The following is a 144,179-nucleotide window of genomic DNA, read 5'->3' on the forward strand; positions in this document are numbered from 1 at the left end:
TCATTTTATCTTTAGAATGTTTAATAGAAAGTTATATTATTTTTTAATAATCTTGAAAACATATGCAAAATTAGGTTATTGTTGTTCAGTCGCTCAGTCGTGTCCAGCTCTTTGCAACCCCATGGACTGCAGCATGCCAGGCTTCCCTGTCCTTCATCAACTCCCAGAGTTTGCTCAAATTCATGTCCATTGAGTCAGTGATGCCATCCAACCATCTTGTCCTTTGTTGTCCCCTTCTCCTCCCGCCTTCAATCTTTCCCAGAATCAGGGTCTTTTCTAAGGTTCTGGGTCTTCGCATCAGGTGGCCAAAGTACTGGAGCTTCAGCTTCAGCATCAGTCCTTCCAATGAAAAACTTAAATAGTATACTGAATCCACATGAATCTATGACTTAGCTTTAAATGTCTCAGACCATTTGATTGCCTGTTTTTTCTTTCTTCTTCATCCATATTTTATTTTTATTGGAGTATATTAAAGCATATCATATATATTATGGGATATCATCTATAAATACTTCAGCATACATACATTTTATCTGATAAGGGATTCTAAAAAATAGAACATCATGCCAGTATTAAGCCTCAAAGTTAACAATAATTTCTAGTATCATCTGATATCCTTTCATATTCAAATTTGCCAGATTGCGATTCAATTGGTTTCTTTGAATCACATATTGCAGTATATCTGGTTATAAGTGTCTTTTCTTCTTTAACATCTCCTTTTCTGTTTTTCTCTTCTCTTTCTTTTCTCTTGTCCCTTTTTCCCCCTCTGATGATTGTTAGATACACTTGGGCGTTTGAGCCGGAGAAGGTCCTACTTCCTGGGTTTGACTGTCTGCTTCCTTGGGGTGATGTGTAACTTCTTTCTTTATTCCTGAAATTTCCTATAACCTGGGAGGTAGAGCTGGAAGCTTGATTAGATTAATGGTTGGGGTTGGGTGGGGATGAGGAGTGGACAGTGAAGGTCTGGATCTCACAAGGCTGTGTCCCATATTGGGCCTTTCTGCAGAAGTTGAGGTTTATAGTGCTTGTCAGGTATTGTTAGCCAGATACTTCAGCATAAAGTTCTTTGTCAATTTTTACCAAACAATGTCCACTGATGACCCTTACTTAGATCCTGTAGTCTGCGGGAGCCAGGTCAAACCTATTTATACTTGCTTGTACTAGTTCACCAAAGCTGATTGGGCAAGTCTCTTTCAAACTGTGGTTGAGTGACAATGTGTTGGCAGTTTGAAATCAGTCACAGTGGAGTAAGGAAATGGCAACCCACTCCAGTATTCTTGCTTGGAGAATACCCATGGACAGAGGAGCCTGGTGGGCTATTGTCCGTGGGGTCGCAAAGAGTCAGACACGACTGAGTGACTTTAACACACGTGTAGCTGACGTGTACATACCCATGAGCCAGTGGCTGCCATACTAGACAACATGGTTCTAGAGCTTTTGACAGTTCTACCTCCTTCAGTTAAGTTCTGTACTTGTCAGGAGTCGCTGGGTCTCTTTCTTAATCTCTTTAGGCTTTTTGTACTTATTGTACTTGTATACTTTGATTAATCAGTGTGAAAACCAGTGAAACTTGTGTGAAAATGACAGAAAAGCACATTTCACACTTTAAAAGAGAATTTATGAAGTCAAGTCACTTAGAAATTGTTGATTTAGAGGTGTGCAAGATAACATCCCAAGTTTGGGAAAATTACAAAAGTTTGTCAACTTTTTGCACTCTGATAATTTAACAAGTGTCTCCAATTTCTCATTGCACTTAAGAAAACAAAAAGTTAACTAGACAATGCATTGTGGGTGTAGTTTATGGAAAAAAGAAAATTTAGAACTCTAATCAGCTGATGCATTCTCAGGAACAAGCTTTGGCCCTTTTTTTTTAGCACACGCACGTGCGTGCGCACACACACACACACACACTTATGCTTAGTTGCTCAGTTTGGACCCTTTGGACTATAGCCTGCCAGGCTCCTCTGTCCTTGGGATTCTCCAGGAAAGAATACAGGAGTGGGTTACCATGCCCTCCTCCAGGGGATCTTCCTGACCCAGGGATCGAATCTAAGTTTCCAGTGTCTCCTGAGTTGCAGGCGGATTTATTTTTTATCTTCTGAACCATCAGGGAAGTATATATGTATATATAATTTTAGAAAGTTTATTTTATACTCTAGCCTACTTTTTCAAGGAACATTAGCACAGAGGGCTTCACTGTATTTTCATATATCTGCTCCATTCAGAAAGAATATTTTCTTTTCATTATGTTTCCAAACCATTACTGTGTGTGTTTGCTCATGACTTTGGCAGGAAATTGTGAAACAAATGTTGTCAGAGATGAGTGGAGTCCAAATTGTCAGCCCCCTGATGTGGTTCATTCCCTGAAATCAAGCAAACTGCATCCTGGGACCAAGGACTCATGAAAACAAACCCACAGGTTTGGACCACTTTTGAGGGATCATGGCTAACAACAGAGGTGATGGAAGAATGAAAAAGGTCGGTAGACTATTTTTGGTCATTGGGCTCTTAGGAGGTTTGCAAATTCAAGCAGTCAACAAGAGGTGTTAATAAACAAGTCCATCTAAATTGGCCTCACTCCCTTTTGTAAAAGATCAGGAGGATCTCACTGAATCACTGCTACACGTCAGGCTCTGTTCTAAGCATGTCGTATGGATTTTATCCTTTATCATTTATCTCATGACATTTTTGGGACCTCCCTGGTGGCACAGTGGTTATGACTGCGGTTCCATGCAGGGGGTGTGGGTTCAATCCCTGATTGGGGAACTAAGATCCCGCATGCCTTGTGGTGCAGCTCACTAGAATTAAACGAATAGCATAATTTCATGATAGTCTTACGAAGTGGGAAGTATTTTTATCCATACTTTAGTATGCTTAGACTGAGGTCTGAAGAGGTTCACTATCTTGCCTAAATCACCTCTTTAGAAGGAGTAAAGCCAGGATAAGAACCTACATTTTATTAGTAGATCAAGAAATAATTTGAAGACAACTCAAGATACTTTCATAAAATACATGGAACATGGCTGGATGACCCTGTAATGATGAATGATGTGGATGAAAGGCTGTGCAAAGTGTCATGAGTAGATTCCAGCACGCAGCAGGATGAGTTGAAGAGGTTTTCAACTGAATAGCCATGCATAGAATAACACAGGGTTTCTAGGCCCAGTGAGACAAGTCAGGTTCCTAAATTCTCTTGCCCAAGGGTGGGATGCCCAAGTCAAGGGAAGTTCTGGGTCATTTTTTGAGTTTTGAGGAGAGGTCAGCTCTCTTGTTGGAGATGCTGAGCAAGCCTGGACATACTTTTAGACACATCGCAGAGGAATAGTAGGTCTGTTACTAATAAATGTCTAGAGTGGGTTCTATAAAAGTTCTAGAATGAGGGGAGTGACTGGATGAAAAATCCAAAAAATTCTCTGATTTTCAATATTCTCCAAGGTTAAGGAGGAGCCAAAACGCAGATGGGGACTTTCTGAAATGAGCAAAAAAAAAAAAAAATTTTTTTTTTTTTTATTGAAGAACAGTAATTTAAAAAATGTAATCAGAGCACATAGGATTCTTAGGGCAGTGAAACTACTCTGTATGATACTATAGTGATGGATACATGTTATTGTAAATACATTTGTTTGAACCCATAGAATGTTCAGCCCTAACATAAACTATGGACTCTGGGCAATAATGATGTGTCAGTGTAGGTTCCTTAATTGTAGCAAATGTACTCTCTGGTGGGACATGTTGTTGATGGAGGTGGAAGTGGAGGAGGTTGTGTAGGGATGTATGGAAAATCTCCTTACCTTACTGTCAATTTTCTTATGAACCTAAAACTGCTCTAAAAAAATAAAACCTTAAAAATTTGAAGTATAAGTTGCATACAGTAACAGTCACCCTTTTAGTGTGTAGTTTTGTGAGTTTTGACAAATGCATAAGCACGTAACCATCACGATCCATATATAGAATAATCCTGCTATGCTCTGACATTCCCTCACCTCCCCTTGGTAGACAGTGCTTCCCTCCACTCCAACCCTTGGCCACTGTTGATGATACTTTAACTTCTTCTAAAATGCCAAGTAGAAAGCTAAATGGAATCATAAAATACATAGTCTTTTTAGCCTGACTTCTTTCACTCACCAGAAGTTGCTGTCGCTGGTCATGCTGTTCAGAGCATCATTGGGTTGTTTTCTTCTACTACTGAATAGCATCCTGTGGTATCCATGGACCACACAGCTTATCCGTGTATCCCTTGAAAGGCATTAGGATTATTTCTAGTTTGGGGCAATTACGAATAAAACTGCTACAACCTTTGGCTTGTAGATTTTTGTGAGAACATAATGTCGTGGTCTATGCACAGGTTGGAAAAGAATTTCCAGAAGTGGGGCAGATTGAGAGGAAAATAAGAGTTTTTTAGAGTGGGAGACACTGTTAGAATAGCAGGCTGACTCAAGAGAGAGCAGACCTCTTTTGCAGACTAGTAGCCAATTTTTATAGCCTCAAGACAGAGAAAATAAATTCCTATTGGAAGGATGGCATTAGGTGACTGGTTAGGATGCTATAGGGTGGTAAAAGGATGGTTATTTTACCTAACAACCAGGGGTCAGGGAATTGGCCAGTTTAGATCCGGAGACTTGTGGCAACAGTTGCTACGGGGCTCAGTCAGTTCCAGAGATTTTGTCCTGTGACCTTGGTATAGGGCTTCACATATAAGTTGTCATTTCACTTGGGCAAACACTCAGGAGGGGGCTTTCTGGATTCCATAGTAAGTGTATGTTCAGTTTTTAAAAGATAGTCACGTTTTGAATGCATCGATTTGTATTCCTGATTTGCTCTGTGATTTCAGATCTGAAGTAGGTTCTAGGTCTAATTTTCTACACATCACTATTCACTTTTGTTTCTCAGAGTAGGGAACGGGAAGCTTCTGGCCATCACAGAGTTTTTCAAGGTTTTTAAAGACTAAATTGCTCTATACAGACACATAGCAATTGTCTATAGCAATTTCCTTAGTGATATTTATACAGAAGGATTACTTGAATGTATAAGAAACCACCATGAATGGATGCCTGTCAGACTGCAAAGCTTCCGTCTAAGAAGGATTTTTCTTGTTCTTTCATGCTTAGCTTTCATTGTCCTGTAGGAAGTCCCAGAGTAACTTGACACATAGCAAATACCACATTCAAAACAGCATCAGTCCATTCTCATGAAGGATCCTGCCAGTGGCAGAAAGCTAGCACTGAAGGACACTAAATGAACACTGGTATGGGGTGACACTATGCAGGCAACATCATTGGTGTAAATAATATTTTTTGTTTATCACATCATTAGTTCTAGCAATTTGCATCAGGTGAGTAGGTAGGATGACCATGAATTTCTTCTGTTTTCATAGATATACAGATTTATTTTTTTTCAAACAAAATCTATGTATCTCTAAATAACCAAGGACATTGGGGCAATCAACTTTTCTCAGAAAAGGAGTGCTTTTAATTTTTAGAGGTATCTTAGGAAAATCAGATACAATAATGTATAGGACTGTGAAGTATATGTCAAAAAAAAGAAATTTCTTACCTATACGGGTAGTTTCATAAAGTTACAATGCTGGTTTAATATAGGTCCAAAACTTTGATTTGGAAAAAAAACAAAACTTACATTTGGCTTTAAAGAACAGTGAGTTAAATCAAATTAATAAAACTAGTAAACTACAGCAATTTTTCCACCTTTTAAAGTGAGAATTCAGGAATTAAAAAACAGTACAGCTTTCCCTTAAGAATGATGCATTTTTCTTCAAATCTGCAATAATTAATCTTTAAGAGGATAATGTCCAGAATAGTTCTAATAACAATGTGAAGTGACGTCATAAAGATTACCATAATTGCTAAACAAAACCCACCTATTCAGAGGAAAAAAAATCATTTAGTGCTCTTAACTGTTGATAGTCTTAAGTGGCCTTCAAATAAACCTGGGAGAGAGTTTGATGATTGAGGGGAAAAATTTCTCTACTTTCTTGAGTATATTTATAGCTGGTATTAGATGTTCAATAATAATTTTATTAAATCAACAGTAATTTGTGGACTTTACTTTTTAATAATAATGCAGAAAAATAATACCAAGGCAATAGAGCTCTTCTAATTGGTTTCATTTCTAGAGCAATTGTTTTGAAAAGTTCATATGATGAAATAAAATGTTTTATATAGTGACCTTATATTTAGGAATAACAGTTTCTTAACCCTGGCTGTTATTGGCTGAGATCCAAAGTCAAACAGTAGACAAGGTTGAGAGATGATGTGTCATGAACCAAATCCCATCCCTGAGCCAGGAAAGTCAACTCACCACACCATTTCTCAGTGACTTATTAAGTTACTAAAACTTGATGGGCCTTTTTGGATTAGTAAAGTGATACCTTGTTGATTTTGGAAATTGGTAATTTAAGATGATTTCTCTGCCTAATATTCAGCAAACCATAAGTTTTTTTAAATTTCCAGTCTCATCAAAATATAGATTATTGTTTTACGTGGGTCCTCTGTAATCTTAGCACAGAGTCTGCATATGCTGTGGGCTGAGCAGCTGGTTTCTCAGACCCATGGGGCTTTCAGGATCACCGAAACCTGGAATGAGCTCTTGATGACTCTTTGCAAGTGAACAAGCAGATTGCAATTTCTCCTTAAGAAGGAAAACAAACAACAATCAGTTTCGAAATGCAAACATACTGTTTTACTTAGACCTTGAATGATTTCAGGTTCCGCAAGAGATATCTATGAGAACCGAAGGACTTATTGTATTCCTTGGGGCCACAGGGAAAGATGGGTCCCCCCACCACTGTGTGCCTGACTGAGATCAGCTGGTGGAGGGTGGAGACATGCTCATTTCTGTGATGTAGTTGGAAATTCCAGCATCAAAGTGTGCCTATGAATGACTGATCGTTTCTTTTGAAAATATTCCTGTCACACACACACAAAGACACACAGGATGTAGCAACGTCCTCAGGAGCCCATGGCAGTCCCTCCGGGTGGGACCAACCAGTGTCTTCCAGCCAGCAGCATCCTCCCCAGAAATTTGTTAGAAATGCAAATTATCAGGTCCTACATGGATCTGTTCAGTCCCAAATTCTAGCACTGCGGCCGGATGTCTCTGTTTTAAGGAGCCTTGAGGATTCCAGGGTGAAACTACTGCCCTGGATAAGGTTCCTATAAACAAAGATGTAAATTTAGCTTAGAGCGTTTAAAGAATGTCAAAAGCCCGCTCTGCTTTTGGGCTGCTGTCAGGCAGTTGGACATGGTTAAGGAATTAATAACCTCAGGAGCAGCCCTCATTCAATACCTCCCAGGAGTTAGATTTAACTGTGTCAACTTGTTACTGACTTTCACTTTCTTTCACTTTCCCCATCCGTGTATTTACTCCCTCTTTCCCTAAAGATGCTCCCTGAACCTCCCCCATCTACTCTTAAATCCTGGTCTCCAAGATGCTTCTAGGAAGCTCCAAAACTAAGACACTCACATATGGTAAGTGCTCAATACAAACTGATAAACTGAAATTTCCCTTCATTCTAACCTGGTTTAGAGGCCACCATTCTATTTATTCCACACCTGAGCAGAAACAGAAATATACCCAGGAATGTAGGGGCCAAGGTTAAGAACGTGGGCTTTATTTTATTTTTTACCTTTTGGCCATGCCATGGGGCATGTGGGACCTTAGTTCCCTGACCAGGGATTGAACCCATGCCCTGCATTGAAAAGGCAGAGTCTTAGCCACTGGACCACCAGGGAAGTCTCAAGAACGTGGTCTTTAGAGCCAAATTTCTGTGATGGAATCTGGCTTTACCTCTGACTGTGTGATCTTGGGCTCATTGCTTAACTTCTCTGTACCCGTCTCCTAATCTGTAAAACAAATGTAATTATAGCACATCACTCAGAGGGTCCTTAAAAGTGTGTTCAGTCATGTCCAACTCTTTGAGGCTTCATGGACTATAACCGGTCAGGCTGCCCTGTCCAGGGAATTTTCCAGGCAAGAATACTGGAGTGACTGGCTACTTCCTACTCCAGGGGATCTTCCCAGCCCAGTGATCGAACCCATATCTTTTATGTCTCCTGCATTGGCAGGCAGGTTCTTTACCACAGTGCCATCTGGGACCTTAGGAAGATTTAATGCGTTCAAGGTGCAAAGTAGTCAGAGCAGCATCTGGCACATGGTAAGTATTTGGCAAATGCTATCATTAGTAATACTGTTGTTTTCCTAATTTGTTGTTTTTTTCTTGGCAAGTGGCTTCAGCACGATTTCAGTTCTGTTCATTCCTTTTCTTCAAAGAAATTCCTGACATTCCCCTCTAGTTTTTCAACCTGGTTATCGTGCTTGTTTGCGATTGGGCCATGAGGCCTCACAGAGCATGAAGCACTAACATTTATTGACCTTGCATTTAGCAGTTAACACTTACCAATTCAGAGCTTTACACAAGTTATACTATTTTATTTTCTCCATAACCTTAGGACAGAGGTGTTGTTCATTCTTCTCCATCTTATGGTTGGGAAAATGGAGGCTTGAGAAGGTGAAGCTTCTTTCCTGGGCTTCAGAGCTATTAAGTGGTAGAGAAGAGATTCAAACTCAGAGCTTGACTGCAGACCCCAGCTCTTAGTCATTACACTGTACAAACAGCCAACTTCATGTTACCTCTAGATGAATGAGTCTGCTTTGTTCCTGCAACACAGAATTCCCTGGATTGATGGCTAAAAGAGAGCTCCCCAGGCCCAGCCCCAAGCAGGTCTAAGTCCTAAGAACTGGGGGTGTTGATAACAAGTCCCAAGTGATGCTGTGATGTTGGTCATGGGACCACACTTTGAGAAACACTGCTCTCTATCATAACCCAGTTAGAACATTCTAGTAAAACAAATAAGATAAAAATGATTTGGGACTACAACCTCAGTTTCCTGATATGTTTGACACATGTGATGCAAATACCTCCTTTGGCAATCTTTTTCTTAAAAAAATAATACTTAATATAAATTTATTTTTCTATTACATGAAAGAGGACCAGAAGCAGGCTATGTAGAGTTGGCATGGTGCCCTTGACATCAGAGACCAGGTTCCTCTACATGGAATCTTGATGATCCACCATATTCAGCATGTGGCTTCCACTGCATGGTCTAAGATGGCCCCTGGAGCACCAGCCGTCACCACTGCATTCCTTCTGACAGGAAGGACGAAGGACTGAAGAAGAGTACACTTCTCGTTTGAAATTTTCTTCATGAACTTAATTGCCAAAAATTTAATTGCCACATCTGTACAGTTCAGCAGTGTTAAGTACAGTCACATTGCTGTACAATGGATCTCAAGAACTTTTCCATATTCTTCTTTGTCCAACTTTAAGAAATTATTTAAAAAAAATTGCATACTTTTAACAGTTGCATGTGCCAATGACACTGTAGGGATAAGATTGGTACATTCATATGAAAACCTTGTTTTTCTGGCATCTCTCTCCTTGTTGGCTGGATCTAAATATATCATGTGGATGCCCAAGAAATGACTTTTTGGATGTGCTGGGTCATTATGGTGATGAAAAAATGGTGTAGGGAGAAACTATTCTCTCAAAGCTCAATCTACTTAAGTCATCTGCTATATTTCTTGGATCACTCCAAATAAATTTTTAAAAATTATGTAGCACTAGGCTTTTGTGCCAAAAACAGTGACATTAGCATTTTTGTTTTAGCAGTGGAACCTTATATCAATATATTTTATGTACAGCCATTTAGCATATAAAATGTTGCAGAAGCAACATTGCAGAGGTCAAAGTGGGGGACAGGGAAGGATGGAGGCCTGGAACCCTATCATTTAGCATCCTCCTCAGGGGAGGACCCCTAGGATACAAAGGAGATTAAATCACTCCCCTCCAAGAAGAACAAAAAATCCTAATCTCTGAGGCCCTTAAATATTTATATGACATCACTAATAGGAGCTAATTTAAAAACTCTCAGTTATTCCCTATTCACATATGTCTTGTTTTTTTGAGTACTAATGAGTATTCCAGGACTCTATTCAAATAAACCGGTGTAATGTGATGTAATGGGGCTTCCCAGGGGGCTGTAGTGGTAAAGAATCTGCCCGCCAATGCAGGAGATACAAGAGATGCAGGTTCAATCCTTGGCTTGGGGAGATCCCCTGGAGAAGGAAATGGCACTCCACTCCAGTATTCTTGCCTGGAGAACTCCATGGACAGAGGATCCTGGTGGGCTATAGCCCATGGGGTAACAAAGAGTCGGATACAACTAAGTGACTGAGCACACACACAGTGTGATGGAATAAACACTGGTTTGGGTGCTGAGACTTTTCAGCTGACCTTGGATTGTTTGCTAACTGACTTCATCACTTCAAGGGTAAGTTCATCTCTCTTTTGTAGAATGAGAGGCTGACATTACCAACGTCTTTGGATTTATCCCTTTTATCCTTAACTTTTTAGGGTTCTTTCTCATGGCTGGATAGAATAACTTGCTGCTGATGGAAAGACTATCTTGGGAAATGTTGGCTAAAACTGAACCATTTTCCCGAAACATCTGGTTTAATTTCCTTTTGCTGGGCAAACAGACCCCCAGGGCGAGTTCCAGCTCAGGTAGCTGCATTCTGCCTACTATGATTTTCTTTGCATCGTTGTTGTTCAGCCCCTAAGTTGTGTCCGACTCTTTGCAACCCCATGGACTGCAGCACGCCAGGCTGCTCTGTCCTTCTCTATCTCCTGGATTTTGCTCAAACTCATGTCCATTGAATCGGTGATGCCAACCAACTATTTCATCCTCTGTCACCCCCTTCTCTTCCTGCCGTCAAAAAAGATAAGAAAAGGATAAGATGGAAAACAGTGTGGATGATATATTCTTTTTTTTTATAAGTCATATAAAGGGCTACATACATTTTGCTGCTATATGCAGTTCTTTTTCTGGTTTGGAAGGAAACCCCAGGCAATGTCAGCAGTGGTTACCTTTGGGGTGAATGTTGATTTTCTTTAAAGTTATTTTTACCTTCCTTATTATTTGAATTGTTTCACTATGTGTATGTCATATTATCTAATTTTCTTTTTTATTTTAAATGAGTTTTAATTATAAACAAGTGTTATTGGATGGTGAGATTATGAATAACCCTTGCACTATTCTATGTCCCTATTTCAGAAGAAAAATAAATGAGATTCTATAAATAAAGAGGAATCTGGGCTAAAATCAACCTGAGAATGTCCAGGTTAAGAGCAGGAGAGCTTTATTTTTTTGGGCTTAGGGGCTGGCTGCTGGCGGTGGGGCGGATGAATCTAGCTGGCTGGTGATGGAGGGTGTGGGGATGGTGGGGGGTGGATGCCTGAGACCTTCAAAGTCCTAAGCAGAACATGGGTCAGACATTGGTCATTTCATGGCCTTTCCCATTCCAAAACAGAAGTCACAAAATATATCACAGCCTCAAAATGCCTTTTCTATCTTTTTGAGGGTTTCCAGTATATTTTTCTTTCAAGAAAATATGTTGAGAATTTAAAGTAAAATTCACAACTGAATAAAGGCAAACCTGGGAGACGTGAGTGTGGCCTCTGTGTGACTTCTTCATGGGGGCATCCTTGCTGGAGCTAGGACAAGGACACTTGTGTGGGGCTAGGTTGGGAGAGGGGGCTGGACTCGTTCTTCTCCAGCCTCACCTCTGTGGTCCAGGACTACCTCCCATTCTGCTGCCAGAGTGTCAGTAAAACAAAAGTCGTGGAAAACCACCTTGGCGCTTCATGGGAATTGCTAGCTGTGAATGCAAGCATACACACAACAGTTGGTTATCTCTCTGGGGGTTAAGTTACCCCCATTCAGCATGGGCTTGTGCAGACAATAGTGGGGCCAGCCACACCACAGTGATCCTTTTACCTGTGCCGGCTGCAGTGACCTCAGAATGAAGGGGCACTTTGGAGGGTATCAGTTTCCTAAGTCAGTTCTGCAAACAACCCCCTGATCCCAGCTCCCACCTCCCCCCACTCCCCCCTGCTGAAGGAAGCCAGGCCTCCTTGTCACTCCCGGGGACAGATGAAAGGCTGGCTGCCCGACATCAGGGGATTGCATTGTCGTGGTATTTGCTCGTGGTCGCCAGGGTCTCCACCTAAACCAGGGCTGGAAGTAGACCGATTTTCTTGCAGAGCACCATACTCTGAAAGCATCAACAACAATTGCAACTTATTAGAAAAAGCACTGACCAGGCAGACAGGCTTTCCCTTCTGTGTCCCTGAGTGAATCAGGCTCTCACCTGCCAACACCTGGGGGCGGGGCACCATTCACTGTCTCGTCATTTTTCTTTCAAAGAAGCCACACCTTTCATTTCTCATCGCAAGGGACTGTGGTGACAGACGCTTACGCATTTTGTTTTCTCTTGGAAGGGACTTAGACGACAGCGAGGCTGCAGTGAGAGAGGTGAGGTGGGAGAGCTGACAGGGAGGGAGAGGGTGGGGCGGGTTCCCACCTAACTGTGTCCTCAGCTCAGGGAAGGCGTCTGGGGCTGAGATCAGTCCCTCTGCTCCGGGGGCATCGGTCCTGCTGTTCAGACTGGTGTTTCACCTTCACCATTGTTTTCAAACCACTGTCCGCTTCCACGAGTTGAGGTTCACTGGGAGGGGGACAGTGAACAGCAGACAGGCAGGACAGGAAGGACCAGTTCAGCGATGAACGGGTGATTACTGGGGGCACCTGGGGCTCAGTGCCATGGGGCACCCTTTGGGAGGCTGTGTAGGACATACCTCAGATTCTTCCCAACTGAGGGGCCAAGGTGATGGGCTGTTTATCCTCCAATTTCCATCTGTCATCAGGTGGGGCTGCTCCTGGGGCATTAAGTCCCCAAATGCCCAGTCTATCCTGAAACTCTGATTGCCAGAGAAAGCCCTTGGAGGAGGGTCCCGTGAGCTTTCAGTCAGAATCAGGCTGCACACTCAGGACATGGTGACAGCATCTACCACAGCCTTCCCCCTCTGTTTCCCTTGATGGTAAGAACCAGAGAATCCTTGATAAAGAACAGATCATAGATGCCAGGCACTGAACTCAAGCCTCAGACTAAAAGAGTGAGTTCATATCTAGAAAGATATCTTCCAGAGAGAAAGCGCCCAGATAAAGTAGTAGTAATAGTAATAATAATAACAACAATAACAGTATAGTGATCACACCTGCAGAAATCAGGGAGTTTCTTTCATCATCTGTGAAGCTTCCATATACACTATGTCTATAAAGCTCCAATACTTTGGTCACCTGATACGAAGAGCAGCCTCATTGGAAAAGACCCTGATGCTGGGAAAGACTGAAGGCAAAAGAAGAAGGAGGTAGCAGAGGATGATATGGCTAGATAGCATCACTGGCTCAATGGACATGAATTTGATGAGCAAACTCTGGGAGAGAGTGAAGGACAGGGAAGCCTGGCATGCTGCAGTCCACGGGGTCACAAAGAGTTGGATATGACTTAGCGACTGAACAACAACAGCTTGTCATTTAAAAAAGTTATTTGAGTTTCACAAGAAACTCACAAGATATTTAGAGCTTACATTATTCCCTTTTTCCAGATGAGAACAAGATACAGATGGTTAGCTCATGAGCAGAAGAGTCAGAACCAGCCACCAGCCTCTCTCTCTCGCATCCAAGACTGGTGTTTTAGAGTTAACTGATGATTAGAATTTTTCTACCCACTTTGGGTTCAGGGTCTGGGGAAATCAGTTTGCAGCACAAATGTTCTTTACTACATTCCTGGTGATGGAGCCAAACCGAGAACAGGGCTGCCAACTCTAAGATACATTCAGACTTTTTATTTCTAGATGGTTTTGAGAAGTATCAGAGTGAGAAAGTGGAATATAGCCGACTCCAGAACACCCAGAGAAATTTCCTCTTATTAATTCCATTTCATCTGTTTCCAAAATCAGCCCCAATGTTAAAACAAGCAATAAGATTGTGTACTTTAATCTATAAATTGGCAGAATTATAAATATAACTGTGTGAGTATTAAGATTGTTCACATAAAAAACAGGAATCATGGATGTTCTGTCTTACATATAGAGCATTAACATTTTTGAATGAAACATGGAGTATTAACAAAAGATACTCTCTGTGCTCTTTTGAATTATGACTTTCTCAGAGTGTATGCCCAGTAGTGGGGTTGCTGGGTAATATGGTAGTCCTATTTTTAGCTTTTTAAAGAAACTCCATGCAAAGGAATGATTTTTGGGTCATTCTAGAGACATGGATGGACCTAGAGTCTGTCATACAGAGTGAAAGAAGTTAGAAAGAGAAAAACAAATATCATATATTCATGCATATATGTGGAATCTAGAAAAATGGTACAGATGAACCTATTTGCAAGGCAGAAATAGGCTCACAAACATAGAGAACAGATGTGTAGACACGGGGTAAGGGAAGGGGGCGGGATTAATCGGGATATTGGGATTGATGTGTGTGCACTGCATGTGTAAACCAGAGAGCTAGAGGGGACCTGCTGCATAGCACAAGGAGCTCAGTTTGGGGCCCTGTGGCGACCTAGATGGAGGAGATGGCAGGGGGAGCAAGGTCCAAGAGGAAGGGGATATACGTATATGTGGAGCTGATTGACTACGTTGTCTAGCAGAAACTAGTACAACATTGTAAAGCGATTGCAGCCCAATTTAAAAAAAAAGGACATTGCATTTTATCACAATACGGTAGCTGATAGTTTGTGTTCATCAAAAGATTTTTATCAGAAAGGGGGAAGAAATCCTGAGAGCACAGATGGAAAAGTGCTAACAAACTCTTAAGGGAAAGGTGGGGGTGGGTGGGGTGAGAGCAACGGGTGGTCCTTTTGAGTATTAATTAAGGTTAGTTGGTGTGCCATCGAAAATCTCAGTTCTCTGCAATGTTTCCCCGGAATTTAATATTCTATTCCTGGTAAGTTCTTGTTAGTTTTTCAAAAGTCTTTCCCCCCTATAATTTCTATTAAGAATCCCAAGTATTCCAGTGATTATTTTAAGCTGTATGCTTTTCATTATTCCTGATACCATTTCTGCATTTTTATTCCATCCATATTAATCCAGCCTGGGAATCCCAACATGGCTGTATCTTAGCTCCTTATTGCTTGAGAAGCTTGTGTCAAACTGCAAGGAGCCCTCCACATGGAGGGGACATGTCTTTCCACATGTGGAAAAAATATCTCCTTAGTATAAAGTATTATTTCAAAATTTAGCAAACATCAAGGTCACCTGGGGAGCTGGCTAGAATACAGATGCCTGGACAGAATCCCCAGGAATTCTGATTTCCCTAGCACTGGAAAGGGACCCAGGAATCTGCTTCCCTAACAACTTGCCAGGTGATAAGGGCTGCTGAGGAGCCTTGGTGTTGGGGAGAAGATTACAACGGGACTTCCCATCAGATGGAAAAGGGCAACCCATTAGCATTAAAGAAGTCTTCCGGAGTAACTGACCATAAGGCAGAGTAAGTGCAGGAGGTGATGGAAGCAGAGCTTTGTCCGTATATCCAGTATCAGAGGTCACTGCAAACTCAATTACTGCCGAGGAAACTGCATGTTATTAGCTTACGTCTTGGAAACCTGTCTATATATACCGTATTTAGATATTTAGACAGTAATAATACTTCCCTGGACTCACATTCTCAAAGCAAGGAGACTGGTAGTAATGAATGGATTACCAAGCTCTGAACTGGAAGCTCTGGATTCAAGACCTGGTGAGGCATCTTCTTCCTGCTTTTCTTCTTCTTTTTTCTTTTTCCCCCCATTGTATGACTTCAAGCAAGTCTCCTAACCTCTCTCAGCTTTAGTATCATGCCTGGTCAAGTCGTGATAACACGAGCAGTCCCAGTCCATGCCAGGGGGCAGTGACTGTGTCAATGGAAGCGAGTTGATGCCTGTTCATGGAAGGGGTTAACCAGGAGCAGCTCATTTCTGCAGTAGAGGCTGGGATGCCACATCTGAGCACAGGCTCAGCCCCACCGCCCCCTGCCTGAAGGATTGCCATCTGGAGCCTCACCTTGTTCCCTTTCAAGATGAACTCTCATTCTCCGGAAAAAATTTCTCAGCCTTAAAGTCACAACTTCAAAAAATGCAGTGGGGACCACATTTAAAAGGTCTGGCAAATTTTGGGTTGATTTAATTTTTTTTAAGCTGTACTTTTAAAACAAACCCAAATAGAGAGATGAAAGCTAAGAATTAAAATATACATACAAAATAGAAAACATTAATATTCTCAAGTACGACGAATTGAATAATCATCATAAGGAAGCAATAAAACGTGAAGTGACTCAGACCAGATGATCACCGTCCGTCTCCATGATGCTGGAACATGTGGTCTGTGCAAAGATCGGGATCAGGCTGGGCTGGCGCTGGCCTCCACAAAGCCATCACTCCCCTGATCCCTCTGCTGACAAGTGCCCCGTCAGCTAATTAAATGAGCTTAAACCCTAGCTGGCAGAGGTGGGTGGGGAGGAGGCCAGAGGAAGTCTACACAAGAGACTTGTAGGGTTAAAACCTATACTCAGGACACCTTTCTTTTTATTGTTTCCTTGCCCATGAGACTTTGCTCTTTACTCTGGTTATCAACCCATTCCAGCACTACTTGCCTATGACAGGGGTCTGAAATTTCTGCAGTGCGTTGAGACAGGTGCTAGGGGTTCAGAGTGGTCCACGATGCTCCTTCCTCCCCCATCCTCACCAGCTCAGGGTTCTCTCTTCCAGCCTCTTGCTTCCCTGTGTCCATCAACATTCAATAGTTTCTCTAAAGGAGACAGATTTTCCACACATCAGTGTTTCTATGGCAGTGTCCCCTGTCATACCCCATGCTACTGATCTTGGACATCAAAACAGAGTGCCCTGTGGTGGGGCATATGGTTCCAGGGGCCAGGAGGCTAACTTCAGAAGCCGACTGGAAGCCTGTGACTTGGAGGCAAGAGAAGCCAAAGAGGTCACAAGGTGGATGCCCCTCCCACTTGGTGGCTGGTGGAACGCTCCTTTGCCCAGGAAGACAGTTCCCTGGTAGCCAGTTGTGGGGCAGTAGGAGTGAGGATTCCTTGTGGCAGGACTTTTAGGAGCTGGGACAGGCATGAACAGCATGGGAGACAGGGTTAGATGTGACTCAGGGACTGGCTCATTTATTCAATTTTCATCCCTTTACAGAAAGTTTGACAACAGGCAAAAGTCATCTCTGATGGTAGATGTTGGAATAGTGGTTATCCCTGGGTGGATGTCGGCATTGATTAGAAAGAAGGGAGTGAGAGCCTATCTGGGTGATGGGAATGTTCAATGTGTTGACCCAGTTGGGTGTTCACTGGAGTTTATACAGATTAATATCTTTGAACTGGGTATCTAATTCAGGGCCCTTTATGCTTTATGACATCTCAGTTAAGAAAATGAAAAAATATCAAATCAACCTACATAACATAACAGACCATAACATTACAAAGAGAATTGGAATATAAAAAGGATTTTCCACATTCTTGTATGTATTCTTTCAACAGATGTTCATCGAGCCTGTTGCAGCCCGGTCCATATTCCCTCAGCCAGCGAGCATCTTTCCTGTACTAGAGTATGTACTCCCGGGCTCTCTCCTGGTGGCAGGGTGGGCTGGACTTGCTGGGAGGGGTGGCGGGTCTGGGACTAACGATGGAGGGAGGTGGGGATGAGCACCCCGCTTCCTCACCCCTCAGGTGGCAGGAGGGGTGTTCTGCCTGGGCTCCCAAGGGATTGAGCCCCAGTGTCTGACAGTCATGGCTTGGTCTCTCCCTTACCCTGTTTTGACTGCCTTCCCTTCCCTGAATCCCTTTCTTCTCCCTACTTCCAGCTCCTGGGGTCACTTCCTAAACAAACTCCTTGCACTCATACCTTTGCCCCAGGGTCTGAATTTTGGGAGGACCCAAGCCAGGTGAAGCTCCTGCTTTCCTCCTAGACCCACAAAGATGCAAAGCCAACCTCTCACTCTCACACACCTTACAGCATATTGGGGTTTGAAGGGACAATCTGGCAAACGTGAAAAATAAAATGGGACAAGGACAGAGGTGGGGAGCACAGCACGGCAGGGAGACTGAGCTTACAGGGAACGCCACTTGGTCCAGGAGATGTCCCCAGAAACAGAGCTCTCCCCCTTTCTCTTCCTGTTTCTAAATTTCCATCTCTTTTTCCCTCTCCTTCCTTTTCTCATGCAACCCGAAGTGAAATGAGACATTCACTTATTTTAAGACACCCTTATGTTCCCAGAAATATCAATAGGTATACTGAATTTACCACCCATGTTGGTTTATTGCGCTGCCTCATCTCATATCACAGAACCAAACCTTAGCCTTTAGATTTGGCTCTGGATGCATGGAAGCCATTCTTTATAGATACATTTTCAATATTGCTTCCCATCTGTGTGACATACAGATCCTAGGGAAACCAGCGCATATTTCTCGACCTTGGTGGGGGGTGCGGAGATGCCTTTCAGGGTAGCTCAAAACTACCTACCAATCGGCAGCTGGTGGAAACATGGACCAGAAGTGATCATCTGGAAACAGGCAGCTGACTCACATTGCTGGAGCTGTCATCTCTACCCCAGCAGCCTTTCTGGGTGAGCAGTTCTTCAAAGCACACACATTCAAGGCCAGGGTATTTCTCTTCTGTTTTCTCTGCTCTTCGCCAAAGTGGACGGGTCACAGAGCTTTCTCATTCAGCCTCCAGTAGAACATCAGATGGAACGCAGGTTGTGGTTTGAGTATCCCCTTCCAGGTAGACCGGAATGTCATTTCAACAGGTATTTATACATTTAAAGCCATACAGTTCTGAACTGGGATGCCTGGTGAGGAAGGGTCCTACAGAAACAGCAGAATGATTCCTATGGGTTGACTTTTTAAACTATTTTCTTACTCTGGGTGATATCAGGAAGTTTTATACAAATGCGACCCTTCACTTTACAAGCTTAGAAAAGCATGCAAATATGGCAGAATGTTGACTTTTATTTCTGTATTACTTTGGTCAAAATACACGTTCTTCCAAAGACCAAAGGATTCTATTAAATGAAAAGTGAATATTAGTGGTGAAGTCTCTAAAGAAAGCTAAACTCAATTAAAATTAGATTTTTTTTTACAGCAGTGCTTTTTTTATTTGTTTAGAATATGATGATGTAGAGAAAGGATAACCTTTTTATTTTTTATAAAAAATCTTTTTTTATTTTACCATTTGTCCTTTGATGAGAATTAAGACCTTGGTGAGTCTTTTATTGTTGCATGACGTATTGTCATGAACTTAGAGGCTCAAAATGACACCTGTTACCAGTTCATGGTTCTTTAGAGTGGCATCCAGGCTTGGGGTGGCTGTCTTTCTTGATTGAAATGAAATAAAGGAAAGCTATTTCTAGCCTTTCTGAGTTTATGCATGGAGATTTGTATCTGCCACATAATGAAAACCTTCTTCCCTCTAAAATCCCTATTGATGTAATTTGAGGTGATTTTCCTAGTAGCCACAGACTCTCATGCCCTAAGGGAGGGATCTCATGCCTGAAAGTGTGGTCTTGGAGAATGGCACATTGTAAAATACCAACTCAGATATTATGAGGCCATGCAGAGGGTGTGCATGTCAGATGTGAGTATGAGTGGTTGGTGGTCTGAATGCCTCAGGGATGGACAGGTAAGGGCTGTCAAGTGGGAAGGGGTGCTGGGACTGAGTCTGGGCCAGGACCAGCTGACCAGTGTTCATAGTGGACCAGATGACTTGAGCCCTCAGGACTGTGCAGCTATAGGAGACATAGACCAGAGGTCAGGGAATCATGCAGAATAAGAAGATGTCTGCAGTGGAGTCTTACACATTTTGACAAGTAGCTGTAAACAATTTAGAAGAGAAGATACAGAAAAAAGCCCTAGAGACCAGAAAACCAAGATGGCTGCTCTAGGTGTTTCTGTTCTGATTGGGACCTGAAGCTGGTGACTGGGGCCGGGGGTGGAGGGGAGGGGAGCTCTGGGAGACAGGTGCATTCTGGGAAGAGACTGCACCTGCTGGAAAGTGAGAGGCTAGTGCCTGGGCTTGCTTCTGGGCTGGAACCCAAGCAGGAGGGCTGGGATTATGGGATGGCTGTAACCAGGAATGTTGGGACCTACATTCTGGCCTCAGGCCAAGAAGGAGCAAGTTAGGAACTCAAAGTAGAGTCTTTGAGGTATTGCCCTCAGTATAGCAAAAGTTATGGCTTCCCTGGTGGCTCAGTGGTAAAGAATCCTCTTGCCAAGCAGGAGACCTGGGTTCAATCCTTGGATCAGGAGGATCCCCTGGAGAAAGAAATGGGAATCCACTTCAGTATTCTTGCCTGGGAAATCCCATAGACAGAGGAGCCTAGCGGGCTACAGTCCATAGGGTCGCAAAGAGTCGGACACAACTTAGCTTTTGGAGGTATGGCAAAAGTATAACAAGTACAAGGAAGCTTTTGAAATTGGAGGTGTCAGGGTAAGAGTCAAGTTGATCAAACTATCAACTTGGAACCCGTGTGCATGTGTGCTCAGGCACACGCATGCCTTTGTGTTTGTGAGTGTGGGTGGGTGGGAGGGGTGATGGTCACAACCAGGAAGACATCTTGAAAGATTTAATTTTATTCAGGTCCACAGAGTTTGAGAATGAGACTTCTGTCTTGGGCAGGAGGTAGAAGAAAAATGCAACCAGGAAAGGTTACTTCCAAGGACTAGTTTTAAAGAGTTGCTGTTTAGGAGAAAATTGAGAGAATTCTAAGAGCTTGGTCAAGTCAAGCTGGTCCAAAGGACGATCTTTAACTAAGTCTTTTGTATGCTTCATTTCATGACAGTTAAATTGCTTTTTGCCCTAAAAAGCTCACCAGGAGTTGTTAGACCATTAGCCTGGAAAGAAATACCAGCAAAGAAAAATAAAAGAAAACCCTGAACTTGTGGTATTTACAAGTAAAATTCTTCCTAAATCTTGCCAGTTCCAAAATTCTGTGACTCATACATTTTACAGTCTACAAAATAACGACAATGTCAATAAGCTATATTCTAAGATCCTGGTGGAAAAGATAGGCAAGGTATGACAGAGGTTGGCCAAATGGATTAAAGAGTGAGCAGAATCAAGTAAAAAGATGGTTTGAATAATAACATATTGATAACAGATAATACAAACTTTTTTGATTAGCCTTCAGAGGAATCTGAATAGAAATGCATTGTTTGGAATGTGTATGCTTTGGTCTCAATAAAAATATCCGGTTGCAGAAATATTTCATGTGGTTTGAACTAACAGGCAAAAAATTAAAAATTCATTGCTATACGCTAATATATGTAATTGTATATTTTGGAGGTAAGCGTAATGGTATAAGTTTGCTGTAATGGAACTGATTGGAAAATGATCTCTTGGAGAAAATTTATTGCCAGTCATAAGATTTCTTTGGTTTAGAAAAATGCTGGGTTTAGTCAAATCCATCGCACCAAATGAAAGTCTGCTTTAATAAAAACGTGGATCTGAGAATTGTGGTTTTTGGTAAGTGGGCATCTGATCCATTAAAATTGTATTGGTTTATTCTTCATGTTGCCTTTTTCCTGAAATCCATCAGTTTGAAGCATGAAGTAAGCCTTTGCCAGCTATCGCTCTAATAACGAAAGACCCACAGTAATTGTTAAAGTGCACGCCTTATTAATCAGCTGTGACTGGCTCCTTTGGAAGTTTCTCATGACGGAAAAAGCAGCAGCTTATTTTGCTTTTGTTGAAGATGGCAAAAGAGTCATTTTGAGAATCCACTGAGCATCATAGAATGGAGTGATGGAAAAATATCTGCAGAATTAGATCATGCAGCTGGCCGGTTCGGGCAGCCCCCACTGCCTGTTCTGTGGCAAGTCCCCCAGCGCTTTATCTGGGCAAAGCTGGACTGGACCCCTGACGGGGACTCTGCCACTCTCCTTGGACAGGATCCCACGGTCTAATTGACCTCATTGTTAGGAAATTGTTCATGAAATTAGGAAACTCAGAGTAAACAGAGAAACTCAGACAGAGCTCCTTCTCACAGAGGGCAACGGACATATGGAACGAGTTACCGAGAAAAGGGACTGGGGTGAAACACACACATGCATTCAAGAGGCTCCCAGGTTTCCTTCTGAATGTGGGGGAGGAGAGGTGAGGTGGCGGCCCATAGGAAGGTAGGAGTGAGATGCATTTTGGAAGGACAGGCATGTGAATAATTTGACCTATTCTTCAAATTTCTCTTGAAGTTGTTGGAATATTCCCAACGAAAAGCTGCTTTGCTATACATCCTCATCTGTTTGGGACCCATGGGTGTGGCCGAGTCAGAATCTCAGTGACCACCTGGATCTGCCACTGTCTCTGGGGTAAATGGCTTTCCATGTAGAGGCTGGGCTTCCTCTCCTGATCTGAGCAGAACAAATCAGCAGGAAGATCGAGGGGCTGGTGCTTGCAGAATGTCCCAGAAGCCCGTTTTTAACTTGGTATTTCCATCTTGTTTTAAGCCATGAAAGGGCTCTGAGGATTGTTTATCAGCCTTGTAATAGGCTGGTTTCCTGGGAGACCCCATCTTCTCCTCCTCAGGGGTCCAAGGTCAGAGTTATGAGAGTATGAGTTTGTTCTGGCTGCAGTAACAAAATATCACTGACCAGGCAGCTTAAACAACGGAAACTGATTCCCTCCCAGTTCTGGAGGCTGGAGGTCCAAGATTAAGATCTCTGCAGGGCTAGTTTCTCCTGAAGCCTCTCTCCTTCGCTTGCAGACAGCTTCTCTTCTCTGCGTCTCCACATGGTCGTCCCTCCATGTCTGTGTCCTAATCTCCTCTTCTTATGACACCAGTCACCTGGGATTAGGGCCTCCCATCTGACCTCATTCAACCCTCATTACTTTTATTTAACGGCCCCGTCTCCAAAAACAGTCACATTCTGCAGTTCTTGGGGTTAGGGGTTCCACATATGGATTTGGGAACACACCTTAGGAAACCCCCTAACAATGACATTGAGGAAGAGACCAGGATGATGCGGGGAAGTGGGGTGGGCTCTGAGGGAGTCTCAAAGTCTTCAGGAGAGAGAAGCCTGGCCTCAGCACCCTTCTCTGCCTCTTCTTCCACTCGAATCCAGGAAGGGTTTTAAAAGGGGCAAAGGGAGGACTGAGCACCATAGGGTGGGGGTTCCTGGAAGCCGAGGTCCCCCTGCTCTCTCCACAAGTACACCCACCCATGACTGCATTTGATGTTTCACAGGCAGCAAACTGAGGGAGGACGAGAGAACAGAGCAAGGGGGAAACATTAAGTGGTGAGAGAAACTGCCTTGGCTGCAGTTTTCAAAACCAGGTTTTGAAGGTGGAGAACATTATAGGTGGAAGCGAGGCTGCAGAGAATATTCCATTAAGGAGCAGGGAAAAGGCCACTGCTGCTGACTCTCCAGGACGTCGAATTGATTGGTCTAGAAAACGTCTCCAGACCTGGGGCTGTTTGAGCTGTAAAGGCTGTAGAACCTTGTGTTGAATGCAGTGCCCCCAGTGAGAGCCCAGAGGTGATACCTGCATGCTGGCGAGGTCATCTGCGTTCTTGCCACATGTGAGGTCTCGAGTCATGGGCATGCCTCTGCTCCACCGTGTCCACTGCTTCCCACCAACCCCGAGCATGTTTCTCGTTCAGTTTACAGGTTTGTCTAAGACCTAACGTGAGTTAGGCTCAAACATAAGGTCAAGGGCAGGCCAAGCTGGAGGATGGCAAAGGGCCCAGAGAAGCTAGTGAAGACAGGTCCTTTGTGTAGCAGATGGAGTCCCCAGCGGTCATTGGTCTCTAGGGTAAGAAGTGGGTTCTGCCCAGGAATGGATTCCAGGGCTGGGTCCTTACTGTGAGTGGACTCCAGTTGGTTCCAGAAGGATGCAGCTGGGACCACTTTGTCCAAGGATTTGCCCTGGTGCAGATCACCGTGGCCCTTGGAACTGTTTAACCAAGATGGCCTGAACTCCAGAAGAATCTTCTCTCTTACCAGAAGGTTCCAGATCAGGCCCACGTGAGAGGACTTTGGGAGCACGTGTTGGCAGAACAGAGTCTGGCTTCTTGCAATGGCCCTTCTGAGTTATCGGCACCAGAGCCAAGACTTGGATGTGGCAGATTCTCAGCTGAAGTTGTCCCATCGAATGTCTGTGGGATGAGGGACAAGGCGCAGTGAGGGAGCTGGTTATCAAGAAGCTAAGGGGTCAGTGGAAGCTTCCCCTTAAAATTGAGCTGAAGGACTTGAACCTGCTCAGCCCCCTCCTTCCATTTCCTAGACTAAGAGATTCTCTTTGTGTTGCTCCGTGAAAGGGGATGTTTCCTACAGCTTTTAGTATAGATTTTGTGACGATGACATGAGAGCCATCAGTGCCTGGCTGGGATAAAGTCTAAGTGCCTGCCAGCGAGCTTTTCTGATCTTAACTTCAGTGCCTGTCATTAGGCTGTTGTTTGCTGAGCAATCTCCTTCAAAGACATCCGTCTCCATAACCACATCACCAGCTACACGGCTGGATGAGGAGATGGGCTGCCCCACCCAGGAAGCTCCCCTTTCCGTAAGCCTGGGTGACTCAGATAAGGGACCACTTGAAGGACACTGGTTTCTCTTCCTGTGCTTCAATTCCTACTCTTATGTTTTAAATTCACAAGTGGAGTATACCTGTGAAACCCTCTGCACCCCACCCTTCTCCATAAAGGCAGGACCCCAGGTCTGTTCCTTCTTTCCCCACCCCTCCCTGTCCCTGTGACCTCACTGTGTGGTCCCAGGCCCACCATGCACCCCCAGGATCTGTGAGTAAGAAACCTTGTCTTTTCAGCCTTCTCTGGTGGTCATTGCTGAGGTGTGTCCTGCTATTGTGATAGATCCAGGAGGGTGTACCCTGTTGGGGTGATGCCCATGGGGGGACCAGTCAGGAGAGTGGCCCAGTTTTTCCCAGCCACAGCATCACTGTTGATAGGCTGAGAGCAACATAAGACAAGGAAGAAGGCATTATATGCGTCATTTTGTCGTTACTGTTACTGTTATTGTTGTTGTTGTTGTCATCACCTGAACTTAGATTAAAAAAAAAAAAAAGCTTTCAATGTTGGGATTTCTCTTGGAATGAGGGGTGAGCTGAGTATCCCATCCATGGGAGCTGACACCTCCTCCTTCTGAGAGCCCCTTAGCATGAGAGAGGCGGTATTGTCCAGAGAGGACCAAGATCCAGGGCTCAGTTGTAAGAAGAGAGGTTTTTCATTTGTTGAACTCAGAAAGCAGCTAAATCCACAAATTCCTGCTCATTTGAGGTTTTGTGCCTGTTTTATATGAATCACAGTGGAACATAAATTAATCTGGGGAACATATTGGAGTTTACTTCATGTTACAGCCCAGATCTTTTCCCAAAAGATGTCTCTGCCTTTGATTTCCACTTTTCCTTGGGCACTTCATGGGCTTCCCAGGTGGTGCTAGTGGTAAAGAACCTGTCTGCCAATGCAGAAGAGACCCGAGTTCTATCCCTGGGTCAGTAAGATCCCCTGGAGTAGGAAATGGCAACCTGCTCCAGTAATCTTGCCTGGAGAATCCCATGGACAGAGGAGCCTGAAGGGCTTTAATCCATGGGGGCCACAAAGAGTCGGACACTTGAATGACTGAGCACTGCACGGCACTCGGCACTTTACAGGTATTTCTTCAGCTTCTGCAAGGGTCAGAAGAATTCACCTGTCTGAAAGAAGCCATCACACCTGAGCAAATTTTCTTGAACAGGATCCGTAGTTCCTTAGCTTTGAAGGTGTCGCCAATGTGTTTTTTATACACAATACTAGAAAGTCAAATATTTGGCAAGTTAGTTCAAAAGAAAATTTCACTGATATGAGGGAGCACTAAAAATAGCTAGGGAGCTGGATTGGTCTGTCTTCTACCAGATGCATCTCTATAAATTAGGATCAAATGCTTCCTCCTTTCACATTGTAACATTTGACTTTGTCATCGGAGTACACAAATGTGACAGTGTTACTAACAAAGTAAGAAGCCAAAACCACCAAGGACAAAGCCCTTGTTTCTAGAAGCCTGAAGAAGCCAGCAGACTGGTCGATCGAATGGCCATCGATGTTGTGTACTTGATTTAACTAGTCCAGATCCTACCGTTCCTGGCCCCCGGATAAGCGCTGACTCTACAGCGGTGTTCCTGCCCCAGACCTTTGGTTGTTAAGGAGCAGACCATGAAGCATGTGTGCTCGAATACCAAGGGGAGTTTATTGAAGGGACACAGTGACAGCTCAGAGAAGAGGGGAACCGCAGAGTCAGGCAGGAACGGGCGTTAGGAACTAGAAAAATTTCAGTAGCCCCTACAGCTGCTCCTGATCTAGTCCTGTGTCTCTGATCTCAGCTCCTTGCTTCTTTCTCTGCAGCCACGAGGCACCTCTTTCCCCTCTGTGTCTGCTCTGGCTCCCTGAGTCTCTCTGCAGACCCACCTTCATTGCCTGTCATGAGAGGACACGGCTGGTCACCTCAGTCTGGGGCAACCTCTCCACATAAGCGCCCGCCCCATCTGTTACCATCCCCTTCTCTCTTGCTTTCTGTTCTGAGGAGGGAAGGCCTAATCCCTAACTGGTTGGTGATTTAGTCCTTGAATGGCAAAATTCTTCCTTTAACCCATCATGTTCCAAGGCAGATGATGTTGGATCTGTTGAAGCACTTTGGAGGCTGGACCTGATACCATCTGAAAGCCCACTCACGCAGGTGTTTGCTGGGGATGCCAGCTGGTGCCTGGAGTTGGCAGGGCTGCGGCCAGAAATCTCCCAGTGCCTGGGCTTCCTCACAGCATGGGGACTGGGGCCCAGCACGGGTACATCAACACAGACGCTGGTCCTCCCTCCTCTGCAGCAGGCTCCAGGATGTGCAGAGTGCCACGTGGACACAGAGATAGGAGCCCTATTTACGGGCAGCTGGAAAGCAAGTCTTCCTACTTCCCTTGTGAATTTGCAGCATATTAAAGATTTCTATAGATTCAGAGAAGGCCAGCTCTACTCATTAAAAGCATGTTTTGAAAAGATAAAAAGGTAATTAGTATGATATGGATCTGAAAAAGGATCCTCTTGTGTGTTTCTCTTGAACACTCAGTTAAGCAAGTAACTAGAAGAGATGCCAATACTTCTCCACATGCTGCTCATTCTGGACACCAATGCTACTCATAGGAGAGGCTCCTGTCTCTGAAAGTAGTTTCTGTATCCTCTGGATGCTGTGTTGGGCTAAGTCTCATCCTACACTGCAACCCCATGGACTGTAGCTCGCCAAGCTCCTCTGTCCATGGGATTCTCCAGGCAAGAATATTGGAGCGGGATGCCATGCCATCCTCCAGGGGATCTTCCCAATCTAGGGATCGAACCTAGGTCCCTTCTCTGGATACACAAACGTAATTTACATCAAAGTGAAAAGAAATGCTAAAACCCAGGAGTTATTATAGTTTGTTTAGCACCTAGGGTATGATGCCAAAGTGTTTGTGTGTTGTGTACAATGTGTGGTGTGTATATATGTGTGTTGTGCTTGTTGTGGTTTTTTCCTGTGTTCTGTGTATTGTATAGTGTGTGTATGTGTGGTGTGTGTGTTGTCTATGTGTGTTGTGTGTGTTTCATGCTGTGACTGTGTGTAGGGGAGAAGCTAGGATTTTTGGGAACTGAGACCCATCCACTTAGCGGGAAGGGACCCAGCCTGCTACTGTACTAAATATTCACATCCTGCAAGGTTTGCCTTTAATAATCTGCAAACTAATTTTCATGCGTACTCCAAAAGTTTCCCAGTCTTTTCTTAAAAGAGAAAAAATGATGGCTGGCATCTTGGCAGGCTTTTTGAATTATTTGCTTTAAATCCTTTAAGTAAACAGATTAAACCCCTATTTGAAATGAAAGCGGCTGTTTATTCATGTAAATGCATTGTTTTCCTCTGCTGTTTAAGGGCAAATAGATGAAAGAAGCTGAAGAGGGTTTCCTGAGCAGAGTGTGCTGAAATTCCTTTTTTCCCCTCGCTCACCTCATTTAAGCTTCCTTTGGCTTTTGAAAGACAGGAGAGGGAAAAGTTTTCTTTTCTAATCAGTGAGGGTTCTCAAGCAGTCAGTGGCATTACTGTTTCCCTTTGAAAGGAAAAATTTCTTTTGTTAGCACATAGTAGTTTTCTGATTACAGGTCTTTTGCTTTCTTAGGTTTATTCCTGCTATTTTATCCTTTTTGATGCCATGGTAGAAAGGATTGTTTCGTCATTTCTCATTCTGATTTTTCATTGCTAGTGTATAGGAACGCAAGAGATTTCTGTGTATCTATTTGTATACTGCTACTTTACCGAATTCACTGATGAACTCTAGTAGTTTTCTGGTGGAATCCTTAGGATTTTCTGTGTATAGTACCGTGTCATCTGCAAAGAGTGATTGTTTATTAATATTTTTTTTCCATTTGGATTCCTATCATTTCTTTTCTTTTCTGATTGCTGTGGGTAGAACTTCCAAAACTATGTTGAATAAAAGTGGTGAGAGTGAACATCCTTGTCTTGTTCCTTACCTTACAGGAAACACTTTCAAGCATTTCACCATTGAGTGTGATTTTAGCTGTGGATTTGTCATATATGGCCTTTATTATGTTGAGGTAGGTTTCCTCTATGCCCACTTTCTGGAGAGTTTTTTTTTTTTTTTATCATAAACGGGTGTTGAATTTTGTCAAAAGCTTTTTCTGTATCTGTTGAGAGGATCATATGGCTTTTATTCTTCAGTTTGTTAATGTGATGTATCACACCAATTGATTTGCGTTTATTGAAAAATCCTTCATCCCTGGGTATTTCTTACTGTATCATGGTGTATCATCATGATGTATGACCCTTTTAATGTGTCATTGGATTTGCTTTGCTAGTATTTTGTTGAATGTGATATTGCTTATAAGTGGAATCTTAAAATAAAAGCACAAGTGAACTTATTTACAAAACAGTAATAGAGTCACAGCTATAGAAAACAAACTTAGGGTTACCAAGAGGGAAGGGGGGAGAGAAAAATTGGGAGACTGGGATTGATATATACACACTACTATACACAAAGTAGATAGCTAATAAGAACCTACTATATAGCACAGTGAACTCTACTCAATACTCTGCAATAACCTGTATGGGAAAAGAATCCAAAGATAGAGTGACTACAGGTATATGTATAGTGACTATATGTGGAAGTGAATCACTTCACTGCACACCTGAAACTAACACAACATTGGAAATCAACTATACTCTAATACAAATTTTTAAAAAAAGGAAAAGAAAGTGGTGACTTGTCCCTTGGCCAGCAGATCCTGGCCTGACTGAGGGAACAGTGGATGACAGGAGGGAGGATGGTGCCCACGTCATGACCTCTCAGGATGTGAGATGTATTTAAACATAATACTTTGTAAGTAGAAGGACAATGCATCACTGGGTTTTCTATCAATAACTCTGTTGGTCCGTTGGTGTAAAATAGATATGAATGGACTGGCTCTGAGGTCCATGTGGATTTGTGAGTGTCTACTCTCAGACTTAATAAAGGCCATTTTCAAAATTCTCAACGGAATAGTAACAACCTTTCTCCCTTCCCCCACTGCACAGACTTCACTAACGCAAATGTGACTTTTAAAGAGGTCTGTCTGGCTATCTGAGTTCTGGAGCAACATGATTCATTCTGACCAGAAAACAGAATTCCCACAGAATTTCCACTCTCTTCCACCCAAGTCCTCCCCAGCCTCCCCTCCCCCAAACCAGCAGCTGTGTTGCATCCCCAGGGAGCTGGGTGCGAGGGTAAGAGCTTGTCCAGAGGCTGGGCTTCTTAGGGCATCCGAAATCATCAGCCCCTCATGTTCATAACCTCCCACCCACCAAACAGTCACACCCTCCTAGATAATCTTGGCTCTGTCTACAGATCAGGTCGCCCACCATGTTACAGAGTTGCTGTTCATCTTTCCAGCCTCCTAGGGGCACAATTGAGGCAGCTTAGAACTTGGAATTTAAAAACCTGAACTTTACTGCTTGTTCATTTATTCATTCAACAAAACTGAGAGCTTACTGGGTTCAGGCATTGAGTGGGGAGTCGGTTCCTGATCTTGGGGCCTCCCTCCAAAGCTGCATTTTCTGTAGAGGGGACACAGGAAGCCATGGGGGAGGACCAGCTGATACATTAAAACCATCCATCATGGAATAATACTTTGGAAAGGACAACAGAGTAAGTTACTAGGAAAATGAAATAAAAAAGACATGCAAAATACAAGCCCCAATTTGGTCATTGTTAGATTTCACAGGCATGAAATTACTCTGTAAAGTGGTTAAACTCTTCCTTCTCATTTCTGGACTCTCTCCAGCAGACACAGGGCAGCCTGCGTGCAGCACTGTCTGGAGGACTGCACTCTGAGTGTCCCTGGTCCAGGAGATGATGTGTGTGAGCCTGAGGAAGTGACATTAGCCCAACCCCAGGAAGTGGGCATGATGGAGATGCACAGGGCAATGGATTCGCTGGCCCTTGTCAACAGGAGCCCCCTCCTCATTCTGGTTGGCAGAATTCCCACCATTCGCCCATGCACTTACCACCCCCTGCCCTGGAGCTGGCATCCTCTCCAGGTCTAGGCGAGCCTGGCTGTCCTGCAGGTTATCTCATAGCCCTTCCCCAACATGGTCCAGGAGGAGACAGCTGATGGGGTCCTGCCTGTGAGTTGCAAGGCAAGCTTTGCTGTGAGCTTCTGGGAAGTTCCATTTGCTTTTCTGAGTGAGCTTACAGAAGCAATCCCATGTGTCTCCCCTGCTAGATAGAGCCAGGAAGCATGAGTCCAGATGTCTGGGCCCTGAGGAAAACCTGGCTTAAGGTGGATGTTGGATGCCCAAGAGAGAGGAGCAAAGCGGGGCTTTCAGAAACCACTATTAATTGTCCCTGGAGCCCTCCAGTCACAGGAGCTGACTATCTCCTTTTCCGTTTGCTTGAACTGCAGCTGTCTTTCCTCTTCTCAGCAGCCTGGAGCCTTCCAATGGCTATACTGGTGTATAGAGTGGTTGTTAAAGCCAAACAGAATGATATTTTTAATATATCTGAGCCAGAAGTGATGCTCAAGATCCTTAGCAAAAAGTATAACCTGGTCAGGGACTTGAGCTGCACATGGCCATATGGCTAGATGGGCGACACAGCAGATCATCAGCCCTACGCACACAGGCCATCTGAAGTCGCCGCGGACAAGTTTTATTTTTCTTTCTTCTCTCCTTCCTGGAATAGCAACAGCTCATGTGCATCTTCTTGGCCCCGTAACAAGAGGCTAGGATTCACTGTTCTGTTTTCATGCCTTCTCTTCTTTTTCAGGACCTTGTATTTTGCTTGAGGCCTTAAGGATCCTGGCAAGAGTCAGTGTGATGGAATTCTCAGTTGTAGGAGCAAATCACATAGAAGGATTGCCACCAGCAAACTCCAGGCCAAAATTGGAGGTAGGTTGGATTTACTTCAGCCTTATTGCCTTTTCTGGCCCTTTACTTGTCTTAGCAATCTATCTCCCCAGGAAAATATTCCATATAAAAGTTTAGGGGAACTTCCCTGGTGATCCAGTGGCTAAGACTCTGTGAACCCATGCCTGGAATCAATCCCTGGTCAGGGAACTAGATCCCACATGCTTCAGCTAAGAGTTTGAAGGCTGCAACTGAAAGATTCCTCATGCCATGATAGAGATCTAAGAGCCTATGTGCTTCTAAGACCTGGAACAGTGAAATAAATAAAATAAATATTAAAAAAAGTTTAAGGAGCTTTAATTAATTTTAACTTATCCTTCTTTAGAGGACAGTATTTGTGCATTTTAAGAGAGTCCAAGACAACGGTCTGGCTGTGACTGGAGAATGGCAATTGGAGGGCAGGTAAAGGAGTTGCCAAGGGAACCTAGGTAGATGCTTCAGAGGATATTGTCTGCCCACCTAGCATCTGACGCAGAGGTTCCTCCTGGGAACTGGAGCCATGGGAAAGCAGGAGCTAGGAAGAAAGAGAAGAGGTGGGGAAGGCAAGGGACAGTCAGAAACACAGAGGAGAGGGACAAGAAGCAGACAGAGAAGGAAACACTGCAGTTGGCTATGGTTTCCAACAGGACCGAACTACTTTACTTGGCTCCTGTTGCCCGCTGGACCATGCTTCGTCAGAGCCATGGGTTTTATTCAAAAGATACATGGTAAGTTTCACTTGCGTGAAGAGAAACTTGAGCTGCAATCAGTGTCACATACTCTTTGTTTCCAGCCTGAGGAGTCCCGCATCCCGGCTCTGGTCCCCAGTGCTGTCTCGTACATTTGGATTTCCGATTAACCAACAGATGTGGGGGAAAACTGCTGGCGTGGCCAGAGAGGTCCCTCATGGCCACATGTGTGCAAATACAAAGACTCACAAATCATTGAGACCAGCTCAGCTGTAGCTCATGTGACCCGCCTGCATCACATGGCAGGCGAGAATTTGTGATGCGGATGCAGCCGGCTCAGGCAGGAGAGCACAGAAGACCTGACTGTAGGGTAAGCTTGATTATCTTACCGCCTCCAATTTCTCTTTCCCACAAACTCTGAGGAGTGGGAGCGGCTGTCAGGGAGAATGTCACACAAAATATTTTCCTGCAGGGATTAATAGCAGGTTAATAAATAATCCATCAGACCCAGTTGAAATGCCTTTGGGTAAAAGTGGTTGATCTGCATACAAACATGGTTCTCTTCTTATTGCTTTAGCTTTTTTTTTTTTAATGTTTCAAAAGAGCAAGGAAAATGTTCGTGAATTTCTCAGACATCAAATAGCTCTCAAAAATGTCAACAACATCAGTGTAAAAACTAATAAAAATATGGCACAGATTTAGCACTTGTACTGAAAGGAAATATAAAAACAGGGAAAGAGAAGCATATGGAAAAGCATGTTTGGGGCTTGAGCAGATCAACCCCACATATTAACACAAACAGAAACCAGAGCATTTCTGGTGGGAATGTTGAAAAAGGATGACTTACTGGAGAAACAAATGATGATGTCCCCACACCGCCTTGCTTTTCCTCCAACAACAGTGAAGTTGAAAATGGACTTCAACTTCAAGCCAGTACTTTTGGCAGTCTGAGCAGGGGAGGGTTTCAGACCTTAATTTCTTTCCCAGCCTTCAGTGTGGGGGAAAGTCGGCTTTGGCGCCGAGACATGCTGTCAGTGCAGGCCTATCCGAGAGGGATGGACATGCGCTCAGGAGAGATGTCTGGAAGATCTTGAGGTGATATTGGCTGCCTCTGAAGCTCAATTTCTGCATCTAGAATGTAGAGCCAATAAACCCTTGTTCCCAGGTTTCTTGTGAGAATTAAGTGTTGTAACACATGGAAAGTGCCTGCACACAGGCGACACGTAGACCAGCATGTCCAATAGAAATTTCTGCAATGCTAGAAATATGCCATGTTCTCGATTGTTCAGCAGAGCAGCCTCCAGCTCTGCATACCCCTGGGGCACTTGAAATGTGACTAGTGCTACCAAGGATACACATTTTAAATTTTATTTAATTTTAAATAATTTTAAGAGCCATACAAAGCTAGTGGTTATCCAACTGAATGGCTCAGGTCTGGACCATGTGGCTAATGTTGATAATAATGATGATCGCATGGGTTTTGTATCCTCAAATCGGAGCCTCAGGTTTCATGCTCAGGGGGGCTGTTGGCATATCTAAAGCTCATAGGTGGAGTTGGAGGCTAAACTTTTCCATGACAAATTAAGTCCTGGTGAGGTCTCTATGCATGTGGCCACCTGTGATCAGGTTAGCTCTGAGTCTAGCTGTTCTCGAGTTCTGTTTTCTCCCAACCAGGCAAGAAGAATGGCCAAGAGAAGCAGGTATTCTATGTACAAGAACTGAACACTATTCCTTTTTGGACTGGCCAGTTTATGTGTTCTTTGACTATTATTTCCATTTTGAATGTTTTTATGTCCTGGAATTGATTGCCTTTTCCTAAAGGAAATCAGCCTTGAATACTCATTGGAAGGACTGATGCTGAAGCTGAAACTCCAATTCTTTGTCCACCTGATGTCAAGAGCCGACTCACTGGAAATTACCCTGATGATGGGAAAGATTGAGGAGAAGCCGGTGACACAGCATGAGATGGTTGGATGGCATCATCAACTCAGTGGACATGAGTTTGAGTAAACTGTGGCAGATAGTGAAGGACAGGGAAGCCTGGGATGCTGCAGTCCATGAGATGGCAAAGAGCCAGACAAGACTGAGCAACTGAGCACCACCACCTACTTATAATGGCCACAAAGTCTCAGAATATCGCAAGTAATAAGTTACTTAAGTGAAAGCTTTTATTGGGTTTCAAGATAATCAGAATATTCCATGGATTTGAGAAAGTTTCCCAGGAAGATAGTCACTAAAAAGTGTCCCATTTTGTAGAAGGGACTTTACTTAATGGCTGTTAGCCAAGGTCATGCTGGTGGGTGGATCCCACTGGGCTGAACACATACAATAAAAGTTCTCACCAAAGAAAAGTGACAGGTTTGTATCACTGAAGACTGGCCTGTGCTTTGAACTTTCTTCCTGTTTGTATTCATACATATCTGAAAATTTCCTCAAATTTTGACCAAGGGAACAAATGAGAGGAATGATTAATTCTCTTCTACTAAGATTTTCTAATCTAAATGGATTAAGTGGCACAAATATATTAGCATCTAACTGATTCAATGACTTCTCCTAAAGGAACCTCTAGGGAAGTGCATTTGTTTGACTGTGGTAGATTTGTCATGAGTGGGACCATGCAGCATTTATCCTTCTGTGATGTGGTAGGTAAATTATTTCTATGAAAAAGAAGTTCTATGCTAGGAAAAGTAAGATATGCAGCAATCTGTACCAACATCAGCTAAGACCATGTAAGAAATGAAAACCATCAGGCATATTCCAATCCAAACATTATTCTTGCCACATCTTTACTTTCCATTTATAAAGATTATCTTACTTATTTATTTTATCTTTTTGATTTGTCTCTTCTCTATTTCCCTCTCCTAACCCACCTCCACCCAGCAGTGCTTTATAGGATCATGTCTCAAATAAGCTACTTGAACCCAAATCCTTGAATTAGAGTAAGGTGTTTTTTTTTTTTTTTTTAAAAACTCTAAGATACAGCATCATATATTTACTTATATTTGAAAGAACTAAGATTTAGAGCAAGCATAACCTTGTCATTTAGAGTTTTATTCTTTGTTAATTTCCTCTTTTGCCACTTTTAGTATATGGGATCTTTTAAAAATGAAAAATAACTATTTCTCATCACAGAATCAGTAAGTATTTATTATAAAAAATTCCTTGGTGGTCCAGTAGTTAGGCTGTGGCACTTTCACACAGTGGCACAGGTTCAATTCCTGATCGGGGAACTGAAATCCCCCAAGTGGCATGGAGTGGACAAAAAAAAAATTGGCAAAATAAACAAATAAGAAATATGCTGCTAATGCTAGAAACAACCACCTTGAAATATGTAATATTTATCTTTACATTTTTTTTTTGCATGTTGTGATTTTTTAAAAATAATCTCTCCTATCCCACAGGCTCTTATACCTTGCTCATGATACTCATCTCATTAAGAGGTGGGGTCTGTGTCCTTCCCCCTTGAAAATGGGCAGAACTCTGTGTCTCCCTTGACCAACAGAGGAGAGAAGTAATGTTATGTGACTTTGAGAGGAGATGATAAAATGTCATGCATTTGTGTCTTATTTTCTTAGAACAGTCATTCAAGAAACCCAGCTGCCATGTTGTGAGGAAGCTCAAGTTAACCACACAAACAGACCACCTGTGTAGGTGCCTTGGTTGGCAGCTCCAACTGAAGCCCTAAAAGGAAGTCAGATGTTAACATACTTCCATGCTGAAGCTGAAGTTCCAATACTTTGGCCACTTGATGTGAAGAAGCTAACTCATTGGAAAAGACCCTGATGCTGGGAAAGATTGAAGGCAAAAGGAGAAGGAGGTGGCAGAGGAAGAGATGGTGAGATAGCATCACTGACTCAATGGACATGAATTCACTGGGAGATACTGTGGAGGACAGAGGAGCCAGGAGTGCTGTAGTCCTTGGGATCACAAAGAGTTGGACGACTTAGTGGCTGAACAACAATGATAAATATTATTCTAGCTCCCAGATGTCAAGGCACTCAGCCTTTGTGTCTTCTTAGCTAAGGAGCCAGGCACCATGGAAGAGAAAAAAAGCCATTTATTGCTGTGTCTTTTCCAAACTTGAGGTGCATAGACTCCACAAACTTAATAAAATGGTGACTTTATGTCAGTATATTCTGGGTGCTTTGCCAGGCAGCCAAAATCCTTTCTGTTCTTTAGTCTTTGTTTTCTGATTGGCTGAGGTCATTATTATCACTCTATCAGTCTGATCTTTTTGAGCTGGATTATCTCATCAGTCTTTGGTCATCTTATGCACAAATGCCTTTGGGTCAGGTGACCCTCTGATCCAATCATTTTAAAAGCTTTAGATAAATTAACAGCTGAATAAAATGTTAAGAACATTTCATCTGGACAAGAACATACACTCTCGTGCACTTAAAAATAAAAATAGAAAAATACAAGCACAATTAAAAATGTCAATGCATGAAATGAGTTATATTCCATATATAGAGCAGTAGGTGGGTATCATACAAAGACTATTCTGTTATCATTTAAAAATATGATAAATATATGAAAATGCTCATCTACATAAAAAGAAATCCAAAACATGATGTCATCCATTTATCACAGCACAGATCACAGTGTTGGAAATGTAATAAGTCCTTCCTGCTTGGTTGGTATTTTTCATTTTCAGAAAGCCTAAGAATGGTTTTAGTACCTAACCTAAGGATTTTTGTCTTTTGTTAATAGGTTGAGGATTTATATACAAGGTCACAACTTGGGCTAACTTAAATTATTTTTATTATGGCAGCAAGTCTATTGCTGTTGTTTAGCCACTAAGTCATGCCTGGCACTTTTGTGACTCCATGGACTAAAGTCCTCCAGGTTCCTCTGTCCATGGGATTTTCCAGGCGAGAATATTGGAGTGGGTTGCCATTTCCTTCTCCAAAAGTGATATTATATCATTAAAGAAAATGGGAAAACCTAACCAAATCATTGAGGCATTTCCTCCTTTATCTTGGTCATTTTCATAATTTCTCAGCTCAAGAAGATTACATTCGTAACATTGTAAAGCAACTATGCTCCAACAAAAATTAATTTAAAAAGAAGATTATATTATTTAAATTCCTCTAGAGAGTTATATCCTGGAAGAGAACATCTACTTTTCTTTCTGTAACTGATGTTTGTCCCTAGATCCAGTAACTCCAGGCTTCAGCATTTCAACCTTTCCACCACCATCGTGGCTTTATTCCCGGAGCCCCGTCCAGCTGTCCACCCCTGTCCTCTTGCTCCAGCTGAACCCCAGTAACTCTGGGTGCTGCTGCCCATCAGTCATAACAAGTGCCTGTGTCCAGACTTGGGAGGGTGCTGGGTTTTCCAACCGCAACCTGTAAAGATGCCCTGGAGACAAGGTGGTGGGAAAAGTGAGTTCATACACCTCTGCCTCTGAAGAGGTAGGTTGCAAACTGAACAGGGATTCCAAGCAAAATGAATCAGGTGTCTTTGTCCAAGTAAACACTGGACATGTATCCACAACATGAAACCGCCGTCCGATGCAAAAACATTAGTGAGGGAGAGACCCAGGAGCGCCTCCAAGCCAAGGAGGAGGTGGTGGAGCTGAGCTGTGTAGACACTTCTCCCACACGCCTGGCACACAGCATCCCTCCCCGTCTTGTTTGCACGAGTCCTGCATTTGCAAAAACAAAACTGAATCAGAGGCGACACTGTATCTGGTCCTGCCAGCTCAGATCTGCTCATTAATCACTGACTAGTCCCGTTCCTCAGCTACATCATCATCGCTGGCTCCACACAGCTGACCCTCTCCTCTACCTCTAAAGAGTGACACATTAATTTTTATTACTAACTCTGTGTTTCAAAACTCTTTGGGGACTGGGAAACCCAGCAGGCAAATCTCTGGCCCTAGAAAGCAGTTAAACTGAATTGCAAATAAAAGGCTTAGAAAGTCCTTAAAATCACAACCTTGGCAAGAATCTCCGAGAGGGAAAATTAACTTTCTTCTCTCATCTGAGTTAACAGAGTTGGGAAAGATCAGTCTTTTCGTTGGACAACCCAGTGCTACCAGTTCCATAGGCAAGCTGCATTTTGAAGTTGGAAAGTGTTTCTTTTTGGCTCCCTCCAACATCTTTAACTTGAATTGGACAACCAAACGTCTTGGACTTTCCCCCTCTGTATCTGAAACTAGCAGCATTCTCAAGAGAACTCTTGTCAATCATTTACATATTAGTGAGAATTTCAGTTAGCCTCTATTTAGATACATTGATCCAGATAGATGTTTATTCAGCACCTGCCTTGTGCAAAACACAAAGACCAGCAGGGCAGAGTCCTTCTGACCTCTACGTACAGACAGTTAAGAAAGGAAAACAAACAGAGAGGTGATGGTGAACAAGAGGTGGTGGGAGAACTGAAATGTGATGGAATCAGAAGGAAGAAACATCTCATAGGGAGGTTTAAAGGATGGAGAAGAGGTGGTGTTTGAGTTGAGCTTCTGAAGAGGAGAAAGCTTTGCACAGACATGAGTGTGATGGGTGAGGAATTCGGCAGTGCCCGTAAGAGGATGTTAAAGTTGGTGAACGGACAGGATGGGCGTGAGCACCTGCAAGGGCTTGAGTGTTGGTGGCGGTGTGGCAGACCAAGCATTGTGATGGTCTGTGGGTGGGAAGCCATCTGGACCCCGTCCTGTGGACCTCAAAGGCCATAGTAAGACAAGAGAGTACAAGTGACTGGAGCCATCACAGACTTGGAGCAGTGAGGTCTCCGCTTAAAGAAACTATAGCATTGGTGGCCTAGGGGCAGATGATGAGCTGATTCTAGCAGCTGAAGTGTCAACTGGGCTAAAGTGACAGAAATTAAAACCAGAGAATATGGGGGGGGGGTGGATTTTGCACTTAGGCTTGATAGAAACTTAAACAGTGTGGATGCTTAGAACAAGATGAGCAGAAGGGCTGAAGATGATCTCCAGGTTCTCACATTTTGACTTCACTTCACTTCATGACAAAGAAATTGCAGCCATCATCTGTAGATGGGAGTAAAAATAAGGATTTACATGGGGACTTCCCTGGTCGTCCAGTGGTTAAGCCTCTGTGCTTCCAAAGTGGGGGGTGGGGTGGGGTGGGCGCAGCGTGGGGTTGATCCCTGGTCAGTGACTAAGATATTGCAGCACAGTAAAAAAAAAAGTGTTTAACATGGAGCACTTACTAATAGCTACAAATTTTTAGTTGTCTGAAAATACTTAATTAAAAATGATGTCCCTAAGTGATTTTGCTTTATTACCCCCAGCCCTAAGAACAAGCCGTGCGTTCCTGCTCTCAGTCCCACATGCATTTTTGCCGGCAGAAGTTTCTGCAGTTTTTCGAGGAGGAAAGGCCAGTCATCCCTCTGTATGTGTGAGCACCCCCGTGTTGACTCTGGAACTCCAGGTGTTGGTGGCTGGGTGCCCGCCCTCCTGCGGAGGCTGCCAGGAAAGGGAGGGGTGTGGACGCTGGGAAATGAAGCCAGAAACCAACAACACTCAGCCTAATTTTCGTTACCTTCAGGACCCAAAAAACTAAGTTAAAAGGTTTTAGTGATGAGAGGAACTTGGAACTCAGTCCCTTTTTATTTTAAAACAAAACAAATGCAGCTCTTTGTAAGTGAAGTCTAATTGTGGATTGTGATTCCATGTAATGTGTTATGTGGGCTATAGTGTAGGGAACATGAATTTCTACCTGAGTATCACCACTTATTCCATCAGCTGAGTGTCTGTGAACCTGTCTCTTCATCAGTGCTGTGACTGGAATGCATGTGTCCCTCCAAAATTCTTATATTGAAACCCAATGTCCAAAATGATGGTAGGAGGAGGTGGGGACTTTGGGATGTGATTAGGACAAGAGGGTGGAGCCCTCATGAATGGAATGAGTGCCCTCGTAGATGAGGCCCCAGAGAACTAGCCCTTCCCTTCCTTCCAGTCTGCAATTTGGAATGCCCCACCCGACCATGCTGACACTCTGATCTTGAACTTCCAGCCCCCGGGACTGTGAAATACATGTTTCTGTTGTTTCTAAGCCACCCAGTCCTTGGTGCTGTGTTGTAGCTGCCCAAGTGGACTGAGACTATCAGGAGACCATGGCTGATAAATTTCACCTTCAACTTGGCAGGTGGACTCACTGAACCAACACATCCGTGATCAGTACCTGGCACTTAGTAAACCCCAGTTGTTTAATAAGAATGAAGCAGGCCTGTGGCTGGGTCCTTGGATTGTAATTGTGAGTTCAATTTTGCCCTCACAGTCTTGGGGTTAACAGGGAGACAGAGAAGCAGTTCAAAGGTTCTTACAGCAGGGACACGACTCTACTTAGATGGGGCCTTAGGGCCCTGCCTTGGTTCCGGGTTTTAGAAGCCCTGCTGTGGCCTCCTCCAGCTGCACTCCTCCCCTCAGGTGGGGGTCTGAGGGCCCAAAGCCCCTGCCCGTCTTGCTCAGAGCCCATGACCGACTTTAGACCTACTCTGGGTCCAGTGTCTGGTAATTCCCTGCCCAGTGGCCTCTCTTTGTATTCAGGTCTCCTATGGCTCTTTCCTCTTGGGGTGAGGATATATATATATATATATATCTCCACTCTTTTTTTTTTTAAATTTATTTTTTTTTTAAATTTTTCAGTGGGTTTTGTCATACATTGACATGAATCAGCCATAGAGTTACACGTATTCCCCATCCCAGTCCCCCATCCCACCTCCCTCTCCACCCGATTCCTCTGGGTCTTCCCAGCCCACCAGGCCTGAGCACTTGACTCATGCCTCCCACCTGGGCTGGTGGTCTGTTTCACCACAGATAATATACATGCTGTTCTTTCGAAACATCCCACCCTCACCTTCTCCCACAGAGTTCAAAAGTCTGTTCTGTACTTCTGTGTCTCTTTTCCTGTTTTGCATATAGGGCCATCGTTACCATCTTTCTAAATTCCGTATATATGCGTTAGTATGCTGTAATGTTTTTTATCTTTCTGACTCACTTCACTCTGTATAATGGGCTCCAGTTTCATCCATCTCATTAGAACTGATTCAAATGAATTCTTTTTAACGGCTGAGTAATATTCCATGGTGTATATGTACCACAGCTTCCTTATCCATTCGTCTGCTGATGGGCATCTAGGTTGCTTCCATGTCCTGGCTATTATAAACAGTGTTGCGATGAACATTGGGGTGCATGTGTCTCTTTTAGATCTGGATTCCTCAGTGTGTATGCCCAGAAGTGGTATTGCTGGGTCATATGGTAATTCTATTTCCAGTTTTTTAAGGAATCTCCACACTGTTCTCCATAGTGGCTGTACTAGTTTGCATTCCCACCAACAGTGTAAGAGGGTTCCCTTTTCTCCACACCCTCTCCAGCATTCATTGCTTGTAGACTTTTGGATAGCAGCCATCCTGACTGGCGTGTAATGGTACCTCATTGTGGTTTTGATTTGCATTTCTCTGATAATGAGTGATGTTGAGCATCTTTTCATGTGTTTGTTAGCCATCTGTATATCTTCTTTGGAGAAATGTCTGTTTAGTTCTTTGGCCCATTTTTTGATTGGGTCATTTATTTTTCTGGAATTGAGCTTCAGGAGTTGCTTGTAAATTTTTAAGATTAATCCTTTGTCTGTTGCCTCATTTGCTATTATTTTCTCCCAATCTGAGGGCTGTCTTTTCACCTTACTTATAGTTTCCTTTGTTGTGCAAAAGCTTTTAATTTTCATTAGGTCCCATTTGTTTATTTTTGCTTTTATTTCCAATATTGTGGGAGGTGGGTCACAGAAGATCTTGCCGTGATTTATGTTGGAGAGTGTTTTGCCTATGTTCTCCTCTAGGAGTTTTATAGTTTCTGATCTTACATTTAGATCTTTAATCCATTTTGAGTTTATTTTTGTGTATGGTGTTAGAAAGTGTTTGAGTTTCATTCTTTTACAAGTGGTTGACCAGTTTTCCCAGCACCACTTGTTAAAGAGGCTGTCTTTTTTCCATTGTATATCCTTGTCTCCTTTGTCAAAGATAAGGTATCCATAGGTTCGTGGATTTATCTCTGGGCTTTCTGTTCTGTTCCCTTGGTCTATATTTCTGTCTTTGTGCCAGTACCATACTGTCTTGATGACTGTGGCTTTGTAGTAGAGTCTGAAGTCAGGCAGGTTGATTCCTCCAGTTCCATTCTTCTTTCTCAAGATTACTTTGGCTATTTGAGGTTTTTTTGTATTTCCATACAAATTGTGAAATTATTTGTTCTAGTTCTGTGAAAAATACCGTTGGTAGCTTGATAGGGATTGCATTGAATCTATAGATTGCTTTGGGTAGAATAGCCATTTTGACAATATTGATTCTTCCAATCCATGAACACGGTATGTTTCTCCATCTGTTTGTGTCCTCTTTGATTTCTTTCATCAATGTTTTATAGTTTTCTGTGTATAGGTCTTTTGTTTCTTTAGGTAGATATACTCCTAAGTATTTTATTCTTTTCGTTGCAATGGTGAATGGTATTGTTTCCTTAATTTCTCTTTCTGTTTTTTCATTGTTAGTATATAGGAATGCAAGGGATTTCTGTGTGTTAATTTTATATCCTGCAACTTTACTATATTCATTGATTAGCTCTAGTAATTTTCTGGAAGAGTCTTTAGGGTTTTCTATGTAGAGGATCATGTCATCCGCAAACAGTGAGAGTTTCACTTCTTCTTTTCCTATCTGGATTCCTTTTACGTCTTTTTCTGCTCTGATTTCTCCACTCTTTTTAAAGATTCTTTGCTCCACCGTCTTTACAAAGAGTGCACACACCTACCCCTCAGGTCAGAAATCACTTCTCTGCAAATCCTTCTATGTTCACAGGCAAATGGGTTCCCCATGGTTCACTGAGCACGCATCCTGCATGCAGAGGGAATTGGTCTTGGGTCAGCAGGGTCTTTCTGGGTGGGGGACCTGGTGATGAACCCCAGCACACACTGCTCCTGTGAGGGCTTGAGATCCTGCAGCAGGAGCTCTGGAGACAGGCTCTCCAGGCTGGAACAGTGACTCTGCTCACCAGGCTTCTCGGCCAGGAAGAGGGAGTATTAAAAGGATGTCCTCAGCCAATGTTCTAGAAACTCCTGAATGCGCCATCTTCTGGGCTGGAGCTCACTTGTCTGTCCACACCCAGATGTGCAGTAGGCATCTAATTCCAGGTGTCTCTGGGCCCATCCTGACACAGGGGGCCCCAAGGAGGAAGCGGGGATAAACTGGGGATGCAATTAAAACTCTCTAAGGGATCTGAAAGTCAGTATTCAGCTGTAAAGTAGGGACTTATCTCTTAGTACATTTAAAATACGACATAATCTATCAAATGAGATAAAGAAATGTGAATAGTATATAAGTTAAGACATAATAAATGAAAAATTTTAAAACATTCAGAAGATAGTGATGTATCTATTGCAACTTCTATTATTCCATGGTGAGTTCTCAGGCAGGCAGTGGGTCTGTTTCCCGAAAACTGCCCCACACTTCCAGCTCTCTGGGCCTCTGCTCACATTTACAAATGCCTGCAGTGGTCCTCCCCACCCCCTGCTTCTGGTACAATCCTCCCAAACACAGCTCATAAATATCCATGAGCCCCTACCTGCCCGGAAGGCTCTGTTTGCTTTCTCCCTCCCACTCTGAGCTCCCACTTAATTTTTTCTCCTTCATGGAGATTTCCTCTGTACTGTAACAGTTCATGGCCTCACTTGTTCCCTCCTCAAACTGTGCATCCTTTGAAAACAGGGCTGCCATGCTGTTTTCCTCCCTGGGTGGACCGCTTGTGGTCTCCAGAATGAGGACTGGTGCCTTTGGCGCTTGAAGGGCTGACTAGTCACTGACTCTCCCAGGTCTGATGCTTCCAAACTCACATTCAGAAGGTTAGGGCTCTCCTGGGGTCTGGGGCTGGCCCCCTTCAGGTAGTCACTTCCGTTTTATGTGAAGTCTCCAACCTGGCTGACTCCCCGTGGCTCTGGGACCAAGGTCTCCTGAGGGTTTCCTGATTGTGGTCACATGTGTGTCTGATGGGAAGCCATGTGGGCAGCAGAAGGTGGACTTTTTGCATTCCAGACCAGTAGGGAGGTGGTGGTTCTCCTGCTGTGTGTCCCATTATGGAGGGTGGCCTGGCGCTCCCTGCTGTTGTCGTTCAATTGCTCTGTCACGTCCAGCTCTTAGGGACCCCGTGGACTGCAGCATACGAGGCTTCCCTGTCCTTCACAAGCTAGGGGCCCCCTAGTTTGGTCCCATTCAATGATCTTCCTGGAATGAAGTGAAATGATTTTTGTAACTGGGGAGGTTTCCTGTTTTATTCTTTCTTACATTGTTTTTGGTGCCAGTTTCTGTTAGCAAGTCTCATTCTGGGTGCCAGGAGGTGGAATTCCAGGGCTCTGTAGAGTCCTAAGACTGAAGGAAAAATTCACATCTGTGTGACCATGTCTGTTATTCCTGGGAGAGGGTTGGCATCAAATTCCAATGAGGCACAGTGACACCATGCGACAAAGAGAAAAATAAAACCAGAAAGTTTAATAGAAATAGACAAGTGAAAGATATAGATCAACTCAATCAAGCCAATGAACCTAAATAGACACATCATTTTTAGGATGAAGCTGATGCTGTTGGCTCCTTCCCCCCACCCCCCCCCAACTCTCAACCCTAAAGGGCATCTACAGAATGGATTCCTTTGTCTCATCTCCTGAAGTGTTTTTGGGCCACATGAGGAGCAAGCTTGGCCCTCAAGCTGGGCAGGTCAGAAGCAGTCAGCAGGTCAGAAGTGGTCAGCAAGAAAGGCACTGGGGTGCCCTCCTCGACCACTGAGTTGGGTGTTGAAGGCACATGGGCTGGTCTGCTCAAGGGGCAGTTCTGAGGGTCCGTGGCAGGACTACTCCCCAGCTGCCCATGATGGTAAACAGTTCATTGGTGCACACTGGGTGGCTTGCTTCCCCTCCTCGCTATCCTGGGATCAGTAGACAATGAGGTGTTTACTCCTAAAGCCAGTACCCCCCCATTCAAGGCCTTGCCCCATGGTTTGCTCTGGAAAGGAACCTAAGCCAAGCCAAAAGACTTACTATACTTTCAAGATGCTGATGGAAACAAGCCTTGACTTTCTGAATGTAAATCAAAACAATACAATATAAACAGACTAAAAGCTATACGCCCGCTTTAACTCACGCTGGCCTATTTCAGATGGATGGGTTTTGGGTTAGTTTCCTACAAAGTGCTTATTGCTCTTTAACTTCTTGGTTTTCCGGATGTGGAATATTAACACTCATCTAATAAGTTGAACTACTTATTATTTATTAGAGAACTGGAGGAACTGGGCCCATATGTTTATGGCAACTTGACAAAGTCCAGTTAAGAGCTCACACCTATGAATACAGGGTGGTTTGCCAGAAAGTGGGCATTTGGTTTTCTGGCCAAGTTCAGCACACTGAAGCTCTGAGATGTACGGACTGTGTCTTGACCTGCTGGTATGCAAGCTTTTCAAAGTTCCTAAATTCGAAGACAGGTTGGACATTTTTCTTGCAGAGTTCCTGGACCCGAAGTTATTTTTCATGAAGCAGTTTTGTAAAATTTATGACGTGAGTGTACAATATGCCTTTTTCTTGAGATCCATCCCATGTACAGGCGGCTCTGTAGCAAGTTGGCAGAGGGCAGTAGAAGGGGCTTCTGGGGATGGTGCTGTCATTGGCTGTGGGCTTTTCATGAATCATGTGAAAAGGACCTGTTCCCCAACCCCTTAGCCTGGCTGGAGAGAAGCACCCATTTATAGGTGAACTTTTCCAACAAATCTCAGAGATTAAAGACCTGATGCAACCAAATAAATACATATTAAGGAAAAGAAATCAATTGAAATTTACTCATTAAAAACGCTCATCTTCTGTTTACAGATTCATAACTTAGACCCTTAATTTATGGATGGAAAAGCCAAGACCCGGAAAAGTAAGTGGATTTGCTCAAGATAACCCAAGTAACTGGCTGGGTCAGAGCCCCCCTTTCCTGCATGTATGTGCGTGTGAATGTGTGTGTGCGTGCCCGTGCCAGGGGCTTGACTTTTTGAATCTCTGTTTATTCATTTGCGAAAAAAGATAACAGTATCGTTCTTGCAGGTTTGACTCAAAGAGGCAAATTGATATTTCAAAAAGCACTTTCTTGAAGGTATAGTTGCCACATCTGGGTAGAAATAATTTGAGACATAGAGACAGTGATGTGTGATGTAAGAGAGAAGGAGATGCATTGCAGTGTATGTTTAGGTGAGGAACAGGTTCATCTGCTTAGCACTCTCAATGTTATTGTTATGATTTTAACACAGGCAGCTGAAGAACTAACCTTGAAAGTGTCTTCACTCTTGGGCCATCAAGGAATTTGGACAATGTGGACATGCAGGAGCTGAGGTCTCGAACTGACAGCTGTATGCTGACCCTCTTCTCTCTCCTGTGTTGTCTCTGCTTCCCAGTTTTGGTTAGGAAGATGGCCCCAGCAACTCCAGAGTAATGTAACCTGCAATCTCAGAAGGACAGGTAGATTCTTTGAGTATCCTCGAGCCAGGCTAATCACTGTGTCTTGGAAGATGTGCTTGGATTGGACAGGTACATGAGAAATCCACCTGCAGCCTGAGGAAAATTAGTCCCTCATGCAGAAACACAGGGAATGAAGCAGGGCGGAAAATAAATGGAGGTGCATCACACTAGCTCCAAGGGGCACAGAAATAACAACAACAATGATGATAGCAACTATTAAAGATATGTTTCTGCTTCAAATTGTTAATAGAAACACTTATGTTGGCTTTTTACCCCTCCCCTCCATCTATATCCTTTGTCAAGGGACTTGCAGTCCCCTACCTCCATGGGGACAGTCTATTACTTACCCCTTGATGCTGGGCATGACCTTGTGGTTTGCTTTGTCCAATAGTACTAGGCTGACAGTGACAACATCTCAGCTCTGAGCTTATGCCTTAAGAAGCCTCACATCTTTCTGTCATTGTTCTTGAACCTCAGCCACCTGGTGGGAGGGACATGACCTCTGGCCTTCTGGTCCTGGGGCAGGGATGGTAGGGAGGAAGACGAAAGACCGGTGGAGACCTGACTTCACTGCTGCAGCCTGAGGCAGAGTTGCCCCAGAAAACTCGCAAAGTCATGAGCAAAATAAACCCCTGTGGTTGCATGCTGCTAAAAATTTAAGGTTGCTTGTTATATAACAAAATCTAACTGTTCAAGGGCCAACAGAGATGGATAAAGTGTCCAGGCATCTATGAACAAAGTGTAACCTCTACAAGGGCTGAAATTGCATTGTTAATATTGCTTGATTCCCAGGATGAAAGGATTGCATGGCGAAAGGTGGATTCTCAACAAACATTCCCCAAATGCCTGGCTGCACTCAGTATACTGGTCCCTGTGCAGGCTCAGAGGGAAAAATTATGTGTGAGGGGTTTCTGCCTTAAGGAGGTTACATTGTATTTGGAGAGACCACACAGGTATGTCAAGCCTGCAGGACGGGGTGAGAAAAATGCTCGTAAGTAACAGACCTAGTGATGTGAGTGAAAATGACTTGTGTTGTTAAAGGTCCTCTCTGAGAGGCAGCCCAGCACTATCCACATCCCTTGACCTGGACATTTCAGCACCTACTGGCTTGGATTCCAACGGCCATCATCTACAATTCTTTATTGGAGAGTTTCTCTGCCCTCAGAGCTTGCTTTGCTCTCCTACACAGGCCAGAAGGATCAGGAAATTAAAGTTCCCTTGGGAGCAGAGACTGCCAGAGACTGATGGACGCTGGGGTATTTATCCCAGCTATAAATATTTATCTCAGTATAAATACCCCAGCTCCCTTCTCTGTCATCTTGAATGGGATGACGCTGAGCTACAGTCACTTCTACAGTGATTCTAGAAATTCCCCAGTGAGGTCAAGCTCCTGTTACCCTCAGGATAACTTGTCTGATGATGGACCAGGCTGTGACCACCTTCTTCCTTGTCTCTCTGTGTCCCTTGATGCCAGTATATCATGGGACTTGCAAATAAACAATTACTTATGAATCCTCGTCTCTATTATTTCTGGGGAAACCCCAAAAGAGACATGTGAGAAGTGCATATCTGGTTTCATTCTCATTTTATTTTGTTATTATTCAACAAAATAATTATTTATTTGGTAGTGTTGGGTCTTAGTTGTGGCACAGGGATCTTAGTTACATCACACAGGATCTTTCCTTGAGGCCCCCAGCTTCTATAGTTGTGACACGCAGGCTCAATTGCTCTGTGGGATGTGGAATCTTAGTTTCATGATCAGGGATCAAACCTACCTCCCCTGCAATGCAAGGTGGATTCTTAACCACTGGAGCACCAGGAAAGCCCCTCATTTTATTTATTTTAAAAAATATATACCCCTAACTGTAAACCAATTTGGAGCAGGCTCTCCAGCTTCTTTTATTTGTCAATGACTTAAGTTAAAAAAAAAAAAAAAAAAGCCTGTTTCTACACCTCTCCATTCCTTGCACAATGAAAATCACCGTGATTTGTATATATATATATATATATGTATATATATATATACACCCTGGGAAGATTTTACTGCTGTATAATTTATGGAATGATACCATTGATTCCAGGTTCATTTAATAAAACTTTGTATCTTTTAAGATAGAAAAAAAAAAAAGACTCTATGGATGGTAAATGCACAGAAAAAATAGGAATAAAAAAATGATGAGGAAAGAGAGTAAAAAAATTTCAAAGTCTTGCAAATCATGATGGCCCAGCATCCACATGTGATTCAGGGGGACACCCTCTGTTGGGTGGGAGACGATCTCTCTGTAATTAAACACGGCTGGCCCATGGTTTGTCCTGGGCTGTTGGTTTTACCTTGCATTTGCCCAGAAGAGGCATGTGGGAACAAAAAGGAGCATGCAAGTCTTGCTTCATCTGGCTCTTGGCTGTGCCTTCATTAGTAGTGTTAACTTTGATCCCAGGGTACTTTTCAGGAAGTTTTTTTTGAAGCCATCTAGCCATTTTTCAAGGGTTAGCGTAGTTAAAACCAGATAATATAATCCATAAATCCACTAAATTGGGCACATGTGAACTGCAATGTCACAAGACCCAGAAAACCAGCCCATGAGTAAGGACACCACCTTCCGCCTCTGCCCTCTGGATCCTTCAAGGAACAGAGGTGACACGTGACCACCAGCCATGCCCACCAACCACTAAGGCCACAGCCCTTATTTGCGTCACAAATAGGACCAAAGTTTGGTTTCTTATTCAGGTAGAGGAAACAAAAATATAAAAAGAAGTTTTTGTCTTTTCTGCCTGTCCCATGATTGATTATCTGCTTTGTGACATGGGTAGAACTTCCCATTCTGAAGATGGTGGGAACTGATGGTGAGGTGTGGATGGGCAGAGAGACTGGATGGAGATAGGAAGCCAAAGCTCTCTGGGGGAGCCAGGATGGGCAAGGCAAGGATCCCTAGGAGAAAGGGAAGCTTTCTAAGCTCCTTAACCCAAGGAACACTGAGGTTGTCTCAGTGACCAAAGTCAGATTTGTCATTGTTAGCCAATCAGGCTAACACCACCTTTTTGGACACGTCTGTGCCAACTTTATATCATTTTCCTTTACCATAGCTGTTGGAAGAAAAGAGTTTCCCCTCAACTTTTTTCCTTTTAGTACTAAAAATGAGATCCAAAGGCAGAGTGTGCAGAATTTCAGACTCGAGAACTAGAGATTCGTGGGTCCTGAGGTGTGGATTCATTTGCTGCAAGAATGATTTCACCCTACAATTTCAAAGCATGTTGCAATTTTCATCATAATACAAAGAAAGTGCAGACTGTTTAATATTTTATTTATAGTGATGATAACTGTTAGTTTATAGCCTTCTTTCCAAAACTGAGAAATGAGCATTGAGATTTTACACAGTCACAGAAATAATGGAAACATGATTTTTATTAAACTTTTAGATGAAAAAAAATTAAGTTCTTTTTTTTCTCCCCAGTCTCAGACCAGGAGAGGTCAAACTCACCATCTGAAATTAGTTTGTGTGTTTTTTCCTTTCTTTTTCACTCTTTTTTTTTTTTTTTTTTTAACAGAAAGATCTCCTCATTTAAAAAACGTGTGGGTTATCAGACCCCACTCAATAAAATTTGCTTCACTGATTCTAAAAAATGGCATATGAAGATGCAGGAACTGTAGGATTTTATATACATCCCTGGCCTTGGACGGGTGTTTTTGCAAATGAAATCTCGGTAGATGTACAGAACAACCTAGAGGCAACTCCCTCAGAAGTGGTCTGTCTTACTGGTGCCCCAACTGTGCTTCATAAAGTTGTCAGCCCTGAGATCTTATTACAGAAACGACGAAATGACGGGTCTTGGCATTCCCTCGCCCATAAATCACCCTTCACTGCGGACGTTTCTGCATTCATTAGGGGAGTCAGGCAGCACTTGAAGCATGTTCATGGAGGTTTTTTATAGGCTTCTTGATGAACTGGGGCTGAAGGGTTAGCCTACAGGCCCGCAAGTCAAGGCCCTCTTTCTGGATGTTGAGCTTCTACTTTGTTGTCTTAGAAACTCATAGTAAAATCAAAGAGTTATCATAATTTATAGACTCTGTCCTACTTCCCTATGTCACCCTGGGCTGGTGACCTCAGGAAGGGCACTGGGGTGAGGGAAAATATTTCAAGGTTGGTCCTGTAGTGATGGCCTAATTTAACAACCCCTTCAGATCTGAACACAGGATTGCGTGTTCTTTTTGTGTCGTTAGAAAGAGACTCTTCAGGCCTCTCAGTCATTCTGGAGACTTTCAGACATACAAACTTCAGAGCAGAGACTTCCACCAGGTCAGGGGATAAAGTTGCTAAGCCCTGAGTCCTAGAATAGATTCATTCCTATAAGTGAAAGCGAAAGTGTGAGTTGCTCAGTCATGTCTGACTCTTTGTGACCCCATGGACTGTAGCCCACCAGGCTTCTCTGTCCATGGAATTCTCCAGGCAAGAATACTGGAGTAGGTAGCTATTCCCTTCTCCAGAGGATCTTCCCGACCCAGGGATCGAACCTGGGTCTCCCGTGTGGCAGGCAGATTCTTTACCAGCTGAGCCACCAGGGAAGCCCAATAAACAGTCTGTTAAATGAATGGACGCAGATGTTTTCTCTCCAGTAAAGATAAGGTGATGGCTTAGAAGATGGAGAGAGGGTGGCTCTGCCAGTTTGGAAGTTGGTGCTAAAATAAATGATATTTTTATTCTTTGGAAAACCAAACAGGCCCGATGTCGTCAGGCAGTGGCTAGTCTTGGAGCTGAGGCCACCCATTCTGTCCCTGGCAGCCGTGCTGACGTGCCCTTGGCCTTGTGCCCTTGCCTGGCATCCTTGGAGCCTCTAAACGTGGGTTAGCAGAGAGGAGTGACGTCAGGGGTCCAGTCCTTTGGATGCTGATCTAAAAGCGAAAACCCAAATTCAAAAGAATCGGCTTTTACAGTAAGAGGACAAAGGGCTGTTCTGTCCTCATTAGAGCTGCTCTAGGACCGAGCATAGCAGTGGGAAAAGTTTGTCATCAGGGCTTTTGCCGCTTGTCCTCCTGCCTCTGCTCTTCAAAAGAGATGCTCAGGGTTCCGCAGTGATTCTTCCAGACTGGCTGCCTGGGAGACAGTAACTAACGTCACTCAGCGTCATCTTTCATCTTCATAGATGTTCTAGTGGTGAATGACTGATATTATCCCATTGCACAGGTGAGGAAACTAAGGTCTCAAAACATTTAGTGGATCATCTGCCTAGGACCAGACAGCCAGGGAAACCCGAGTCAGGGTTTGGGCTCAGAGCTGGTTTCACTTGGTACCCGGAGCTCTCTGTCATTATGCACACGGCTTCTAGACAGGTCTGTGCTCCAGAGACGTCTCTATGCTTCTTGTGCTCAATTTCTCCGTACTGTGTAATTTGTAGTAGTGAATGGGTTGGTCCTGGAGTCAGATCACATGATTGTAAGCTGCGAGCCCATGGCCTTTGGAAGACCTTAGGCAAGTGGCCTATCCTCCATGGGCCTTTGATGCTGTGTAGAAAAAGGGGATAACAATAGCTCTGGCTCATGGAGTTGTCAGGAGTTAATTACATGACCTAAATGATGTTAAAGGCTGAGAGCAGGGGCCAGACTCACAGTAAGAGCTTAATACATGTGAAATATTATTGCTTTTATTACCCTATTGTTAACCCTAAAACGTGTTCTAGACGGGACTGGATGGTGGTAACAGCTGGAGCTTTTCTCTACTTAAGGAAATCCAACAAGAGGCCAAAGCAGGGACTTGCCTGGCCATCCAGTGGTTAAGACTTTGCCTTCCAATGCAGGAGGTATAGATTCCATCCCTCCTTGGGACAGAAGATCCCACATGTTTTGTGGCCAAAAACAAACAAACAAAAAAAAGGATAGAACAGAAGCAATACTGTAGCAAACTCAATAAAGACTTAAGAAAATGGTCCACATTAAAAAGAGATCTTTTTAAAAAATAGTTTTATTTATTTATTTTTTATTTTTGACTGTGCTCCGTCTTCAATGCCATGAGAGCTTTTCTCTAGTTCCGGTGAGATGGAGCTACTCTCCAGTTGCAGTGCAAGGGCTTCTCATTGAGGTGGTCCCGCCTGTTTCAGAGCATAGGCTCTAGGGTGTGTGCGTTTCAGCAGCTGTGGCTCACGGGCTCAGTAGTTGCAGCTCAGTGGCTCTAGAGCATGGGCTCAGTAGTCGTGGCCCACAGGTCTAGTTGCTCTGAGGCATCTGGGAGTCTTCCAGATCGAACCCATGTCTCTTGCATTGGCAGATGGATTCCTTACCCCCGAGCCCCTAGGGAAGTCCCCTAAAAATATCTTTAAAAAAAGGAGGCCAAACCAAACCACCTAGCACCTATGGCCTTGGCAGGCATCACTTCCACCAGAATCTTCCAGAATCCCCATGGTCAAATCTGATTATGTGGCTGACTCCACTCCTGACGGGGCCAGGAACACACTCTGGCCACCAAATCTCATGGCAGAGGGAGGGAGTGAAGGACTGAAAACCGGAACCCCACCTACACAAAATGTGCATCTTTTCCAAGCCTCACAGCCGTGCCCCATGGAAGGTGATGCTGGTGAGATAACTTCCCTGAGAAGAAATGCAACGCTCATGGAAGTTCTGTGGTTCCCAAATGGTGGACGCTGTGACTGATCCATGCATTCAAGTCTGTCCTGTTTTACTCAAATGCTCAGGTGACTTGAGTGATGGAGAAGCTACATATTAAGACCCTGGCTTCCTAACAGCTTATGATGATGGCCTGAAGTTACTGTGTCCTGGTCCCATATCAGGCCTGCGGGTGGGCACCCCACTTCCTGCACAGACCTCCATGCGAGTGGTCTCATTGTTATTTTGCCTCCTTTGTAGGTGCAAACTCGTCTTCCTGCTCCCTTGATGAAAGGCCTTGAGCCTTTATGAAAGCTGCTCTCCTCTGCCTGCCTCAATTTTTCTAGATGTGAAAGTGAAATTTGCTCAGTCGTGTCCGACTCTTTGCAACCCCATGGACTATACAGTTGATGGAATTCTCCAGGCCAGAATACTGGAGTGGGTAGCCTTTCCTTTCTCCAGGGGATCTCCCTCTCTTCTCAGGGAGACCAGGGATCAACCTCAGGTCTCCCGTACTGCAGGCAGATTCTTTACCAGCTGAACCACAAAGGAAAACCTGTCTTTCCCCTTTTCTTTCACAGGGCGATTTCCTCACATTTCAAACTGTGTGATAACAGTGGTGGTTTATTTAGAAGAGCTGTGGCCTCCTTGGAAGGAAGTTCCTGCATAAATTTGAAGTATTTGATGAGATGGTATCCTGGAGACCTATGTGTGAATAATAAACATTTCAACACCTGCCTAGAAGAAGCGCTGAATGAAAGGGAAGAAAAATACCATACTTCAAAGACGCTTAGAGGTTTATTCAGATTCGAAGTCCCCCAGGCTAGGACCACACCTAGTACTGTGTCACATCCAATCAACATTATAAAGCAATTGTCCAGCATGTGATGTGCAGTTGTGGGGACATCCCGGGCTGCCTGTACAAGCAAAATGTGGTATAGGCACAATGGAAATCGATGACTCATGGACTGTGGGTCCTGAGCACTTATTTATCAGCTTAAGGCTCTGCCTAAGGTTCAGGATGGGGAGTAGCTTTCTCCAGTGGAGAGAGAATCCTGTGGGGAGTAGGTAGTTGGGCCAGAGTGTAACCGAACTGGAACTTGTGGGACCTTCCTGGGGCAAGCCTTCCCCTGTCCTCTGCTTGTACCTAGATACAAGCTTGTACCTCCTCTCTGAAGTACCTAGATAATAGTATCTGATGCAAATTTCCTGAGTTGCTTTGCAGATGTGACGCCCCCCATCCCGCCCCGCCCCACTTCCCCACACACAACGTGAAAGAACTGTTGAAGACCTTGAGCACATAGATCCAGGACTCCTGGAGCCTAAGGACTGACGCTGTGAACCCCTGTGATACCACTGTGCTGGTCACTATCAGCCAATCAGACAACTGTGCACAAGCTGATCACAGACCCTGTGACCCCTGCCCCTTACCTGACCTTTAAAAATGCTTTGCTGAAACCCTTCGGGGAGCTCAGGGCTTTTTAGGGCACGAGCCACCTCATCTCCTTGCATGGCCCTGCAGTAAACCTTTCTCTGCTCCAAACTCCAATATTTCAGTTTGGCCTCACTTTGCGTCCGCCCAGCACATGTTACAGTTATCATAACAAGAGGACTAAGTCAGTGGAAATGGATGAACTTAGAGCTTGTACCTCTCCAGGTTGGGACTTGGTCCCAGTGCAGGTTCATCACGCCCGGCAGACATCTCTGGTTTTAGTGGCAGAGACTACTGGCCTCCCGGTTCACACACTCCCTGGGCTTCTTATGGAAAACGCGGTTGTGCCTCATTGAGGGCTTTCTGGAGACTTGTGTAGTGCAGGCTCTTTGTGGGGTTGGTGAGATCCCCCAGGAGTGACTCGAAACTGACCTCTGATGGGAATTGGTGGATCAGAACCCTGGTTCCCTTGCCCCTTGTTGAGATATACAGGTTCTAGACCGTCTCCTGGAGGCTCTTCCTGGGGCTGAGCCCCAGCTGCCTTCCCCATGCTCCCTTCCAAACCTCTTCTATCACCTTCCATCTCTTTCCTATATCAGCTTCCCAGACCCTCTCCTCCCTCCGCACCCACCCATTCCATCCAGTCCTGCTCAGGATCACCTCCCCCAAAAGCCTCTTATCTCAAGGGATGCTTCTTGGGAGCATGTTACCAAAGACAGCCTTAGCGTAAACATTTTTGCCACAAGTTCTGTGAAAGGGTTGCAAGCTGTGTGAAGTCACACAGCAGTGATGGTTATTGGTGCTGCAGAGCAGAAGGTAGGAAGGACCACCTCCTCAGAATGAGGCTGAGCATGCTGGCTGGACAGGTCAGGACGGGGACTAGGTGGGAGGTGGGAAGGACCAGCCAGGAGGCACAGAGACCTTCTGAGATTTAGGGGAACAGGTTGTGGACACATGGAAATAGGTCCTGGGACACTTAGATTTATTTTCAGGCAAACTGTTCTGGAAGCTCCAGAGCTTCCCTGAGCAATTCCTAAGAAAAGCTTCCAGAAGTTTTGAGAATCTGGTGACCATATTTTCTGAATCAAAAAAATTGGAAACCAGTCTGCCAAAGAATGTTTTGTTTATGATTTATGAACATATCTGCCCAGAAGAAGACAGGGAATATTGGGAATTGATCCCGCTCCAAAAATTCTGAGATTTGTGGTCACCATACCCAGGGGTCATCTGATTTAGAGTTTCTCAACAGACTGTAGATGTTATAATGGGGAGGAGTGAGCAAGATCAAACAGACATCAGAATATTCAAAATTATTGAGATTTTACCATAGAGCTTATTTGCAACGAGGATGCTGTAACTTTATTTCCTTAAATTTTACCATGAATGAAATTGTTAAGTCCTTATCTAGATATAAATGTTTATAACACACAAAAAACCTTGATGTTTTATTTCCAAGGTGATGGGAGTCAGATTCTCTGAACAACTGACAGGGTGTGCTGCTGCTGCTGCTAAGTCATTTCGGTCGTGTCTGACTCTGTGCGACCCCATAGACAGCAGCCCACCAGGCTCCCCCGTCCCTGGGGTTCTCCAGGCAAGAACACTGGAGTGGGTTGCCATTTCCTTCTCCTGATAGGGTGTAGGCTATGAAAATTTATTCAATAATTTAATTTGTATCCATTCCCTTCTCCAGGGGATCTTCCTAAGTCAGGGATTGAACCTGTGTTTCCTACATTGCAGGCAGATTCTTTACTGTCTGAGCCACCCGGGAAGCCCGAGAATACTGGAGTGGGTAGCCTTTTCCTTTTCCAGGGGATCTTTCTGATCCAGGAATCAAACTGGGGTCTTGTGCGTTACAGGAGGATTCTTTACCAGCTGAGCTACTAGGGAAGCCCAATTCAGTCTCATATATATATATGTACATATATATAGTTGCTGTGTTTAGTCGCTAAGTTGTGTGTGACTCTTCTGCGACCCCATGGACTGTAGCTTGCGCTCTAAGGTGGATTCTTAACTGCTGAACCACAAGGAAATCCCCCATCATGTTCTGCACCCAGAGCTTGATAACCCACCCTTTGCTCATTTTCCTCACTCTCCATCTCCTTTCTTCTTTCTTTATGACAGTAGCTCTCAGGACCCAAATCCACTGGCAAGGGTGAGCAGGCAGAGAATGCAATAGGAATGCATGTGTCCTACAATGCACTTCTGCAGATTTGGGTTTGTTAGGAAAACTGGGAATGAGAGGTTGCTTTGTAATCTGGAGGTTGGTGTCTTCCATCAGTCACTCAACTGCTCTGAGGGAAGCATCTGGTCTGTGGGATGAGGATGTTCTTTCCAATTCTTCTCACCTCCTCAGCTGTTGCAGGAGTAAAAGGCAATAAAACATAAAAGGGCTTTGCACGGTAGGTCAGCGTGAGGCATGAGGGCGACATCTCTTCTTCCTAACGTTGTTGTTCAGTCTCTCAGTCGTGCCCGACACTTTGCGACCTCATGGACTGCAGCACACCAGGCTTCCCTGTCCATCATCATCTCCCGGAGCTTACTCAAACTTATGTCCATCAAGTCAGTCCATCCAACCATCTCATCCTCTGTCTCCCCCTTCTCCTCCTACCTTCAATCTTTCCCAGCATCAGGGTCTTTTCCATTGAGTTAGCTCCTCCCATCAGGTGGCCCAAGTATTAGAGCTTCAGCTTCAGCATCAGCCCTTCCAGTGAATATTTAGGACTGATTTCCTTTAGGATTAACTGTTTTGATCTCCTTGCAGTCCAAGGGACTCTCAAGAATCTTCTTCAGCACCACAGTTTAAAAGCATAGTTTGAAAGCATCTTCCTAATAAGCATTCATTAAGTATCCTTACTGATTGAATGCATTTTCAAATAGATACTGATGAGGTTTTTTCATAAAAAAATTTTTAGAAAGCTATTTTACTGCCCATTTGGCAAATCATCACACACTTATTAGAATTGATATGTCTTCCAAAGTAGACGGTTGCACTCAGCTGAATGTATGTGGTGTGTGCATGTAAAAACAGCCAAGGGAAAAGAACAATAGAAATTTTTCAAAAAAGACCTTCAACAATTGGGTCACATTTCTTGAAAGGGCTCCTGGAAGTAGAATGGAGAAAAGCAGCTAATTCAATAGATCATTTTGTCCTTTCAATGTGCAGATTTACAACTTGGAACATGATGCAACCAAAAAACCACATCAGAAATTAAAGGAAAAAAAAAAAAAAAAAAACCAGCCTAAGGCTTGACTGCCCTCTAGGGTGCAAGCACGCAGTGGACTCCAGACCTACTTAGAAGAGTGGGCAGTTTGGTCAAACATATTGAACTGCAGCCACAAAGATGGCTTCTTTAACTCTTCAGAAAAGGGCTATTTTGTGCTTCCGCTCCATAAAGATGGCCACAGGAAGTTGGGCATGTGTTGCAGGCACAGAGATGCACTGCTCAGACTCCTCTTCAAGGCAGGACATGCCTCCAGCTGTGGAGGTGTGAGTAGAGGGGGGTTCCCTGATGAGGACTCCTGCAGGATCTGCCTCAGCCACAGAGAGCAGCCTTGCCTGAGCTCGCAGTCTTCCCAGGCTGGTCTGCACCTTGTGACTGTCTGCAAAAAAGAGACTACAAGTCTTGCAGCTTCTGCCCGAGTGTGTGGTGACTGGAGGTCCCCGTTGTCATGCTCAAGCTTTACCACGACCAGACTTCAACTAGACTTTCTTCTCTGCCAAAGCCCACATTCTCCCCTTACATTTCATAGGTTTTGATCCTTCCTAAGCTTTTATATCCAAAGTTCTGTCTTCATACTTACTTTCAGAAACCCAAGCTTCTGGAGAGAGGAGGAAGTCCAGGTCTTGTTGCAGTGAAAAGGGAAAAAGAGGAATGGGTTTTTTTTTTCCCCTTTCCCTTCCTGAGAACAAGGAAGATAAAAAGAGAACAGTGAGTAGGCTTGAACATGCCTAGTTGTTTTTACTTTAACTGCTCCTAACTGCATGTCTGTAACTAAGTTTGCTTTTCTGCCCCTAACTCTGCAAAAACTACACTTTGCACCTATTTTCCTTGGACTTTATGCTAAATACATCCTGCATCTGGTGTTTATCCTTACAACACTCTTCCCCTTATAATTCTTCTTTTTACATATCAGAAAGAAGGCCACAGAGCCACCGAACTGCCAGACTCAATTATTGGATTACAGACACCAGCTTATGACTGTTTTTGAAAAAATGCAAGAGGAAGAAATCAAGGTCCTAAACACCTTTGTTCCTCATCACTGGCTCCTGACTGTGAGCCCTCATTTTATGTAAGCCCCTAGACTCCTCATGGAGAAGGGGGGCACAGTTTTTGAAGCATGAATCTGCTGTGTTCCCTTGTCCGCCAGCTGAGAATTAAAGCCACCTTTCTATTTCCCCCAGGCGCTGCCTCTGTATTTCTTATTTGGCTTTGGTGGGCAGAGAAAGCCAAGATTTTGGCCAGCAACAGTCTCAATGAACCTTGGTTCCCCACGGTGGGATTCAGGTTTAGGTGGTGGTGATGAAAACCAGTTGTTAGACTTATGGGTTTCCAGATGGAAGCGTTTGTCCCCGTAGCTCATCAGCATCACTGTTAGAAATGGTCGCACGTGCTCCTCAGAAGTGGTAAGTTGTCATGGGATGCAAGAGAGGAAGATGAGACCAACATCCACTACAGGGTCAGAGCCTCACACAGTTATGGGCATGGCTAAAACAAAGAGTTAAATGAAGTTTGGATACGCCAATCCACAGTTACTTTTAGACTTCCAGCATCCCATAGTACCCACCATCTTATGTGGAAACTGAACACTAAGTTGATTCTCACCCATCAATAATGCAACAGGAGGCCCGATACTTAGCTACAGTTGGACTGGAAAAGCCAGTCCTTTTTTCTAGCACCTGTTGTGTCTACTTCAGTTCTGTTTCTGGAAATGGAGAAATGTGAAGAATTCCAAAACTCAGGGTACTTGAAGCACTGCCTTATTTGTTGTTTTTATTGAAAATAAAAGTTCAGAGACTTCCCTGGTGGTTCAGGTGTTAAGACTGAGCTTCCACTGCAGGGAAACAAGTTCAATCCCTGGTCGGCAACTGCGGTCCCATGTGCCTCTCATCCAAAAAGTAAGAAATCAATCAATAAATTGGTCCAAGAAATAAAAAAAAGAGAAAAAACCCAGTAAAATTACTAAGTTTGATTTAAGATGGTGTTAGTGGGTTCTATCCGACAACCACGGCTTCCTCTCTTGCTTTTTTTGCGAATTCGATTCCAATAGGAGATGGGATAAATTGTGATTTGTCGAAACTGGCAACAGTCCAATAGGGCTTCCCAGGTGGCTCAGTGGTAAAGAATCTGCCTGCCAATTCAGGAGACACAGGAGACTCAGGTTGGATCCCTGAGTAGGGAAGATCCCATGGAGGAGGAAGTGGCAACCCACTCCTTTATTCTTGCCTGGAAAATTCCATGGACAGAGGAGCCTGGCAGGCTACAGTCCATGGGACCCCCAAAGAGTTGGAAATGACTGAGCATGCATGCACACACTGTCCACTAAGTTGCTGCCTGAAGTCATTTACATTCACGAAAAGTAAACAAAATTAAAAATTCAGGTTTTCATCACATCGACCACCTTTCAAGAGCTTAATTGACACACATGTTTAGTGGCCATCATGCAGCAGGCTGATGTGGAGTAGATCCCATCATCACAAAAAGTTCCCCTGCTCAAGGCTAGTATGAACCCATCTTGGTGCCTCACTTGACCTTGTTTATAGAATTTATCCTGTGATGATGGTAGGACATCTAATTCTGTCCAAGGTCATGTAAAAGACAATCTCCTGGAAGACTCCGAGAAGTACTGCTTTCCTTGAAGACACAGACGTGTGGGGAAAGGATGACCTTTATTTCTCTGTTTTTGCTTCCTACTTGAGATGAGGATGTGGTGCACATAGCAGGCAGGACCAGTGCTGATCTGGTGAGGGGGTCAGAGAGAGGACAGAGTCTGGACCCTCTTGGCATCATCTGGAGCTGAAGACCCTGCTGATCTTCTAGTTTTCTCTCACTTGAAGCTTTAAGACATTCCTACCTGAAATAAGAATTTTGGAAAAGTAAAACCATAGGAGAAAGAGACGTATTCATAGTCCCCTTGTCCTCTCCCCTTGCCCCAGTGGATGCTGTTTCTCATGAGTGCACACATTTTTACATGGCTATGATTGTAGGGTATCTGCACACGCTGTCTTCTTCACTTGCTTTTTTCTTTGAACAGTAAAGCAATTGTGCTCATTGAAGAAAAACTAAAGAATGTATATAAGGGTAAGGAAGAAAATTAAATCATTCGGGCACTCACCATGAGAGAGAACTGGTCTTCTATCAAAGTTTATCTTTACAATTTTCCGTAAACCTGATGTACTTTATGCACTGACTTTTAAGAATTATGAATGCAGAGATCTCTACCTATCTATTCTAGACTGAAGAAGAAGACAGATAATGCTACCATCCTGGGACTTGGTTGTCTTATTATGAATTAAAAAGCACACGAAGTGTGGATTTTAGGTGTGCAAAAATCACAACTCAGTTCCTTCATAAGTAAAATGAACTTTGGATTCTTTATAAAAATATGTAAAACTGTAATTAAAATGTATCCTCTAGACTCAGAACACTTCAAGGCGTCACACAAATAGTTTTGAGTTACGTCAATCCTGAATCAGGGAGAGTTTCTGTTTTTTCTTCTACAATTGCCTTGTGATTAAGCTTCTCTTCCCTAAGGTTGTTTTTCCTATTGTAGCTTATATACTTTATTAAAAACATTGAAACCAACCAACACCACAGAAAGTGGACATACTCTCCTTATTTTAATTTTTTCTTAAAACAAAAAACAAAGCAATGCAGCAGGGACTGTTCCTGTTTTGTTCACCACTGTATCCCCAGGGTCTCCTTAGCACAGACCTGATACACACCAGGCGCTTCACAGTGTCTCACCTAGCAGTTGAAGCACCGAGAATGAGCAGGCAAAGCATCTCTTGATGACCTTGGCCAAGGTCATCATGGGTGAATTACCTTGATTAAGGAAAGGGCTTTGAGAAGAATTTTACTAATTTTCTTCAAAGCATGAGAGAAAAGAAGTCAAAATAAGCGCTCATAAACAAAATAATATTTGTGGACGGTGTTTTGCAAAATGTTTCCAAACGGCTGTGGGGTGAGGAGATGAACACGCACTTGTACAAAATTCTCATTCAGTCTCCATCTTTCAGTATGAGAAAAATATAACAATTTTCTGTCTAATATTTGCTAATAGTTTTTTCTTCACTATTGCCTCCCTCAGTGATCAGAAGTCCTTTGAATTTTTCTTCCTTTTCTTAGCAATCATTCTTTATTTTGTGCTGTGACTTACATGAATACCAGGTCCTGGTTTCCTAGATGACTCTATGAGGCTCTGCCAGGCTGAGGTGGGGAGTGGTGGCCCCCACCAATCACCTCCATCTCCTTCACCAGGCTCCATTCTGCTGGGATCACCCCAGGTGTGACTGGGGGTGAAGTTTGGAAGAAACCAGTCTTGAGGGCGGCAGTGTGATGGCAGAATCCTAGAGGGACAGCCTTGCAGCCTATGCTATTTGAAAAAACAATAGCTCCATTTAAGAAACAAAAGAGAGGCCATTTTTAGCTTTTTTGAATGATCACAATGTTTTAGAACAGTTCTAAGGATTAATAAACTTCTTTAAAAACAATCCTAAGGGTTCCCAAGTCCAAGGGAGTCTTGAATAAAGGCACAGCCCTCAAGGCTGGGCCTCGGACTCTAGCTCTTCTTTGTCTGGGAATTGCTCACTGAGTCTCACCCCCTGGTTTTCCTGAGGGCAGGAGCCTTGTGGCTGAGCCAGGATCGGGTATCTTAGCTGGGTTCCTGGGGAGTAGAACCCGAGACAGAGAAGAATTTGTGGAAGGGCCTGGGGGGAGATGCAGCCTCCGGAAGTATGGGAGGTGAGGCTGGGCAGAAAGTGTGACTGAGGCCTCTGCTCGTTCCTGGGAGCAGGTCCCTGGGAGCAGAGCTGGCTTTGTGACATGTGGATCCAGAGCACAAGGAAAGTGCAAGCCCCTGGTTCCAAGAGCAGACACTAAAATACACATTTTTTTCCTTTCTTCGATCCTCTCTCAAATTGTCATGGTGATTTTTATTTTCTGTTTTAAGCGAAGGAAAAAAAAAAATGAAATGTTTAACCATCAGCATGAATTTTCCCATATTATGCACTGCCAGTTTTAAACGCAAGCACGAGAGCATTTAACTTGGACAGAGAATCACCAAAACACACATTTTTATTCGTAGCTCATGCAAGCTTATGTATTTATTTCCTTCTTATCAGAGTGGTGGAAATGCTGCACAAAACTAACTCGGTGGATTTTCTTTCATGATTGACTTGTGCATATTCTGCTAATACTCTGAAAGGAGAATCAAGTGTCTAATAATGCGTACTGGCCAGTATAAGAAAGGATATGGTGGGATGCATGTTTCTTAGAAAGCTCTTCCTTCTTTCTGTGTTTGAAGCAAGTTCTGGTTTGAAGGGACAGGCAGCCTCTGGAGGTTGTAAGCACACTCACTTCCTCAGCTGTGGATGTGACATGTTGAACTTTAATTTGTACCAAACCCCTGTGCATCCTGGTCCCCCAAAACACCTGGGTGCTCCTGGGAGTTGAGAATCCTACAGGTAAATCGGGTGTGCTGACTTAAAAAAAAAAAGCAGAATGTGAGTTAAGTTTTATTTGAGGCAAATTGAGGACTAGAGGTTGGGAGACAGCATTTCGAATAGCTCTGAGAAACTGCTCTAAAGAGGTAAGGGGGGAGATCAGCATATGTGTGATTTTATTGGGTGGGGCATATGTGCAATCAGGCACAACTTTTTTTGCAGAAGGTTTCTGTTGGTCACCAGGAACAGTTGTCACAATGAAGGATTTTTAGTGCTTTTCTAGATATGAGGCGATACAAGAATTGGTCTCATAAAAACGGCTCATGAAAAAATCTATCTAGAAACCTGTTCTGCCAGTTCCTTGGGCTTCATTTCTACTCTCCACCCTGGATTCCTTTCAGGGAGTGTTGGAGATTAGTAGCCCATGGTCTAATTCTGTAGAGGTAAATGGCAATTCCCAATGGCATGTGCCAATTTATAGTTGTTGACAGGTGACAATTTGCATTAAAGGAGACCAGCCACATTTTACCTGTCTCCTCTGCTCAAGTGCATACTCTGTGGTCCCCATGAACTTCAGTTAGGAAGCACAAACTCAAAAATAAGATGATTAAGAATTTTAGGATGGTGACCATGGAGCATTAAAGCAAGTGTGGGATCCTTCTGAGCTTGGGCCCACTGCTCAAGAAGTTGGTTCTGCCCTGGGGAACTCTGGAGCTCAGATGGCCCTTCAGAAGCAGGGCTGGGCTTTAAGTCTCCACATTGATAGCTCATTGTCCTGGGCCAGCCCATGAGAAGGGCACAGCTTCGAGCAGACCAGGGACTTACAGTCACTGTGAGCTGTCAGCCAGTCCCGATTCCTGGGAGCTGGGGAATGGATGTGGGTCTGGAGAAGGGGTGATGGGCCATACCACACTGGGTCACCACGTCAAGGTCCTGGTTGGCCAGGTGCAGAAGAACAGCTCTGTCCACTTTGACCACGTCTTATAAGAGGGCACCAAGACCTGTCACTTTGGCCTCATGGTTTTAAAATTTTCATTCCACTAGTCTTTAATACTTTTAGTTAGTGATTCACAGACCAAAAACACACATGTGTAGAGCCAGAGTGGCTATTATTCTATGCCAGATTCTCCTCTGATCTTGATCCTGTCCCTTGAAGCATTTGATTGCAAGGTCCGAAAGTTCTTCCAGGAATTTTACCGGGTGCCCTCAGGCAATGTGCCCTATGCATGCCTGCATGTAACTGCATCTCAGACTTGGACTTTTACTCACCAGAATTAAAATAAGCCTGAATCTGATGCTTCATCTTTGAAATTCTTGCCAGAGAAGCTAGTGGCTCAGTCTCTTGTTGAGCTAAATCTGAAAGATGATAAAGAACATCTATGTCTGGTATTTTTTATTTGCCTTATATTATCAAGAACTTCATGTATGAGGAAATGTCTAACTATTTTTGGGTGAAATTTATTCACTCATTTATTCATTGAGCAAATATTTATTGAGCTACTATTTATCAAACAGTGTAGAGTACAGAAAAAGTCCCTGCTCTCGTGGACTTTCTGGCCTAGTGGGGGAAGTGGATAATAGATAACGAAATATTGTCTAATTACAATGGATAAGGACTTGGAAGAAAAGGATAGTGTAGAAGGCAACCAGGAGGGATCTACTTTGATAGATTTCACTGCTTGGATCACTCTATTATGAAGCAAACTTTCTTTCCAAGACAGAAAGAAAAGACCGAGTTTTCTGTACTTTAAATTTTTATCCACCAAAGCTTGTTCATTGCTGGTTGAGGCTGCTTCCAGGGGTAATTCCCTGCCTGTACAAACTGCCCAGTAAGGGGCTGTGTTTCTGCAGGAAGTAGAAGCCCTCAGTGCAGAATGCTGGTGCTATGAGTAGGGCAGGTTGGCACTCATGGGAACCCAGTGCCACAGGAACCCAGTGTCATGGGAGCCTGGCTGGAGCATGGACAGCCAGTCAACGCTACAAACAGCTAACACATGTAGTGTGGAGCCTGCCCCTTGAGACACACTCAGTAACTGGTGGCAATCATGACCTTGCATTTGGTACTTGCCAATCATCTTTGTACATATGCACATACACACACACCTTGTTTACAATCTGTATTTAAGCTGCTTTCAAGTTGCTTCTTGTTGTTCAGTTGCTAAGTCATGTCCAACTCTACGACTCCATGAATTGCAGCATGTCAGGCTCCCCTGTCCTTCACTCCTATCATCTCATTCCTCTGACTCCCCCTTCTCCTTTAGCCTTCAGTCTTTCCCAGCATCAGGGTCTTTTCCAATGAGTTGACTTGTATCAAGTGGTCAAAGTACTTGTTTTATAAATTTTTTTAAATTCCCAGAACTGGTCCTTTCCACAGTAGGTGCTCAGAGGAGTGACTTAAATACTTCTCTTCTTGCTTTTGTTCTAGCTATTTTAAAAATCAACTTTATTGAAACAGTTTTCCACTTTCAGCACTTGACTACCATCCAACAAGTTAACTACTTTATCTTGACAGTCCTTTGTTTAGAAAAGATAACTGTAGAAAAATAAGTTTAGAAAAAAATGTGATGTTCGCTTCTCATTTCAGGAAGCAGGACAAGGCTTACTGTTTGCTGGCAAATTTTACTGTTAATGTTACTTTTTAAAGGGTTTTCCTAGGGTTTAAAAAAGCTTGAAAGTAGAGATAAGTTGTGCCCCTCACATGTAGGATCTTCTTTAGAGTGATGGTTTAGAAATTACTGAGAGGGAAGTCCCTGCCCTGACCCATGTAGCATGCTCATTGCTCTCACAGTACCTTGAAAACCCAATTTAAGAATTGACAGATGGGGACTTCCCTGGTAGTCCAGTGGTTACGAATTGGCCTGCCAATGCAGGGGACACAGGTTTGATCCCTGATCCAGGAAGATTCCACATGCTGCAGGCAACTAAGGCTGTGTTCCACAACTACTGAAGCCCACGTGCCTACATCCTGTGCTCCACAACAAGAGAAGCCACCGCAATGAAAAGCCTGCTCACCACAACTAGAAAGTAGCCCACACAGCAATGCAAACCCAGCACAGCCAAAAATAAATAAATAAATATATTTTTAAAAAAAAGAACTGACAGATGGGTGTAAATGCCTTCAGAAATTTCAGAGTTTTGGCTGCCTTTATTTAAAAAAAAATTCTTTTTACATAAAATCAGGATAGCTGATTCCTTTTAGTCCTTGGTTGGCTGCCCAAATATATCCTTCAAAATTAGACCCATTTCTTAAATATGTCTGGAGCAGCGTCAAAAAAGCATCTGAAGCCAAGGTTGGTGTGTTTTTGAAGCTTTCCACAGAGAAGATCTCTAAGGATTTCTGCTATGTGGAGGCAATATTTCTGTGGAGGAAACTTGTATCCAGGCTGACATTTTCCATCCTGGGTTTTCTACCTGCTGTGATGTGGGATGGCCAAGATGTGAAACCCCGAACGCTGGGGTTATAACACAGCTTTACTAGCCTCTGAGGGCTGGTTCCTCGCAGCCATTGTTCACAGGCGCCAGATGATCTAAGAAGATCATGGAAACCTGGCACCTCACTGCTTTTTTGGCTAACACCACCAGAGAAAATTAATTGTTATTGTTTTTGGAAACGCTCATCCAGTGCACAAAATAGTAATATCAGCAATCATTATTATTATTTTTTTGGCAGAGGTTGGGGAGTTTGGAGAATGATGAACTCTGTGATTTTATTGCAGCTGGCCAGTTTTGGGGCAACAAAAGGGTGTTACATTCCTCTGGCTGAGAATCTTATAAATTCATAAAGCACAAGGGCTCCACTAATTTGTCTGAGTTGATGAGACACAGTGACCTTGAGCCTCCTGTCTGATTCAATGGGGCTTGAATTTCTGGTAACTCCTTGCCGCAGTGTTGGTTTTCCTGTTAAGCCTGTTGACAACACAGTATTGGGTCAACCCAAGTCCTGTCTTTCTTTCAAACCACTCTTCTTGTAGCCTCAACACACCCCTAGTGTCATACCTTTGATTGGCCCCAAACCATGGTCCACCCTCCCTTCATTGTGGACAGCCACGAACTTGAGTCTTTTTCTTTCCTAAAAATTGGAGGACTAATTCTGAATCCTCCAAGAAGTTCCCTTAGATTGCCCCTCATTCCCCTCCAGGGCAGTCTAGTCCTGGCCCCCACCTTTCCTCTTAATGTACTGTGATTTGCTTTCCCTGTTTATTTTGTCTACTTGCCTCTTTCATTTAATGCGTAAGTGTAATCTCAGGTCTTACCTACCAATATGCCATTCAAGGGGCTGGTGCAGTTGTCACTTAAAAATGTACGACATGAGAATTGTGAGTTACATTTTATTTGGGACAAAATGAAGACTCTAGCCCAGGAGACAGCATTTCAGATAGCTCTGAGAAACTGCTCCAAAGAGGTGTGAAGGGGTGGTTCAGTATATGTGTGATTTTGGTGAAAGGGGAATACATGCAATCAAACACATATTTTAGCAAAAGATTTCTGCTAGTCACAAGGAGCAGACATCACCATGAAAGAATTTAGGGCTTTTCTAGATATGAGGAGATGTAAGAATTGGGCTCATAAAACTGGCTCCTGAAAATACCAGGCTATCCGAAGATCTATCTTGCCAATCTTTCCAGAGCACAGGGGATCTCATTGTTACTCTCCACCCTGAATTCTCTTCAGAAGTGTTGAAGGTCAGTGGCTACAGCAGCATGTGATTTAATCCTTGTAGAGATAGATGGCACGTACCTGTGGCAAGTGCTGATTTGTAGTTGACGCAGGCCTTGTGACCTTGTGGTTACAAAAGAAGCTTCTTTGGACAGTGTGAATCAGGGAGAACAGAACCTCTTAGCTCCCAAGACTCCAAAAACTGGGGGCTAATGCTTCAGAAAGTAGGGCTAACCTTGGAGGTAGCCTATGTGCTGGGGCACCTGGGAAGCCTAGTGTCCAGTTTTGGAAGACATATGTCATTGTTGATTTCGATTGTCCACCATATTTACCCTTCTGAACAATGCCCTGAGTTTATTCCTTTTGGGGATTTACCCTTCCTCCATGGTATGTCATTTTGGAATGAGGGAAAATACAGACCACCTTCTTCTCCACCAGGGAAGCAGGTGGGGCCCCTAAAGTCCCTTCTTCTAGCTCTTCCATCTCACCACCTTAGAACAAATTGCCAAGCCAGCCAAGAACTTGACTTGAGCCGGTCTTACTTCAATCACACTGACTCTAACACAGATGCACCCAGGGGGAAAAAATGATGGAATTTACTCATTTTAAAGTCATATGGATGAAGGAATCAATTAATTCCTGCTGTCTCAGTGCCTAAGGTTTTCCTATAGCTTATCCTGGGTTTTGTTTTGTTTCCATTTAGTTCTCCAGTCTTCATCTAGGCTGCAAGATATATGGTCTCTCTTCCAAAAATTCCTGCTCTCTGCTTAGACTTAGACATGATTGCCTTTGCTATTTGCAACCAAAGATCCCCAATATACACTTTCCTTTATCATTGATTTGCTAAGTAAAGTGTATCTCAAAATTAGCCATGGTCTGAGTTTTTCCCTTCAAAAGGAGTTCCACACAGTGGAATATTTTGTAGAAGAAGGGTAAGTGAACTGAAGGCTAATTTTGCCTGAATTCCTCTGAAGATTCTCCACTATGTTTGAGAACCAGATTGCTTTGGAGAAAACCACTCATGTTGTAAAAGTCAAATTTGAGAAGAACTTTTTGGTCTGCCTGCCTTTCGGAGCACAGGTCTGGAACCAAGGAAACATCTGATCATTCCTTGTTTATTTGAGTGGATGTGAGAAAAGGGGAGAGACATGTTTAAACCCAATGACTCTTTTAAACCAAAGGAGTTCAGACAGGATCAGAGCTTCCCTCCCAGGAGAAGGACAGCTGGAGGGACTCATGGACTCATGGGATGTCTGTGAAGGGAAAGGAGAAATCTGGATGTCTCACACAACAAAACAGTCTGAAGAAACCCACCAATAAGTCAGTTGTTTCTTTCTAAGTGAGAGCCCTCAGTGGGTCAAGTCTACACAGCCTGCAAAAGTGTGTCAAGTATTTTTGTGAGACTGATTAGGGCAGAGACAGTGTTTCTCCTCTGGTCCTCATGACAGAGGGTACAAAAATACACTGAGGAAACTACAAAGCTGCGTAGATCTCCACTGCCAAAGAGGTACCTGTTTGTAAATATAGTTTCTGAAAATTGCACATCTGAACAAGAGCCAGGGCTGCTGCAGAGGGAGGTTCTGTCAGGAAAAACATCACTGTGCCTTGGGGCAGATGGGATTGGGTTGGTCCTTCTGGGGGTTGCTGGGCAGCAGTTGGCAGGTGGCAATGGACAGGTGATCCGATGCTGAGACAAATGATGAACCTGTTTCACCACCTGCCACAAGTCCGTGGGGGTAAATCTCTTTTCTCCTCTGATGAAGTTTATCATTCATAAGTGAGTTGAAGAAAGAAAGAGAAGCTGAACTTGATGGCCTGGCTAATTCAGTTAAAGAACTAAAATATCTGGATAAAAATGAAACAACCACAGTGAACTTGAACACTTGCTGATTCCCTTTTAAAAACCCATTTTTATCATTATCTCCCATGTGAAAACTGGGGACCATTCTTCATTGATGAGTTGGCTGTCTTCCTGTTCAAAACAGGGCTTTAAAAGTTTTCCTCAGCAGCTATTTTGAAGAGGGGGGCAAAATTCACATTTTTGAACTGTGCGAATAATTGATCAAAACTGGAGCAAAACAGTGGAGTGGATGGTAGACAAGTTTTCATTGTAGACAATGAAATTGAGTTAATAAGACTTTGAGTTGATGCTTGAAGAGCCCAAGCCATCACAGCACCACATGGCTAGTCATCTTGATCAGCAGTTTGGAGTTTCTTATAAGGAAGAAGGAAAGAAGTGGCAGGAAGTAGTGGCATCTCTGGGCTCTGTTGTTCAGGAAAGGTGGGTCTGAGTCATTTGTCCAATGATTCACTGAAAGCAGAGAGCAGCAAAGGTGTGTTCCCTTGTACCTCTCAGTTCTCTTCCAGCTTCCTTGATGGGTTCCTTGACAATAGGGGCTGTTCAAAGAAGGAAACCCAGGAAGCACAGCACACCACGGGAGAAAGGTCTGACATAAGAAAAGAGTTCCCAGGACTTCCCTGGTCTAGTGGTTAAGACCCTTCAGCCATAATGCAGGGGGCACAGTTTCCATCCCAGATTGGAGAACCGAGATTCCACATGGTGCACAGCATGGCCAAAAAGAGAAAGAAAAACATAGGAAAGAAAACAGTTTCATTCTTGGAGCCTTGTGAATCTTCTTGCCTCAAGCCCTGGGTGCGGTCTGGACATGGGCTCTGTTCCCAAGACCACTTGGAGGTTTCTTTTGAACACCTCCCCCAAGGTCCCCTCCTGACCTCTCTTTCTTCCACTGTGAAGCACACACTCTTTCTCACCTTTCTTTCCCCAACCTTTGTTTCCTCCCTAGCCTTCCTGGTTCTGCTTGCAGGAGTCAGTCTCCACTCGAGGAGGATGGTGGTATCTACCATATGTTTGAAGATGCCCCAGCTCAGATTTCCCAGGCAACACAGCTAGATCTGGAAAGTCAATGTCAGAGATACGTTCCAAAACTTGGGAGCTGGGTGGTGGCAAGGCTGACAGCTGGCTAAAGGGGAATGTTGCCAGATGAAAAATGAGGCAAAGGAGGTGCAGGGTGCGGTGTAGGTAAACTGCCTCTCAGAAACCCCCCAACAACAACACAACACCACAGCACAATGTCCCAATTTGCAGCATTTGCAATTTCCATGGTATAAGTACTCCTCTCGCAGCACATGGCCCATTTCACGCTACCAATGGTTTAGTGCCAGCCCGCAAAATTCCTGACTGCTAGCAATTGGCCCTCTTGAGCTCACAGGAGACACCACCACTGGCTCAGTCTCCAAACCCATGGATTTAGCTTTGCTCAAAGCACTGCACCAAGAATTCTGCAATGAGATGGATGCCAGGTCTAAGATGAATGAAACACCAAACAATGAAATTCAATCTCATTCCTCCATGCCATGGGAAAGAGAAAACCATGCCCCCTCTTGGGGGTGATGGGAAAAGTCTGTGAAGCATAGAAATTAGAGTTGAACAGAAGGGACAAGATGTCCAGGGGAGAACTTGAAGGTAGAGGGCTGGGATCAAAGGAACAGACATGCTGATCATTTCCTACATGTCCTGCACATTCCTAAGCTTAGCCCCTTCATCCATTGATTTGACCCCCAAACAACCATTGACTTGTCAGTGTCATTATCCTCCTTTTAGGAGTGGAGGATTTCTGCTGTGGGTTGGGGAATCATTTGGGATGCCTTCAAGGTGTTCCACCTCCATGGTACAGTCACTCCTCTGGGCTGGACCTGGTCCACTGAGGCTTCAGAATCCAGCTGTTCCCATCCCCCTGGAAGTGCCTGCTGCCTGCCTTAGGCTGGTGTGTGTACCCAACAAATAGCCCTTGAGTAGACAGGGCTCATAAAGGAAAAAGATAAGTGCCAGGGGTTTTCCTAGTAGTCCAGTGGTTAAGACGCCACCTTCTAATGCAGAGGAAGCAGGTTCAATCTCTCATCAGGGAAGTAAGTTTCCACATGCTATGGGGTGTAGTCAATTTTTTTTTTAAAAAAGCAAGGTCCAGAGAAATTGTCCCTGTGAGAGTTGGTCTCTAGTTCTTCAACTTTGGTCCAGGGAGAAAGACTGAGGAACTCTGCTCCTGTTTTGTTCATTTGCATCTGTAAGGGTCCTGCCTTGGGACACTTCAGCATGTGCTCCAGGTTCTGGGCATGGGTTGAGCAGTGTTTTAAGCTCTGGCAGCTTGTGGCTGGCCACTGATTTTGCAAGTAAGTTTGTAGCAAGGCAATGCCTTGAGAGAGGTCCAGAAAAGGACAATCTTGAAGAAAGCAGATGTAGGAATGTAGGCTAACAAAAACCAAACTAAACTGATAGCAAGAGGAAAACAAAATCAAAACCTGACAACCCCCAATTCCTACAACAAAACCCACTAGCACCACACAAAAGCATGATATAAAATAAAAATTCAAAAACTATTATTTGTGTAGACATGCAAATGTTTGTATGCAAGCACATTTTTCTCTTGCTAGTTTCCAACTGAGTTTGTCTAAGGAGTGTTTTGGAGAGAAAAAGTACTGGGTAAAACAGCTCTGTAGGGTGAGTCTTTGAGGCTCATGGGGCAGCGTCTGCTGGGAGTGTGTTCATTGGGGTGGGGGCAGGGTGAGACCTCCATACACTTTCTGACAGATGATCAACAGTGTTCACTGGAGACACAGAATCCTGTGTGCCAACAGGCAGCAAGATGGAGCTGCTGTTTTTCGTTAATATTTTTGTAAATGATGCATCGCTGAACAAACACAGATGACCAATTTGCCAAACGAGAACGGAGGTATGTGCGGGTGTACTTGTGGGTCTGCATGTCTGTCTAGGTGCAGACAATGACTTTTTAATACTTTTTCTGCTTTCGTTTATAGTCAACTGTCGCTTTTCTATTTCATTGTCTCTCAGTTACTTTTTACTCTTCATGTTAGAGCTGAATCCAACTTCAAAAACAACGTTCATCTAATATCACTATTGTGACCAATGAAAGTGGCCTGAAAAAATGATGGGGGCCAAGAGTGGAGGACAGACCACTGGTTTCTAGCTCTGAATTCAAAGTCAATCTGCTTTAAAGTGTCTTTGGCCTGACCACTTTCAAATAACTTTCTCTGCCTGCTTCGGCCTATATATCGTTTCCAAAATAGCATGAAAAAGTTTTCTCATTGTATTTCAAAACGAAAAATGTTCCGTCTACATCTGGAAATACTAAAAAATGTGCTTTCTTACAGTATTTTTTTTTTTTTTACTAGGTATGGACAAGGTTCTGACCCCTATTATTGGAACTCAAATCCAGATGGAGTTTGGTAAGGTTCTAATCATTTGAAGGGTATTCCTTTTTGAAGATTTGTACATCTTTAGGGGAATTTCTACTTTAAAGAAGTTATCATTTGTGGGAGGTCCGTTATGACGATTTAAAATAGTTTGGGGGAATTTCTGTTTCTTTGAAGATGTGTATAATTCAGTGAAAACATTTGCCAACAGAGATGGTCACATTTCCCTACTACAAAAACCTTTCCTTCGAAAATGAATCAGGTCCACTTTTAATGTATTGGCTGTAAGTAAGCTTAAGGGGTTTCTTTCTTTCTTTTCTTTCCTAACATTGGAAACAATGGAAAGAACATTCTTGTGTTTGAGCAAAAATAAGATTTAAACTGGTACAGGGAGATAATCGAAATAGCACAATAATAAATGCATATGTTAATATCATTGAGTTGAAGATTAAAATAGCAATGATCAAAGACAAGGCCTGCTTCAATGTGTGACATTTCTTTCTTGCAACCAATTATGCCTTATGGAAGCTGCATTGTCTGGAAAAAAGAAAGGTTCAAGGGCAGTTTTAAAAATTGTTAGCTAAAAGCTTCAGTCAGAATAGTTGAGAAGGTAATTGATCCACAGATGAACTAACAGCTACCAACAGCATGTTCTTTATTTTTTTTTTCCAGTCTGTAGCTGACAGATCCCCCTTCTTGCTGCCCTTGACAAGGATGACATCTAGGCAGTCCCACAGCCTGGATGAAAGCAGGAGTCAGAATAAGTTCACCTCTACAGGTTTTCAATCTCCAAGCCATTGGCCCCCTGGTAACTGGTCCTTTTTAGGCTCTTGCTTTATGCTACTCTTCCCTGGTGGCTCAGATGGTAAAGAATCTGCCTGCAATGCAGGAGACAGGGGTTCAATCCCTGGGTTGGGAAAATCCCCTGGAGAAAGGAATGGCAACTCACTCCAGTATTCTTGCCTGGAGAATCCATGGACAAAGGAGGCAGGGGGGCTACAGTTCATGAGGTCTCAAAGAGTCAGACATGACTTAAGTGACTAACATTTTATGCTACTCTAAGGCACCTGACTCTGGTGACCTGGTATCTTGGCTGATCTTCAATATTTTAATACTAGTGTTGGTTCTCTAATCACTTGAGTTACAACAGTCCTGGAGTCCATTAGACACTCACAAATATTTATGAAGTGGTTGCAGTGTGCTGGACATGGTTCTAGGTGCTTGGGCTCCATCCCAAGAAAGAGAAGGCAATGTTACCTTCAAATGGAGGACTTGAGATCCTGAGCAGTTTAGTAAATGCCCCGTCCTACCCATTACTCCCCTTGGCTGCAGCCATCGCTTGGTAGGTAGTCCTACCACTGGAAGTCCCCCTGGAGGGAGTGCAGACTTCTCCCCACCCTTCTCCGAGGGGAACTGGTCAAAAGAGAGAGGTGTTGCTGGCACCCAGTGGGTGATGCAAGCTGGAGAGGAAGCCCACCACCCCTCTTCTTGCAAGGCACACTTGCAAGGTCACTCTGTGCTTGACCTTAGAAATCTCATCTTCACCAAACTGGCATCCGAGCAGCAACCTTGATGGTGCTCATCAATCGGTGTTTCCTTCTTGCCTTCTTCTTTCCTTCTTGCCTTCACTCTCCTTCCTTCCTCATTCCTGATTCCTGGAATCACTTCCTAGGTAACTGGCCTGTACCTGTTTGTCTGAGGTTTGCTTTCAGGGAAAGCCTAACCAAGACAGACAGACAACAACAAAGTCAACAGTCACTGTGTAGTATAGAAGAAGGAATATGCACCATGTGAAATAATTGACCTATAAATAGAATTTTTTTCTATTTCCTTTTAGGATTGTTCGTTGCTGGAAATACAGCTGAATTTTGCATGTTGACTTTGTATGCTGCTACTTTGTTGAATTCATTCTTATAACAGTCTTGCTTGTGTGTCTGATCTTCAGAATTTTCTACATTTAGTATCATGACATCTGCAAGCAGAAATAATGTTACTTCTTTTCTAATCTGAATTCTGTTTATTTCTTCTTCTTATCTAATTTTTCTGGCTAGAACTTTGAATACCTTGTTGAGTAAAATTGGTGAAAGTGGGTGTCTTGTCTTGTTTCTGACTTAGAGGGAAATACTTTTGGTCTTTTAGCATTGAGTTTAGTGTTACCAGGGCTTCCCTGGTGGCTCAGATGGTAAACAATCTGCCTCTAATGCAGGAGACCTGGGTTTGATCCCTGGGTTGGGAAGATCCCTTGGAGAAGGGAAAGGCTACCCACTCCAGGATTCTTGCCTGGAGAATTCCATGGACAGAGGAGGCTGGTGGGCTACAGTCCACGGAGTCACAAAGAATCAGACATGACTGGGCGGCTAACACGTATATAGTGTTACATGTGGGCTTTTCATATACAGCTTTTATCATTTTGAAGGAGTTTCCTTCTATTTATAGTTTATTGATCCTTTTTATCATGAAAGCATCTTGAATTTTGTTAAATACTTTTTCTGCATTAGTCTCCTAATTATATACTTTCCCCATTATATTAATGTGATATATTATATTGATTGGTTTTCATATGTTGGTTATCCCCTGGTCTTCTGTGTTTGGACAGTTTTCAACCCTACTTCTGTGATCTAGTGTCCATGCTCACTCTCATTCCCGAGTTGACACCCTTGTGTCTGCCGTGCCTGTTGGGGAAGGGGGAGAAGGGGAGTCACTTACACAGCTGCTTCTACTGTGTTCCCACCACGACTTCCCTGACTTTGTTCTCTGGTTGCTCCCTTTATCAGTCATCTCTGAACCTGAAGCATGTCAATGCTACTCTCTCAATTCATCCTTCCCTGCCCATGTCCATATGTCCATTCTCTATGTCTGTGTCTCTATTCCTGTTCTGCTAATAGACTCATCTGTACCATTTTTCTAGATTCCACATACATGCATTGATATACAATATTTATTTTTTTCTTTGGGTTTCCCCAGTGGTTCAGTGGTAAAGAATCTGTGTGCAATGCAGGAAATGCTGGAGACTCAGGTTTGATCTCTGGGTCAGGAACATCCCCTGGGGGAGGGCATGGCAAGCCACTCCAGTATTCTTGCCTGGAGAATCCCAGTGACAGAGGAGCCTGGTGGGTTACAGTCCACAGGGTTGCAAAGGGTTGGACATGACTGAAGCAACTGAGCACACACATTTTTCTCTTTGTGACTTACTTCACTAGGTATGGCAGATTCTAAGTCCAACCACATCACTACAAATGACCCAATTCCATTCTTCTTTCATGGCTGAGAAGTATTCTATTGCATATATGTACGATATCTTAAAAAATTTTTTAAAAATATAAATTTACTTATTTGAATTGGAGGCTAATTACTTTACAATATTGCAGTGGTTTTGTCATACATTGACATGAATCTACCACGGGTATACATGTGTTCCCCATCCTGAACCTCCCTCCCACCTCCCTCCCCATCCCATCCTTCTGGGTCATCTTATTGCACTAGCCCCGAGCACACTGTCTCATGCTTTAAACCTGGACTGGCGATTCATTTCACATATGATAATATACATGTTTCAATGCCATTCTCCCAAATCATCCTACCCTTGCCCCCTCCCACAGAGTCCAAAAGACTGTTCTATACATCTGTGTCTCTTTTTCTCTCTCACATATAGGGTTATTGTTACTATCTTTCTAAATTCCATATATATGCATTAGTATACTGTATTGGTGTTTTTCTTTCTGGCTTACTTCACTCTGTATAATAGGCTCCAGTTTCATCCACTGTCAGGGAATGTTTGACGGGAGGATTCCTACGTGCTGTCTCTCATGAGTCCTTTGTCCCTCTTCAAGCGGAACAGCGCGCTGCTCCCAGGGACTGAGGTCACTGTGTGAGGCAGGCTTGGTCTCCTTTAGTAAACATTCTCCTTAGGGCAAAACAGCTTAGTCTCCTTCCCCTTTCTTGAGATATGGATTGTCTCCTGACCTTGTGACTAACATTACCCCTTGTTCCCTTGGTAACGGTTGCTGTACATTTGGTTTTCTGATCTCTATCATTCCCGAAAGAAGTTTCTTGTACTGTAGCCTATATATACTCATAGAAAAATCATTAAAGCACCTTTGCTCCATCAGAGCTTAGGTCCCCGGGTCTTTTTTGTCTCTCTTTCTCTCTCTCTTTCTCCCTTTCTCTTTCTCTCTTTCACTTTCTTATCGTCGACTCCATACCAACAGGTTACGGTCCATTAAAGGACCCCAACAATCCACCTCATTAGAACTGATTCAAATGAGTTCTTTTTAATGGCTGAATAATATTCCATAGTGTATATGTACCATAGCTTCCTTATCCATTCATCTGCTGATGGACATCTAGGTTGCTTCCTGGCTATTATAAACAGTGCTGTGATGAACAATGGGGTACATGTGTCTCTTTCAATTCTGGTTTCCTTGGTGTGTATGCTCAGAAGTGGGATTGCTGGGTCATATGGCAGTTCTGTTTTCAGTTTTTCAAGGAATCTCCACACTGTTCTCCATAGTGGTTGTACTAGTTTGCATTCCCACCAACAGTGTAAGAGGGTTCCCTTTTCTCTACACCCTCTCCAGCATTTATTGCTTGTAGACTTTTGGATAGCAGCCATTCTGACTGGTGTGAAATGGTACCTCATTGTGATTTTGATTTGCATTTCTCTGATAATGAGTGATGTTGAACATCTTTTCATGTGTTTGTTAGCCATCTGTATGTCTTCTTTGGAGAAATGTCTGTTTAGTTCTTTGGCCCATTTTTTTGATTGGGTCGTTTATTTTTCTGGAATTGAGCTGCAGTAATGGCTTGTATATTTTTGAGATTAATTCCTTGTCAGTTGCTTCATTTGCTATTATTTTTTTCCCATTCTGAAGGCTGTCTTTTCACCTTGCTTATAGTTTCCTTTGTTGTGCAAAAGCTTTTAAGTTTAATTAGGTCCCATTTGTTTATTTTTGCTTTGATTTCCAATTTTCTGGGAGGTGGGTCATAGAGGATCCTGCTGTGATTTATGTCAGAGGGTGTTTTGCTTATGTTTTCCTCTAGGAGTTTTATAATTTCTGGTCTTACATTTAGATCTTTAATCCATTTTGAGTTTATTTTTGTGTATGGTGTTAGAAAGTGTTCTAGTTTCAGTCTTTTACAAGTGGCTGACCAGTTTCCCCAGCACCACTTGTTAAAGAGATTGTCTTTTCTCCATTGTATATTCTTGTCTCTTTTGTCGAAGATAAGGTGTCCATAGGTGTGTGGATTTATCTCTGGGCTTTCTATTTTGTTCCATTGATCTATATTTCTGTCTTTGTGCCAGTACCATACTGTCTTGATGACTATGGCTTTGTAGTAGAGCCTGAAGTCAGGCAGGTTGATTCCTCTGGTTCCATTCTTCTTTCTCAAGATTACTTTGGCTATTCAAGGTTTTTTTGTATTTCCATACAAATTGTGGAATTATTTGTTCTAGCTCTGTGAAAAATACCATTGGTAGCTTGATAGGGATTGCATTGAATCTATAGATTGCTTGAGGTGGCATACTCATTTTCACTATATTGATTCTTCCATATCTTCTTTATCCATTTCTTTGTCCATGGGCATATAGGTAGCTTCCATGTCCTGGCTATTGTAAACTGTGTGAGGCAGTATAATCCTTAATTTTAGGAGGGCAAGTAATTTAGTTGGAAAGAGACTTTCTCTCTTTTTTAGAAAACAATCTCTAGTAGCATTTAAACAGGAGCTGCTGGTATGTTATTATCTAAATATTCCATGAGAATTTCCAAAAGAAACAACTGACAGCCTAATAATTCAGAGGATTTTGACTGTACCCTGAAATATGAGTCTACATTTTATTCTCACAATATGTTAAAGGATCATCTTCAGGCATTATATAGTAGGACTAGAAAGTCCTACTTCATTAAAAAATTATTTCCAAGTGTCTTTGTTCCATTAAAAAAAAAACTCTATCATTTATAGGTCAGTTAATAAATAAACTTCAAAAACCTCAAACCATATTTTCTCTTTCCTTTTTCTGTTCAGCTTGATACAATCAAACACTGAAGCCTGAGAGGCCGATAAGCTATGTGGGTCAGACTGCCCAAATGAAAATGACTGACCATTAGCAGTTACTGGACTCTGGGTCCATAAGGAAATGATGGTGATTTTGTGGAAGGCAGTAGAGGATTCTTAGTTGAAACTTGGGTAGGAATTAGCTGCATAACTAAGTAACTGGATCTGTTTCTTTTTCTGTAGTATGAAGAGTGTGAAAAGGCCATTTTAATGTTTTCATAGAGTGGCTTCTCTTGGAAAATATCCTCGAACATACCATGGAGCCGTGTCAACTGTAATATAAAATGTCCTAGAAATCTTATAATTTATGAGTTAAATGGCACACCTGAGGATTACAAGGTTTTTTCCATCCACTTGTAACAGCCCAATGACTGATTTAGCAGGGAGGAAGCAAGATGGATAATCCCAGTCACCTCAACCTTTTCCTGTCTTGCTGACTTCAGAGATTTAGGGGTACAGAGTCTGCAGGATTTGTACATCTCTTTGGTGGTATTTTAGAGTCAAACTCAAGAGACAAAGAGGAAGTATGGTCCTTAGATTGGTATCCATATTCCATTATTTGCAAATGGTTTTATTTTTCAGATAGCAAGTTCTCTGCAGCTTCCTTGTTTTTCACCATCTGCTTGTAAAGATATAAGGGCACTGGACACTGTGTTTTTTCTCTGTTGACACCACTACCCCGATAACTGAAGAATAAGGGAGCAGCGGAAGGTAGTTTCAGATTCTGGATTACTTCTTAATTTCTCTTTCCAACTCTCAGTTTTGTTTGCTCATTTTTAAACCTGTAAATGGGAATAATAATCAGAAGAGTACTTTTCCCTTAGGGTTATTGCAAGGATTTTCCTGTAATGATGTAAAGTAGCAGACATATAGCACCACTGACTCAATGGACATGAATTTGAGCAAACCCTGGGAGATAGTAGAAGACAGAGGAGCCTGGCATGCTGAAATCCATGGGGTCACAAAGAGTCAGACATGACTTAGTGACTGAACAACAAAGCAGACATATAGTTAACATTTGTTGTTTTACTGTACACATAGCTAGTTGTCTCTAGTGCATTCAATCACTTGAATAAAAATGACATTTAAAATTCAGGTAATGTTCATGCATTGCAATAAAGAATAATCTCTTGTGTGTAGAGACTTTATTATCAATTTTATGGGTCTAATGATGCTGAAGCAGTCTTTTCTTATTGATTTTCAGAAATTAAGGTACTTTGCATTGTTTTCTTATTTTTTAAATAGATGCAGTGTCTCTTTGTCTATGCCTCTTAGGGCACAAAATTCAGAAGAACAGATGCTGTTGTGATATTTGCATTTTAAAATGTGGTTGTTCCATCATCGTTACAGCAGCCCCAGTACTGACCCAGACTGTGGAAGAAAAGTCACTTTCTCCCCCTGATTCCAAGATGTATCTCCAGGGGTTTCTGGAGTAATGGACTTAAAAGCACAGTGTGCTGGGGTTTAAGCGTGAATCTTTTTTGGTGTTGTTGTCTCATAGCCTCTTATTTCACTGAGTTCCAGAGAACACACAGTTTGGGTTGTTCAGCTTGGAACCATTGATGGGTGAGGAAGGATAACTAAGGAAAGCTTGAAAGTATCCATTGTATGAATGTGCCTCCATTATCCTTCACTGTAGTCGTGGCTGTAAGCCTTGATACCACACCATAGTTTTCTGTTCTTGTCATACTCTCTTCCCATATTTAAGATGGCAATTAAATTAAATACCCTGAATTTATGTAGTTGGTCTAGCAAATGAACTCTATGCCATCTGGTGTATCTTTGCATCACTTTTTTACATGGTGGTACTCAAAACCACCATGGTTGATATTTTGTGAATATCAACCACAGAAAAGACATAGGGAACATGATGGAGCAATTAAGAAAAAAAATAGAAATGTCTAACTAAGTAAAACAGCAATAAAGTATCTTTCTGCCTATTGGTTTGGTATAGATTGGAATATGCGTGTAACACCCAGGGTCAATGAAGTCCAAGGAAAAAAACTCTCTCATACTTCCCATGAGGTATCAACTCACATATATTTCTGGAGAGCAATTTGGCAATGGATATCAGAATCTTAGAAAAAGTGCCAGGTGCAAACATTCTCTTTTAGAAAAAATTTAGTCTATGGTAGTAATCTAAAGGAATATGTAGCTGTTTTACCATAGTTCTGTTTATAGCAGGGAAAAAAATCTCAAACAATGATATCTCTAATAATAGGGAATTACAACAATGCAGTAGAATATTGTAAAGCCAACAAATTCATTCTACCAAGGAACATAAAATGTTTATGAAATATAAAGGAAAATGTAGTGCAGGCTCCAAAACAGTTTGAGCCCACTTTGGCTAAATTTTATATTTCGGTTGAATTTTATGTTTATATTGTATTTTGGGAAGATTTATATTGAAATAACAGTAGCTGAACTTAATGGCAATTTGAGTGATGCTAGTTATCCTTTATCGGAGAAAGCAGTGGCACCCCACTCCAGTACTCTTGCCTGGAGAATTCCATGGATGGAGGAGCCTGGTAGGCTGCAGACAATGGGGTCGCTAAGAGTTGGACACGACTGAGCGACTTCACTTTCACTTTTCACTTTCAAGCATTGGAGAAGGAAATGACAACCCACTTGCCTGGAAAATCCCAGGGATGGGGGAGCCTGGTGGCTTATGGGGTCACACAGAGTTGGCCACGACTGAAGTGACTTAGCAGCAGCAGTTATCCTTTATGATATAATATGTCTTTTTTTTTTTTCAAATTGCTACAGTAAACATGTACTTTTGCAAGATGAGCAAAGAATGGTGCTTTTTCGAGAACAGTAAGAATATTTTATTTTTTCATTCAGGGATTCCAAATTCTCTGAACTTGGATTCAGGTTGTGAAATGTCGGCTAACAAACACAATAGATAAATCTAATTGTTATAGCTACTGATTGGTTTCTCAGTTAAGTGGACTGTTTTTCTAATGGAATCTAGATGAATTTCTGAGTAAAGATCAACTCTTTAAAAAACACATCTTTTCTTTTTGCTAAATGAAAACAGTAATACTGATGTGCTTATAAAGCATAGACAAAAAATCACGGGGCAATAAACTTAGTTAAGCTTGTTGAGAGAACATTTATGAATACGTCCTTTTCAAAGGGTTTTGACCAACACTGCTTCAAACCATAAATCTTTCTTGTCCTTCTGGGTGTTCTCTGTTTTGAATGAAAAAACAGAAAGACTTAAATAAGAAATCCTCCTCACCATCTCAGGTAGGCACCTTGTCACTGACTGCTCTCTGTAGACTTGTGTCAGTTCCTGGGTTCTAGCCAAGAGTTGCTTCTTAAGTATTTGCCTATAATTCAATATTTTTCCTAAAACAAGATAATGGAGACCCAGATGATTTATTCAATGGTGTTACCTAAAAGCCAATTTACTGAGCACAAAGTTCAGGTTAGTTGTATTTGTCTGAGAACAGGGCAAGATTTTTCATACCCTGGACATAGGAATTTGTTGAATGATGAGCTAGACCATTGGCCTGAGTTTATTAGTATTAGTGGATCTTTTAAAGTTTGGAGTAGCTTATGTTACAATTCTTTTCTAAGAAAATGGAAAAACTTTACCTAACATTTACTGATTGGGGCTCTGATTGCCTCCCAGTTCTTGTGTCATTGCAAGGTGGGTAGAAAAGTGTGTTCTGAGCAATCCACCATTTGTTGGAAGAAAAAGGCAGCAAAAAAGAAAAAAAACTCCTTTGTTTGTACTTTGTTCCTTTTAAGGAAGACTGGGAATAACTGAGGGCCCAAGTGGAGGACTCTGCTCCTCGATTTCCCTGCCCTGGAGACCACAGGGGATCCAGTTCTATCAGGTTCTTCTCCTGAGCCTCTTATCTTCGTGCACGTTGCAACCTTTTATATCAAAGTGATGGGCTCTTCACTTGGCATGTGTTGCAACCATCCCAACAAGAATGGATCATTTGCATGATTTATGTGGTTGGGAAATGGTGGGGAGTGCATCTTCCTTGTTCTTTTCTCTGGAAATAAAATTTTGTCTAATATTTGTATTAAGGATGTTGGAGCTTCACTTTATTAAAGTTCTACTTTCCTTAAGAGCTTAAATCACTTGATAGTACAGTTATAGTCTTTCAAAAACTTAACTGAAGTTGCTTAAAGTGTTTTTAAAACCAGCACAAATATGAAACTTTTGTTATAACATAATTTTACCCTTGATTTAAGCCAATTTTCTAGTGTGTGTGTGTCTCTCTCTCTGTCTTCATGAGCTGCCTGAAGGCCATATGTCCTTTTCCCGGGTAGAAAAAATTTTCCACTCATGGTAATAAATATCCAACTTTCAAGCCTAACCTGGAAATGCCACCTTTGACTTATCATTTCTGGCTTGTGTTTCTAAAAAAATACAAAGCAGTTTTCTTAACCATAACTGAAATCATTTAAAAATAGTGTTTTTGGAGCCATGGGTCTGTGAATCTTCTCAAAACTCTTGGTAGAGGCAGCCATGGAAATTCTTGGCACTCTTGGTGTATTAGGGTTTCCCCTTTTTTTCTCAAGGAACATCTTTAGGCTAATGTCACAGAAAGCTGGGGCAACATTGTTTGAGAGATAGTGAAATAGCTGGAGGAGATGCAGGATTGCAGCCCATAACGTATCTTCTCCTGAGAGTGGAAGAATATAGAAAAAAAGTTTTTTTTTAATCACTTATTTCATGAGACTATCCTTAGAACACAGGCCCCCAAACTGCCCAGGGAGACTCTTTGCTTTGGGAAGATCCCTCGAAAGAACAGCCCTCCCCTGAAGCCCACTTTATTTGGGGTTCACCAAGGTGAACAGCCCCTCCAGGAGTCTCTGACTGGTGGCTCAGAATTTTCACACGTGCTAATCCCTGTTTTGTGGTCCTCACTCCCAGAGCCTACCGGTGACTCATTCCAAGAGTCCAGGTGTGGAGGGAGAGGTCCACAGAGGGAAACACCAGGCTCGGAATTTACGTTTGTCTCAGGTCACATGTTCCCAACGACTTCTGGGCTGCACAGATATTAATCTCTGGGACCATATGTCTGAAACTTTTCATCACTGGGGAACAGCTGAAAGTAGTTGGTGGTGCTTCATGTGCTTCATGTTAGGTGTTAGAAGTATGGCCAGAACAGGACCATGTGTTTCTGGGCTCCAGGGACCGTAAGGAGAAAGGCCTGTACTTCCTTTTACTTTCAAGCATCGTTTCATAGCTGCAGTGGTTAAACTGCAGGTATGTCTATTCTACAAATGTAAGGGTTGGGGTGGATGGAACAGATGCAACTTTTATGGGACCATCCTCTGTTTCCTTGCAGAACCTTTATAACCTAGAGCATCACCCATCAGCAAGATTTTTTTTTTCAGATTGTGTTTTCCCAAAAGTATAATATGCCAAAGTGTGAAAGAGTTAGTTGCTCAGTGGTGCCTGACTCTTTGTGACTCCATGGACTGTGGTCCACCAGGATCCTCTGTCCGTGGAATTCTCTAGACAAGAATTCTGGAGTGGTTTGCCATTCCCTTCTCTAGGGGATCTTTCTGACCCAGGAATTGAACCCAGTCTCCTGCATTGCAGGAAGATTCTTTACTGTCTGAGCCACCAGGCAAGCCCCTACAATATGTGAAAGATAATCCAAAACAAAAAAGAAGTAATGTTCTGTGTCTAGGGGAGTGATCAGAGTTGCTGAATTTCATAAAAATCCAATTATCTTTCTATAGGAGAAAAACACCTTATTTCATAGAGTTAAGAGTAGTAGTTAGTTAATCCAGGTATTTGATTTTGGGTGGTGGACATAAGAACGATACCTACAAACCTCTAATATTTTCATTGAACTTAAAGCATCAGACCACATACACATTTATCTGTCTTTTGATGTAGGGTCAAGCCTTTGCTTTGTGGGTGTGGTGGTTGCTTGGAATTCCGTTTTGCCCTTCTTGCAAAGACCACACCCCAAAATATATGTTTTCCAATTTCTGGTTTGGATTTCTCTAAAGTAGAGCAAGAATTGAAAGAGATAGGTGTGGGATCATTTTATATTTTTGTGACACATACTTCACCCCAGCATTAATTATTTCAGGCACAACTAAATTGAAGGTGTTTTAATAACTCATTTTAATTCAGTCTATTCAAAGCATTCAATTGAGCACTTATAGATACAATGCTCTCTTTCTTTATTCACTCAAATTTCATCAGTGTGTAGTCAGTTCAGTTCAGTTCAGTCACTCATTTGTGTCCAACTCTTTGCGACCTCGTGGACTGCAGCACACCAGGCTTCCCTATCCTTCACCAACTCCCAGAGCTTTCTCAGACTCATGTTCTTCGAGTCAGTGATGCCATCCAACCATCTCATGCTCTGTCGTCCCCTTCTCCCCCCACCTTCAATCTTTCCCAGCATCAGGGTCTTTTCAAATGTCAGTTCTTCACATCAGGTGGCCAAAGTATTGGGGTTTCAGTTCAGCATCAGTCCTTCCAATGAATATTCAGGACTGATTTCCTTTAGGATTGACTGGTTATCAGTGGGTAATACTTAAATGTAATAATGACTACAATTTGTACACAAGTTAACTGATAATTATGAAGTATACAAGCCTATTGGTAGGTACATAGGTCCCAAGGATTGAAGAGGACCTGAATAGATTTGAGGATAGATTTGAGATTCACATCAGTTAGTGTGTTTAGAGAAAGTAGAATGAATTACTTAACTTAGTGAAACCCTCAAGCAAGTAGCAGTGAAGATTCATTACATATGATGGGCTAGGTAAGTTTAAAAAATACTTCCCAATATTTGAAGAACTGCAAATATTCTTCATGGTTTGCAAGAAAAAGTTTTAGATTTTTCTCATGTTATGTGAGAAACGGACTTACTGGGGGCTTTTCTGGGGCCTCAGACTGATGGAGTGGCACCATCTGAAGCAGGGCTGGTGGTTGTGATTGGGCTCTTTGAGAGTCAAGTACTTGCTCTTAAAATGTCCACCTGGGAGTGACACATTATGATGTTCACTCACATTCCATTTGCCAAAATAAGTCAGTGGCCACATATAACTTTATCAGGGCAAAGAAGCATGCCCTGCACTGGGAAGGAAATGGAAATATTTGGTGAATGGCTCTAATGACTGACTTGGACAGCTTTTATTTTAATTCTGACAAATAGTATAGCTCTTTCTTTCAAAGTGCTTACAATCACTATTCTAATTGCATTATTGTCTAACCTCAGGAAATCCTCCAAACCGTGGTATGAGATTGGTACTATTATGCCAGTTTTATAGATGAGGAAATGAGACAGTCAGAGGAGAGAAATTTGCTAAAGACGCACAAATAATTGTCAGGCTTTCAGCTCAGGAGGCTTCATGGCAGTGTCCACATTCTGGCCACTGAGAGCAGCTGTCCCTCAAAGGGAGTGGACTGACGAGTGGACTCAAGTGGACGAGTGTCCGAGGTGATGATGGAGTCTCAGGAACATTAGATCTAGTTTCCTCACACATGACCCCAGAGTTTTCTCTGCAGAGTGGACTGGCATTATTTTTGCTCCACTATTTGTCCTACAGATGGTTTTAGAGCCATTATCTTATATCTGCAACAAGCCATAAAGCTCAGATCTGCACTGACCACTATGGCAGCTAGGACCCATATGTTACTACTGAGCACTGGAAATGAGGCTTGTTTGAATTGAGTTGTGCTGTAACTGTCAAATACACCTAGGATCTCAATGATAATAAGAAACAATATATTTCACTAACATTTTTCACACCGTGTGTTTAAATGATGATATTTCCGATGTGCTTGCTTGGTGCTTGTGCTCAGTCATGCATGACTCTTTGCGACCCCATGGACTATAGAGCCCACCATATTCCTCTGTCCATGGATTCTCCAGGCAAGAGTACTGGAGTAGATTGCCATTTTCTTCTCCTGGGGATCTTTCCGACCCAGAGATTGACCTTGCATCTCCTGCACTGGCAGGTGGATTCTTTACCACGGAGCCACCTGATAAAATGTTTTTTAAAGACTTTCTGAATGTGAATTTAAAAATTTTGAATTATATGTGTAGCTCACATTATATTTCTAATGGACAGTGATGCCCTAGAATCTCAAGTTTGACGAAAGATGGATGGAGATGACATCACTTAGTAATCTGTATTTTTTAAGTAGGAAAATTAAAATGTTTTCGTGAACAAGTACAAACTTTAATGAAACCACTAAAAGAAAACAGAAACTAAATGGTGTTGTCCCAGAAAACCCAGAGTCTGCTGAAGGATAGACATTACAGGTTTCTTTAGCACTAAGACTCTTAGAAGATGAAATGGTTTTTTTTTTTTAACCTGCTTTAGATGAATTCAGGATCTCTGAATGCATTTTTCACTTGTTAATTAATTCAGCAGCTATTTACTGAGGGTCTGTGTGTTCCCGTGAGCGAGAGGCAGGGGCTGCCATGCTATGTCATAGTAACTCACCAGAGAAAGAAAAAGTTGACTAGCCGTAAAGATGTTGGTTCTATGTTCTAACACATGCAATACAAAGGGCTGCTCTCTTGAACGTTAAAAATATTTCACATGGCGGTTCTGAAGATCTCATTGGGTGTAAAAGCACTGAAGTCCTTTCCCTACCTGATGGGTCCTGGTGGGTGACAACCAGCCTGGCAGGGCTGTTCTGCTGACCTGCCGTGAAGTCTTGGGGACCTCAGCCCTTCTGGAATTCAGGAGCTTTCATTAGCCGGACTCTATCTGCTCCATCTCCTGGTCTATGAACTGGTTACATCAGAACTGCCTGGGAAGTTTCAGGGCTCCACCCCAGACAATCTGATGAATTAAGCTTGAGTCAGGTCTAGGGAATACGTATTTTATGCCTATCTCCTAGACTCTGCATACCTCCAACACCCTCCTCTAGGGTTTGGAAAACTTTGGGCTGAAAGAGTGGTTTTCAGATATTTTTTTCTTAAGACCCAGAGTAAGAAATGCATTTTACTTTGAGACCTAGTATACAGATGCATAACTGAAACAAAATGTCAAGGCGGTATTTACTTTTTTTCCTATGGGCAAAGTTCTCTGAGATGTTCTACTTTGTTTTTCATTCTGTCTTATTTAACAGTTGTCTGTTGGGATCCGTAAGTTGATCCCACAACTTATAATAGTTTGCAACTTGCCAATTGAAAAAGACTGGAAATTTTGGCCGTTTTCAGCTCTTAGAGATTAAATCAAACTCAGAAATCAGAAACTATGAGCACTCTGAACTCAGAGATGATTATATAAAGCTTTTTGGGCTTTGCCTTCCACTTCGGAATTTCATCTCCTGAGATTCCTCTCTTCACTGGTAGAAGGGCCAATAAGCCTGTCCCAATTTCTCCATCATGAGAGTAATGATCTCCTAGATTATAATGCATATAAAGTCCACATCAGCTTATCTGGGGTGAAAGTTATGAAGAATTCCATTGGGGCTCTGTGAGAGGTGCTCGGAACCTGGGAGACAGACGGATGCTCTACTTATAGCAGTCTTTGTGTTCAGCTCCTTGGGATCTCCTTCTGTATCTCCAGGCCTCTGCCTGAAACTGGCCCTCTTTTCTGCTGGGTAGAGATATTTGGACAAATCTTTCAAATTGATCTGTGCTGGACCCCTCCAGATGGCCAGAGTTTACTACAGAGACTTGAGTTCCCTCCTCCTGACTGCCTCCTGCCTGCCCCCCTCTCCTTTCCTCTCAGGCGCAAATGCAGGGCTCCGGTGGACCCCGAGCCTGGGAGAGAAGGGCCCCATCCTTTGTCGCAGTGGCACGTTGCCTGGTAAGGATGTCTAGGGTTTCCATGTGCTGTCAGTCTACACAGCAGAGCAAGCTTGCTTTTCAGAACAGGACTTGTCCACCAAAGCCAAACAGCAGCTCTGGTCCTTGTCTGGCTTTTGTGTTTTGAGCCGAATGTTGAATTAACCAGCTGCTTCTTCCACCCCGCTCACACTGTCCATCTTTTGGATAAATCTGTTAGTTCTTCGGACCACACAAGTGAAAAGGGTACTTGCAAATAACTCTTCTGCCCTCTGACTTCACTTTAACAGCCCTCCAAGGAAATAAGGTCGCAAGTTCACTGATGGCAGGAAGGGCCCACTGGTGGCCTGAGCGATCCCACACGTTTACTGTCCCATTCCTAATTCATAAAGAACCCACAGTGCCGGGGGAGACCAACGACTTTTCCATGTGTTTGGTATTTTTAGTTCTAAGCACTGTCTTCAGCGCTCCTCCAACATGTGTTCGAGAAAGACCCAGTGGCCCCATATTAAGATAATTATTTTCACTGCTGTTTTGAAATACCACACTGGTGCACCAAGAAACTTCCTACCCAGTAACCTGCACAGTTGGTTAAACAAAAATTGATCCCTGGTCAATCCAGTGAATCTAATACGTTGTAGAGAAATACATGATTTCATCACCTACAGTATGAGCACCAAAGGGAACTTGCTGACCTCACTGGAGGTGTTGATTCCCTCCGTAATAAATGGATCGGCCGTCAGCTGGTGCTAAGCAATCAGTGATCTCACGAGGCTCACTGCTGCAATAAACAGGAACAATACGAGATGAAGCAGCGGCCTACGGTGGGGGTGGGGTGGGGGGGGGGCATGAAATTCTGCCCAGAGCAAGCAGGACTGCCCGGAATCCATCGTAACAGACTCAAACATAAATTAGCCTCTATAAATCTCGAGTTGTTGCTTTCTTGACATATATGTCTTGCCAAAGTATTACATTCTTAAAAGAGCCGTGTAAGTAGATTAAATGGTTTCTGTCCTTGGGAATGTGAAAGCCTTTATTTGTTTTGTTAAGACAAACCCTTAGGTTATGCGGCACACAGATGTCCAGGGTAAATGCTTCTGACCCATTTCAACATTTCTTAGCTGGAACTGAGGTCCAGTTTCTGCAGCTGGTGTCGAGTTCGACTCATTGGGCAGCACCTGACCAAACCGTGAGGCTGGTAATGCTCTGTCTGATGGCTCTGTGGTGTGACTTTTAATGGCAGGACTGAGGAAACTGAGATAAATTAAAACCTAATTGGGTATGTTAACAGTTTTAGCAGTCTGCACAGATGGATCCCAGGAGGACACTTGAAAAGATGTTACAGGGGAGCTTCTGTTGTAAGACTTCACTGCAGAATGTGACCTGCACATCCTCTTTCCAATCCATTTCTCGAGGTTGAGTTTTCTTTATATTTTGTATGTTATGTTCCCTGAGTGTAAATGTCAAATTTACCCATCCACCCTAGCCTTGTTCAGTCCATGATGAGGGGTTAGGATGTAAATGTCTCAACTTGAAAGCTAGGGAACATTCATCAGAGAGGGGAAATTTCTCAGGGGGATGGCTCTATGCTAGCAGTGCTCTTCAGGCAGAAATTATAAGGAGTCTCAGTTGCCTTCTAAGTCCTCCATTGCTTCTGATGTCCACATAGCCATCACCTGCAAACTCTGTTTTGCAACTTGAGCTCACCTTTCAGGGTGAAAACTTGCTGTGGTGCCTCACAAGGAAAACAAAATTAATTCCCCTTAGGTCTTCCACCAAGTCTAGGCTCCATGGTTTTTCTCTCTTTGCTATTGTTCCATTGGCTACTAACTTAGAGCAAGCTGGAGAAAGTGAAGGCTTGGACAAGGGTTTTTTATTTTTTCAGTTTCTTTGAAATAGAGCTCCTTCAATCTCTGAGTAAGAGATTGAATAGCAGCAGGATGATAATGCTGTAAAGAAGGTTGACAAAGAAATCTAAGATTCCGCTTGTTCTTGCAATGGGAGAGAACCTGGGAAGCTACTTCTTGGGGGGTTTGGTGATGTATCCTAAAGAGGCGTTCCCAGGGTGGATAGTGTTATTCAACCCAAGTTTGTACTGCTTGCTGCCTGACAGGCCAATATATTGAGAGATGGACAACCTACACGATATTAGTCTCCCAAATATACAAACAGCTCATACAGCTTAATATACATTATACATATATAAAATTAGTATATATATAAACTCAATCAAAAAATGGGAGGAAGATATAAATAGACTTTGCTCCAAAGAAGACATACAGATGGTCGAAAGGCACATGAAAAGGTGCTCAACACTGCTGATTATTAGAGAAATGCAAATCAAAACTTCGATCAGCTACCACCCCTCACCAGTCCTAATGGCCATCATTAAAAAGTCTACAAATAAATGTTCGAGAAGATGTGGAGAAAAGGAAACTGTCTTACACTGTTGTTTGGAATACGGCATACCAGTGGGAGATGTCTGTCTCGATCAATGTACAGCTCAGCTTACCAAGTTTGAATGAATGTCCTTATGGATGAAGGTTGCTGACGTCAGCAGTCTCTACTATCTTGTGTTTCCTTAATAAGAGGAAAGGAAACTGTTTCCCCGTTTTCAAAAAAAATTATTTAATTGGAGGCTAATTACTTTACAATATTGTAGTGGTTTTTGCCATACATTGACATGAATCAGCCATGGAGGTACATGTGTCCCCCATCCTGAACCCCCCTCCCCATCCCATCCCTCAGGGTCATTTTAAAAAGGACCAATAGTGATCTCTTTTCCCATTTAATGCTCTGCAACCATGCTGCGGCTGGTTGATGTGCTGGAGGGGGATCTTCCCACTCAAGGCAGGACAGGAAGGAAGTAAAGAGAGAAAGTAACCTGAAACCAGACAAACCTGTCTCTGAAGATGCCATGTGTTCTCAGGCCTGCTCCGTTTTGATTGGACTCCAGAGAAGGGAAGGGCCTCCCGGAGCTCCTTTGTGAACCCTCTCTGTGCATCCTCCCTGCGCCTTTCCCAGCCCCTTTCCCTTTCTAAGGAGGAACCCCAGAGGATGCCCATCAGAGTAGGTCTATTGGAGATCGGTCTCTGCTGGGCCATGGCTGTGTTTTTTAGCTAGCTTATGAGAGAGCGTTTAAGCATGCTTGCTAAGTCGCCTCAGTCATCTCTGATTCTTTGTGACCCCATGAACTATAGCCCACCAGGCTCCTCTGTCCATGGGATTCTCCAGGCAAGAACCCTGGAGTGGGTTGCCATGCCCTCTTGCAAGGGTCTTCCTGACTCACGGGTCGACCCATGTCTCTTACATCTCCTGCATTGGCAGATCGGTTCTTTACCACTAGTGCCACCTGGGAAGCCCGTGTGCATGTGTATGTGTGTGAATATGTATGATGTGTATGTGCGTGTGCATGTTGGGGACGGTGGGGGTTGGTGAAGAGGATCAGACCCTCATGTAGACTTTTCCTAAATCATGGTTTCCCCTCAGTTCTCACTTATCCACCCCTCTCCACTCACTTGCTTGAGAATTACTGCTAAAATGACACAATTCCTTCTGGGATGGGTTATTTCTCTAAAACATGTGCTGGGGAATAAAAAAAAAGGCTGGGAACCACCGCATGCAATCATCTTGAGGAAAGATTGGAGCCCAGAGAAACTCAACGACTCTTCCAAAGTCACACAGCAAATCCAGGGCCAAGCCTGACTCCCCAGCTTCCCTTTCAGACTCTGTCCCACGCTATAGCATGGCTAGGGTAAGAACAACTTGCCCCAGAACACGGTCACAGCCCCAGGCACATCCGCAGTCAGGTATGAATTCTCATGTTAAAGCACTCAATTTTATTTCCCTGATACCAAAGGACACATGTACCAAAAAGCAAATACTCCCTTCTAAGTGCATTTTCTCCTTATGTGAGCTGCATGGGTGACGGTTTCTAATAAAATGTTGCTCCAACCACTCAGATGAGGAAGACGAGGGACGTTGACTTCTGGTGGCTGGGCGAGCATGCTGTTGACTCTGGCTCTGAACGGTGCTGGGCAGTTGTAGACCCTCTGTACCCGCAGAGCTCGCCGCTGTTGGGTGGGGCCATCTGGAATCGGTGACTCAGGGTTCTGTGGGGACTGACTCAGTGTAACAACTTTTCTGGGGCTAGGAAGACCACTGATAATACTTTCCACTGAAGATAAGAAAACAAAAGTGTCATGGGAGATTTTTTAAGAGTGTGAGTTCTGTACACTTGGGTTTTGGTGTGCACACTTTGCTATGTGCCAATAGCACCCATTTGTGGCTATTTTGTTTTTGTCGTCGGGAACACATGTAACAATTCATCGGTTGAACATTTGGTGACTTGTGTTAATAACTTTCTTTTTTCTTTCTTTAGGATTAAGAGTGAGCATGTGTCCACCTGCTCTTGGTGCTTGGTTGGCAGGTGATGGATCATGGTTCATCTGCTTCTCTTGTTCCAGCATCTCAGCACTGAGCCTCCTAATTACCTCCCCACCTTCTGGCTTGCCTGCTCCAATCTACTCTTTCCCTGTAACCAGAAGCATCCTTCTGAGATCAGAATATGCACAGCTTTTCCTCATACTGGAGCCCTTCATTGGCTCCTACTGACTCTGGGTTGAGACCTAAACTCCTGGCTATGGTTCCCAAGGGCCTGGGTCATCCAGCCATTGGCCTCACCTCGGGCCTCATTCAGCACTGCCCTCTCCTACCCTCTATGCCCCAGCCTTTCTAAGTGACTTTCTGTGCCTTGGATTAACTGTCTTCTCATTGGAACTTCACCTGTAGTTTTCTTTCCTCATTTCCTGGCCATGGCAGACCACTTTGCTGGTCCAATTTCTTCAATCCTCCTGCTGTCCATGTGCCTACAATGAGCTTCTCGTGGGCAGAGCAGTCAACTCTGGTCTTGACCAGATGACTCGCTGTGGCCAATTGCATGTGGATCTGTAGGATGCTTCTCTGGGAGGTGTGGGCGGGAGGAGTCCATCTCAGATCAAGGACCACATCTGGTAGAGGTCAGGATCTCAGGATGTGTTAGAGAGCATTCATTTTATAACAGAGTAAAAAGAGATAAGGTACATTTCTTTTCTATTAAAGTCATTTTCCAGAAACTGTTTTTTTTCCATGTTTTTCTTATTTTGTCCTCAAGCCATTAATGTGCATAAGTCAACTGTGTGAAAAAGTCTGTATTCAAAGCTGACCTGAAATAAGTACAGACCAGGAATCACTGTCTGTCCAGGTAACAACTGAGGGCCACCTGCACTATCATTAGTTTTAGGAAAAAGTATTTCCAGCTTCTCATGGGAATGAATAATGGAAATACAACAGGATTTTACTTCCAAAGTCAGGCATTCAGTTGTTGGCACGCCAGTTACCAATGCTGTCATTCAGCCCAGCCCAGTATATTCTCAGAGCTTATTTCCACATTGGTAAAAGAGAACAAATACCATCAAGGAGAATCACTCTGAGAATTAAATGAATGAATAACCTTAAGGTGCAATACACATGCTGTTTTCTTGCAAATGAGGATGCATCTCTGTTAACCAGCCTGTTTTTGTTCACAAGCCAACAGGAATTCATACCTTACTCTTCTGGAAAGAGCTTATCATGAGATAGATATGTCATTGTTGTTGCCATTGTTTCATTGCTAAATCATGTCCAAATCTTTGTGACACCATGGATTGTAGATCACCAGGCTCCTCTGTCCATGGGATTCTCTAAGCAAGAATACTAGAATGGGTTGCCATTCCCTTCTTAACCTAGGATCGAACCTGGGTCTCCTACATTGGCAGGTGGATTCTTTACCACTAAGCCACCAAGGAAGCCCCAGATATGTTCTTACTTTCTCTTAAAAATTTATGCTTGTGGATAAGTCAGAATCCACAGGAAGAACTAGTCAGTATGATGGTAAGCTATTGAACAGCCAATTGGAAGTCATTCATAATTTACAGTATTTGAGATGTGTTTTCCGCAACTTGGAATCAGCGATGCTTCTGATTGAATGTGTCCATCTTTTAGCTCTATGTTTTCTGTGCTGTTTTCTATTAGAAAAGTTTCTTTTTTCTCTATGTGGTGCAGAATATGGAGTTCCTGGGAAAAGAGAGAATTACCTATGTCTCCATTTGGAGTTGGTTTCATGGGCAGGAGGCCCCAAGTGAACCAGCTCTTATGAAAGAGATGATAAGGTCTCTGAAAGCAAAACTAGTCATAGCAAGGACCCTGGCAAGTTCAGCCACACTTAACTATAGGATGTGGTGTGAAAACTGTTTATCTGTTCCAAGAATGTCATCATCTGACCCAAACCAGTGACTCAGGAGGCATAAGTGGGTTCTTCAGATAAAGGGGCCTGTACATGTGAACTGAGAAAGTCAGTTCACTCAACTCTACAAAACTCTGGAGCCCAAGTGACCCAGCCATGAAACCCCCAGAGTATAATAATCCACTTTCTTGTTGCTGAACTGGCAACATGCCAGGAATCCTGAGTGGTTGGTGGCCATGCCCGCCTTCAGGTGTCTACACTGGGGAAGGGAGTATTTCAGGGACCATAAGCCTGGATTTGTGAGTATGTTGGAAGCACAGAGAGCATCAGTGCTAGTAGAGGCTGAATGTCACAAACATTAATTCTCACTGTTGACGTGACCTCAGGGGTACCTGGGAGGCTGGTGAGGCTTACACATATTTGAATTGCATTAGAATTTAGGTTGCTTGTTGTCCAAAACAAAAAGCACCTGAAGAGTTAAACATCCTTTCTTGACTGAGCAAATAGTGTCATCTTAGTCTACACTTGCCTTTCTTATCAGCATGTTAGTATGTGTGGATGTCCAGAGGTCCAGGGATGGGTGCTACCACCCTAGGGACCTTGGGGTGACTGGAAGACTGGGTCTTAGGCTGCCATGTCTTGCAGGGGTTTCCCGCCACCGTGGGAAGGAGCCAACAGGTGTACAGTCTAGTCAGAGTATACCTGTGTGACAAGAATTAAAAGCAACTTGAGAGAAGACCTAGGAGTCCAGGCAGCAAGGGCTGAGTTGGAGGCTGGAAGGGAGGCCAATACAAAGCCTTCTGAGGGCACCCAAGGTGGAGATGAGAGTCAGACCCACACCAAGGAAAGCCAAGAGATTGGGTTCTGCCATGTCTGATGGAGGCTTCACTTTGGGACTTTTTAGGACTTCCCATGAGATCATCAATTCTTTTTTATTCCTAGTGAAACTTGTTTGTATTTGGTTTCTGAACCCGAAAGAACACTGACAGGATCTGAACGCAGAGTCTCCTGGGGGGCCATGAATATCAACAAAATGCACTGCAGGAAGAGGGTAGGGTCAGGGTTGCTTCACTCTTGGGCGCCACACAGTGACCCCGGGTGGGCTCAACCTGGCAGATGAACATGGATCCCAGCTCTTGTATTGAGACAGTGAGAGGTGGAGGGCTTGGTAGTGGACCTGGAGCTGGGCCTCTGGGTCATAGGGGTTCAGGCTCTTAAGTCTGGAGACCCCTGTGCAGTGGCCATCCTGCTGGGTGGGGGCAGAGGTAGAAGGGGTGGGTCTGGAGAGCCACTGGGGACACGCTTGGCAGATAAAGAGGAAGTGGCACATGTCCCACCCTTGTGCTTCCAAATCTCATCCCCAGGAGTCTCAGCGGGAATCCAGGCCAGGGCTGAGGCTAGAATCATTGTTTCCAGGGATGACTTGTATCTATTTCAGAGCTGATCCCCAAAACTTGATCTGAATTTCATTTATCACCAGGCATTGAACTTCTACTGCATGCCAGCAATAAATTTTCGAAGATTCTCTCAACTTACCTACAATCTAGGCCATGAGGACAGCTAGAAAAATGTGATATTAAGGATGTGATAGAGGCACAATGATTCAACAACTGCTGACTCGTCAGAAAGAATGGAGACCAGGAGACAGTGGAACATCTTCAAAGCATCAAAGGGGAAAAAATCAACTATCAAAATAGAATTTCATATCAAGCAAACACATCTTGCAGGAACGCAGGCAAAATAAGGATGTTTTAAGATAAAAGACTCAACCACAACATATCCCTCCAAAAAGGGATTCTTTAGACAGTAGGGAAATAATACCAGATGGAAGGTCTCTTCTGTAGGAAGATAAGGATTAATAAATATGTGGGTAAAAATTATTTAAGAGAATAGCTGATTTTTCCTCATTTATTCAAAATACATATTGCTTTCTAAAGTGAGGACCGGGAAAGTACAGCCTGTGGCCAAATTCAGCCCAATACTTAATTTTGTGATAGTTTAGTTGCTAAGTTGTGTCTGACTCTTTGCAACCCTGTGGATTGGTAGCTTAGTTTTATAAATAAAGTTTTATTGGAACACAGCCATGCCATTCATCTTCCTGTTGTCTGAGGCTGCTTCTGTGATACAATAGCAGAGCTGTGTAGCATAGCATAAATTGAACAGCCCCAGAGACTGAAGTATTTGGCTCTTCACAGAAAAAGTTTGTCAACTCTTGGTTTAAAGCAAAAATAGTAACACTGGGGGTTATAACATGTGTAGATGTAAGACATATGACCGCCACCTGGACCGCATGGTCGCAAGGCTCTTACCATCAAAGAAGAGGCACAGTGTTAACGCTGATGGATAGATATTGAGGATAGATTCATCTCTAGCACAACCGCTGAACAATAATGCCAAGAAGCATAGCTGTATAGCAAATACACACAGTAAAAATGGAGTCCTAATACTTCAGGACCTTAAATCCATTGTGCTTAACCACCAGTCACGTGTCGATCAGTGGTCCCTCATCTTAAGTGGAATCCAGCTTTTGCTGTGCATGCTCCCTGCTCCCAAGATAATTAGCCATAAAAAAGGGGGCCTCTTTGGTTACAGATACAAAATAGCTTTTTAATATACATTTTAAAAAATTGAAATATAGTTGATTTACAATGTTGTGCTAATTTCTGTGTACTGCAAAGTCATTCAGTTACACATGTATATATTCTTTTTTATATTCTTTTTGTTATGGCTTAGCATAGGTTACTGAATATAGTTCTCTGTGCTCTACAGTAATTACAAAATGTTTTAATAGAAAATTGACACATTGGTAGAACTGATCTCTTGATGCCCAGGAAACTTTGTTTTTCCCTCCCTGACACTTGGCAAATCTGATAAAGACATCGAGTACCTGCCGGGGTAATTTACTGTCTTCATGTTTGTTTTGGGTTCAGACCCCAGATGACCCATAAAAAGTTGTGGCACTCCTGGGAGAATGGAATAATAAAGTACAGACTTTCTTGAAGACTTTTTCTTATTTTTCAAACATGCCTTAGTTATTCATTATCACCTAAAGCCATGAAATACTTTTTAAAAGATGTGTTCTTTTAAAAGAGAATCTTCCTTTCTCTTTTTGCAAGAATATGCTAGGGCAAGTGCTGTTTATAATTTTAGTTTTTATTTTTAAAATATTTAAAATGTTTCATGCATCCAAAAGTTAGTGAAATAACCTTAGATTCCTATTTGATAGCTTTCTTACTAGACTCTCCTAAGTTGTTAGAACATGTTGTAGAAGACTGTTCTGTAACAGAAACTTGTAAACTATTTTGAGATTTCTCCTACTAACAAGAGCTGTGAAAGGGAATCACGGATATTTAAAAAGTAGTCTCTGTGCTCAGATCAGGTGATGCTCGAGTGTCAACTCTGATGGGATTGTCTCCTTGGACACATTGCCCCTTTGCTCCTAAAGTTCAGGATTCAATTTCTCCTTCCTACAAAATGGATTTTTAATAAAAACTGTATAGTGAAATACCTGATGACTGTTTTCAAGTTAGCCAGCTGTCAGGATTCCTCCTGAACCAGGATGAACCTGGAGGAACCAGGAGGAATCCATGGAACCAGGGCATCCATGGACAGCTTACAAGGAAGCACTTTTAGGTCCTCCTGAAGGGTCCCTGGGAAGATCCTGGCCTTTGTGATCTTCAGGCCCACAACATCACAAGCTACACAACTCAGGCCTTACTGCCCAGCTAGGGCTTATTCAATGTCCCTCAGAATGAATTCTAAACTAGTTTATCCACAAAATCACATGTTTTATACATAAAATATCCAGCTTCCTGTCTCATCAGAAATGATGTCATTTCCCAAAGCATGACGTTATATTGTATAATTTTCCATTCTGTTTCTTAGGAAACATCGCACAGGATGGAGGTGGTTAATTTAGTTAATTGAAGATAGAATTCAAGAGTGAATATTCAGTACAAGGACTTTAGAGAGTGACCGTCACTGGCATTGGAGTTGGTTTGCCTTTTCATTTATAATTCAGCCCTTTGGTAGAGGGGAGTCTGAGCTTCATACAAAGCTGAAATAGACACCTGGAGGAAATACCTCTTTGCAAGGCTTTGCTTACAAACCTCGGTCTGCAATAGCCTTGAACTCCCCACCCTGCCATGTGTGGACAGGCTTCAGATGGGCTCACCGGAAGGAATCCAGTGCCTACAACACAAGGAAAAGGCAAGTCTCTCTGGGAAACACAGGGTATCTGTTTTGCTGCCATATGGTGTTCAGACTAAAGATTCGAAGGAGTTCCATGGTACTTCTCTAAGACAAAAGCAGATGTGCTGTCTGGTTGGGGTTAACCGGTATGCGGGCAACTGTAGTTTTCCTTTTTTAAAAATAAATTCCAGAGGTTTCCCAAAACTTTCAATAACATTGCCTGTTAAGGTGAATTAAGCTGCTTCAGACTTTGCCATGTAAATATTTCTAAGCCTTAATAAAGTAACATGACTATTGGCAGATAAACTAGGTACTGGGTAAGAACTATCCAATTTAATCCTTACATCTTTGTCATTGAGACAGTAATATTATCCCTATTTTAAACTGAGGCATGGGGTAATCAAGGAACAGTCCAAGATGACAGAGACTGCAACAGCAATGGGACTTCCATCTAGGAAGCCCGATTCCAGAGCCAACCTTCTTACCCATCATCTAGTCAGCAAGAACTATGAAACTCTGCACAGATTAACATCCAAATATTATAAATATTCACTTGCACTGAATGACTGGTTATAAGGCAACTATCAGTGAACCGCAGATGACATTGGAGCAAAGAGAACTGCTGTTTGTCATCATCAACTTCTCCACCTCCACTGTGACCGTTTGCTGTCTCAACTACAGTTTGTTGAATGATAATTGAAACTGCAATGGCATTTCCTCAAGAGAGTCCCTGAGATCCACAGTTACAGCTGCTTCCCCATACTGGAAATTCTTCTGTGGTTTACAGAAATTCTCACAATATTTATTGAGTGCCTGTGAAGAATCAGCCATTGTGCTAGGAACTGTAGGAGATCACAAAAAGAAAAAGGACAATCTCCGTCTTTCAGACACTTAGACTCTTGCAGGGAGAGAGAGAAGTTGACTCAAGTGATCACTGAGGTCTAAGTAAAGTGCAAGTGGAGTAGAAAAGAACATGATTGGAATTTCCTGTGGCAGTCTGGGGAGCCTACCTGGAGGAGGTGAGATTTGCTCAGGGCTTTGAACAATGGAACAAGTGGAACTTTGAAAAACAAAGACAGGCAGTGTCGGTAAAATAAGAAAAACATAGGACCAGGAGTGAAAACATAAATTAAAAAAAAAATCTAGGCTTACTTATAGTTCTTACAATTACTGAGAATCTTTTACCAAATCATTCAATTTATTTGTGCATTAACTTTCCCAGTTGAAAAGTGGAAAACTGCATCATGGGGTTCTAGTAAGAATGAAGTGAGATAGTATATTGAGAATAATTTGTTAATGAAGGGATCATAAAACACTGAATCTTTTTATTTGTTGTTCAGTGTTTAGAAATATTATTTAAGAAAAAAATAACATGAGCAAAGACACACAGCAATTACTTTATAAATCTCTCCCTAGTAAATGCCTGTGAATGTCTATATTGGATACCCATTATTTGCTGGGCACTTTGCACATATTGTCTCATTTCAACAAAACTTTCTGTCCATTTCATTAGATGTGCTGCTGTTCTTTCCCTGCCTCTGGAGGGTGATAGAACCATGTTTTTTCTCTTTATATTCCAGAGCCTGTAACTCTACTACGAACTTGGCTCATAGTAAGTGCACAGGACAAACTCAGTGAACGAAACCTTGGCATTATCTGGCATGTGATAGGGGTTTTATGAAACTTCAACTGTTCTAAACAAATTGGAGTAGGTGGAAAAATGGATGGATGGCTAGAAACGACCTCCACTCTGGACCATGGGCTCAGAACAAAAATAGCATGTGAAGATACTGTATATCTCAATTCAGTGGACATTTGCATTGAGTCACAGTGATGCTTCTTTGCCTCATTTGGAGTGTTTTGCATGTTGAAATGGATGTGCCTTCATCTCTTCCATGTTGTCCTTGGGCACCAGAGCACCAAGCTCACTGCAGCAGCACCCCTCAGTCGTGCATTGCCATGCCCTCTTTGAAGGCAGTAAGTCCCTCTTTGGGAAGTTTCCCCAGTCACCCTCTCCCTAGGTTGGTGCATCTGTGAGCTGCCCTTGTGCACCAGAGACTTTGCACCCTTGTCAGACATCACAGCTGGTTTTCCTTCCGAAGTTGTAGTTGCAGCAGGGCTGGTATATAGGAATGTAAGCCCAGACAAGATTTTGCCTCAGTCTTGATGGCATTGCTTCATCTTGGGGATGGAAGACAGCCAAGAGGAAATATTTCTGTTCCAGAGGATGGCACTATGGGTGACCACCGTGAGGCTAAGGCCAGATGCATAGTCCAACCAATAGCATCACCAGCATCCTGGCAGTTGAAAAGCCTGAGAGAGGCAGCTGGAAACATCAGAGTGGTAGTCAAAGATCAGGATTCACAGACCATGTTCCTAGCTTCCCCAAGCCCTTTGTGAGGGAGACCCAAGAAGAGGAATTAATAAAAAAACAAAACAAAACAGCAGGGAGAGAAATGACAAGTCAACTTCCGAGATCTTCCTTGTTAACTTCTGTATTGCAAGACAAAGAGAAGGGGCTTCTAATACCACAAACTGACATAAATAAGACAAATCAGATTAAAGCCAACCTAAAGCAGCTGAGCCTTTTGCGTTTACAGGGGATTAATATGGCACTGGTATTTACGTGTCCTTTTTCCCAGGATGAAGTGACATATTGTCTACCACTGAACCAATGCAATGAAATTGGTCACCATGCTTTACTGGTATTTACAAATGTGTCATACTCACCACTATGGAAGCAGATACAGATGTGTGATAAAAATGATCAAGTGAATGCCCCTTGTTAGGGCATCTTGCCATGGCTTCAAGATAAACAGTTTATACGTTTATCACATGAACACAAAAATCCTCTCTTTTGTTCTTGCTGGTGTAAGTCATCAAGGTCTATTAATGCTTTTCCTGTAATATATACATTTGGAGAGGATTATTTCTTGGAAATGAAAGTAGCTTATTCATAAAATCTTTCCAAATGTGTCAGAGTATCAACACGCAAGGGATAAAAACAAGTGCACCTCTTTGTAACCAGCAATTATTGCCATCAAATGTAATTGCCCCGAGCTGTGGTTGCTGCCACATTTTTGAGTGTGTGTGTCAGCATAACTGCAAGGGTAAGTGGTTTCTTGGATGAAAAATTAGTATACACAATTTCCAAAACATGTAACATTTATAATTAATCTACATATTTCGCTTCGGTCAAGATGTTGACAGGGAGGTAATGCTGTTGCATTTATGGTGAATTCAAATATGTGAGTGATGCTTCTAAAGTACCAGAGCTCTGGCCTCCTGTCTGCCCACGAAAGGGGCTCTGCCATATCCCTCTCCCTTCTCTGCAGAGGTAGTTGTTGTTTAGTTGCTAAGTCATGTCTTACTCTTTGCAACCCCATGGACTGTAGTCCACCAGGCTCTTTTGTCCTTGGGATTTTCCAGGCAAGAATTATGAGAGTGGGTTGCCGTTTCCCCCTCCAGGGGATCTTCCCAACACAGGGATCAAACCCAAGTCTCCTGCATTGGCAGGTGGATTCCTTACCACTGAGCCACCAGGGAAGCCCCCATGTAGAGGTTGCTGCTTTTAAACCCAAGCATGTGTTATCATACCTGCATTCTCGGGCTTGGGGAACTGGCCATTCTGCTAATGAGAGGAAGGTCCCAGGCTCCCTCTCTCATGGACTCAGGTGCTGTACAGAGTAAAAGTCCTTGTCACTATATCGACATCCCTGCCCTGTCTGGGGAAATGTGTCTTTGTCCACAGAAATGGGGGCGCCTGAGTGGGTGGGTCATTATAAACCCAACACAGCTCCTGGAGGACCAACATAATTGGCTGTTTCTGTTGCGGAGGTCTTAACGAGGGCACATTCAGAATGCATTAGTTCCCTGCATGGATTGTCAAGGGCATTAGCTTCTTTACTGGAGTGAATAGAAAGAACATTGTAAGCCCGGGGGCAGCTCTGTCTCTCTGAGGACTTCAGTCATCCCTTGCTGTGGCCACCGTCTGGGATTTCTCCACATGGGAACAATGCAGGGGTTGCCTCCCCGTCCATCTTGTAACTCAGACTTCAATCATGTTTCCCAGAAGGTCTTGTTCTCCACAGGCATGAGGAGTGAGAAGTAAGGGTCACAACGGGTAACCATTCATAATGGAAATGAAAAAAAAAAAAAATTATTCAGTTGTTTTCTGGCCAAGCAGGGTCCGTGTGAAACCACACTAATTGCTTTAATCCTGGTTAGAAAGCACTAGAGAAATTCATTCCCTAACTTAAAGGCAAGAAGAACTTCAGAATTCTCCAACAAAGTTTTCTTCCTGCCCCTCGGCAAATGGGGCCGAGAGTTTTAGTGGTGCAGTAATGTGCAGAAGGAATGTGTCCTTGTGAAGACTCTACCTAGAAGGTTGTTTGGGATTCTAGTGGCTTAAAAAGTGGAATGAAGTTATTTTCGAGGACCATCTTTATCAAACTTCTATCACAATTATATCAAACTATATTTAATGCTCTGTTGACTGTATTTATGCCATTATGTATGTAGGTTTTGATTTAATGTTAAATCAGCCATCACCGATGATTGAAATTCTACTAATCCCATGCTTCTCCAAGTGGTGAGGGACCAGTTTTTGAGAATGTCTAATCAATCATGGATCCATGTGTGGCCCTATTATACACGACCCTTGTCCACATGACACCACATCCTTGGAAATCAGCGAACTTGTCCGTAGTCATTTCAATGATGAATCTACTGACAATGTATTTCAGTTCAGTTCAGTTTAGTTGCTTACCTGTGTCTGACTCTTTATGACCCCATAGACTGCAGCAGAGCTTGTTCAAACTCATGTCCATCGAGTCAGTGATGCCATCCAGCCATCTCATTCTCTGTCATCTCCTTCTCCTCTTGCCTTCAATCTTTCCCAGCATCAGGGTCTTTGTCAATGAGTCAGTTTTTGCATCAGGTGGCCAAAGTATTGGAACTTCAGCTTCAGCATCAGTCCTTCCAATGAATATTCAGGACTGATTTCCTTTAGGATGGACTGGTAGGATCTCCTTGCAGTCCAAGGGACTCTCAAGAGTCTTCTCCAGCACCACAGTCCAAAAGCATCAATTCTTTGGCTCTCAGCTTTCTTTATAGTCCAACTCTCACATTCATACATGACTACTGGAAAAACCATAGCTTTGGCTAGATGGACTTTTGTTGGTAAAGTAATGTCTCTGCTTTTTAATATGTTGTCTAGTTTGGTCATAGCTTTTCTTCCAAAAAGCAAGCGTCTTTTAATTTCATGACTGCAGTCACCATTTGCAGTGATTTTGGAGCCCAGAAAAATAAAATCAGTCACTGTTTCCACTGTTTTCCCATCTATTTGTCATGAAGTGATGGGACCGGATGCCATGATCTTAGTTTTCTGAGTGTTGAGTTTTAAGCCAACTCAAACAAAACCTTGTGTACACCAGGAGACCCCACAGAGACTGAAACAGACCTGTCTTTGAGTGTTTGGGTGTCTCCTGTGGAGTTATGGGTCAGCAGTGGACTACCGCAACAGTAGGGGCTCTGGGTGCAGCAGACCTGGGTATGACATAAGCTCTCTTGGAGAATGTAGCCATTAACACCACCATAGAGCCCCCAGAACTTAAGACTGGGGAAACAGACTCTTGGAGGGCACAAACAAAACCTTGTGCACACCAGGACTCAGGAGAAAGGAGCAGTGACGCCACAAGAGACTGACCCAGACTTGCCCATGAGTGTCCAGGAGTCTCCGGCGGAGGTGAGGGTTGGTGGTGGCTTGCTGCAGGGTCAGGGGCACTGAGTGTGGCAGTGTGTGCATGGCATCTTTTGAAGGAGGTCGCCATTATCTGCATTATTTCCACCATAGTTTGGCCTCAGGTCAAACAATGGGAGGGAACACAGACCCATCCATCAAAACAAGACCCAGTTTCCCCTTCAGTCTCTCCCATCAGGAAGCTTCCATAAGCCTCTTATCCTTATCCATCAGAGGTCAGACAAAATGAAAACCACAATCACAGAAAACGTACTTGGATATTGCAATAATGTCAAAGTGCAATAGAAATTTCTAAGTGCATCTGGCTTGTGATTTCTCACTTTGCTGCAAACCAATAGCAGGCCAGGTAACAACCTGGCAATGGTTGAAGCCTGCACTTTGAGTGGTGCTGTTCAATCTCCTGCTTGCTTGACATCCTGCAAGTGTTGGGGCAAAGTCCTGGGGGAATTGTGAACTGCAACTGGGCAGAGATGCTGTATTCAGAGTGGTGTTTTCTAAAGATTATTCATCTGGAGGTTGACACGGAGCCTACAGTAAGTTTGAGGGAAGCAGAGAGTTCTCCAACCTGAGGTAAACCAGGTGAGCATTTACAAAGAGCTAAAGAGCAGAGTGAAAGGAGATGCACAGGGGTCTATGATCTTCAGTGCACCAGTTTTGCATGGAGATGGAATAGCATGGGACTGTTGAGGGGTTAGAAACCCGATGGCTTCTGGAGGTTTCTCCGGCATCACAGATGGGAGAACAGTGCCCATTTATAGGAGATAACACTCAATTCTAGATAAATCCACTTTTCAAAAAAAAAAGAGAGAGAAATTCTAACTCTTTATATGGATGTGCCTAATTGCTCAACTATTGCTGCTATTGTTTAGTTGCTAAGTCGTATCTGACTCTTTGCCACCCCGTGGACTATAGCCCGCCAGGCTATTTCTGTCCATGGGATTTCCCAGGCAAGAATACTAGAGTGGGTTGCTATCTCCTCCAGGAGATCTTCCCAACCCAGAGATGGAATCTATATCTCCTGCATTAACAGGCAGTTTCTTTACCACTGAACCACCATGGAAGCCTTCAACTATTACTAGCTATCAGCAAATTTAAATCATTTAAAAATCCTGTGTTGCAAAAAGGAAACAAAACCTAACCAACCAACCAACCACCACCACCACCACCACCAAAACACATGGCTAGACAGCTGGTATGTGACCCTTGAAAACTCTCTTGAGTTTTCTACTCAGGAAACATATTCTAGCAAGTTCCATGGAATGCTGGAATGCAAAGTTATCTGAAGATAATTCAAAACATAATTTTATATTAACAGGAATAGGAAAATATATAATGACATGAGTAGTGGAATTTCCGACCTGGAGAGTTCATCTTTTAGTGTCCTATCTTTTGGCCTTTTCATACTGTTCATGGAGTTCTCAAGGCAAGAATACTGAAGTGGTTTGCCACTCCCTTCTCCAGTGGACCACATTCTGTCAGACCTCTCCACCACGACATGGCCGTCTTGGGTGGCCCCACATGGCATGACTTAATTTCATTGAGTAAGACAAGGCTGTGGTCCATGTGATCAGATTGGCTAGTTGTCTGTGATTGTAGTTTCAGTCTGTCTGAAAAAGTTGGCTTAAAGCTCAACATTCAGAAAAGTAAGATCATGGCATCTGGTCCCATCACTTCATGGAAAATAGATGGGGAAACAGTGGAAACAGTGGTTGACTTTATTTTTCTGGGCTCCAAGATTGCTGCAGATGGTGATGCAGCCATGAAATTAAAAGACACTTACTCCTTGGAAGGAAAGTTATGACCAGCCTAGACAGCATATTAAAAAGCAGAGACATTACTTTGCCAACAAAAGTCCGTCTAGTCAAGGCTGTAGTTTTTCCAGTAGTCATGTATGAATGTGAGAGTTGGACTATAAAGAAAGCTGAGCACTGAAGGATTGATGCTTTTGAACTGTGGTGCTGGAGAAGACTCTTGAGAGTCCCTTGGACTGCAAGGAGATCCAATCAGTCCATCCTAAAGGAGATCAATCCTGGGTGTTCATTGGAAGGACTGATGTTGAAGCTGAAACGCCACTATTTTGGCCACCTGATGCAAAAAGCTGACTCATTTGAAAAGACTGTGATGCTGGGAAAGACTGAGGGCAGGAGTAGAAGGGGACGACGGAGGATGAGATGGTTGGGTGGCATCACTGACTCAATGGACATGGGTTTGGGTGAATTCCGGGAGTTTGTGATGGACAGGGAGGCCTGGCGTGCTGTGGTTCATGGGGTCACAAAGAGTCGGACACGACTGAGCGACTGAACTGAACTCAGTGAAATTTCCAGATAGTCTTAAGATGCATTAGACTTCAAATAAGTGTCAAAGTTATACTATAGCTTCAGCTATCCAAAACTCGAGAAATTATTTTCCTTTCCGTGTTCCTTGGAGGAATATTCTGAGAAGCAGAATGTTATGTTAGTAGTTTTGTTAAAACACCTACAGGGCTTTAAATATATTATCTATAATATTTCACATTAGAATCAAAGTGAGAGTAGAGAGTTTTAAGGAACCTCCCCATAGAAATAAATAGCTATATAATTCTGTTATTTCATAGACATCTCGATATAAGTCTCTTTAGAATATCCTTTCCTAAGTGGTTCATCCTTTTGAGAGACCCGTAAAGTTTCTGGGGAAACTTTACACTGAAAATTGGTAAAGAAACTCTTGCCAGATGGGCTTACATTTTTCTCTAGGACCTTAACTAGGGGCTGGCATGGCCTCTGTGGCTGCCAGCTGACTGGCTGAGAGATTACACACCTGTGACAGGTGAGTGCATGGACACAGTCACTTTTATATCCTTTCTAACCCATTCCTCGTAGGCAGCCCACCAGCCCATCCTGACCTCCTGCGTGCAAGAGACAGTTTTGTTGCTTCTGAATCAGAAATGAAAGTATATGTGGGAGGTGCCAGGGGTGATACAGGGGTGTGAACTAAGGCTCTGAGTGGTAGCAGCTGGTGAGTAACATCAGCCAGGAAGAACTGTCTGAGTGGAGACTGGCTCCCAGGCCAGTGGGACCTTTGCTGGGCCCTAAACTCCAAAGGCTGCAGAAGTGCAAAGGAAGTCTGAAAAGATCAGGCGGGGCTCTGACCTTTGGGATCAGAGATCCCAAAGTTTAGGATATCCCAGAAGGCAAACCTGAGACAAGAATTTGAGTGTGAGCAGTTTATCTGGGCCATGAATGAAATAAGAGCAGGAAAGAAAAGAAAAGCCCCTTAGAGGTGCATCACGAAGCCAGCAGACTGAGCAGCTCAAGCTCAGACCCTGCGGGAAGCTCTGAGCCTCGGGGTTAGCCCACCTGCCAGGAAAGAGTGGGGGTGTCTCTCCACCCAAGGGCTGGAAAGCCTTAACAAAGGGAAGCAGGTCCTGGCAGAAGGGCGGATGTCTGGGGGGTGCTTTGGAGGGTCAGGGCAAAGGGAACCAGGACACCCCCCCAGTATCAGCTGTGGGACTTTCAGAGTCCCTAAAGCCACCAGCGCCTGTGAGGCACAAGGAACCAATCGCAAAGGGCCACGCTCACCATGCTCAGTCAGGCATTCAGAGTTTCAACATCCTCCAGTTGCAGATTTCTGGATATGTCCATTGAAATGAAACTTTCTTCTACCACCACCTTCTCTTCCTTTGCTTTTAAAAGCCAACAGGTGCCCTGAGTCCTTTGTTCATCTGCTTCATGTAGTTGATGACTGCTTAAAGAACATAGGAGACGTAGCATAAAGTGACACTGAGCTGGGGACTTCCCTGGCTGTCCTGTGGTTAAGACTTTGCCTTCCAATGGAGGGGGTGAGAATCTGATCCCTGAGTGGGGAGCTAAGATCCCACATGCCTTGTGGCCAAAAAACCAAAACATAATATGGAAGCAAAATTATAATAAATTCGATAAAGGCTTTAAAAATGGTCCATGTAAAAAAAAAAAGTCTTAAAAAAAATGACACCAACCTGTCCACTGGACTCTGAAAGTGAAAGTCACTGAGCACTGGCGTGATGGGATGTGATGAGGGAAGGGCTGTGCTAATGACCAGAGTCACCCCAGTAGGAGATCAGGCTGCCTTCTTTAACTGTGTCATAGCAATCACCTTTTTTTTTCTCCTGGAGAGCCACCCTTTCTCCCCCAACACTCTGGCTTGGAGCAAAGGCAGATGATAGCATTTTTTGAGGTCTGAAGGGTACCCAGCACCACTCTGAATGTTTTATGTGCAGCTAGCTCATTTTCATCCACACACAGCTTTCTGAGCTCCAGTCTCTTATTCCCTTTATTTCACTGATGAGGAAACTTGGGCAGCAGAAGCTAGGTGACTTGCCCATGTTACACACAGCCAACACCAGCGTCAATCTGAACTCACATCTTCTGTCTACCGAGGCTGCCCTGAAGCTACCAGCTGCTGGCAGCCCCAGTGAATCACTTACCTGCGAGGGGAGAAAAAAGAAACATGGTTTTGTTGGCAACAAGTTGCAAAGGTCTCCTCCAGCAGAGATGTCACTGCAGTCTCCCCATTTGATATTAGAAGCAACATGGGCATTTGCAGATACATTCTCCGTGGGCAATCTGCCCAGAAAACTGGGAGCAGAGTCCTGGATCTGGAGCAGAGGCAGGAAAGAGCCCCTGACGTTTGGAAGGTAAGTGGCTTAGGGAATCAGTCCAGAGCTGGTTGCAGCAGAACGCCTCCTAATACACCACGTTTATTGACCTGGCATCCGGGGACGGTTAGCTTGGAAAGCAGGCAGAACCTTGATCTTGATTCTTCTCTCCTTCTTGTGATGGCTCAGCCATAGGAGTCTGGGTGGATAATAGATTTGGAGAACCTTGGGCAGCATTTAAGTGAAAGGCTTGCACGAACCCCGATGGGAAGGGATTCTGAACCTGGGTCCACGGAGCAGTCTCCTTCCCGTCTGTATTTTACGGTGAAGGTGCTGTGCACATCTTCGCCGTTAAAATTCTAAGGATGAATTTTTTAAGAAAAGGAAACATAGTTGACGCAGTTCGTTTGGTCCAAAGTTTGCATGGGAGGTGACAGCTCTCCCTCCCAGGCAGCGACTTCCAGAGAAAGTCAGGAATATCTTCCCACGCAGGGAGTGTGTCCTACCCAAATCTCCCTAGACTTCGGCTCCTAAACTTTGAACTTCTGAATCTCGTTTCTTTTTCTTTCCCCACTGGTCGTTTTTCATCTCCGATTCATTGCCAAGTGATGTTCTGGCCGATGAGCATGGAGGGCCCTTTTCATTTCTTCCCTTTTGACTGACCTCAGGCACAATGCTTGTTCTGGGACACACCATATTGATAGAGTGGATTTAAAATTCTTGCAAAGCGAGCTTCTCTCAGTGTTTATATGCGGGAAGAACTACTATATGGGCTGGCAGTCATTTCAAAGCTAACCCCAGCCTCACAATTAGTGATCCAGAGACGGACACTGCCTTCTGGACACTGGATCACTAAGGTTCACAACCCACCCTGAGTGTGTAGGATGCTGGTATGTTCCTTTTTGGTTGAACAGCACAGTGTGCCCTAAGAATTGCAGTTTGCATGCACTGAGTCAAATCCTGAATAAAAAGAAATACTGCCTGCCCTCATGTTCTAGAGCCTTTAAACTTCCCTGATGGGTCCACCTGCATCATCTGTCTGGATGCTCACAAGATGCTGCTTCATTTTCAGGCGCAGATAATTCACCATCTCAAGTCAGCACTATAGAGAGGGCACATCAGAGCAATTTGTTCTAAATTCATTATCATTAACATGCAAGGCAGCTGTAGGAAATTATACAACTGCAAAGCATTTCACAAAAATGTTCCAATGTGATATCCGGACTGTTTGATTCGGAAACAAAGGGAAACGATGATCTTGCTGGCTATAGCCTGACTAAAAAAGATTTTTGCTTTCCTTAATCATCATTTGTCGTCCAAGTTATTTTTATTCCAGTGACACTGGTGCTCGCCAACGATTTTGAGTTGATAATAAGAACCATGTCCATGGGTTGGAAGTGCACAGCCAATATTAGTAAGGATTGCATAACTGCATCCCTTCATGTTTGGAATGACCTCTGAAAACAAGAGTGTGCCAAAAACCCGGATGGAATCATGAAGGAAAAAAGGAATCTTCTCATCTATAGAATGGAGTGAATAAGGAATACAGTGTGACTGTGTGGAATGAACTAGGGCTGTGTAATCACAGAAAACAAGAGTTACATGGTCTTTGATGTAAAACAATTACCAGGAACTCCGGTCCAGCCCAGAGTATTTGGCGATTCAGTCAAATGACCTTTCTGAGGGAATGTGAGCTTTGTGGGGCTCAGAACTCAGTCCAACTTTCGGGTTTTGAAGTTTTGAAACAACTTGAAACCTTGGACGTTGCCAGTTTTGGATCCATGTGTTTCAAAAATTCTTGATGAAAGGATGGTGGGTTTCTGGGAAAAGGAGCAGTGGAAGATCAGATAAGGGGCCCTGGACCACCGGGATGTCCGACTTCTGCAGGGCCCGTCCCTCTCACCCACCTTCTCTACTTTCTCTCCGCATCCCAAATGTGCTCCAGATGTGCAAAAGCAGCATGTGAGGTTGGTTCTGATTTGAGGTTTCTGCTCATCTTGCATCTACTTTCTGATTGCGAAGTACCCAGAGTCATATAGGGGGGTGGGGGAAGGTTGGGTTAACTGGCCCTGTCTTTGAGAGCTGCTGATGTGAGATTTAGGAGCTCTGAAAAGTCACTCCTTGGAACTCTTGAAATTCTCACTAATAACTCCTCTGTGGTAAAGACTCTGAAAGAACAGAGACATCTCAAGTGAATGTGGGAACTTCCCTGGTGGCTCAGAGGGTAAAGAATCTGCCTGCAATGCAGAAGACCCTGGTTCGATCCCTGGGTTGGGAAGATTCCCTGGAAGAGGAAATGGCAACCGACTGCAGTATTCTTGCCTGGAGAATTCCATAGACAGAAGAGCCTGGCCAGGCCACAGTCCATGAGGTTGCAAAGACTCAGACATGACTGAGCAACTATGAAAAAAAAAAATTAAGTAAACATGGAGGGGAGGGTTACCTGTCTCACTACTGAGTGGCCACCCCTACATCTGGAAACTGAGGCTGTGGGGCTCAGGGAGTCTAAGGGGCTGGGGTTCGTGAGGCCTGAGATTCTGGGGGATCTGGGAGTCTGAGATTCTGGGGGAATTGGATGAAGATGAGCTTGTACTGGCTTCAGAGGTAGGAGGAACAGTTCTGGGGCCTGGGGGAGTGGGAGTTGGAAGGGCTACGGTGGATGGGAGGGACACCTCCAGGGGGAGCTAGGGGCTGTGGAAAGGCAGCGAAATCTTGGAATCAGAGACTGTATAGGAGCCAGACAGTAGGATGTATCTAAAACTCATGCTCTTTAACTCAATTATCTTTCTACATCATCTCTACTTACACCTTTAAGTAGGCTTACTGGCTGCCCTTTCATCTAGCTGCCCATGTGTTCATGGACCCCTCTAGAGACTGGCTTTGCTGTTTTTTAGATTTTTAACGTGAAGAATGGAAGTTGGTGAATATAGGAATTGCATCTCATTTACTTGGATATTCACTAGTCCCGCCCCTAACATTTGGGGTAGAGGGGTGGGGTTACACACAGAGGCACACCCGTTATGAGAGCAATATTCAAAAGTTATAAATCAAACTGGCAAGCTGTTCAGTAAAACAGTTTCTATTCTTCCATACTGACAAATACATCTTCACAATGACAAAATAGAAAACTATGTGTCAATTATGGTTTTTATGTGAAAGAAAGTCAGTAAACTATCAAAGATGATTAAATTTCATTATAATTGTTCATATGCCAAGTATCTTGTTGTTGTTGTTTAGCCACTAAGTTGTGTCTGACTCTTCTGGGACCTCATGGACTGCAGCCCACCATGCTCCTTCTGTTTGTGGGATTTCCTAGGCAAGAATACTGGAGTGGGTTGCCATTTTCATCTCTATGGGACCTTCCTTACCCAGGGATCAAACCTGTGTCTCCTGCATTGACAGGTGGGTTCTTTACCATTGAGCTACCAGGGAAGCCCATGACAGCTATTTAGATGTGTAATAAAACAAAGACATGCATGATTCATAAATAAGTTATCCATTCTTAAAATTTTCTTTCTGTCATTTCAGCAAAATCACAAATCCTTTTTTTTAAAGTCAAGATTTTTATTTGCGTTTATAGAAATTAATGCTAAGTTGGCAAGCTTTTTCCAGTCATCATGGTTCTTCAGTAGTTCCTAAAAACAATTTCAATTTTCAGAGACTTTCTGCTGCTGGGGCCAAGCAAATGTATTTTCAATACAATTCTCATTTTTTTTTCTTCAATACAATTCTTCAAGGGACATTTACATGACATGTCAAATTCAAATACTGTCATGCTGTCACAGATGATATGCTAATGATAATAGCATATTATTTATTTAATATAATTACTAAAATATATTTAATGTTATCATGTAGATTGCTATCACTTTTATAGAAATTTTCACTTTTTTTAAGTGATATCTAGATTCATCTCAAGTTTCAAATTTTTCAGTGCTGGGATATTACAAAGCAAACCCAAAAGCAATCTATTATTCAATTTATTGAAATCTTTCTTCAAGAAGCTATGAAAGTGAAGGGAAAGTGATAGTTGCTCAGTTGTGTCTAACTCTTTGCAATCCCATAGACTGTAGCCCAACAGGCTCCTCTGTTCATGAAATTCTCCAGGTAAGGATACTGGAGTATGTAGCCATTTCCTTCTCCAGAGGATCTTCCAGATCCAGGGATTGAACCTGGATCTCCCTTATTGCAGGCAGATTCTTTACCATCTGAACCACCAGGGAAGCCCATCTATAAAATCTTGTCAGTAGACACTTATTTGGGGATGATTTGTACTTGTACCTTCCCGTTCATAATTGTAAATGTTTTCTTTCTTCATTCCAGTTTCTCTCCCTTTTATTTTCCTGAGGAATTACTTTGCTACATAGTTCACATATACTTTTATTTTATCTAAAGTTAACAAAAAATGAATCTTCATCAAATAAAATGGCCAAAGAGATTTGTTTCTATTATTATTAACATTAATAGTAACCACAGTTCATACCAAATAGCTTTAGATAGTGCAAATTCAAAAGTAAGTCCATTTTCTTTCAAAAGCCATGATTCTCTCTTTGGGCATCTTCTACTTTTCACTGAACTTTTCTGATACCTTTTGCCTTTTGTCTAAATTAAGTCTGATTTCTTTATCAACGTTCAGTCAGCATACTGTTTGTGTGACCAAAGGAAGTCATAAAGTTAGAATTGATAGTGTTTCATCAAGATGTTCTATTTTGGGGCAAGTCCAGAAAATGTCACATACAATTTTGAATTGCTCCAAAGTATGTCATTGCTATTGGCCCATCTGAGACCACGTCTCACAGTAACAAATTCAAACCATGTGCCTCGCATGGCACGAGGAACGCTGCTGGTTTTCAGCCAAATTTATGGCCCTACATCTTTTTCTTTGCCAACCATGTCAGCACCATTATCATAGATTTGCCCTGTACAATCTTTTAAATGGTTTGAATAAAGCTGACATTTAATATTGAGTTTTGTAAAAATTTAGCCATATGTTTCAAAAATATTTTCATAAAATATAACTAGTCACAATTTTAGCATTTAACTTGATGCTCACCTAACAGCACTTTTGTATGTACAACTTTAAGTTTCATGTGATGTTTTTAAACCCTGCAAAATTCCTCAGCTGCTTCTTGCAACGGTTGCGAAGACGGCTGAACGCACACACACCTCTGGATCCAGAGGTTGGAATGCGGAGAAGAGCAAGGAAACAGATGCTCCCACCATCGGGTTCATTCTCTCTGAGGAAGAATTCTGCAGATTAACTGACTGATTTTTTTTTTTGTCTCCAGCCAAGTGCTTCTGCTACTCAATTTCTCTCTGCTCCTGGGCAGTGTATATTTCTGACTTTGACAGCTGCAAGATCCAAAACCTCAACGACTTTTAGGCATAGCTGCTTTTTGTTTTAAATATTCAGGGCAAAAGATGTAAGGTCATCTGATCAAACTCTCTGGCTACAATCTGCTTGTCTGAGTCACTTTACCTGGGCCAGCTGACCAGATAGAAGACCTGGCCGTGTCCCTGATATTGAGTCCAAGGTAGTGATGCTGAGAGACGTCCTTGTGCTCTCATGGGCCAGGTTTGAAACCACATGATAAAAGTTTTTCTTTCTTCCTTTTTTGGTTGCATTTATAGGGAACAGTGGCTCATACATACTTAGAACTTAGCAAATACTTGTTGAATACTTGTTGAATAGAAAATACTTGCTGAATAGAAAAGAATAACAATAATTATAATTCCACATCTAAAAGTGAAATTCACTCAATCATGTCCAACTCTTTGCAACTCCATGGACTGTACAGTATTCTCCAGGCCAGAATACTGAAGTGGGTAACTGTTCCCTTTCCCAGGGAGTCTTCCAAATCCAGGGATCAAACCCAGGTGTCCCGAATTGCAGGCGATTCTTTACCACCTGAGATTATATTTGTAGGAAGATTCTGCAGCTAACATGAGAATATATTCAGCAACTAAAGTGTAGAAAATAATGGAAGACAAATATTTCACTTACAGAGTGATAATCTATTCGAATAAATTGTGGACCTGTAGGCCAAAATCAGAGTCTTCTAGTGGATTCTAAATAACTTACTCTGCTCAGTGGTTGTTGACTATCATGTGAACATACCCAGATTCAGATTGAAATTCTCCTAGCTTTCTTCTTTTACTTGTCCCATCTGACTATGTCCATGGATGTGGGGCAACGATGAAGAATAGTAAGCCATGCTTACAAGATTAAGGGGTAAAAGCACATGACAAGGAGAAAGGAAAAGAGAAAGACCATAACTCATGGCAGATGCTGGAGGCAGATCTAGTTGACTCACCTAAGATCAGACTGTTCTCTGGTCTTTCAGTATGATGCTATGGAACATTCAGAAAAGGCTTTCCTGGTGGGTCAGTGGTAAAGAATCTGCCTGCCAATGCAGGAGACATGAGTTTGATCTCTGGGTTGGGAAGATCTCCTAGAGAAGGAAATGCAACCCACTCCAGTATTCTTGCCTGGGAAATCCCCACGGACAAAGGAGCCTGGTGGGCTACAGTCCATGGGGTCGCAAAGTGTCGGACACGACTGAGAGGCTGAGGAAGAACACGTCACTTCTGAGTGACTGATGGGGTCTGTCTGGGTTGAGCCACATGTGGTTTGGATAATCCGAGTCTAACTCAGATCTCTGGAAACAAAAAAGTTAATCTTGAAGAAACACTGTGATACCTATAGGTGAACTTAATGTACTTGTTAATTTAACTTCTTATATCATTAAATCCAAGAGAGAGAGCTTTCATTTTACTTTGATACTTGTTTTTTCTGCTTTGAACATTGTGTTTAAAGCTTGAACAAGCATCACAATCCCCCGGGTGGTGTGGGGGTTGGTATTTCTTAACACCCAGCTCCCTAGCCTCTGTCCCCAGAGTTTTTGATCTGTGGGTCCAGGGCTGGGGGAGAGGAGGGGAGCAAAGTGTGCATTTTGAACAAACTTTCAGCTGGAGCAGATTCAGGACCACCCTCTGAGGCCACTGCCCTAAAGAATTAGCAGATGCAAAGTCAGTGTTGGTAGCAATCAAATTCTATTCATCTTTGTCTTTTTAGAAAAGTGCTACCGATTTTTCTCTAGTTCCTGTCTGTACCTGACTTGCTGAGAGTCGTCTGCTGATGGTGAGGGGCGGGCGTGTGGGCTCTTCTGCAGTTATCTAGCTTCTGTTTCTAATTGACAAGGTTTTCTTGCCACTTGTGACCCTGCACTGTCAAACTGTGGTGTGATCCTGGCAAGCCTGTGGACCTGCCTCAGCCACATGCCACATCTGTCCATTGTAGGGGACACACAGATTAGACTCTGAAACAAGAGAAGGTGAAGACGCCCTGGGTCTTTCCTGCCCTGCTCCAAATAAAATACTTCTGCTCTGGAACGTCGTCCCTTGAGTATGGACTTCAGTTTTTCTGGTACCTTCCAGGACAGTTGAGTGGGGGAAACAGATGGGGTGTTTCTACCCCTGAAACAGCTGAAGTTTTCCAATGTGTCTGGTACTCAGGTTAGGACTCTAAGCTATACCATGACACAGTGGGGAGGAATGGTTACACTCCTCAAAGGTCAGCCCCCTAACCATGACAGCACTGTAACTCTGTCACTTCCGGAACATCTATACTAATTCAAACTGGGGTGAGGGGTGGGGATGACACAACTTATCACTTAATTTAGGAACTAGTTTAGGCATGAGGGCTTCAAATTTCTGGCAAAGTCATAGCCACTATCTTTTGAATGACTGATTCCAAATGGATCCAGAAAAATAAAAATGCCTATTAATTCAGAAAATTTTGAAAGCACCAGAGAGATGTCTCTTCAGTAATACAAGATCTGTCAGAATAGAAGATGTACCTTCTGACTGCATTTCCTGGGTTCAGTTAGAGATTTGTCAACTAAAATCTTTGTCAACTGAAAAAAAAAAAAAAAAAAAAAAGCAAAACCTAAAGGTTGAGAATTATGTTTTACTTGGGGACAAACCTGAGGACTTAAGCCTGGGAGACAACCTTTCAGATAGCTCTGAGGGACTGTTCCAAAGAGGTAAGGGAGGAGACACGATACATAAGAGTTTTTGCAACAAAAGCCAGGTAGTTGGAACATCAAAGATTTCTGTTAATTAAAGACAGCCAATCATCTCAAGTTAATGAATTTAGTACTTTGCTATGACAGATTTTATTTTCTTGGGCTCCAAAATCACTGTGGATGGTGATTGCAGCCACAAAATTGAAAGACACTTGATTTTTTTTGGAAGAAAAGCTATGGCAAATCTCAATAGCATATTAAACAGCAGAGACATCACATTGCCAGCAAAGGTCCATATAGTCAAAGCTATGGTTTTTCTAGTGGTCATGTACGGATATGAGTTGGACCATAAAGAAGGCTGAGCACCAAAGAATTGATGCTTTTGAATTGTGGTGCTGAAGAAGACTCTTGAGAGTATCTTGGATAGTATAGATATCAAACCAGTCCATCCTAAAGGAAATCAGCCCTGAATATGCACTGTAAGGACTGGTGCTGAAGCTGAAGCTCCAATACTTTGGCCACTTGATGCAAAGGGCCGACTCATTGGAAAAGACCCTGATACTGGGAAAGACTGAGAGCAGGAGGAGAAGGGAGCAATAGAGGATGAGATGTTTGGATGGCATCACAGACTCAATGGACATGAGTTTGCGCAAACTCCAGGAGATGGTGAAGGACAGGGAAGCCTGGTGTGCTGCAGTTCATGGGGTCACAGAGTGAGACACAACTTATTTATTTATCTATTTTTTTGAGACACAACTTATTGACTGAACAACAACTTTTCTACACATGTGGAGATGCAAGAGTCTGGGTTCATTAAAATCATTCCTTTGATATGCACCTTAACTATCTGGGGCCAGTATCCTGTTTTTCTCCATCCTGAATCCCCTTGGGGGTACACAGTCCAGCTGCAGTGGCTGAGGTCTTGATGGCTACAACATCCATTGTTTACTGATACGGTTGGTGACATTTTCCATTCCCAGCCTTCTGTAATAACAATGTCAGGTCCTACAGATGACCCATCAGCAGTATCAAAATGATTAAAGAGGACAATTTAGGTGGTACAGACTTTAATACTCATGAAGCAGGCACTCTCCATTTGCAAGGATTCAGAGAACCACTGAAAAGGATAGAAGGCCTGATGTTTTTATGGGATGAAGAATAAGTGACAAGAAGAGAAAAATAGGATGTGAAAGTGAAGCAAGGAGTAATTAAGGAACCAAGACCTGGCTTAGCATCTGGGGATTGGCTCACTGGTCAAGCCAAACACTTATCCGTTCAGTTCAATTGCTCAAGGACACTTAAAACTTGCATGTTTCAGGGTGCTGAGTAGCACCTTGGGCAGGAATTATTACATCATCAGTGACCATTTCAATCACACCGCTTATCTTGGCCTGAGCACTTTCTCCCATGGCCAGGGCTGGGTGTTGGGAGCAGAGAGAGCTGGGGAATATCAGCTGCTCCCTGTACTCCAGTGATGGACAGAAGCTGGGATATATGTACCTCAGCTCTCTCCTCTTGGGGAGAGAATCAGTGGAAACTCTGTCCCCAGGGAGTTGCGTTCTAGCTGCCCCTGGTTGTCCTACTTCCCACTTTGCTGCCTCACATTCTCACCAGGGTCCCTTGTTGTGACCTCCTGTTTTTACTTCCCAGCCAGGCTGAGCCTGGATCAAAAAAGAGAGACTTCAGGCAACTCTGTTTTTTTTTTTTTGTTGTTGTTGTTGTTGTTGTTGGCTACATGATTTCTATCATCTTCTGTCTTGAAAACAGAGTGAAAAAGATAGAAAAGTCTATGAACTCAAGACCAGACTACTCTTCTGGAGCTCAGCATGGTTCCAATAGCAAGCTCTTCAATGAAGTCAGTGCTTAAGGAATGCATTGAACCCTAGATTACTTGTTTTGATGCTCTTATCACTATGTGAGAAGAAAATCTATTTATAAAGACAAAGAAAGGTCTTTGTCTTCAAACATTCCATGTCAACGACCAGGGTATATTATCTATACTTTTAATTTCTTGTTAGGTTAAAATAAAATCAGTTAACATTTGTCTAACAAGCATGATAAAAGAATTTTAAAGCTATTGGGAGAAAACCAATTAGAAATTTTCAAAATTTCCAATTCCTTTGTCAATAAAGACAGTCTTACATTTTTAGTATTTTTATTCCCCTTAAGAAAATGGGAGGGCTTCCCTGGTGGTCTCGTGGTTAAGAATCGCCTGCCAATGCAGGGGATACTGGTTCCATCACGGATCTGGAAAGATTCCACATGCTCCAGGCAATGAACCTGTGTACCACAACAAGAAAAGCCACTGCAATGAGAAGAAGCCTGTGCACCACAACTAGAGAGTAGCCCTGGCTCTCTGCACCTTGAGAAAGCCCACACACAGCAACGAAAACCCAGTGCAACCAAAAATAAATAAATATTTTTAAAAAAGAATTCCACTAATCTCTTAAAAAAAAAAGAGAGTGAGAGAGAATGTGAATCACTTGTTATCAAAGATCAAATATCTCAAAACATTTTCAGAGATTTCATAAAATCACTGATCAGTTGCCTTGGGATTCTTTACCACCCAAAGCTGGATTAAATCAGAGGGTGATTGGCGAAGCTTGGCCACCATTCTAAAACTGCAGTTTTTCACTAGGATAATGTTTATTAAAATGGGCTAGGTCCTACAGATAATATTAGTAATACTCTAAACCTTCAGAAGGCCCTTCCTTTCTCCAGGGGTCTTTCTAACCCAGGGATCGAACCTGGGTTGCCAGCGCTGCAGGTAGATTCTTTACCATCTGAGCCACCAGGGAAGACCCTCAGAAGGCCTTAGGGAGCTGGAAATAGAACATTTTCTTAGGCAAAATCCATGGTAAGGATAGGCAAAGCTGGCACCAGGCCAACCGTATCAAACCATGCATCAAACTTCTGAGGTCAGGCAAAATTGAAAACACATTCATAGAAGTTAATTCCCCTTAATTTTGAAACCCATGTGTATTTCAAGGGAAATTTAATCCGTGTGTTTCTAATTCATTTACACTCAACTCATCAAAATGCTATTTTGAAAGAATTATTTCATTTTCGTATCCTGGAAATACTATGAATCTCTTTAACAAGATTCTTGAAGGCTTGAAAGAAGTGTCTTTTGGTTAAGTAGTCGTGTTTGGGCTGCCCTAAGCAGGACTTATAAACAGAGGTAGGGGAAAGCTGTGTCTTTCTAAAGCCCTCCCACCCGCCATGTTCCAGCCACTGTATGTCTTGAGATATTAGATGCTGTTGGTTAAGAGTGCCATGTAATTTTTGATTTCACCTCCTTTTCCACCATTTTAATAAGGAGTTCCTCAGGGGCCTGTTATAGATGACATAGAGTTGACCCTTAGCTTTGGTTTTCCTTAGGGGATGGAAGTATATGTTGATAGACTCCAAGGGTTTAAATAAAGGTATTGATATGGGTTGGATATGACAGAGACTATGATTTTCCTTGTTCTATTAAGAAGAGCCCAGAGATGCTGAATCTTGCTAAGCAAGAGAAACCCTGGGAAAAAGGGGACAAAGGAAGTGAGCAATTTTGCATAATTAATTTAATTTGTCAAGAAACCTAGTGGATGGGATTAGTTATAATTTTACATACAATTTCTGGGACAAGAAACAAAAACACTTTTATGAGATCAAAGCCTGGAAAAGCAGCAGATAAAACGTTAGTCTGAAACATGGAAGAAAAGGGAATTAATTTTCCTTGTTTCTGTTTCTAAAATATGACAATTAGTAGAAGGCTCCAAGTCAAAATGTGTTTGCAACTCCTGATGAAGTCAGTGTGTGGTGAGAATTCCCCTCAGTTCCTGAGAGCAAAGGGAAAAAATCTGTGCTGTTCTTGAGGGTTTGATTTATAGCCAGTTGGGGAAACAGAATTGTCTGGGCTTCCCTACTTGGGGGGAGGGTGGGGTTGCTGAGCTGTGGTGGCCGAGCTAAGGATCTTGACTGATGATCTACTGAGAACCCCAGCTCTGCCAGCCATCATTTACCACCTGCACATTTTCAGCAGTGCTTGGAAAGCCCTCAGGTAGTGGGAGCTCTTGTGAAAGGCTCAGGCTTTCTTTGCATTTAATTTGTGGCATGGCAGGAAGTCCCTGGGTCTTATGAGCTCTGTAACAAGAAGCTACAGCAGGCGAGTAGCAGTTGGTGGCAGCCAGCTTCCTGTTATAGGCCCCAAGGCATCAGTGAAGGTCCCTAAAGAGGTCTGTGGTCTCTTTCTCACTCCTCATAGTAAATGCTAATTTTTCTCACTCCTCATAGTGAATGCTAGTTTTTCTCACTCCTCATAGTAAATGCTAATTTAATTTCTTTTTTCCCCCGCTGGAGTTGGTAGAGGTTCTGAAGGCCAGTTCTTCTTGAGGAGGTTAATACAAGCATTGTTTTGGTTTGCGAGCTCCCTGTGGTGCTAGAGAAGCTCACCAAGTCCATGTGGAAGGATATATTGATTCTAAAGATCTGGTATCAATCTGGGTGAATGGAAGCATGACCTTCAAGTAACCATACCCCCATGTTCCTTTGCCTTAAGTTGGGGAAATGTCACCCAACTCAGGAAACCTTCTGAAAACCTGAGGAAGACCGCTAATGCTTCTCTGTTCACCGCTAATACTTTTCTGGGTAGAATGGTGGGAAAGTTCCCCAGATATCACATGACAAGAAAATTTAACGATCCCTGGTTCCTTCTTGGAGATGATAACTCAAACTGGTATGAACGTAAAAGTGTAAGTTGCTCAGTCGTGTCTGACTCTTTGTGACCCCGTGGACTGTACAGTCCATGGAATTCTCCAGGCCAGAGTACTAGAGTGGGTAGCCTTTCCCTTCTTCAGGGGATCATCACAACCCAGGGATTGAACCCAGGTCCCCCTCATTGCAGGCAAATTCTTTACCAGCTGAGTCACAAGGGAAGCTCCGAATTGGTATATCAGTACAGTTTATGAATTTCAGTCATTCAGTGAGTGTCTCTGGCAATTTCAGAGGAAATAAATATGAGGAAAAACTGCCCTTAAAACCCTAAAGTTCAAAAAAAAAAAAATCCTAAAGTTCATTTACCCACAGAAACATCTTTCCTTTGTCCATTTTTTTCTAAAGTGTAGAAGTATCATGATGATGAAGGTTTTTTTTTTAAAGATAGTATTGTTTCATTTAAAATTTTTTGATATTTATATTTATTTATTTATTTATTTAGTTTGGCTGCACTGCATCTTAGTTGGGGCATGCGAGCTCTTAGTTGCCATGTGTGGGATCTAGTTCCCCAACCAGGGATCGAACCCAGGTCCCCTGCATTCGGAGTTTGAAGTCTTAGCCAGTAGACCACAAGGGAAGCCCTGATAATGAAAATTTTAATCTCAATGGCCCCTCTTCATACATAACCCAGTTTTCTTTCTTTCCTTTTTTAAAAATTATCTGCTTATTTATCTATATATGCTGGGTCTTTGTTGCTGAGTGGAGGCTTTCTGTAGTTGGGGTGAGTAGGGGCTGCTCTCTGGCTGCAAGGCTTGGGCTTCTCATTGCGGGCTCTCTTGCTGCAGAGAACATGCTCTGTGGTGCTTCGGCTTCAGTAGTTGTGGCGCACAGACTTAGTTGCCCTGTGGCATGTGGAATCTTCCTGGACCAGGAATGGAACCTGTATCCCCTGCATTGGCAGGCATATTCTTAACCACTGGACCACCAGGGAAGTCCTCGTTTTCTTATATAGATAATAATTATAATTTTAAATGGTGATGCCAATATATTTCTTCAGATATGATGAAATATGAACTTTATCCATGGTAGGTTCTATAGAGACCAGCACAGAGCCCAGAAGACACTCAGGAAATGTTAGCTGCATCTCACCTATGTGGATACACAGATTTTTGAACTCGCTGGTACAGCTAGTATTATGTTTCGTCCTATTATGTGCTGGTTTTGAAAGGTAATTCTGTGTTAATGACTTGGTGCTCAATTCAGTCTCAAAAATGCCTTCTTCCAAATTCAAATTTAATCATAAACATATGGCCTGCTTCTTATTTAACATTATAAAGGAATGAGTGTATGATCATAGGTTTATATTTTTGGAACATGCTCTGGTGGCCATTACAATCAGAATAATTTCTGAATCTTTTTTTGCACATCTGCTTCTGAAGAATTGATTGGAAGTAATGAAATGCCCTTGTCGATCTTTGTTTTATTCAGCTTTGATTACCTTATTAAAATTGAGAATGTGATTTTTATTCTCTTCATAAAGCACCACAACTGTGTAGCATGGGGGGTTATAAAAGAAATAAAATGCAGATTTGATGCTAAGTCAGGTCCTGCTGCTCATGTGGCTTCCCCAGATGCAAGGTTCCTGTGAAAATTCATGAGTACTCCTGGGGCGGGGTTGGGGGAGGGGAAGGGGAGGGAGTCTGCTTAATGTAGGAGCAGTGATGCCATTTTGTCATGGTGCCCAGGTTGGGAATCTGCGGCTGAATGAATGTGACATTATGGAGTTCCTTAAAATCACCAAGCAGGTGTCCTTGATGGGAAGGAAGGGAGCTAAGCCTTGCTGGGAGCCTTGGCTCTGCTCTCAGGAGATGACTCTGGGCTAGCAACCCAATTCCCCCTACTTCCTTTGTGTTCTCCTTCCTCGGCCACTGACCTTTTCCTTCTTAAGGAGACTTGCTCACCTGTAGGCTCTAATCTCTTTGAGGTTTTGTGCTGGGCACACAAACATGCCTGCCGCTGGTGCCCAGCTGAAACTCCCAGTGGCAGCCTCTGGAGAGAGGCTCCATACCCACACTTCCAGTTCCTGTTTCCTTACAGAGATTCCTCACTGTGTTGGCTTCTATGAGTATGAGACTGGTGCCACTTAAGATCATAGCTCCTTACTGGCACACAGATGAGTGAGTGGCCCACAGTCTCTGCAGTGAAGGCTATCACGTCTTTAAAAAGGACTGATGGAGAAATGTCTGTTTAGTTCTTTGGCCCATTTTTTGATCGGGTCATTTATTTTTCTGGAATTGAGCTACAGGAGTTGCTTGTATACTTTTGAGATTAATCCTTTGTTTTTTGCTTTGTTTGCTATTATTTTCTCCCAATCTGAGGGCTGTCTTTTCACCTTGCTTATAGTTTCCTTTGTTGTGCAAAAGCTTTTAAGTTTAATTAGGTCCCATTTGTTTATTTTTGCTTTTATTTCCAATATTCTGGGAGGTGGGTTATAGAGGATCCTGCTTTGATTTATGTCAGAGAGTGTTTTGCCTATGTTCTCCTCTAGGAGTTTTATAGTCTCTGGTCTTACATTTAGATGTTTAATCCATTTTGAGTTTATTATCTGGGCATACACATCGAGGAAACCAGATCTGAAAGAGACACGTGCACCCCAATGTTCGTCGCAGCATTGTTTATAAAAGCCAGGACATGGAAGCAACCTAGATGCCCATCAGCAGACGAATGGATAAGGAAGCTGTGGTACATATACACCATGGAATATTACTCAGCCATTAAAAAGAATTCATTTGAATCAGTTCTAATGAGATGGATGAAACTGGAGCCCATTATACAGAGTGAAGTAAGCCAGAAAGATAAAGACCAATACAGTATACTAACGCATATGTATGGAATTTAGAAAGATGGTAACGATAACCCTATATGCAAAACAGAAAAAGAGACACAGATGTACAGAACAGACTTTTGGACTCTGTGGGAGAAGGCGAGGGTGGGATGTTTAGAGAGAACAGCATTGAAACATGCATATTATCTAGGGTGAAACAGATCACCAGCCCAGGCTGGATGCATGAGACAAGTGCTCGGGCCTGGTGCACTGGGAAGACCCAGAGGAATTGGGTGGAGAGGGAGGTGGGAGGAGGGATCAGGATGGGGAATACATGTAAATCCATGGCTGATTCATGTCAATGTATGACAAAAACCACTAGAATATTATAAAGTAATTAGCCTCCAACTAATAAAAATAAATGGAAAAAAATAAAAATAAAAAGGACTGATGCCTGGTCTTGCTCTCGGGGATGTTCATCTATGGATCTGAGAATGTAACTCGGGCTGGGGAGATTTCATGGCTTCCCAGATGATTCTGTTGTGCAATCAGAGTTGAGAATCACCGCGCTCATTGTCTTAATATCTGAAATACATCACTTCTAATTAAAAACCCAAACTCTTTAGCTGTTGGACAGGGTCCTTCAGACCTGCCATTTCCAGGCCCCCAGACTTTCAGCTGAACTGAACTCCAGCCAAACTCTTGCCTCCTACTGATTTCTCCAAACTCCTCCATCCTGGGAACAAGCCCACGGCAACCTGACAGCACTCAACAGATTCTCTCTGGCTCCTTCCTTCCTGTGACACTGAAAAATTTCCAGCCCTCTGCAAAGTTTCTTCTAATTTCTACATGAGTTCCCCAGATGGTGGCTAATATGTTCTTCTAATTACCCTCCCCCAGTAGATGGTGGTTTTCTAGAGGGAAGGGGCGGTGTCTTTTTCACAGGAATATTGTCGGTACTTCCTTGCAATTGCTGACTCTGAATATGTGTTGAATAAGTGAATACATTATAAGTGAGTGAATGAGTGCATAAATGAAATAATGAATGAATGAATGAATGAATTTATAAACAAACACCACACAGCCACAATTTCATGCTGCCAAGTCCACCATTGAGATTTGCTACTGTTCTCCTCCCTGTTGTACAGATTTCAGATTGCTCACTCATGATGACTCCTAGAGGGGACTGTGTGTGTATATGCGGTGTGTCTGTGCATGTGTAGGTGTGTATATTTGTGAGTGCATTCGTGTTGGGGGCGGTGCATGGACCAAGCTTCTGAATCTTCCCTCCTCGTCCCTGAGGATGTCCACCCCGCAGATGACTTCCATTCAGGTGAACCGGCTACCCCTCTGCACACATTGAGCGGCTGGGGCGTCCGAGCTCTGCCTGGAGGTAGAATGCTGGCTGGTACTGCTTGCTTGTAGCCTCGGATGGGGTCAGGTTGAAAACTGGCAGGACCTTCAGGAGGCATTTCCTTCTGGATATTCCTGGTGGGGGCTGCCTTCTGAAAAGATGACATTCCAGACTGGGGACTGAATCCTCCCCACAGACACCTGAAGGAGGCATTGCTCACCCCCTTGCTGAGTTGGCATCTCCTTCTCATCTTGAAAGACAGACTTCAGGCATCCTCCTGAAGTGCAATGCTGGGCATGGGATGGCTCTTAGTAAGCATCACACTGAAAAGTGAAAATCGCTCAGTCGTGTCCAACTCTTTGTGACCCCGTGGACTATATAGTCCATGGAATTGTCCAGGCCAGAATACTGGAGTGGGTAGCCTTTCCCTTCTCCAGGGGATCTTCCCAACCCAGAGATTGAACCCACGTTTCCCACATTGCAGGAGGATTCTTTACCAGCTGAGCCACAAACATCACATTAATCTATAACAAATTAGTGACTAATTGATTGATTGACAGATTGAATAGCGTGATAGTGAACATTTGGTGATTTTGCCCTGGGAGAGCTGCATTTCTGATAGAGATCGCTGTCCTTAATTCAGAAACTAGAGACAATTGATCTTCTGTTTGTCATGCGTGGTCCCTGCATGAACATCCCTTCAGAGGAAGGTCACTGGAATCCAAGTAAAAGGTTCTGAAGGCCGGGAAGTCTCTTGTCAATGCCCAACCTGCTCAAGGCACCAGCTGCTAGCTTCGTGGGACTGTGAGCAGTTGAAATGTGGTTAGTGTGATTGAGCAACTAAGTTTGCAATTTTGTTTAATTTTAATTATGTATTTTCAAATTTAGGTTTAAGCACGGATATTGAGCTCAGTTCTTGGAAGACAACTTAGGTGGGCAAATCTACCTCTACAACTGTCAATTTTATGAACTCTCAGTATACTCCAAACATTTCTGGTGAAACTTTATCATCCTCCTTGAGATGAGCAGTAAGGGTCAAGGACTCACTGGATTTCCAAGACTCAGTAGGAGAACAAGAAGGTGAGAATGCAGAATACCACTAATAATTGGGAGCGGGAGGGAGTGTTTGTTACATGTCGAGGTGGTAATATATGATATACTGAGTTCCATATAGCAAATCATAAATTCATTATACCTGTTTCCTTTCACTTTTAGTAATGTGGCTACTGGAAAATTGCTGTTGCCTTTGTGGCTCACATTGTGTGTGTATGAGACAGGCTGGCATAGGACTTGCAGGAGTCAACTGTGTTCTGAGCTCACCCTAGTAGATTTAAGGGGTGACTTTGTCTCCAGCCCAGACAGAGCATCTGTAGTGGAAACTTTGCTCTGAAAGAAGCAGGAAGTGTCCCGGGTGGACTCTGAGGATTTGCTTATTGCTTGTGTATTCAGTGGCAACTAGGATGGTGTTAATCTTGAACTGTCTGAAGTGTGACACTCACATGTTCAACATCATGAGTGGAGATTAAGTGTTAAAAATGATGTGGCTGATGTGGTGGTTAATTTATGTGTTGATTTGACTGGCCTGAGAGATGCCCAGAGACTGGTATAGTGTGATTTCTGGCTGTATCTGGGGGGGGAGGGTTAATTAAAAGATTAGCATTAACTCAGTCTCAGGTGGCTCAGTGGGTAAAGTATCTGCCTGCGTGCTGGAGACGAAGCAGTCATGAGTTCGATCCCTGGGTCAGGAAGATCCCCTGGAAGAGGTCATGGCAACCCACTCCAGTATTCTTGCTTGGAGAATTCCATGGACAGAGGAGCCTGGCGGGCTTCGGTCCATGGGGTCACAAACAGTCAGACAAGACTGAAGCAACTGAACATGTATTCATGCAGCAGATGGGGTCAAGATTGCCCTCATCACTGTTGGAGGTATTATCTAATTCTTTGGGGCCCTGAATGGAACCAAAAGGCTATGAAAGAACAAATTCTGTCTTCCTGAGCTAGGACGTCCATCTCCTCCTTCTCTTGGACATTGGGGCTCCTGGTACTTGGACCTTGGACTTGGAGTGAATTACAGCCCTGACTTTCCTGGGTCTCCAGCTTGCTGAAGGAAGACCAGGGGACTTCTCGGCCTCCATCACCGTGTGAGCCAATTCCTGTAATAAAATCTCCTCATAAGTACTTGTATGAATATTTCTATATGTCCCAATTGCTCTGTTTTTCTGGACAACCACGTCTAATGCACCCAGGCATTTTGCCAGGGGTTTTAGGTTCAGTATACCATCGCATCCTGTCAGCAATAAGCCGACAAGGTAGCTTCTGTTATTACCTCATTTTACAGAGAGGGAAACAGAGACTCGGAGTAGTTAAATGGCTCAAAGCCATAATTTGAATGTAAGTTTGTCTTGTCCAAATCCTTCCTCTTTCACATGCTGTGTTCTAAGTTGCTTCAGTTGTGTCCAACTCTTTGTGACCCTATCGACTGTAGCCTGCCAGGTTCCTCTGTCCATAGGATTTTCCAGGCAAGGATACTGGAGTGGGTTGCCATGCCCTCCTCCGTGGGATCTTCCTGACCCAATATTCTGTTTTACCCAAGCTGACTAAGACAGTCAGGTTGTGTGTGTGTGTGTGTGTGTGTGTGTGTATGTAAGTATGAATGTATGTTAATGTGATTTTTAAAAAACATTCATTTATTTGGCTGTGTCTGGTCTTAGCACATGGGATTTTTAATTGCAATGTGAGGACTCAGTAGCTGCCCCTTGGTATGTGGGGTTTTAGTTCTTCGAGCAGGGATCAAACCCCCGTCCCCTGCATTGCAAGGTGGATTCTTAACCACTGAACCACCCAAGAAGTCCCGTTTATGTGAGTTTTGAGCCATTTGAAATTAAGGTAGAGGTAGCATGCCCTTCAGTCTATCTTTCCTAAGATAAAGGATATTCTTTTATTTAACCATAATCTAGTTATCACAATCAGCACATTTAGCAATGAAACAGTACTGTTGTTCAATCCATATTGTGTGCTCAGTTGCTCAGTTGTGTTTGACTCCTTGTGACCCCATGGATTGTAGCCCACCTGCCAGGCTCCGTTGACCATGGAATTTTCCAGGCAAGGATACTGGGTGAGCCGTCATTTCCTACTCCAGGGGATCTTTCCGACCCAGGGATAGAACCTGTGTTTCCTGCATCTCCTGCATTGGCAGGTGGATTATTTACCACTGTGCCACCTGGGAAGCTCTGTTCAATCCATAGACCACTTTTAAATTCTGTCAATTTGCCCATGAAGTAATGTCTTTAGAGGAATTCTCTTTTTGGTTTTCTTTAATTTTGGACAGCTCCTCAGTCTTTTTGCATGATGTGACATTGGCATATCTGAGGAGTACAGGCCAATTTATTTTATAGAATCTTTATCCAATGGGTTTTGATCCTTTGAGCATCTAAATAAAGAGCGAGAGAGTCTGGTCCCAGGGAAGGTGGAGGAAGTCCACTCCTCTCCATTTCTCCCTCCGAAACCTGGACAAGTGCCCAGGCCAGCTCATCAGGGATCCTGAGAAGCAAATTGTGGAAGCTGCTCAGGATGTGAGCTACCCTGGACTGTGGGGAAGTAACTGTCACTCTTTATCTCTGCGCTTTTCTCACGGCCCTGACTCAGGTTCAAGTGCAAAAGAGTGCATCAGAGCAGAGTAACCAGGAGCTGAAAAATGCTGGTGACATGGGGGGAAGGGCTGAGGATGGTGACCCATAGAGTCGCAAGGGTCTTGCGTAATAAGTGCAGGAATAGGCTGAGAGCTGACAGGAGATGGAGTTTGGCCCAGTCCTGGACTAGCCTCGGGGAGGAGGGAGTGAAATGACACTGCCAAGGCTTTTTGTTGCCTTCTGAGTTTATTTTTCTAATTAACAGACTTTATTTTTAGAGCACTTCTAGGCTTATAGAAATTTGAACAGATGGTACAGAGAGTGCCCATATCCCCCTCCTCACCCCCCAATTTCCCCCTGTTATTAGCATCCTGCATTGGTGTGGAACATTGGTTACAGATGAGGAACCAACACTAACATATTAACCCAAGTCCATAGTTCACATTAGGGTTCACTCTTGGGGCTGAGCATTCTGTGGGTTTGGACAAAAGTATCATGACACATACACATCATGACAGCATCACACAGAAGAATCCCCTGTACTCCACCTAGTCATCCCTCCCTATTCCCTTTAACCTTAGACAACTCCATCTTTTTATTGTCTCCGTAGTTTTACTTTTTCCAGAATGTCATGCAGTTGGAATCCTATATAGTATGTAGCTTTTTCAGATTGGCTTCTTCCACTTAGTAATGTTCATTTAAAGTTCTTCCAGTCTTTTCTTGACTTTATGACTCATTTCATTACCAAATAGCATTCCATTGTGTGGATATGCAATTTGGTGATAGCATTTACTATTTATCTAGTCATCTTTTGAAGAACATCTTGGCTGCATCAAGACTTTGGCAATAATGAATAAAGCTGCTATCAACATTCATGGGCAGGTGTTTGTATGTAAGTACATGTCAAGCTTATTCAGGTATATACTATGGACTAGGACTGCAGAATGATATCATAAAGCAAATTTTAGTTTTGTAAGAAACTGCCAAACTGTCTTCCAAAGTGTCTGTACCATTTTGCATTCTCATTGACAATAAACAAGAGTTCTTGTTACTCCACATCCTGACCAACATTTAGTATTGTTAGTTTTATAAAAGTTTTTAGTCATTCTAATAAGTGTGTAATAAATGGTACTTCTTCACTGCTTTAATGTGCAGTTCCTTACTGACATATGTATGATGTTGAACCCTTTTATCAGACATGTGTTTTGCAAATAATTTCTCCCAGTCTTCAGTTTTTCTCTTATTTTTTTCTTATTTTCAGTTTTCTCTTATTTTCTGTTCTTTTGTAGAACAGAAGTTTTTCATTTTAATGAAGCCCAATTTGTCAGTTTCTTTCTGGCATTGTAGTTTTGGTATTGTTCCTAAAAATTCATTGCCAAAGTCAAGATCACCTAGATTTATCTACGTTATCTTCTAGAAATTTTATAGTTTTGCATTTTGCATTTAGGTCTATGAACATTTTGTGAAAACTCTGTGTCTAGATTATGTTTTTTCCTCACATGTGATGTCCAACTGTGCCAGCACCATTTGTTGAAAAACAATCCTTTCTCCATGGAATTGCCCTACAAAACTTTGAAAAGTGAACTGACATTGAAACCACAAGCCCACAAAAGACAAATTGGAATCTAACCAGGTCAAACGCTGCTAAAATAAAAACATCGACATTCTCTATGGGATGAAAGCAAGATCCAAAGTTTTGCAACAAAATGAATATGATGTTTAAAATATGCTTCAAAATTACTCAGTACATAAAGAGCTGGGAAAACTTCTGCTGTGTGAGCAAAGACAATCAATAGATGACAACATATAGAGATGCTGGACTTGTCCGACAAAGATTTGAAAACAGCTATGGAGAATTGTTGCCCCAAAGCAACTGTGAATGCTCTTCAAATGAATGGAAAAAGGGAACGTCCCAGCAAACAGTAGTTACAAAGAAGACATGGGGGCTCCCTTGGCGGTCCAATGGTTAAGACTTTGCCTCCCAATGCAGTGGGTATGAATTCGATCTTTGATCAGAGAGCTAAAAATCCCACCTGCCTCATGGCCAAAAAAACCCAAAACATAAAACAAAAGCAATAATGTAACAAATTCAATAAAAAGACTTAAAAAGTGGTTCACATAAAAAAAAAATCTTTAAAAAAAATATATGAACTCGGTTCAGTTCAGTTCATTTGCTCGGTCATGTCCGCCTCTCTGCGACCCCATGAACTGCAGCACGCCAGGCCTCCTTGTACATAACCAACTCCTGGAGTCCACCCAAACCCATGTTCATTGAGTTGGTGATGCCATCCAACCATCTCATCCTCTGTTGTCCCCTTCTCCTCCTGCCCTCAATCTTTCTCAGTATCAGGGTCTTTTCAAATGAGTCAACTCTTCACATCAGGTGGCCAAAGTATTGGAGTTTCAGCTTCAACATCAGTCCTTCCAATGAACTCCTAGGACTGATCTCCTTTAGGATGGACTGGTTGGATCTCCTTGCAGTCCAAGGGACTCTTGAACTCAATAGACGTATTTAATAACAATAAAAAGATGAAGGAGATAAGAGTCATTAAAACTGAAGATAAATTAATATGTTAACTGCCTCTTGCTCAGAAAGCTATCTGTTAAACAACATTCTTTGAGAAATTCTCCTGGAAGTTTCAGAATTCTTTGCAGAACAGTCACCCTGGGCTTGTATCTTACATACCAGACTTTACTTTTAAGAAAAATGCATTGCCAGTGCTCTCAATGACCTGTCTCCCCAGCCAGACCCCAAGAGTGAGTGGGCCATTTCATACAAGGGAGGTTACCTGGCTATGATGCAGCCCAACATGAACAAGAAGGCAAAGAACAATAGATTCTCGAAAGGCAGAGTCCCGGGGGTTTAAGTGATTTCATATTGCGTCCTGGCAGCACCAGGCTCCAGAGAGTTGGTGAACATGAGATTCAGCTGCAGAGAGAATCGGGCAACCTGCATAGGCCGGTGGCAGGGCTGCCTTGTGCAGCCTTGTTCAACCGGTTCACTGTCAGGTTCCCGGGACCTTCCTCATGTCTACAGCTCCATCCTGGCCAGGCCCACTCCGCCTACTGCCTGGACATCCAGGAAACCTCCCCATTAATGTCAGTGTACTGTCAAGCTGACTCTCCCTTCCCCATGCATCTACTACCATCTGGGACAACTTAGTCATTGTCTGTTACGGCCTTTGAAGCTTGATTATAGGAGAAAGGGAAACATCAGTTACAACAGAGACGTCTGCCCTCCTTGGGACAGTAGTGCCAACTTCTTCCTTTCTCTCTCTCTCTTTTTTAATCCGATTTTTGATCATCACGGAGGGCAGTGGAACGGATTCTAGAATTCTTTCTCTTGAATGGAATGAATCCCATGGCTATTTTCTGGTTGCCACAAAAACAGTTTTGCAAACATGATCATGTGGATGGAAGACTTATTCCAGTTCTCTCACCCCATTTTCCCTCACTGAGTGCAGAAAGAAGCTGAGACGTGAAAGCGGCCGTCGGATGGTAAATGTGGATGGTATAATTTTCCCACTTGCTTAGTGCTGGGTCTCCACCCCACCTCCAGCACTATTTCCTTGGGAAACAGTAATGGATATAAATAAAGCTTGTTCTCAATGGTTAATTTTCCATGTTCAATTAATAGGATTAAAAAAAACACATCCTTATGATGGTCTATTATGATAGATAATAGCAATGTTCCTGCAGAAACATTGTTGTGCTCAAATGAACTGAATCTTCACTAGTGTTAAGTGGTGATGCAGAAGGCTAGGTTACAAAGTCATATCCATTTTGTGAAGGCTCAGGGTAGGTGCTGGGCTACCTTAGACACAAAATGCTATTGCTACCAAGCATGATGCCACTCTGTTAAATGGATTCCAAACCTTTTGCTCTCCTCAGACCCCCTTTTTTGGAATCATGATAGAACATTAGACTATAGAATTCCAGGCATGTCTAAAATTCCCAAGTTAACTTTAGCTAAGCTTTGTTCACACGAGATTAAAACAGGCAGGTCAGACACCTCCCCAAACTTGAAGTGAACATCTTAATGAACTGGGTTTCCCTGGTTTTCCCTGCACAAGATACAGCTGGAGTTTCTAGCTCTTATCTAAATCCCTCGGTGATGGAATCTAGGTATCATCTATCTCTGTCCTCTGTGTTTTGGGGGTCTGCCAGGGTGTGAGGGGTGCCCACCATCTCAGATACAGGGGTCCCAGAGCTGTTGTGAAGATTTCCACACAAACATGCTCTCTCTGGGCTCATATCGACTTGCCTGAGTGCCTGTCTTGTCTCTTCCAAAACAGCCTTGCCCCTTCCTCCTCCCTCCTTCCTTCTTACCCACAAGGGACTCCTCATTCTGATCATGAAATTTCTCTGTTTAGATCACAGGCCAGGTTACATCCTTTGGGCCACCAGACAAGGGAGCGGAATTAGTTTTCTTTTCCCTGTCCCCTGTGATGGGCAGGGACACGGGGGTGGTTCCCTACCATCCTGCTTTGAAGTTTCTACTGCCCTTTTGACTCTCAGTCCCTTTCTCTCCTCACTTGAGTGACCTGTGTGACTTACATTCTGTAGAGTTCTGCAGCGTGGAAAATTTATGGCCTTTGCTCACTCCAAACCGCAATTTGATGTGTGTAATTTTTCATGTGTTGACTCTGGTGGTTTGAATGGGTGGGTTTGTTATTGCACAGATGGCTGGACCCCTATCCCATGGTTTCTGCAGGTCTTGGATGGAACCCCAGAAGGCACACTTCTAACAGATTCCTGGTGGACTGCAGGATCACGTGGTGAGAACAACTGGGCTAGAACACTCCTGTCGTGAGAACACCTTCATGCTTTGTTGTCATGTGGGAATTTCTCCGATGTGTCCTAGTATCTTGGGGCTCCTCTTCTGTTTCAGTGATGTTTGGATGGCGTGTGGAGGGAAGATGCTGTTGCTGGGGTGTGGAGAGGAGACAGGACAATTGTGGTGTCAGGGATGTAGTTAGCATGGGGGACTCAGCAAGGTTGATGGGACTGCAACAACCCTCTCCTCAGAGCCTCCCAGGGAGCTCAAGCAGCACAGCCATTAGGTAAAAATCGTTAGGAAACATTGACATTGGATCCCCACTCAATGTTTGTTCTACAAACTTGGAATGCTCGCTCCATCCAGAAACCTCAAAATTACTCTGCCATTAACACCTGTGGTGAGTGGCAGGGCTTGCATCACTAAAATGACCGGAGAAACATGCTGCCTCCGTTTGAATGGAGAAGGTATTCAAAGTTCATGAGGCACCAGCGCTCACAGTCCATGAAGCCTCTCTTGCACGCCTCCATTTCTGCAATGCCTCCACCAATCTCTTTACGGAAGATGCTTTCAATGGCCAAATGTCAACTGTAGGGCTGTGGAAGTCCCCAGGAAACAGGGAGGGGAAAGGAGTTCGCACTGTTGGCTGAGCATCATGGACACACGACACGCTTTTTGCATTTTATTTGAGCGATCAGACCACACAGCGTTTAAACTCCATCTTTCTGTTAAGTGAGTCAGATTGGATGGAAAGGATAATCTTTTGGAGCGGAAGGGTCAGTGGCTCTGAAAGCAGCTGTTAGTGACTCAGGACAGCGGGGGTTATGGACAGCCTCAGGGCTGGTGTCCACTGATCACCCCTCCTGGGCCGGTATCAGGACATAGAGAGCTTAACTGTAGAATGCTTTGAGCACACCATAGGAGGCGTCGTAGGTCTAGAAATAGTCCCAGTGTGTTCTTCTCACCAGAGAGCATGTGGCTCTGACCTTTCTTATAATGGGGACCTGGTTTTGTTCGGCTCCGATGTCAGCCCTGGACAGTGTTGATAAACCCACTTCCCTGGGCTCAGCAATGGCACCTCATGTTTTCTTCAAGAATTTGGAAGTTGTATTTACCTGTCATGACTTGTAGCTCAGAGCTCTTTAAAGGTGCTTTTGAGGGTATATTTTCAATGTCCTTTTGTAATCAAAAGTGGGGCCCAGCTGCTTGCCACTCAAAAGCCAACAACGAAGCCAGGTTGGGAAAGGGAGTGGGGGTGGGGGAGTGGATGCCTTTCCAAAGACTGACATCCCCTGATTCCCGACTGACAATCAATGGGCAAGAGCTTTTTTAGGCTGAGGGAGGGGGCTACCCGAAGAAACAGTATTGCCATCTCAGGTGGTCATCTTGAAATCGGTCCTTGGTGGTCTCACCAAGATCATCTTGATTGTTTTAAGTACAGTTAATCTTCAATCCCAGTGTCAATTTGTTGCCATTTCTTTAGGCCAGTTCTCAGAATTGTGGCAGCTTGAGTCCATGGCTACAGTCTGGCCAAGAGGTAGTTAACTTCTCCACCTGGTGGGAATTTCAGTATCTACAAGACAGCTCACAGGATATGGCTCAGAATATTATCTGTAGCTCTTGAGAAGGAACTAAAGGTCCTTGACTTTGCTTAATGACTGAACGATTATTGTTTGATTTCCTTCGGCTGTTTCCCTCTGTTTCTGCATACTCTCCCTGCTCTGAGGAAACTCATTCTTTGGCTAAAGTTTTTCCACAGACAAAAGATGCTCTGAGGGCATGGGAAACAAGGACCATAGGGTGCTGCTCTGTTTCACTTTAAAGGAGGTTGGTAAGTGTTACAATAATGCCGCTTTTGAGTGTGTAACTATTATTCACTATGTGTGGCTACTGTGAAGATGCATAGTAATAATTATTCTAAGAACTTTCCAGAGATTAACTCATTTACTCCTCAGACCAATCCATTGAAGTCAGTGCCATTTCTATGCCCACTTTACAGATGAGGAAACTGAGGTATCATCTGTAACTTGCCCAGGGTCATGCAGCTGGTAAGTGGTGTCGTTGGAACTGGAAGCTAGGAAATTGAGACCCTGGGCTCTCCCTAGCTCTAGCCCTCATTGGGCCACTCTGCCTACAGGGCTGTCTGTCGCTCCTTCGTCAAAATCTCCGTGTTTAAACTATAGTGTGAATTCTCTCTCCTATGGGGACCCTAAGCCCTGCAACCGCTTTCTCCTCCACTATGTCTGGGCCTGGCCTTCCAGCTTGCCAATGATCATTACACACGCAGAACTTGCATCCCAACTCACAGGAACACAAGACACCTTTGAACACATTGGAATTCCAGTGTCAGCTCAAAGGCCCATCAGATTCTTTGATTTTTTAAAATATATAGTTTAAAAAATTTATTTATTAGGGGATAATTGCTTTATAATCTTGTGGTAGTCTCTATTAGTTCATATGGTAAAGTGTCTGCCTGTAATGCATGAGACCTGGGTTTGATCCCTGGGTCAGGAAGATCCCCTGGAGAAGGAAATGGCAACCCACTCCAGTATTCTGACCTGGAGAATCCCGTGGACAGAGGAACCTGGCGGGCTACAGTTAATGGGATTGCACAGAGCTGGACATGACTGAGAGACTAACACACAGACAATTGCTTTTTAATGTTGTACATCAACGCAAATCACTCATAATTAAATATATGCTTCCTCTCCCTTGAACTTCCCTCCCCTGCACTTATTCCAGCCCTCCAGGTCATCACAGCACACCAGGATGGGCTCCCTGTGTTATGCAGCAGTTTCTGACTAGTTGTCTATTTTACATATGATATTGTATATATGTCATGGTTATAATATGTTCTCATTTTCTCCTAGCCTCTCCTTCCCCTGATGTGTCTACAAGTCTGTTCTCTACATCTGCTTCTCCATTCCTTCTCTGTAAATAGATTCATTGACCAATAAATACTTGAAAGATGTTCAACATCACTCATTATTAAGAAATGCCGATCAAAACTACAATGAGGTATCACCATCAGATTCTTGGGAAGGTGTGGTTCTGGGTTCCTTCTACTCCCCTTCCCGACCACACCCTCTGAACGGTGGGTGACAGGGACATGTGACCATAAAGCAGACATCCTCCCTTTAGCCAGAACACAAGCCAGGGGTCCTTGGCTTACTCTTCTTCCCTTAATGTCCACATGATTGTTGAAATATTTGTCTTCCCTGGAAATTTATTAGCTCTACCAGGGCGAGGGTGGGTATCTTGAAGACTAGTTCAAAATAAATGCTTCTTGAATCAGTGAGTCTCTGGATTGTTGCTGTTCAGTCGTTCAGTCGTGTCCAACTCTTTGTGACCCCATGGACTGCAGCACACCAGGCTTCCCTGTCCTTTACCATCTCCTGGAGCTTGCTCAAACTCATGTCCATCGAGTCGGTGATGCCATCCAACCATCTCATCCTCTGTCATCCCCTTCTCCTCCTGCCTTCAGTCTTTCCCAGCATCAGGGGCTCTTCTAATGAGTCAGCTCTTTGTATCAGCTGGCCAAAGTATTGGAAGTGAGGAACTGGTAATGATGGTCTTATTTACAAAGCAGAAATAGAGACATGGACATAGGGGACAAATGCATGGATATCAAGCGAGGAGTGGGGTGGGATGAACTGGTGTATACACTATGTGTAAAATAGATAATTAATGAGAATCTACTGTGTCACACAGGGAACCCTACTCAGTGCTCTATGGTGACCAAAATGGGAAGGAAATGAAAAAAAGAGAGAATATATGTACACATAGCTGATTCACTTTGCTATACCACAGAAGCTAACACAACTTTGTAAACCAACTATATGTCAATAATATTAAAAAAAAATGCAAACACATGCCTGAAAGACCTCTAACATGACTTGGAGTTCACCCTGTAGTCACAAATCAACAAAGGTAAGGGCCGCCATCCTGATCCTCAAAACCACAGAAGGGGTCAGCCCTCCTTTCCATGGTGCCTCTCACATGTTGCGGCTCATCCAGAGGTCCCTCCTGTCTTTGGCCTGCTTCTCTCTGGGCCATCAGGAGGACAGTGGGGCATCGAGCGCCTCGCCCCAGCTGGACTCACAGCTGAACAGAGAAGACCAGTTCCCAACACCCAGCCCGGCCCTCTCTTAACAAAACCACACAGGCTGTTTTCCTCTGCCTCCTTGGACCACTCAGCTCATCCTGACTCAGACATCACTCATGCCTTTCCCAGGATACACACCCACCTGCTCCCGGAGCCAAGCTGTGTCGGGCCTGTGGCTTTCCTTGGAATGTTCAGTCACCTCAGAGCCTGGGCCCCTCGGCCCAGGGTGGGAGCATTTGCATCGACCGAGTCTCACACCATGGACCCCTGTTAGTCTCCGAGGCCTCAAGCCAGCCAGAGACTGTGGGTTTTCTTTAACTGCCTTATGTTGCGCACAGTTAACAAGAAGGAGAAATCCAGGCTTGTAGGGTTTAACTCTTCTTCGTAGTAAACCTGTTTTAGAACTAACCAAGGCATACAGTGACACGCAGAACTGACTCATTGCAAAAGACCCTGATGCTGGGAGAGATTGAAGGCAGGAGGAGAAGGGGACGACAGAGGATGAGATGGTTGGATGACATCTCCGACTTGATGGGCATGAGTTTGAGTAAGCTCCGGGAGTTGGTGATGGACAGGGAAGCCTGGTGTGCTGCAGTCCGTGGGGTGGTTAAGAGTTGGACACGACTGAGCGACTGAACTGAACTGAAGGCATACAGGGCACCAGAAAAATGTGTGAATGTTTTAGGGCAGACAGCGTGGCCTCCACTCATATTTTTTGGTAGGGTATTTTAATTTTTACTATTATTTTTTAAAAGTTGATTTTTATTGGAGTGCAGTTGCTATGCTCTACTTAATGCACTTCAGTTACCTGAATGGGAAGGAAGTCCAGACGGAACGGATATATGTGTAAGTATGGCTGATTCATTTTGACGTACAGTAGAAACGAACACACTCACTTTTTGGCCTTCTTCTCCTTTAGTTCACCCTCGCCTACCCCTCTGCCTCCTCCTCCTCTTCTTCAATAAACCACTTCTTTCCTGGTGCATAATAAAGTAAACAGAAAATGAAAAAGCTGTAGAATTTGAAGGAGAATGTTTCAAGCTAGAAATCTGAGGGAGGTGAAAAGGCCACAAAAACAAGGCCAACAGTTAAGGCGAATATTTTAGACTGAAATAGCCAGTCACTTGGGAGATGGACGACACTTGCTGGTAAGGTGGGGAAAGTAGATGGAATTGACTACCTAAGGGTTTGGAGATAGCAAAGCATTTCATTTTCTTGTCATGACTCTTCAAAAAAGTATGATGTAAGGTTATACTTTCGTCTGAGCACACGTTTGAGGTTTCGCTGTCTGTTGCTACTGTGTCTGGGCTTTACATTAGATGTTGGTTATAAAATATACTTTTCTAAGTGCTTATGTATATGCATAAATAGATGTATATATATCACAGTAACTATCTATATGTACTTCTTTTCTTGTTGAACCATGATAGTAAAAATGATTAGTGGAGTTGAAATCTGTAGCCATGCCCAGCTCGCTCACTACAGTGTTTAGGATCGCTGAAATATGCAATAATTGATTTTAACATGTGCTGTAATTGGCTCCAGATGCATTGCTGTCAACTGTGATGCATCATAATTAAACTGACATGTTCAAAAACTGGCCACTGAAATGAGCACTCACTGAATTTTCTGACTGCGTGCAGCTGCTGCTTCTCTGACCCCCTGGGTTTCCCACTCAGGACCGACATTGTTGGGTTTCATTTGGCTGCTGGCCACCTCCACGTTTTCTCTGTTTTGCCTCCTCAAGTTTTCAGTGACCTCCTTGAGTGAATTCAGGCTCTTTCTCCACATCCACGTTCACGTGGTCACATATTTCGGCAGTGATAGATCCATCTGCAATTTCCCAAGTTGTCATAAATCAGATAGAAAATTGTGAGAATAGTCAAAAACATGATGTAAAATATGACACAGCAACAGATCCATAAACATTGCTTATTTTAGTGTGTCCACCCCCCAACTGAACCACGCTTGAACTCTTACTAGGCAATTTACTCAGAGAAAGAAAGTGTAGTGGGTCACATGTGTCCACCTCCTGTTCTGCATCATACAAATGAAAATGTTCCTACTTATGACGATCTTCCCTTTTTACTCCTATGGTCATCAGAATGCTAATGGTCTCACCTCAGTAGCCTGATCATCTTTCTTTTTTAAAAGCAACATGATAATAGTTGAAAGGGCATTGAACTAGGGTCTGGGTGCCCTAAGGTCTGGTTCTACTCCATGACCACTAACAGAGTTTACAGAGCCCTCTGAGTGTCAGCCTTCTTCCTGGAAAAATGGGAATGACAATATTCTAACAGATTTAGAACAATAGATAATGATCTACAAAGATGAACAGATTCAGCGCCCTTCAGTTTCTGAAGTCTTGATCCCAAATTAGCATGAACTATGTCTGCCTTTGGAATTTGTGTTACCAAAATTTACTGTTTTGATTTAATGAAGAACTTCATCTCTGCCCTGCCACTAGCAATAGCCCCAGTGTCACATCTTCTCTAATCTGTTAATCACATGGATGGTTCTTGTGATGGCAAAATATTTAATAACAAAAGTTATTTCACGTCCATCCATAATTAATGAGAGTGGCACTGACTGTGATTCTCCACAGTACCATTTCTGCAAGGAGGAGAGGGAAGCCATTTCCCTATCACTTCCTTTAGAGGGCAACATCCTCCCACTGATTTCAGTCACATGACCCTGGCGGGGCTCCCTTATTTGCTTATGGGAAATTGAGGCTGGCCAATTGTGGTGTCTCTTTTGTCTGTCAGCAAATCATAGTTTAAGCTATGGATACCATCCTCTCCTGGTAGAGCTAATAAATTTACTGGGAGGACAAAGGTATCAACAATCACATAGACATTAAGAGAAGAAGAATAAGCCAAGGATCCCTGACCAAGCTGGATCAATAAAAATTCTTCCATCAGTTTTGATAGCTGAAAGTTATGAGATTAGCTTTTTTCTTCCTAGGAAATGAGCAATGAGGACAGAAGCCTGGTGATTCTCCATCACAAGAAGGACGCCATGCTGTCCACTGATGAAGGAAGGTGAGCTTGAGGTCTACACACAAGGAGAACAGAGTTGATGGGAACTGCTAATGAATGACTTTGGAAACTGTCAGGGGAGTCTGTCAGATGAGTTCTAGGAGAGTAGAATCTATTCCACTTCCCATTGTCTTATTTTTTGGTAAAATCTTATAAAAGTCGAACAACCAAGGATTAAAGAAGAACTGGATTGAAGGGTTCCTTTATCTCCCTGTGTCTTCTCAAGATTTACTTTCTTAAGGGGAATAATCTCTATTCATGTCCAAGTTCTGGGTAGGGGACTGACAGCTGTTTCCTAGATGTCCTGACAAGGATTCCTTTGACTTCCAGAACATTCCTTCCTACTCCACTTCCTGGTCAACATAATCTTGGAGTGATGAGACTTGCCCCAGAGTTTGAGCAACCATAGAATGGTGTTTGGTACATCGGCAGTGCTTCTCAAGATTGGGGTGCATCTAACCCCCTAGAAAGCTTGTGAGAACAGATTGCTGGGCCTGACCCCCAAAATTCTGATCCAGTGGATCCGGGTGGAAAGTCTGCTATTCTAAGTCCCTAGGATATAGTGAGGCTGCTGATCAGTGGCCTATACTCTGAGAATCACTGCTGGGAGGAATGTCAGATGGAAGACCCAGGTCTTGTCCCCTTAGGCAATTCATCAAGTCAGGGTAGGGAGCTGTCTCACATTAACCATCTCTAAGATGGGAGATTTGATCCAGGTGATCTTTAACTTCCTTTTAACTTGCTCTAAGTCTACAAGTAGTTCATCAAACAGTTCATCAGTTTCTCCTGGGGAAGGCTACCATCATTATGGTCATTGTGAGGCTTCTTTTCTTTCCTTTTAAGACAGCTATGACTTAAAAAGACAACATCAAACTTCGGCAAAAATGGTGGAGGTGGTCAGAGAGCAGCCATAGAATGGAGTAACTATTAGATGCTGTGAATTCCAAGGCCCTGACAAATCACTCTGCAGTCAAGCAATATTTTTCACTCGAAGGATATATGGTCTTATAATAGTTTGCTTGTGAATCAGGCACTCATTCTAGAATTGAGGCAGCACCAGCTCGATACTTTAACTCCAGGGAAGAGTAGACAGGACTGGGGAAACACAGGGATGGTAAGAGTTTAGGGGCAGGAAAAGACAATCCCTCAGCACAAAGAGGGCCTCCCAAACTCTCCTCCCACCATGTTCTGCTTCTTCCTAGCAGCAACTCTGGGTGAACAGCCAGGAGAAGGTCTGATAGGTAATGTCCAGAGCCCACATGAGTGGTTAGAAAAGAGATGGTTGTGGTAGTTTCTAGGAGATCCCACTTAAATTTGAAAAGAAAGAGAGAAAAGGACATATCTCGAGGGATCTTCTAGAGTGAAAAAGAGAAAAATCATGGAGTCCGCCAGCTTTTACTCTGTGACCCCAAGTGCCTGCACAAAACTTCATCCCACCAGCAACCCCAAATGGCTGCTTTATGAGTGTGAACAGGAAGCTGTGGCTGTAACATGGTTTCATTTCCCCTTCCTTTACTTCTGAGGAAGAGTAAGTGATGAATGTAAAGAAAAAGAGAGAAATAATTTAGGAAATAATTCTTTTCACATAAGTGCCCATTTATGACAGCCTACTTAAGGATGCTAACCAATGAGTATTGTAGAGCATTTGTTAATTCATTCAATATACATAAATCAAGTGCTCAACAGCCCCCTAGCAGTGTGGGAGGCAGCAGGAAGTCAGACTGTAACAAGATCGTGTCCACATTTGAGGGGTTTCCAGTCTCAATGGAAAGATGCCAAGTAAGCAGGCAATTTCAAGAGTTCCAAAAGGAATGAACCCCAGAAGCCAGGAGAGAGGCACAGTCTGCAGGGAAGTGGGTGTCAGCAAAGGTTCCTTGTTAAGAGTGATGATCTTAAGAGGTTGGGTCAGACAGCCAAAAGGTATCCTTTTCAGATGCAGACTCTAAGAGGTGAGTCCATGAAACTTCAATGGTTTGGCAGGACCACTGGCTTGGACTGAGGCTGGAAGGGAATGCACAGGC

This window comes from Muntiacus reevesi, chromosome 2 (assembly GCF_963930625.1).
Source record: "Muntiacus reevesi chromosome 2, mMunRee1.1, whole genome shotgun sequence".
Classification (NCBI taxonomy): Eukaryota; Metazoa; Chordata; class Mammalia; order Artiodactyla; family Cervidae; genus Muntiacus; species Muntiacus reevesi.